General features: G+C 35.7%; 4 protein-coding genes across 6 annotated transcripts; 3 read left to right on the plus strand and 1 right to left on the minus strand.

Moving 5' to 3' along the window:
- The first annotated feature begins 56422 nt into the window (after positions 1–56422).
- On the plus strand, positions 56423–89220 carry LOC132267361 (kinesin-like protein KIN-8B). Of its 3 annotated transcripts, XM_059768528.1 has the most exons (17): positions 56428–56786; positions 56888–57074; positions 57162–57233; positions 57366–57482; positions 58323–58411; positions 72022–72166; positions 72265–72360; positions 73739–73830; positions 74861–74962; positions 75061–75207; positions 75277–75427; positions 75836–75898; positions 75984–76220; positions 86367–86471; positions 86557–86670; positions 87226–87831; positions 88659–89220. In XM_059768528.1, the coding sequence occupies exons 2-17, from the start codon at positions 57027–57029 to the stop codon at positions 88692–88694; spliced, it is 2220 nt and encodes a 739-aa protein (XP_059624511.1). In that variant the 5' UTR covers positions 56428–56786; positions 56888–57026; the 3' UTR covers positions 88695–89220. The 3 variants fall into 3 exon arrangements, 2 of the variants coding, with proteins under 2 accessions (XP_059624511.1, XP_059624512.1); XR_009468988.1 differs by lacking the exons at positions 87226–87831; positions 88659–89220 and adding an exon at positions 79907–80061 and having other exon boundaries at positions 56423–57074; XM_059768529.1 differs by lacking the exons at positions 56428–56786; positions 56888–57074; positions 57162–57233; positions 57366–57482 and adding an exon at positions 61068–61200.
- A 1111-nt stretch (positions 89221–90331) lies between these two features.
- Positions 90332–95213, minus strand: LOC132267362 (serine hydroxymethyltransferase, mitochondrial). Its single transcript, XM_059768530.1, has 16 exons — positions 94925–95213; positions 94802–94852; positions 94586–94672; positions 94049–94170; positions 93802–93878; positions 93260–93384; positions 92468–92560; positions 92157–92249; positions 91864–92061; positions 91683–91787; positions 91491–91556; positions 91338–91415; positions 91142–91253; positions 90942–91052; positions 90674–90844; positions 90332–90569 (listed from the first exon to the last, which is right to left on the minus strand). Exons 1-15 carry the CDS (start codon positions 95012–95014, stop codon positions 90696–90698), a joined length of 1557 nt encoding a protein of 518 aa, XP_059624513.1. The 5' UTR covers positions 95015–95213; the 3' UTR covers positions 90332–90569; positions 90674–90695.
- A 4026-nt stretch (positions 95214–99239) lies between these two features.
- LOC132266352 (uncharacterized) lies at positions 99240–101952 on the plus strand. The gene is made up of 6 exons (XM_059767206.1): positions 99240–99509; positions 99636–99676; positions 99985–100043; positions 100616–101164; positions 101510–101641; positions 101771–101952. Exons 1-6 carry the CDS (start codon positions 99240–99242, stop codon positions 101950–101952), a joined length of 1233 nt encoding a protein of 410 aa, XP_059623189.1.
- A 19338-nt stretch (positions 101953–121290) lies between these two features.
- LOC132267363 (uncharacterized) lies at positions 121291–143682 on the plus strand. The gene is made up of 10 exons (XM_059768531.1): positions 121291–121551; positions 121642–121922; positions 122541–122679; positions 125688–125809; positions 125969–126172; positions 126648–126707; positions 129516–129654; positions 130836–130954; positions 137501–137725; positions 142513–143682. Exons 1-10 carry the CDS (start codon positions 121347–121349, stop codon positions 142705–142707), a joined length of 1689 nt encoding a protein of 562 aa, XP_059624514.1. The 5' UTR covers positions 121291–121346; the 3' UTR covers positions 142708–143682.
- Positions 143683–144179: the final 497 nt, after the last annotated feature.

Consider the following 144179-nt stretch of genomic DNA (forward strand, 5'->3'; position numbering starts at 1 on the left):
TTCGAAATATGCACAAAAACTTCAAAAACTATCTATGTGATATAAGTGTGTGCAAAATGGTGTATATACAAGCAACAAGTTGCAATTATTTCAAAGTGCACACAATTATTCAAATATGAACACATTTGACAAGTTTCAAGGTTAATGAGCAACAATGGAACCATTTGACTTCAAAATTTTGAATTGGAATGGCAATTCATCTCATTTTGTAATAGAAGATCAAAATCATGATAAGGAAGGTCAGAAGACATCAAACTTGTGCCCTAGCATGGTAAGAATCAAGAATTGTATCACAAACAAGTTCAAAAGCACTTAGCAAATGCAATTGGATGGAAAGGAATCAAATGGAACAAGTTTCAACTCAAATAAGGGCATTTTGGTTGAATTTTGAATTACTCGACACTTTTGGGGCAAAATTAAATTTTTTGAAAACTTTGGAGTCAAAACATTCAAATGTATTGTATAAAAGCCTTATAACAAGATTCATGCATTGAATTAACAACAAAAGAAGGAAGTAAGCAACTCGACTTCTCATTTCAAAACAATGTTAAAAAATTTCCTTTTTAATTATTTGAACCCAACAAGTGTGATCACAAAGCATTTTAAACATTCAACGTTCATTTTACCAAAACAATGCACTTGAATCATGAGCTAAAGTCAATTTGGAAATCAAAACTTTTCAAAGAGTTCCATTTGAAACACATTTATGCATTTAAGACAAGACTTTGCATTTTTAAGTTCAACAGCACAAGATTCAAGTCAAGTCATGCTTGCGTGCAATTAAGACAACTCAAGATCAAGACATCCATGGATTTCATACTCAAGACAATCAAATGAAACTAGTTGGGATTATGCTCACAATACTTCAAATTTGCAATGCCATAACAAGTTCAAAATTTGTGAAAAAAAAAAAAAAAAAAAAACCCACAAGTTCAAGGAAATTTCACATTCCATTTCAAATTGGATTTTCAAAACCATTTTCAAGAACTTGAAGATTTTCTTTCTTTTCAATTCAAATCCAAACTTAACGTCAAAAACTCTTTGTCAAAATCCACTTCAAGCTTTTGGAATGTAAAATCAAGGTTCAAATTTAATTTTTTTAAAATCCAGCATGGGTTCCCCTTAAAAATGGACATTCCCAAAATTTTCCAACACAAAACAAATATGCATTTCAACATTCAATCAACAGTTGAAGAAGCATATGGAATTCAAATCAAATTCATTCAACAATGCAAGAAGGGACACCGCCTACAACATCAATCCACAATTCAATGAATTCCCGTTCTGCTACTCCAAACTCCATTTTTCAAATTTTCCCATCACCGTTTAACCAAAGTGTAATAGTCACAATTCAAAGGTAATTGTTCCAATATTTTTTTTTAAACAAGTTTTTTTCATTGTTTAATTTTTTAAAAAACAAATTTGTTTATTCATTTTTTTAATTATATTTTGATTGATTTTTTCAATTTTTATTTGTTTTCCAAATTTTTTTTTATATATATTTAATATTCATAAACATATATACAAATGAATAAAAATGAAATAAAATAAAAACAACAAAAAAAGTAAAATAAAATAAATAAATAAATGAAATTGAACTTACCCAATCCAAAAGAGATAAGAGAAGTGTGAAACGAAGAATTTGAAGCGAAATGCAGGATTTTCGGCCTCATCGTGGCCAGAAGAAATAACCAAAAGCTCGCCGAAGCTTCGCCAGAAATTTTAAAGACTCGCCAGAGCTTGGATTGGCTTCTCCTTGGCCTAAATCAGCCAGAGATGATGGATATGAGGGAATCCGAGAGAAGTAGAGCCAATGGATGATAGGTTTAGACCCTTTTGGCCAAAACTTTTTACTGGTAAAAATAGAGGATGGCAGGATGTGGGTTTGGCTCGCCGGCGGGAGAGGAGAAGGGACGGTGTCTTGGATGGTTGGTATGTCCTCTTGTGTGTGTCAAGCACCGAGTTGCAAGGTGTGTGATAAAATGTGGCCAAGTCTAAATTTGTAAAATGCCACTACCATTACTAACTACTAACGTAGCAAAAGTGAGTAGGGATCGTCCCAAGGGAAAGGAAGGTACTTCGGAATCAGTGTTGGATTAGTAGGTTGAATGATCAAAACAGGGGTTTATTGGTCGAATTATACTACAATTTAAGCTAAAGCAATGCAATGTAAAACAACTAAAACAAATGAGGAGTAGAGAATAAGAGAGCATTCTTGGGACATAGAGTTCACCACTAAGCATTGCCTTCCTTGATATTCAACATTTTATAAATTAGGGGGATTATATGTTGCAAAAGGAGTGTGTGCCATTAATTGAAACATCAAACTTGGATGGCCAAGTAAGCATACATTGTCTATTCAATCTAATGAATAGCACAACATATCAAATTAAGCCATTAATCTTTCCATAAGCCCACAATTAATGCATACTCAAGAAATTAGAGAAATATACTACTTGTACTCATAAGCATGAATCATCAAACAACAAGAATGGATTGTCCACTTATCTAGGAAACTAAATCAATTACACTACAACTATGCTAATGACATGAAAATTAAACTAAAAAGGTGGTACAATCCATCAAGAAATAAGTATGAACCATCAAATAAATCACAAGAGTAATCCATTAAGCACCATGCCTTGACCATCACTAGATTCATAATATTAACACACATAGACATGCATCAACGTCACAAAATCTAAAAGTAAGCACATGACCATTCATTCTAACATACATAGACATATGAATAGAAGTAAAGATCAATTAGAAGTATAAAACTACATAAATCATGTAGAAACAAGATTTATATAAATAAGAAGTCAAAACAAGAATTACAACACAAATCCCACTAATTACAACACATCAAGGTCTAGGAGGCATGCTTAAGGCTATCTCTAGCCCCAAGAGAGTAGTTTATCCACTCATTGATGTTGTCATTCAACCCTCAAGGGCTCTCTTTATGGTAGAATTCATCCTCCTCCCTTGATGTTCTTGGTAGAAACCCTAGATGAGTGAAAGAACTTTCCTAAAATATACGTTTCTTTCTCTAATCTTTAGCCAATTCTCTCTTTAACTAACCAACTCCTTGCTAAAAATAGCCAAATTCTTTATATAGGTAGCTCAAATGTCACACCCAATGGTCAGACCTCGTACACTAGGACCTCCAAATGATTGCACCACGAGCACACCTTTAATTCAGCTTGAAATCTGTTTTGTACGTAATTTGAGGCAGTTCGATCGATCATATGGTTGCTCTGATCGATCAAAGTATGGCGGCACACTCTTTTGGATAAGGACAAGGCTGAAATATTTTTGGGAAAAGGACAAAAGTGGTTGGTGAGGATAAGATCAAAGGTTCGATCGATATAATAGAAGGTTGGATCGATCGAATAGGAAATTTTCCTGAGGATAAGGACAAAGGCTCGATCCATCATGGCAGGGTTGGAACGATCACAATGTGATCGATCATAACTTGGTTTGATCGATCGTAGAAGAATTTTCCACCACTTTTCTCCTTTCTTCCACTAGACTCAAGATTGCTTCTTTAAATGCTCTAATTCAGCTGAATGAACTTATTTTGGAGATACCTGCCTGAAAAGGGAAATAACATGAAATTAGACTAAAACGGAAAAATAAAATAGAATAAGGTCCTAGAACATTCAAAATTAAGGGGTTTAAATGTGCACTTTTTAGCGCTTATCAATGGTCTCGCTGGAGTGGGAAATATGAGGGAGGGAGATTGAGATTGAGACTGAGAGGGGGATTCAGCTTAGAGAAATTGGGGAGAAAGAGTGAGGGTTTCGCCGGGAAAGAGAGAAAAGATGAAGAGAGAGATGAGAGAGAGGTAGAGAGAGAAAAAAAATATATATATATATATATATATATATATATATATATATATATATTAGGGTTTAAGGTAGAAGGCCAACGGCCAAAGCATTTTTCAGAAATTCAAAAGACACAATTTCGATCGATCGAAGGGTTTTCAATCGATTAAACACTTACTTCGATTGATCGAGATGGATTTTGATCGATTGAGATGAGCTTTGATTGATTGAAATGGGAGATGAAAAGCCATAAATTTACAGGTTCGGTCGATCGAAGTGAAATTTCGATCAATCGAATTGGGCTTCGATCGATCAAAACTTCACTGGAAGTGCAGAAAATGCAAGAAACTGCCCGGAAACTGGATTTTTCAATTCAACTCCTATCTAGACGACACAGAAAAATCAAAACAAGAAATGAAGGAGAAATAGGGTTTACAAACCCTACGAAGCACTAGTCTTTAACGTCTCTAGCAAGACGTTGGGCTCTTTTAGCCTGGATCAAAGATCTTGGTAGACTTCCCCTCCTCGGCGGGGTGAATAGAACTTCGAACCCCACCCAACAAACTATTCCCTAAGGAAATTGTTGGATTTGATTCAAATGATTTCAATGGCTCTTGATCAACAAAACTTTTGGGCTTCTATACCCAGTCAACACTAGATTTAAAAACAATTTCTTTTGAAATATTTTTGGAAGACAAACCATTTGATGTTTCAACACCAAGCAAATACTCATTTTTGTCAAATTCATTTGCAAAACATTTTTCAACAACACATATGTCTTCATGTTTGTCCATAGAGTTGGGCGTTGGATTAAAAATGTTCAACTTCACTTTCATGTGACTAAATGAAATCTTCATTGTCCCCGTCCTACAATTGATGTTGGCATTACTGGTAGCCAAGAAGGGATGACCAAGGACAATGGGAATTTGGCTCTTAGGATTTGGGACCGGCTCCATGTCAATGATAACGAAATCAACCAAGAAGAAGAACTTGTCAATTTTAATCAAAACATCTTCAATGATACCCCGGGGCTTCTTAATTAATCGGTTGGCTAGTTACAAAATTACCGACGTCGGTTTCAAATCACCTAAGCCCAATTGAACATAAACCGAATAAGGAAGAAGATTCACACTCGCTCCTAAATCAAGAAGAACCCGATTGATAACATGATCACCAATAGTGCATGAAGTAGTCGGTGAACCGGGTTTTTTAGATTATGAAAGGTGTTGTGTTGCAAGATAGAGCTTACTTGTTCAGTTAAAAAAACTTTTCTTTGTGTTTGGCTTTTGTTTTTCTTCTTAAGGGTGCAAAGATCTTTCAAAAATTTAGCATAAGCCGAAATTTGTCGAATTGCATCCAAGAGAGAAAGATTGATTTTTACTTGCCTAAACACATCAATGATTTCATTAGCCTTGCTTTGTTGCTTTTCAAGAGAGGTGGATGCTTTTAAAGCATCCGAAAATGGAGCCTTAGGCTTAAAAGCTTTTTCAAAATCATTCTTTGAAACATTTTCAACAATGGAATCTTTCACAATCAATGAAGGAGGAATGGGATGTGAGACGGGACGGGTGTCAACTTTAGGTTGCATCAGTTCACTTTCTTCATTGGAAACACCTACTTGGTTGTCAATAACTTTTCCACTTCTCAAAGTAGTTACTGCATTCACATGTTCAAGTGTATGACCTTCTGAAAAGGAATTGGTTTCCACAACAAATTGTTGCTTTGGTGAGGGGTTCAAAGGCATTTTCCCTTTCTCTCTTGCATTCAACGTGCTAGCTAATTGCCCGACTTGGGTTTCTAGCTTTGCAATCGATTAGGAATGAAAATGAAGCAATTGAGTATTTGCCTCCAAAGTACCCAAAGCGGATAAAACTTTCTTTTTAAATGTCGGACTTCTTGAATTACTTTGAGAATATGATGATTGGTTTGGAAAATGAGAGTTTGAAAATTGGTTTCCATGCGGTGCTTGGTAAGATGAATGATAACCTTGGGAACCTTGGCCTTGCATAGGGGGCAGAACATACTTGCTTTGGAAACCACTTTGGGGAGGGTTTGAGCCTTCCCCTTGGCTTTTCCAAGAGAAATTTGGATAGTTCCTCCACCAGGAATTATAATGAGTGCCATAGGGATTATTCCTTGGTCAACTAAAGCGACATTTATTTATTTAAGGTGTTCACTTTGCACATGTCCATGAGGACAATTGGAAGTAGAATGCAAAACACAAGAACAAGTCATGCATGACTCATTGGAATAATGATGATTATAATTAGGGGAGGAAGACACTTGATGAGCCAAATTTTGGTTGATTCAAAATTGATCAAACATTTGAGATAAAGACTTCACTTCAGCAACTATAGCATTAGAATTATTAATTTGATATAAGCTTACATTCTTCCTTCCAGCTATATTTCTACCATTTTTAGATGACAAAGATCGATGCATTGAGTTTTCACTCATGTTCATATATAAACGCCACGCATCGTCTTTATGCTTATCAAGATAAGAACCACCTGTGACGGCCCAAGTTTTTCAACCCGGTGCGTCAGTGATGACCCGAAAGTTAACCCGATATCGGATCCGAAATGCGGAAGCAAAAGATAAAATCATAGTCCTTTGAGATATAAATCATCTCTAAGGCACCAATGTGACATTTCATAATGTCACGGAACTTAAAGTAAGCGAAAGAGGAAACTAGAGTTAAAGCGGGCTAAATCCGTTAATTAAGGGCAAAATGATCAATTCACAATTTAAAGGATAAAATTGACTCTAAACAAGCAAACAAGGTAAATACAACTTAATCTAATCATTTTACAACATTCCAAGAGGTTCCAAGAATATTGGCCAAGAATCCCACAAAAATGCCCTTTCCCGGTTTAAGCAAAAACTGACTCTACCTTACTAAAATATGAATAACTCCCACTATGGTTGGAATCTGAGAATGGCATTGGTACCATTGGAAAGCGGACTCAAAATCCTTGAGTTTAGGCTCAAGAATCACCCCATTTGGATTAGAAACAAAGAAATTATGACCCTTCAGTGCTGAAACATAGCAGAGAGGCTGTGCAAATGCAAGCTATTTTGGTCGACTGAAATAGAGTTTTGGACGACCGAATTGGACATAAATTTGCTGAAAACATGTTTTTTTGGAAATGACCCTAAACAGTGCAAAAGCTTACTGGAATGAGTGATTTACTGTACAAAGAATTTTTCAAAAGCCAACGATCGACCGAAATGGAGTTTTGGACGACCGAAACACCTCAAAAAGCTATTGTAAGACCTGCTATATGCCAAATGTGTTAAGGTTTAACCCATGCTTCAAATCCCCTCATGAATTGGTTCAAAAATGCAAGTTTGAAACTGATTTTCAATGAGATTTGAGTATGTGAGCATGTCAACAACCTTAAAATGAATAAATGAATGTATTACAACAACTTATAGCCTTATATATGTCCATTACAAGAATTTCATATGTCAAACCTCCAAAGTTGGTTTAAATACATTTTTGTAGTAAAAGTTGGTACCAAATGAACATAAGTGCTAAAGTAAACATGCTTATAATGTCAAAAATGAATACTTAAGTATCATTACACATCAAGGAAGTTACATTAGCTTCTAAAATACCATACACCCATGGTATACAAAATATGGCATCAAAAGTAAGGCATGTTAAACACTTGCATGTCAATATACAAAAATGTTAGTCGTAGGAAGAAACATATGCGTATACTCTAAAGTTTCAATATCATTGCAAGATCAATATAGACGAATACAAGGGATCATTCCACTTAACGTCTATGTTCAAGGTGTTCTAAGGGATCATCTTAAACTAACTTAAATGATTCTTTAACAACACATATCAACATCAATGTACTTAACAATATCAATTCGCCAATAACAAAAATTACAAGTTGCAATTAAACATTGATTGTCAACTTGGAATTGAATGCAAAATCAATTAGTGAAAGACTTGGACGTCACGTCTCGGACTAAACCAAAATCAAAACGGTTACTCTGGACATTAACCCGCTGGGAAGACCACCCTAGTGCTCACTATCTCAATTAGGGAGAACTCATACCTCCCGTACTAGAGCCAAACTCTAGCCATGTCACTTGTAACAATGTCCCAAGAGAATCTAAAATATATCAAGTTCAAAACTCATACATAAATATTAAGGCATATATACCACCTTCCATGCACAAGTATTTTGAAACCACACAAACCATGTCTTAGGGTTCCAAGTCTAGAATGGCATAATAAAGACAAGTTCTTAACATGATATAATGTGTAATATAATACCACTAACTTATCAATTTAAATCATGTCTCAACAATAAGCTTCATATACTAGATTACAACATTATAGTATCAAGCTTCTAAAATCATTACAATTACCAATAGTAATCAACGAGAATGTAGAATTATCATCACAATAGTATAGTAATTTAAATCACTAAGAGTTCTATACAATATTAATAATCCTACACAAAATACATACACAATATACATGCTTAAAATCAATAAACCCTAAGTCAATCATAAGGATTTCCTATAATATGCAAGACTATCATATTAAAAGCATGTACCCATTATATATTAAACCTTTAAGGATTTTGAAACACTTAAAATATAAACATACTACCAACCCTATCTCAATAGAGAATTGAATCTCTATAATCCAAGCAACCAAGCTTAAAAATGGAAAACAATGCAAGGGTTTTGAAGAGGAGAGCAAGAGGAAACTTTTGTCTCCCAAGGTTTTTGGTCTAAGGTGGGTGGAAGGAGGCCAAAATGAAGGAATAAGCTATTAACCAAGCTTTCCTCTAATGGTGGCTAGGTTTAGGGTTATGAAGAACAAATGAAATGAAAAGGGTAAAGTGTAAAATGGTGAGTGGAAGGTCTAGAAATCATCCACTCACTATGTGTTCTTACACTACCTCTCACACACACACAATGTAAAACTAAATGGTAAGCCTACACTTGTCACAAATCAATGGCTCCTTCCTAGGCTTAATCTTAAGCCCACACTTGTCAACCATTTAAGCTATTGGTTCAATTAAAACAATGCAAGTAAATAATAATCTAGAAATTAAGGGAAATATATATATGAGAGAAAGGTCTTGGGGCTTAGAATTCACCACTAAGCTTTACTTCACCAAACACTAGCAATTGTAAACTAATGGAGAAATTTAAGTTGTAAAATATGTGTGTGTGTCACTAATTTAAAACCAAGTATGGATGGCAAATAAGTATAGATTGTCTAGTCAATCTAGTGAATAGCATAACCCATTAAATGAAACCAAAAACCATTTAACTAAAACACAATTAGTGCACACACGAAAGTCCAGAGAAATGTACTATTTGCACTCATAAGTATGGAATATCAAATAACAAGAATGGATTGTCCACCTATCTAAGAAATTAAAGCAATTACACTACAACTAGGCTAGTGACATGAAAATTAAGCTAATTATACTAAGGATGTGGCACAGTCCATTAAGAAATAAGTATGAACCATCAAATAAACCACAAGAGTAGTCAATTAAGCACCATGCCTTGACTATCACTAGATTAACACCATCAATATACATAGACATGCATCAATTTCATTAAATTTAGAGAAAAACACATGAACATTCGTTATAGCATACATAGACATATGGATAGAACTAAATGATCAACTGAAAGCATTAATTCCTGCAAATCAAGCCAAAATCATGAGATCTATATTTATTCATGGTCAAAACATTTATTACAACTAAAATTCTCAAAAATATACAAAAGACTAGGTCTAGGAAACAAACTTAGGGGCTATCTCTAGCCCCAAATGAAGGACTTAGGCACTCATTATAGTGGTCATGGAACCCTCAAGGGCTAGCTTAGAGGTTGGCATCATCATCTTCATCCTTACTTTTCTTCCCAAAACCCTAGTTCTGGAGAGAAAACTATATCTATATTTTGTAAAAAATTATATCCTCTATCAATGATACAAGATAATGTTCAATTAATTCCTTACAAGCCTCTTTTAGTAGGCACCAACTCAGAAATATAGCCTATGATTGGAAGAAATTAGCAACTGCACAAGTTAGGTAGAGTTCGGTGCGCTCGGGAATTAGACAGCACAATGCCAGCAGTATTCTCGATCGATTGAAGATCTTTAATCGATTAAACACTTAGCTTCAATCGATCGAAGCTGACATGGCATCAAAAATATCTTCTGGGCCTTATCCACTTTGCTGAGCTGGCACCACCTCATTTCAATCGATTGTAGCCGACTTCGATCGATCAGGACTCCCTTCGATTGATCGAAGTTCCTCTGGTACATTTTCTTGACTTCTTTCCAATTTTGCTCCTTAGCTCCAAAATTGGGCTAAATGGCTCTTATTAGCCTGTTTGAACTTTATTGACCTGAAATAGGCAAAAACACAACTAAGAAATGAATGTAAGATAGATGAATGGACTAAAATTTCCTAGCTTAGGTGCTAATCAGGGTTCACAATCGGTGGCTCTACATAAGCCCCATGATTTGCTTGAACATCAGGAGGTGGTGGTGGCATAAAGAATGGCCTTGGCATTCCAATTGGAACTTGGCCTTGTGGTTGTGGAACAAAATGTCTAGGTATGCCTAATGGTGCTTGCATATTATCATGTTGATTCATATTAGGGTGAAGAATGTCTTATTAATTTATGTTACCAAGTTCTTCAATGTGGTCCTCATTATGTTCCTCCATTGATGAAATAGAGTCACTTGAATTACCCCTTTCCCTTGTATTACGAATAATTGATTCAAGATTAAATTTCAATGGGACAAGAGTAGGATTCAAAGACCTACGACCATGCATGCACAATAAAAACAAAACAAGTAACAACTCAACAAATAGCAAGTAGCAAACACTTCTCCTCTGCAACAAGTCAATTAACAACAAGCCTCCACATACATTGATCCCATACTCCCATTGTAATACCCCTAATTTTAAAAGGATAGCCTCGGTATTTATTGATTTGTTTTAATTATATTTTAAATTATTTAATTGATTATTTGACTAATTGCTTATGTGTTTAATTGAATTTAAGTGTTACTTGAGTATTTGATTATGTGTCTATGTGTTATTTGTATTTGTCTATGTGTTAATTGTTTAATTAGATTATGTGCTTAAATGGTGTTTTGATTAATTGTAAATTAAATATTTTCTTTTATTTTATTATTTTCTTTTATTTTTCTTTTATGGTTATGGTTAGTAGTAATGGGCCAACCAATTAGGTCTCATGGACTACTTGGATGGGAGGTTGGATGGTATGGATTATTACCTATGGATAGTTGTGTGTATATATATATATATATACACATATATATATTATACACATATATAAAAGGGAAAGTAATTTATTAATTACTTTTATGGTAACTTCGTTACTAATATTTAATCTGATGTATATGTTTTATATTTAAATAATAAAAATATACATAGATTTTATACGTGTTATGTTTTAAGTTACTTTATAATATTATGGTAACTTAATTATTATTGGATAATCTATTAATAAATAATGGGTAATTTATTAATTACTTTTATGGTAACTTGGGTAGTAATATTTAATCTGATGTATATGTTTTATATTTAAATAATAAAAATATACATAGATTTGATACGTTTTATGTTTTAAGTTACTTTATAATATTATGGTAACTTAGGTATTATTGGATAATCCATTAATAAATAATGGGATGGGTATAATTTATTTATTTAATAAAGATATACATAAATTATATACGTAACATATTTTACTTATCTTTTTAATATTTTAATTTTTATTTTTTAAGTTGACTTGGATTGGGAAAAGGGTTAGGGTTGGTTTATTTAGCCTATAAATATATAGCTATAGGTTGTAAAAGGGGATTAGAAATATTCACGTGATATAGTTCAGAGAGAGAGAGAGAGTTAAAGAGGGAATGAGGAAAATTAAGGAAGGAAGGAGGAGAAAAACCCTGTAGAGAGAAGATCAAAGAAGAAGAAGTTTAACTTTCGATCCGAAAGTTTAAGGCAAGTTCTTCTTCTATCTCTTTCCCTTTGATTCGTGTTTCTGTCCATGCCTAGGAAATTTCAGGATTTATTAAACACATAAAATTAAATAATTATGCATGTTTAATTGAATTAGAACATAGGTTTTATGAAATTGATTCATATCTGTTCTTGTATTATGAATTGATAAATACATAATTTTGATTTGATTTCTGGTGTGAATTTTTACATATTTAAATTATGTATTTTTCATATCTGTGGAATGATGGAACGTAGAAACATGCTTAGGATTCCTAAACATTAAATAGGGACTATGTTTGGGTTTAAATAAATTTAAATAGACTCAATCATAATGATGCTTGCTATTTGAATGTTTTAAACAAACGAATGAATTTAATCTTTTAAAATGTTTTAGTAATTGAGATTAAATGTGTAGGATGAATTGGATATGGAGAATGCTTATTTAACGGTATAATAAAATATCATCATGTATAAGATTTAGTTTGTGTAGGACATATGATATAGAAAGCTTAAATAAATAATAAGACATTCCTATTATGTGATAACTTGATATCATGTTATCATAGTTATTTCTGGAATGTTTGATGTATTTCCTTAATTGTTACATCAATTATTGGATTGTGTGGTTTAATGCACCGATATGGGACGGTGGCATTCTAGGGATGGATTAACTTATCAATTAAGTCCTACGAATTTTATATAAGGGAATGAATTAACTCAAATGTTAAGTCCTACTTATATTCAAGTCAGGTCAGGTCAGCTGAACAAGATGAATGACTTATGGAGGATTAATTTTTTATATAAGGGAATGAATTAACTAAAATATTAAATCCTACTTATATTTAAGTCAGGTAAGCTGAACAAGTTGAATGACTTATGGAGGATTAATTTATACTAGATAGGATGGTTACTAGATTTTATATATATATGTATGGTGTCATGATACGAGCTTGAGTCTCAGGATCAGTAGTTAGGGCGCGTATATCGCCTGGGATGTGTAGCTAGATATAGTGTAGTTGTGTACCCTGGTAGGTCTAGATACTCATGCCCACTACATGTGCGTTTTGTATATTTCCTACTATTCAGGTTGAGATAACCCTATAGTCTAGTGAGGTTCCTTTAGTGTGTGTGTGTGTGTATATATATATATATATATATATATATATATACGGACTACTAGTTATTGTTGGATTGATTAGGATGTATACGTCTATCGAATCTCTGTTTGGACTGTAGTAGAATAGAACTTGTTTGTGGGCCTGACCCACCATTATTTTTCAGGTGTTCGTCAAGAGTAGAGGTTAGTCGTGCTGAGCAGGGATCAGTCTACTTCACTCTTCCGGAGTCTACATAGGAGTTTCTTTTACGTTTCAGTTTTTTGATGTAGACAGTTATTGCTGTCACTTGTTTTATTTTGGATTTTTTTTCTAGGGGTCCACACAGTATGGATTCCTGAGTTATATTAATGGAGGATTAATTGTATCAGAATATTTTTATTATTAATAAGAATTTATTCTGAGGAGTTATTGGATTGTTATTTTAGTTTTCTTTCAGCAAATTATTTATTTCTATTTATTCTTTTATACTCTGTGTTCAATTATTACCGATTTATTTTTGATATCCCTGGGTATTCTGGCGTGGGCCTGGCCAACCCAAATTCATAAATCCAGGGGTATCATAGTTGGTATCAGAGCACTCCAGGTTTAAGTGTCCTTAGGAGTGTCTTCCGTTATGTGACTTCCACGTTGCGTCTCTTAAAACTTAGAGCCTGTATTAGGATTCATTGTACTTTATTTACGGTTCGTTAGGAGGAGCTGATGTCAATTATATTCGATAGTTACATAATGGTTGGCACTAGGAAAATGATGGGGTCCAAGGCGACAGTGATAAAGACCCAAAGGAGTAAAGGAGTATGTTATTGATTTCATTGCCCGAAGGCAGAATTAGGGATCGAAGGTTTAGGTTCGTTTGGAGCTACTTTAAAGTATAAGCCAAGGAAGGATTTAGACGTGCATGATAGGTCACCGCATATCGGGGCCAACACGACTTCAGTTGATCTCAAAAAGGGGACAAGTAGGGATTAGGAGTCCAAAGAGGATCCTAATGGAGGAGATTTCAGCGTATCCAAGAGAGAGGGTACTACATCTGGAAGATGGATGATCGCACAAGGGTGATCTTATTTGCTTGTTGTACAACGAATGTTATTTGTAGAATTGGTATTGATCAATCTACATATAATTAAACTGTCTTATCATCTCTAAAAGAGATATATAAGAAGTACTCTTCAGAAGATTGGGGATTTGATGGAGTTCTTATCAAAACGAAACGTAGGATTTTGTATCACATTCAGGAAGGTATTGGTATTATGTTGTGACGTTCTAATTCGCTTTATAAAGCCAAGTTAGATAGTTTACATTCCGCGTATAAGGAAGATGAGGGTTAAGCCCTTAGTATTTGCTTAGGCAAACATATGTTGCTTTTAAGCTATGTTTAAAGGATATGTTTCGAGGTTAGATGATTACTTACGAAACTATAAAAGAAAATTGTGAAACAATCTGGTAAGGTTAATTTCAATGGAGACTTTGTTTTCTAGAAAGAACGATGTCCTAAGTAGGAGTATATTTTGTGTTAGTGTGTTTGTCATACGTGTTTTATTTTCGTTGATTATTCCGGTTAATGGTATGTGGTTTAGTTGGGGACACAAGTATGTGATCAGCCAACTATTGTTTTTAATATAGAGTAATAGCGCTATTTACGCTAGATTTGTGAGCATGCGGTCGTAGGATATGGTAGATACACATAATTCTAGCCAATTTATTAGACCTGAACATGTGTCATTCTAGTATATTGTTTGGGATGGGATAGTAAAACCATCACTGTGAGTCAAATAATCTAGTATGATTAGTTTGATTTACTTTACTCTAGGTATGGATTCGTGTCATATTACAACGCCATGATAATGGTGGTTGTTAATATTTTGGGATGCGCGAGATGGTGGTAAATAAAGATCACTGTAACGCCACGATAATTTATTTGAGGTGCCGGATTTGCTGAACATCTTCTTGGAAAATTCCAGAAGTTGTTACCAAGTCGGAAGGAGGATTTAATACTGGTTTAGGTACTTATTAGAATGACACCGATTGTGGATAGTAGACCGAATAAATATTCATTAGTCTATTCTTAATCAAGAATTTTATTCGTGAGGGCGTGTCATTAGGAGGAGTTGCCGGTATTGCATATAGAGGAGGAAACTAAGTCTTATTCACTTGCATAAATAATATGGAAAAAATTTTGAGGTCACAATTTGCAACAATTAGCTGTTGCTAGGAAATTGATGACTTATTTGGAGGATAGAGATATTTCATATTCTTTTGAAGTTAAATAAAGATGAAGGATTGACACTAACTTGTCTTAAAGAAGCAGGGTGTGTCAAAGATGAGATGGTGAGACCAACCACCTATATAAAGAAGAGGTGCATGGTATGTCTAGAAAGGTCGTAATGTGTTGACTTTTGTAGAGTTAATAGGATAGTTGACTTTTGATGAATATAATTACCGGTTGACTTTTGTTATTGGTAGGTCTATCACAGATCAATGATGCATGGATTCGGTTACAGAGTTCGCTTTTGAAGATGCTCCAATTTAACCAGTGGATACAGATGAAGGCTGGTGGTACCGGACTAACGGTACTTTCTACAGACAAATTGGATGGAGGGATTGAGATTCACAACTCTTCGTTCTCTATTTTATCCAGGTGGAGACATGATGCTTCACGGTATGAAGCAGATGGTTGGAGGACAGACAAGAGGAGGGACATAGTGATTTTATCTCAAAGTCTAATATTTATTAGATTGTAGAGATGGACCCTCAGAGATCACCAGATCCTTGCGGCCATTTCCTATACTGAAGTAGAAATGAGAGAGCATTTTATGGATTTAGTTGAGGGATTTCTGATTTTACACACGGGTCTGGATTCTGGATGGGATATTGGTTGGCTGATAAAATTAAATTAGTTTCATTTTGTCTATTTTGATCGAGCTGGTAAAATATCAGTTCATACGAATAGAAAGAATCACGAGATGGCTTAGATAGATGCAAAGTGTGAATCATCAAGTTTCGTCTATTAGAAGTGAAGATGGAAGTGGATGCTCTCAACAACCGATATGATATTTAAATCTTTCGGTTCGTTGATGAGTTATCAGTTAAATGTATAACAGGTGTAATAATAACACTTATTATTACCAAGATAGTTCAGGAGGTCAATTTTGAATATCGAAGCTGACCCTAGAGAAGGTGTTACCTTACTCAGATGGAGTTTAAGTTACTGGAGGAGGAGTTAGTAGTTTCTGTAAATAGTGATATGATGGTCGGGCGACTGAGATGGAAATTTATAATTTTTCTTGGTACACCCAGACGGTTAGAAGGTGCATCACGACATCAAATGTCGGTTTTGGTGAACAGGTACGGAAAGGGACGTGAATATAATTGTCCTAAGTGTAAAACCTGCTACAAAGGTGAAAAGTTGATCATCAGATATCATAGGAATCTTTACCCACTTCCTATAACAAATATGGAAGTTGAACTAAACAGGAGTGACGGTCGGTGGGAAAGATTGACATTGATTTGGAATTTCAATTTTCCATATGGAATCCGAGTGGTAGATTAAGAAAGATTGTTTGAGGACATAAATTTGAGTGATGTTTATTTTAGAACTTCATAGTAGCTCTATAGTTCAGTGATAATGGTGTTATAGCATATGGATGTCCATATTAGTAAATGCAAAGTGCTATTTTGAATGAGCTTTATGAAGATTTTAGAGCAGCAGCTCTACTTTATATCTATAGACAGAGGAATTAATTGAGAGATTAAATTAGACCATAAAGGATATGTTTGAGGCATATATCCTATGGCACTTGGAGGTATGTAGATCATTCGCTTGTCGAAATGGGAGGATTATGTTGTTGTTTGATACAACCTATGCATTGTATGATTATTATGTTTCTTACAATATAGGAACCCTATATACCACTTGGTATATTGGAGTTAAGTGGAGCCCTCATAGTAAGGTTGCTTTAATAGGAGGATGTTTTTCGCTCACAGTTTCCAAGTATACTGGAAGAAAGTAAGGGCGAATTCCGAGAACGAAATTCCTTTTGTTAGGGGGGAAGAATGTAATACCCTTAATTTTAAAAGGATAGTCTCTGTATTTATTAATTTGTTTTAATTGTATTTTTAATTATTTAATTGATTATTTGACTAATTGCTTATGGGTTTAATTGAATTAAGTGTTACTTGAGTATTTGATTATGTGTATATGTGTTATTTGTAATTGTCTATTTGTTAATTGTTTAATTAGATTATGTGCTTAAATGGTGTTTTGATTAATTGTAAATTAAATATTTTCTTTTATTTTATTATTTTATTTTATTTTTCTTTTATGGTTATGGTTAGTAGTAATGGGCCAACCAATTGGGTCACATAGACAACTTGGATGGGAGGTTGGATGGGTATGAATTATTACCTATGGATAGTTGTGTGTATATATATATATATACACATATATATATTATATACATATATAAAAAGGAAAGTAATTTATTAATTACTTTTATGGTAACTTCGTTACTAATATTTAATTTGATGTATATGTTTTATATTTAAATAATAAAAATATACATAGATTTTATACGTGTTATGTTTTAAGTTACTTTATAATATTATGGTAACTTAATTATTATTGGATAATCTATTAATAAATAATGGGTAATTTATTAATTACTTTTATGGTAACTTGGATAGTAATATTTAATCTGATGTATATGTTTTATATTTAAATAATAAAAATATATAGATTTGATACGTTTTATGTTTTAAGTTATTTTATAATATTATGGTAACTTAGGTATTATTGGATAATCCATTAATAAATAATGGGATGGGTATAATTTATTTATTTAATAAAGATATACATAAATTATATACGTAACATATTTTACTTATCTTTTTAATATTTTAATTTTTATTTTTTAAGTTGACTTGGATTGGGAAAAGGGTTAGGGTTAGTTTATTTAGCCTATAAATATATAGCTATAGGTTGTAAAAGGGGGTTAGAAATATTCACGTGATATATTCTAGAGAGAGAGAGTTAGAGGGGGAATGAGAAAAATTAAGGAAGGAAGGAAGAGAAAAACCCTGTAGAGAGAAGATCAAGGAAGAAGAAGTTTAACTTTCGATCCGAAAGTTTATGGCAAGTTCTTCTTCTATCTCTTTCCCTTTGATTCGTGTTTCTCTACATGCCTAGGAAATTTCAAGATTTATTAAACACATAAAATTAAATAATTATGCATGTTTAATTGAATTAGAACATAGGTTTTTTGAAATTGGTTCATATCTGTTCTTGTGTTATGAATTGATAAATGCATGATTTTGATTTGATTTCTAGTGTGAATTTTTACATGTTTAAATTATGTATTTTTCATATTTGTGGAATGATGGAACGTAGAAACATGCCTAGGATTCCTGAACATTAAATAGGGACTAGGTTTGGGTTTAAATAAATTTAAATAAACTCAATCATAATGATGCTTGCTATTTGAATGTTTTAAACAAACGAATGGATTTAATCTTTTAAAATGTTTTAGTAATTGAGATTAAATGTGTAGAATGAATTGGATATAGAGAACGCTTATTTAATGGTATAATAAAATATCATCATGTATAAGATTCAGTTTGTGTAGGACATATGATATAGGAAGCTTAAATAAATAATAAGTCATTCCTATTATGTGATAATTTAATATCATATTATCATAGTTATTTCTGGAATGTTTGATGTATTTCCTTAATTGTTACATCAATTGTTGGATTGTGTGGTTTAATGCACCGGTATGAGACGGTGGCATTTTAGGGTTGGATTAACTTATCAGTTAAGTCCTACCTATTTTATATAAGGGAATGGATTAACTCAAATGTTAAGTCCTACTTATATTTAAGTCAGGTCAGTTGAACAAGTTGAATGACTTATGGAGGATTAATTTATACTGGATAGGATAGTTACTAGATTTTATATATATAAGTATGGTGCCATGATATGAGCTTGAGTCTCAGGATCAGTGGTTAGGGCGCGTATATCGCCAGGGATGTGTAGCTAGATATAGTGTAGTTGTGTACCCTGGTAGGTCTAGGTACTCAGGCCTAATATATGTGCGTTTTGCATGCTGCCTACTATTCAGGTTGAGACAACCCTATAGTCTAGTGAGGTTCTTTTAGTGTGTGTATATATATACGGACTACTAGTTATTGTTGGATTGATTAGGATGTATACGTCTATCGAATCTCTATTTAGACTGTAATAGAATATAACTTGTTTGTGGGCCTGACCCACCATTATTTTTCAGGTGTTCGTCAGGAGTAGAGGTTAGTCGTGCTGAGCAGGGATCAGTCTACTTCACTCTTCCGGAGTCTACAAAGGAGTTTCTTTTACGTTTTAGTTTTCTGATGTAAACAGTTATTGCTGTCACTTGTTCTATTTTGGATTTTTTCTAGGAGTCCACACGGTATGGATTCCCGAGTTGTATTAATAGAGGATTAATAGTATCAGAATATTTTTATTATTAATAAGAATTTATTCTGAGGAGTTATTGGATTGTTATTTTAGTTTTCTTTCAGCAAATTATTTATTTCTATTTATTCTTTTGTACTTTGTGTTCGTTTATTACCGATTTGTTTTTGATATCCCTGGGTATTCGGGTGTGGGCCTGGCCAACCCGCATTTGTAAATCCGGGGGTATCACACCCATGCTTTCAACAAATGCAAGAAATAAAAAGCCTCCGCGTGGGCTGACGATAAACCATAGAAATAAAATGCTTCCACGCGGGCCGACAATTTAACTTAGCAAGAGAGCTAAAATAGCTCACAAAGGGTTCTTAAGCAACTTCAAATTATTTTTAACTTTTGCATTGCTTTGCTTTGCAATTTTTTTTAATTTATTTATTTTTTTTTTTAGCTTTTAATGTTTTGCGTAACTTAGCTTGCTTCTTTGCTTTAGAATTCCTTTGCTTCACTTTCCTTGGCTCCAAGTACCTAGCTAATCAAGAACAAACACAATAAGTAAAGAAAATAAAATAAAATAAAATAAAAAGAAAGATCAAAGGAGTACTAATTCCTAATTAATCCTAAAACGGCATTGCCAATCCCCGGCAACGGCGCCAAAACTTGGTGTGCGTCGTCGACAACCAAAGCACAAGGTGTGATGAAATGTGGCTAAGTTCAAATTTGTAAAATGCCACTACTGCTACTAACTACTAACGTAGCAAGAGTATGTTGGGATCGTCCCAAGGGAAAGGTAGGGTATTTTGGAATCAATGTTAGATTAGTAGGTCGAATGATCAAATAAGGTTTGATTTGATTAATTAAACTAATAGTTTAATTAAAACAACTCAATTGAGTGACAATCTAGAAATTAGAGAAAATAATATGAGATAAAGGTCTTAGGGCTTAGAGTTCACCACTAAGCTTCACTTCACTAAACACTAGCAATTATAAATTAATGGGGAAATTCATGTTGTAAAATGTGTGTGTGTGTGTCACCAATTGAAAACTAAGCATGAATGGTAACTAAGCATATATTATCTAGTTAATCTAGTGAGTAGCATAACCTATCAAATGAGACTATTAACCATTCAATTAAACCACAATTAGTGCACACACAAAAATCTAAAGAAATGTACTTTTTGAACTTATAAGTATGGAACATCAAACAACAAGAATGAATTGTCCACCTATCTAGGAATTAAAACTATTACACTACAACTAAGCTAAGGACATAAAAATTAAGCTAATTAAACTAAGGAGGTGGCACAATCCATCAAAAAATAAACTATGAACCATCAAATAAACCACAAGAGTAATCAATTAAGCACTATACCTTGACCATCACTAAATTTATAACATCAACACACATAGACATGCATCAATTTCATTAAATCTAGAGAAAAATACATGAACATTCATTCTAGCATACATAGACATATGGATAGAATTAAATAATCAATTGAAAGCATTAATCCATACAAATCATGTAAAAATCACAAGATCTATATTAATTCATGGTCAAAACATAAATTACAACTAAAATCCCCAAAAATATACAAAAAAGCTAGGTTTAGGAAGCAAGCCTAGGGGCTATCTCTAGCCCCAAGAAAGGGATTTAGCCACTCATTGTAGTGGCCATGGAACCCTCAAGGGTTAGCATTAAGGTTGGCATCATCTTCTTCCTCCTTGCTTTCTTCACAAAACCCTAGTTCTAGAGAGAGAAACTATTTCTATAATTGGTAAAATATCAACTAAAGGAACTCTTATTTACAAAATTGGTTTAATTAATCTATACATAAGTCTCTTTGAGTATGCAACAAGTTAGAAATACTGCATTTGATTGGTGAAAATTCGCAGCTCCCAAAGTTGGTAGAGTAGGAATTAGACAGCACACTGCCAGTAGTCCCTTTAATCGATCAAAGTAGACTTCGATTAATCGAACACTTGCTTTGATCAATCAAAGATGACGTGTCATGAAAATATCTTCTTGGCCTTATCTGGATTGCTAAGTTGGCATGTAACGACCCTGGATTTTTCAACACAGTGTGTCCTGTGATGACCCGAAGTGGATCCAAAATGCGGAAGTAAAATGAAAACAAGTCCATAGAGATGTACGTTATCCCTATGAAACAAGAATGGCCTTTCGAGGAGTTTTGAGGCTCAACGTAAGCAAAACAAAGACAAAGGTGTCAAAACCCTATAAAAGAAGGACTAAGGGGTAAAATGGTCATTTTACCCTAAGAGGAAGGAATTTGACTTTCAACAAGTCAAATAAGATCAAAAACATCCAAAAACATCCTTTGGTAACTTTACATGAAGTCCCAAAGCCAAAGGAAGAGAAATCACAAATGAGCCCTATCCCGGTTCGAACCAAATCTGACACCTTCTCACTAAAACAAGGATATCTCAAGCTAGGAGAAGAATCTGAAATTGAAATTTATACCATTAGCAATCTTACTTTGACGCGGTTAATTTAGACTCAAGAACAGACCAATTCAAAGTTGAAACGAAGAAGTTGCAACAGTTCAAAGTTCGAAGGCCAAAGCTGAACCTGCAAATAGGTTTTGGAAGACTTGAACTGGTTCAGCCCCTCTTAAATCGGTTCAACATGGATAGATTGTCCATGCTGGACCAAAATCACATCTTGAACCGGTTCAGCCACTCCGAATCGGTTCAACTCACACAGAATTGAACCCTAACAGCAGAAACAGTCGAAAAAGCAGTAAAAAGGAGTTTGAAAAAGATGACATTTTTTGGAAAAATGTTGTGAATAAAATCCCCCTAAAACCACATTTTCTATGTGACAAAGTTAAGACTGGAATTTATTTCCCAAAGGAAAACCCCAAAATGCCCTTAAACAAGATTTTTCAAAAAAAAGTGTGAAATGAGTCCGTAGGAGGCTCATTTCACCAATAAAGGAGTTTTTCATAAAAATGATCATGCACACAAATGTAAATAGTGATTTTGAGCGTGCAGGAATGGTCCGCAGCTCCCGAAAATGGCCGATTCAAAATCCGACCCCACGCGAAAATGAACTTGAAATGGAAATTTTGAAACTTAAAATTGTGAAATGGTTTCAAATTACCGTTTGGACCTTGGCCACAGTTCATACATGGTTAATGAGATCCTATGAAAGAATAAAAATGGAATTCCCACACCCGATGCAACCATGGTGAAACAATAACTTAACATTTTTCAATATTTTCATAATATTTCATGAAGTCAAAATTTATATTGGATACAAAATACATGTCATTGGCCTCCGGCCTCATCTCATACATGTCAAATACAATACAAAAGGTGTACTTATGTACGCATTACATATATGGAATAAAATATACAAGTTTGACATAGAAAGCTACAAAAAGGCGTTTCATGCTAACATTTGCATGAGATGGAAACTTCAAAGCTACAAGTCATCCAAGGAATGATGAGCATCACGAACCAAGTCTTCGCACCTGAACAATGCCCTGGTAACTTTGGGGTGAGTAACATAAAGCTACTCGTAGAAGATGAGCATGCATAGACCTAACATGTTACAATATTATCACCTTAAGGTGAGACAATTCAAGAGGGCTCATGCCACCTAACGTCTACGTCAAAGTGAGACTCAGGGATCATCTTAAGCTACCATAGCTCATTTTTAGCATAAATCACATCATTCATACAATTCAAACAACATAGAATCATGTTATACAAGCAACACGACATAGATTCTCAAATCCATCAACTTGAAATCTAAAATACGAAAACAACTAAAGTGGGTCATACCACCTAACGTCTATGTTCCAAATGAACCTATAGGATCATCCCCAAGCTACATTTGAACATTTAAAACACAAATCACCATATCGATGCAATTTAACCAACATTGGAACTTCCAATACAACTCATCAAGCACAAATTCTCAAGTTAACATCTTGAAACTTAGAATGGAAAATCAAATAAGGAACAACAAGTTACAACATCATCCAGTTATCAACTTGAAATGAAATGCGAAATCAAACAAGATGGATACTTGGACATCACGCCGGATCAGACCGACACCATAATTACTTTAGGGTTACTAGCCCACGTACTAGAACCATGTCCTAGCCGTAGCCAAACAACGACATCCCCAAGTTTCCAAAATCAACAAGTTGTACAACAACGTATATATCAATATGTATATACAAGATAATCAACTATCTACCACGCACAACCAAATTTGGAAACACACACAATACATTCTCTAAGTCCACAACTACTATGGCATGAAAGATGTCAAATACAAGGTGTGCAACTCATTAAACAAGGCAACAATATATTCCATAAAGAAAACAACTTCTAAAACACAATTAGATCCATGGAGCCATTAGATAGAATTTAATTAAACAAAAAAAAAATTTTAATTCTCTAGATTTCAAATAACCTCAAATTAATATATGTTAAATAACATAGCATGCTCATTTACATATATCAAATCAAAAGAGTAAAATGAGCAAGACATCATCATGAAGAGTTTAATTAATTTAAATTAATAAATCTCTAATTTTCAAAAGTTATTCAAATGATCCCAATTTAATATATATCAAGGGTTAAGTTATGGCCATGCCATATATCAAGTCTAAAATGGAATACAAGCAAGGTACAATTAAGTAGAATTTAAATCAAATTAAATTCATTAAATCTCTAGATTTGAATAGTCATTTAAATCATCCCAAATTAATATACAACAAAGATCAAATCATGGCCATGCCATATATCAAGTCTAAAATGAGTTATATGCAAATTACAATTAATCATTAATTTCTCAAATTAACATAAGACATGCATACAACTTATATTTCATTACAAAATCAAGTAAAAACCCTTAGATAATAAACTATAACACCCTCTACCTCACCAGAGAAGAGTTACTCTAGAATCCAAGGCAAATTAACACAAAATGGCAAACCTTTCAAGGGTTAGGTAGATGAGGATGAGGAGAACAAAAAGTATTCCAAGCTTTATAGTCTAAGGTGAATGGAAAGGCCTCAAAAATCAAAGTCAATGCCTAAGCATCAAGCTTCTCTAATGGTGTCTAGGGTTTGTGGTGAGGAAGATAATGACAAAATGTGAAAAAGTGTAAGTGGAAGAAATAGAAATCCTCCACTCACTATGTGATCCTACACCATGGTCAACACACACATCTATGGTCAATTACACAAAAACCCTTCTTTAACAACATAATCCCAAAGTAGCCCAAAAATAATTGCAAGACTTAATTTGGAGCATACATCCAAGCATGCATTGTAGGCTTAATACACTTGTCAACAATCCAAGCCAACAAGTGCACCTATAATAGGTTAACAAGTGGTTGAATCTCCACCCTCCACATGTCATCATCCAAGGTATCAAAGTGTCTCCACACAAATGTCAACAAGTGGACCAATGAGAATGTGACACTTGTCACACTTTCCAAAAATTGCAAAAAGATCCTTTTTGAAAATATCTTCCAAATCCAATTGTAAAATGGTCCCTAAGACGAAAAATAATTACTTATAGTAATTACACAAGTAACCCCAAAAGAAAGAAAAATTCCAAAGAAGTGTGCATCCACACCCCTAAGGAAGAAAGAAAGTACACTACTAGCATGCTTTTCTACAAAAGTAAAAATAGACATAGCATGGAATTTAAATATTGTGGATGCATGCAAAACTGAAATCAAATCCGAACATGAAAAGTGAGGTTGTGTTAACAAAGTGATAAACGGGAACAAGACGAAAAGTGAATAGTGCCGAAAAATGAAAATGAGGAAATGACTCGGTCCTCACAAGGAAGTTGTCAATCCAAAGGAAAAAGTCTCGGAAACCATTCCCGAGCACCCAAAATGACACAAAGTGATGAGAAACCAAACACAGAAAAGAAAAAACAACGCAAAAAATTTATTCGTAAAATTTAAGGAAAAAAGAAAGGAAGGAAAAATAATCGGGTCATTATATGGCACCGCCTTGATTTCGATCGATTGTAACCTTCTTCGATCGATCGGGAAAATCCTTCGATCGATCGAAGCTTCACTAGTGCAATTTTCTGACTTCTTTCTAGATTTGCTCCTTAACTCAAAATATGAGCTAAATGGCTCTTCTAAGCTTGTTTGAACCTTATTGACTTGAAATAGGCAAAAACACAAATAAGTACTAAAACATGAAAGTAAGATAGATGAATGGACTAAAATATCCTAACTTAGGTGCTAAAATGCGTCACATTTGAGCACTCATCATGCCTGGTGTATCTGAGAGTTAGTTGGGGCATTTTTTTGAGTTTAGGACTCTTAAAAATGCAAGGGTTGTCATTTAGACATTTTTCTGTTTTTCGGGTTGGACGATCCCGGGTGGGACCTAATACTGGAATGGTTATATGCAGGAATTTTATTTCAGGTTCATTGCATACCATGTACAATTTTTTGTGCATAATCTTATTGTGTGGCTGTATTATATTAGAACATATATATATGACCATGTGGTGGAAAAAAATTAAGTTAAAAAGATTTTTTTTAAGTGGTGGGACCCACCACTTCATTATTTAGTGGCCAAGAGGCCATATTTGGCCTCACTTTTTCTCTCTCCACGTAAGGCTCTCTCTCCCTCTCTTTTCTTCTCTTTTTCCTTTTCTTTCTTCATCAAATTTCAAGCCTTAATTTCTCCCTCATTTGTGGGAATTTGTTGGTACCGTTTGAGGCAAATTGGAGAGCTTGTTGTGATCTACGCGTTGATAGGAGCCAAGCACCATTTTGGCCAACCTTGAGTTTTCAAAATTAGGGTATAAAATTGGGGGTTTTCTCTCATTTGAGGTAGGGGTCTCTAATCCATACATTCTTGTACCTTTGTGAGTTAATTTTTTGTTATTTGTTGCCTAACATGCTAAATTGTGTTGATTTTACTTTAGAATGACTTAATTGTGCATATGAAGTATATGATTTTGTGTGTTAATTGATGTTGTATGAGAAAGCATGCTTAAGTAGTAAATTTCTATACCAATTGAGTTTAATTTGCTAGGTTTTTTATAATATGAAACATATGGATTACTTTTCTTTTGAAATTTCCTCTAAGTCTTGTGTATGGTGGATGTCTACTTGTATTGTATAAAATTCTTTTTTGACATATCATTTGGGAAGCATGATACATTCATGCATAACATTGGGCAAAAAAACGAAAAAATTGATTTGAAATGGAAAGAAAAGGGGTTTTTGGGGAAAAGTTTTGATAAAGGGTTTGCGAAAACCCAAACGCCTAGGAGTTGCCTAGGGTATCCTTCGCGTTAATGTGACCTAGAAGGAATTAGGACGATCGCCCTAGCGTGGTTGAGTTATCTGGGCCCCAAATGAAGCCACAGGGTTACCATGGGTCAGGGACAACAGTCAATCCTTCTCTCGTGCCACCATGGAGTTACCATGGGACAAGTTATGTTAATGGTTTGAAAAGTGATGAATGGAAGGGATTTTTAAATAGGGAGCGACATAGCATGGCATTGCATTCCATGGCACAACATTATTTATTTATGACCTTGAAATTATGTTGTATTTTTCCCGGTATGGCATGATCCTGCTTTCCCTTATTCTTATTCATTATTTGGATTCACGAGGTTATAAGAGGTGTGTCTTAGGCACCTCCTACTGAGTCATTGTGCTCACCCTTTTATTATTAATATTTTTCAGGACACGGAAAAGAAGTGGCGGACGACAATCCACCACAAGCCTCGTCGGGTTGAAAGAGATTTGGACTTCTTTTATTTGTGATGTGTATATTACCCTTTTGTTGTAAATTGTATTAAATGGCATCGTGTATCTATTCAACGGGTAGAAATAGTTTTGAGACCTCGGTACCATCTTTAGGGGTCTCATTAGGATTTCTATCTTCTTTTGGGTTTATAGCTTTTCAACAATGTAATTTAAAGTCATTTTGTTTATGAACATTGTAATCAGACGTGTATGATGAATGTATGATGAATCAAAGTTTCTTTATGTCGCCATATTGTAGAATTCCTTGAATTAGCTTGTTAAATTATTTATTTTTACTATTTATGTATGTTGGGTTGAGAGGATGGAAATTTTAGTTTTGAAATGCATTAGAAGTGAGCATTTTCAAGCTGGCTCTTTTTTATCCAGTATGCTATTGCTGAAAATTCTCCTCATAGAGCCGGCTCCATTAGAATTAAAGCCGGCTCTCTTAGCAAAAAAAGAAGCGGCTCCATCAGAATGAGAGCCAGCTCCCTTGCTGCTTTGAACCTTTCCTTAGCCCGAACTTTGAATGGCCATATCTCCCTCATTTCAAATCCAAATGGGGATTCTTGAGTCCAATTTCAAGTATATTGAGTCAGCTTTCTAATGGTACCAATGCCATTTTTATATTCCACTTGTACTGAGAGATATTTATATTTTAGTAGGACAGTGTTGGGAAAACACCTAAACCTTGTATGGGGTATTTGTGGGAAACCACAACCAAAGTCCTTAGAACCTCATGGGATGTTAAGAAATGGTTGAAATGGATTCATTTGATCATGTTTGAGTCATATTTCTCTCCTCACTTGTGAAATGACCAAGTTGCCCCCGTAATCCAGTTATTGTTTTGGACCCTGGGCTTGGGTCGTTACAATAATAGTGTAAAAATCAAATATAAATGTTATATTATAAATGTGATCCTACACTATAAGAAATATATTTGTGATGTTAGTTATTAAAATAGTATAATGTACGCCAAATCATGTTAAAATAAGTTTGTTATGGTTAATGCATGTAACAGCTGACATATAATGAAAATTATTATTATAAAACATTTGTTTATATCATATTTAAATATTTAAGAATAATTTATAATATTATTTATATATAATATTATTTATATATATATATATAAAATAATACTATAAATCATTTTCTTTATTGAAATAAATAATATTGTAAAAATATAATATATATGTTATGTTACAAATGTGTTCCTACACTACATGAAATATATTTGTGATGTTAGTTACTAAATCAGTATGATGTACACTAAATCAAGTTAAAATAAGTTTGTGATCGTATATGCATGTAACAGTTGACATATAGTGAAAATTATTATTATAAAATATTTGTTTTACATATTTAAACATTAAAGGAAGACCAGATACCACAACTCAGCAAAAACATAACGTAATACATAAAATACATATTTCATACAATATGCATAAAAGTAAGTTCCTTATAGGAACTACAAAAGGCTTGCAAAATACACATCACAACACGGAAGCAAATAAAACATAACAAAAGACTTAAACTTATGACTTCATGAAGTACGCATGGATCTAAGTTCCCTAGAGGAAGTACACGAGGGTTGTTAAATTCGTTTTCTACCTTCTACTCATCATATAGAGAAAAAGTTATTGCCGGACCCGCCAGGGGAATCTAGGTTATCACCTTCTTTTTCATTTGGACTCTTGTCGCCCTTTTCCCAAATGGCTGTTTTCTAACGCTTTTACTTTCTGATTTTTTGTGACGACCTTGGTTTTTTAAGCCAGTGCATCCTATGATGAACCAAAGATTGGCCCGATAACGAATCCGAATGCGGAAGCAAAAACAGAAAACAAGACTCTAAGAAGTCAAAGTGACCTTCCATGAGGTCGTGGAACTCAATGAGAACTGATGCAGAAGCAAAAGATCGAAAATATGACAAATAAGCCCCTAGGGGCAAAATGGTAATTTTCTAAAAATATGAATTCGGGTGCCACGTAGCACACCACTGGAAAGACAACAAAAAACTAATCAAGATGGACTCAAGAATCACATGATTCGGAGTTCGGGCGAAGGAGAAACGGCATGACGAAGAAAAACGAGAACTTAAGGCTAAAAGGGTAAATTGGTAATTTTTTAGGAAGATCCGGGTGCAACTGAGCACACCGTTCGAAAGACTGCAAAAAATTAGTCAAGTTCAAAAAAAAATTCACTCGATTTGGAGTCTGGACGAAGGAGAACGAGTGAAAACAAGAATCGACGTCACGACGTCGAGACGAGCACCCCATGAGCATCCCCACGAGCATCTTGACATGTTAAGGGAAGAAAAAAAAAAAAAAAAAAAAAAAAAAAAGGCTCAGCCAGAACTGAGAGCCGAAACGAGGTCCGAAACGACTTTTTCTAGAAAAAATACAAAGAAGAAACTCCCTCTAAAATCGAGTTTTCTACCCGACTGTGGGGAAGAAAATGAAAAAAAACTCACTGTGAAATACCTAAAATGTCCCTAGACCAGAAGAGGTCAAGAGGGCCAAAAAGAATTGCTACAGTAACTGTCCACATCTAAGAGCAGAAACGGGCTATCAAACGAATTTTTATGGAAAAACACGAAGAAGAAACCCCTCCCGAAATTGAGTTTTCTACCTGGCTAAATGAAAGAAAACAAAAAATCATAATGTGAAATGCCCGAAATGCCCCTAGATCAGAAGAGGTTAAGAGGGCCCAAAAAGATGCTACAATGACTGTCCACATTTGAGATCAAAAACGGGCTATCAAACGAATTTTTCTAGAAAAACACGAAGAAGAAACCCCTCCTGAAATCAAATTTTCTACTCGGCTATATAGGAGAAATCACACTGTGAAAAGGCTAAAATGCCCCTAGATCAGTAAGGGCTTAAAAACTCAAAAAATGTAACTTTGCACTAAGTATGCATTTGACCCTAAATGCATTTCTAGGTTGAAACGAATGTGCACGCAAGTGTAATAAATGATTCTAAGCGCGCCGGAATGGTCCGCAGCTCCCGAGAAGCCCCGACTCAAAATCCGACCCTCCGACGGCCAAAAATGATAAAAATGAACAAGAAATGGAAAATTTGAAAACCAAATTTAACAAATGATTTCAAATTACCGTTTGACCCTTGGCCACACTTCAAACATGATTAATGAGATCCTATGAAAGAATAAAAATGGAATTTCCACACCCGATGCAAACATGGTGAAGCAATGACTTGTCATTTTTCAATATTTTCATAACATTTCATGAAATCAAGAATTACATAAGATGCAATATAAATTGGCCTTCGGCCTCATCTCACACAAGTCAAATACATCGTAAAAGGTGTACTTATGTACACATTATATATATGGAATCAAAGATGCAAGTTTAGACATATAAGGCTACAAAATGACATTTCATGCTAACATTTACATGAAATAGAAACTTCAAAGCTACAAGTCATCCAAAGTATGTTGAGCATCACGAACCAAGTCTTCATACCTGAAACAAATCCCCAGTAACTTCGAGGTGAGTAACATAAAGCTACTCGTAGGAAATGAGCATGCATTGACCTAACATTTTACAAAATTATCACCTTAAGGTGAAACAAGTCAAAGGGGCTCATGCCACCTAACATCTATGTCAAGATGAGACTCAGGGAGCATCCTAAGCTACCTTAGATCATTTCTAACATAAATCAAATCATTCATGCAATTTAACAACATGGAAGCATATTATACAAAGCAACAAGATATAGATTCTTAAAGTCCTCAACTTGAAATCTAAAACACGAAAATAACTAAAGTGGATCATGCCACCTAACGTCTATGTTCTAAATGAATCTATATGATAGTTCCTAAGCTACATTTGAATATCAAAACACAAATCACAATATCGACACAATTTAACCAACATTGGAACTTCCAATACAACGTATAAAGCATGATTTCTCAAAGTTAACATCTTGAAACTCAAAATGGGAAATCAATTAAGGAACAACAATTTACGATATCATCTAGTTATCAACTTAAAATAAAAAGTGAAATCAAACGAGATGGATACTTGGACATCACGCCAGATCAGACCGACGCCATAGTTACTTTAGGGTTACTAGCCCATGGGTAACCTCCCTATGTGCGCAGTAGACTGTAGAGGGACAATCCCCCGTACTAGAACCATGTCTTAGCCGCAATCAAACAACGTCATCCCCAAGTTTTCAAAATCAACAAGTTGTGCAACAACGTATATATCAATAGGAATTTACAAGATAATCAACTATCTACCAAGCACAACCAAATTTGGAAACACATACAATACATGAACTAAGTCCACAACTACTATGGCATGACAAATGTCGAATCTTCAGTGTGCGATTCATTACACGCTATAACAATATATTTCAACATTGAAAACATAAACTCATGAATCTAATACAAGTCCAAAATCATGATTTAAACATATAACCAATGTCAAACACATAATTAAATCATTAACGCTATAGAAACAAAAATTAATTAAATAAACTAATTAATTTATTTAAGTTTCAAATCTCAATCAAATGACCCCTAATTAACACATGTTAAACAACATTGCATGGTCATTACATACATCAAATCAAAATGTTAATTAAGTCAATGGAACAATAAAGTAGAATTTAATAAAATCATGATAATTAAATCTTTAACTTCTTAAGCAACTTCAAATGGTCCCAAATTAATATATATGCTAGTAAACAAGTCCTAGTCATTTAAAATATCAAGTTTAAAACTCAATTAAGCCAATGGAACCCTTAAATCGATTTTAATTAATTCTTTTAATTAAAATCTCTAGATTTTCATACTCATCCAAACGTTGCAAAATTAAAGTATGTTAAAGAGCATGCCAAGACTTAATTTAATAGCCTATCATAAGTTAATTCCATGCAAGGTACAACCATAATAATTAAACTTTCACAAAAGAAAATTATTAAATAAAAGATGCAGTCTTTATTCAAATAATCCCAATTTAATATATGTTAACAAACATACCAAAGCCTAATTTACTAGCATGCCACAATTTAATTCTAAGTTAAATATAATCATGAGAATCAAATCTTAAGCATAGAAAATAATTAAATTAAATTCTAGATTTTGAACAAAAGCATGCATACAAATTGTATAAGCATCAATAGCATACAAGACAACAAAAATAATAACCTATAACACCCCCTACCTCAATTTGAGATGAAAATCTCAAAAGCCACTAAAATAAAACCGCTTCGAATCCGACGAAACTTCAGAGTTTTGTCGGGGACAACACGGTGAACGATAAACTCCAAAGAGGACATACCAAAATCCTAACTTGACCTCAAAATCGAACAAAAAAAATGGCCAAAAATGGATTCTAATAAGGGGGAAAGATGCGCGTCGTCAAGAGAAGCATTAAACACAAAGCCACTTCAACTTTTTAACAAGGGGAGGAAGCTCAAAAGAAGAAAGAGAATGTGGCAGCCGCTTGGCTACCATGGAATCTGGCCAACAAAAAGGAGGAAGAAGGTGAAAAAGTGATTTTTCATTTTAAGGCATTCTATTTATAGTAAAACCCTAAAAGTGCCCCGAAAGGGCCTCGTCGGGTCCGAAAAAGTGGAATTCTCGCAGACGCCCTCAAATGGCAAAACTCTGTGAATGAAAAATAACTAAAATGAGAAAAGATAAATAACAAAAGAAATGGCATAAAAAATCGAGTCCCGAGCAGAGAGATATGCCCCGAACAAATTCGACGGCAACCGGAGCCAAAAACCCTACAACTAGGGGAAAACGAGCAGAAGGCAATTCTAAGAGTACACGACTCGACGAAAAGTGAAAATGAATCCCGTATAAAGATCCAAGCTCAAAACGAGGCATTTTTTCAATAACTTTCCTTAATTGCACAATGACCCCTCCAAAAAGTGAAAACAGCACTAATGGCCCAGAATGAAAATATCTTCCAAAAATATTTTCTTAAAAACCCCTAAAATAAAATATCTTCAAAAGATATTTATGAAAAACACCCCAAGAAAAGAAAAAGATTCTATAAAACTATGCATCCATGCCCCTATGGACACCGGGAGCAACCAGAGTACTTTACTCCAAAAGCAAAGATATGTATTTCGTGGAAATCACTTAGAATGAAGATATGTAAAGTCAAAAACCAACTCCGAACACAAAAAGTGAGGTTATGCCAACAAAGTAACAAACGGGGAAAAGACAAAATAGGGGAAAGGACGAAAAGTGAAGTGTCAAAAAAATAAAAATGTGGAAATGATGCGGTCTTCAAAGGAGGTTGTCAATCCAAAGAAAAGAATTTCGTATATCATTCCAAAGCACCCGAGACGACATTAAGTGACGAGAAACTGAACTCAGAAAGGAAAAAATCAATGGAAAAAAAATATCCGTGAAAATCTCAGAAAAAGGAAAGGAAGGAAAATGACCGGGTCATTACATTTTTACTGTCAATTCCTAAAATTGTGAAGTAAAAGTCAAAATTATGTTTACTAATATAATTTTACTTTTCACCTTTTAGAAAATACTTTAAGATTTAATGAAGGAAAAGGAAAGTGGGGATTTGTTACTTTCTCTACTTTCTACACTGTTTACAAGAAGTACTTTCTCTACTATAGCATTATTTTAAAAAAAAATTAGTATCATCGATCACTCCAAGCTGCCTCCTCCCACCATGGCCACCACCACCACCATCGCCTCCACCCACCTCCTCCCCACCATAGCCACTGCCACAACCATCTCTCTCCTCTCTCATACCCATCAATAATATTCCCAAATCAACTTGAACCAGTCACATAAAGGCGAATCGGAGAAGACGAAGTCGACTCTCCATCATCGGCGATAAGCTGTGTTTTCCCGACGAATTCATAAAGCTCACTGTTGTTCAACCACTTGTCACAACCCAAGAAGAATAGGTAATCAAAGAAAAAAAAGCTAAAAACAACTTGAATCAGGACAAGAGCAAGCGCCAATCTGAGAAGCTAAGGCGGCCTTTCTTTTTTCCTTTTGTTTGTTTTTCCTCTCCAGTAGCAATTTCTTTTTATCTTCCCTTTGTTCACATATTTCCTTGGATTTAGTCTTAATTGGTTGAAGAACTCCTAAAACCACTTATCTGAAGTGGATTTGTTAGGATTTTGGTCTGGTTAGCAAAATGTGAAAAGGGTGTGCGAGAGAATCCCAAAACCCTGAACAAGGGTAGAGCTTTACGGGAAAGAGTTGCAGGGTTTGAAACCATTGTGTCTTTGATTGTAAACAAAAGAGGCACAATAGATGCAGAGGAATCAACTAGAGTAATGAATCTGCCAATTAGTTGGTTCACACCAATTTTTCTAATGTTCTGATTTATCATTATGCTAAAATCTGCACTCATCATAATCAAACCCAGATAAAAATTAAAATAAAAAAATAGAGAGAGAAAGATAGTAGGGAAAACAAAATTAAAATCAAAATTATTAAACTTACTTTTGTTTTTTGCTTTAAAATATTAAAAATAAAATCTTCTTATTAAACATCATGTTACTTTCTATTTCGACTCAAGGAATGAAAAGTATGGTTTTACTTTTGGAGAAAGTAAAAATAAGAAAGTAAAAGCATTAGTAAACGGGCCAAAGTGTGTGGACTCTTTGAAGCGTTGAGGAAACACTTGGAATTGGTGGATTTGGAATTTCTAGACAAATTTTCAGATTGTTGGGTGGAGGACTTAAATCCTTGGGAGCAAGAATTTCAGCCTCTCCCCCAACCTTGTTATCAACAACTCTTTCACTTCGAAGTGTGGTGATTACATGGACTTGCTCATGATGTGGTCCACTCGGAGGAGGGAGTTCATTAATCACAAATTGCCTTTTCGGGTTTACCATAGTTTGAGTTGAAAGTTTGCCCGTGTCCTTTTTACGAAGCTGATTCACAGAAGCAGCCAATTATCCCAGTTGGGTTTCAATTTTGGCTATTGATTGGGAATGAGTGTTTAACAATTGCACCATTGATTGCATGCCATTAAGGGCAACCATGATTTGCTTGTTGCTGTTTAATAACTCATCCAATTGGGATGGGTGAAGAGGATAAAAAATTTGATTTGAAGAGCTTGCATTATAGGGAGGAGGATGATAGCTTGTAGAAGCTTGGAATGGCCGATTCATGGGTTGAGAATTTGATTGATTTTGTTGCCCATAACCTTGGAATGCTGAATTTTGTGGGGCTGGTTGCCTCCATGAAAAATTCGGGCGATCTCTCCGTCCCGGATTATATGTATTGAATACAAATTATGTCCAAGACAGGAGAACATGGCAGCCTGCCCTTGCGTACCTCCAGAAAATTGCTCATGTTTGGGGCAATCTTCTTTAAGATGAAAAGTGCTTTTGTAAGATGCACACATAGCACTTGATGGAGAATTTTGAGAAGATGAGAGATGTGGTACCACTAGCTTAAAAACTTTGTGGGCTATAACATCCACTTGAGATGATTCTTCCCTTAGTGTCTGTGGTTGGCACGGATTTGAGGGTTTCCCAACACTAGAAGTAGGAGTCCTACGAGAATTATGTTAAATATAATTATTGCTCATATTCTCAAACAAGGTCCAAGCTTCATTTGCATTTTTGGACATGAACATGCCCCTACAAGAAGAATCAATGAGTTGTCTATGTGGTTCGGTTAAACCATCATAGAAGGCTTGCACCAATTGCCATTTTGGAATTTGGTGGTGCGGACACTCCCTAAGAAGATCTTGGAATCTTTCCCATGTCTCAGGGAATTATTCCCCATCTATTTGAGAGAAGCTAAGACTAGAATGACGCATTTGATTGGTTTTCCCCACAGGATAGTATTTTTTTCAGAAATTCTTATTGTAATTGGGCCCATGTAATGATGGAATTTGCAACAAGAAAATTTAAACAATATTTTGTTCTATCTTTTAGGGATAATGGAAAGAGACCCATATAGAGTGCTTGTTGAGGGAAGTTCCCCATCCTGATGGTGGAGTAGATTTCCAGGAACTGATCAAGATGTTTATAAGGGTCCTCATTATCAAACCCATGATAAGATGGAAGCATTTGGATTGTACTGGATTTGATTTCATAATGGTGGGCATCGATATTGGGCATGACGATGCATAATGGAGATGTATATGTTGATAAGATGAAATGGTCCCTAAGAGTCATGGGTGCTACATTTTCATTAGCAATTTCAGCATTTTCGACTCTAGGTTCTTCAATTCTAACATTTTCAAGATTTTCAGCCATGTTGTTAACTTCAGTTTCTAGTTCTCTTAAATTTTAAAGATCCCTAAGGTTTCTTCTTGGTTGTCTAAGAGTTCTTTCTACTGAAGCTATGTCAACTTGTTCTTCAATGGTTGGTAATGTCAAAGACTTATGACCCAACATCAACTAGCATACATCTATATAAAGCAAATACAACCAAATTTTCAACTGCAACAAAAATCAACTTGAAACACTTACAAAGGGCTAAAAATTCTTCGAATTTTCAGAATTTTTAGGATTTTTCAGCACTTGTTCAACAACTCAAAGTAGCCCCTTTGCTTTTAATCTGCACTTAAACACTTGGCAAACAAATTCAAAATAAAAAAATATATACATATATAAAAAAATAAAAAAATAAAAAAAAATAATTACAACCAAACTGAATTTAATCTTTAAATTTTTTTATTACAAAGCCGATTGCAATCCACGGCAACGACACCAAAAATTGATGCGTGTCAATTATGAACCACTAACACTAGCACAAGTTCATGTAGAAAATGGCTAAGCAAGGGTATCGATCCACAAAAGCTTATGGCAATCAAATTTCAAAGATTAATTTCAAGTTTGTAAAATGTCACTAAGCATATAATGAATTAAAACAGAATTAAAGTGAATTTAAATATTGAATTTAACAAATAGAGGAGGCTAGGGAATCGAGTTGACTGAGACCTCATAAACATGCTACAATGTACTTAACATGGGTAAAACAATTATATGCAACAATAATGTGTAGAAGCACACAACAACTACCCAGAAAATCATACAAATCAAGACTAAGCATAACCCATCTATGGTTGGCATGGCTCATCCACCTAAACTAGGGTGTGGTATGAGCCATCTTCCCTAGGCATGGCCTATCAAGGTCCTAAATTTGTAAGTTTAGCAGATAAAAGTCAATCATCTAACATAAACTATCTTCAGTTGCCATGGACCATCTACCCAACTACATTAGTCTAAGGGTGTAGCATAGTCCATCTTCCTTTGGCATAATTTATCTAAAATCCTACATAACATGCCTATAAAGCCATTTCATAAAATCAATCCTCATTGTCATTATAAGGATATCAAGAGTACAAGTATGTAAACATTGTTCTAAGACAAGAATTGCGTATAAAACATACTCATATATGTGAATTCAGTATGGATCATACATCAATTTAATATAAAAACACCAATTTCAATATAAACCTTCATCTTATTCATGAAATCCATTACATACAATGCAATTTCCCCAAATTAAAATACAAGAACTACATGATTTATTTGGTCAAGCTACCTCAATCCTCTAGGAGGGGATTTAGCTCATCATGGTGGTGGTAGAAACTCCAAGGGTTGAAGAGGAAGTCGCCATCTTCAACTCAATAGTAGCCCCTCTCAAGAACACTCAAGAACCCAAGCTGTCCCAAACTTTCTCTCTCTAAAATTATACAAAATTTGAATCTTATATCCAATAATGATCAAGAAAACAATATAGCCATATGTATACATCCCCCTTTGCGAGAATCAGTCAAACCCCCCCCCCCCCCAAAAAAAAAAAACTCGTGCATTGAAGTTCGAGAAGAGAAAAAAATATTTGAAAATTCAAAATCCCACATTAATTCGCAGGTTGGCGTCCAGACGCCAGGATGGGTATCCGGACGCAGGTTGTCAAGCTTGCATGCCCTGTGTGCACTGAGGTGCTCATGGTGCAGGTTATGGCATCCGGATGCAGAGCTGGGCATATAGACATAATTTTGCTTGGCTACTGGAATTCAATTTCTTTTAACTTTGTAATTTCTAGGTTACGATTACACATGGCGTCCGGAGGCCAAGAATGGTCTTGGTGGCTGCGTCCCAGCCTTGTTCTTCCAATGATGCACTTCATCTTTCTTGCTAGCTTTTTAGGTCGACTTCTTTTCTCAGGCTGAGCTTGCTCAAAGACTTAGGACCACTTTGCTGCTTTCCATAGCTCACCGTAAACCTTGTTCATTCAAACCCCGTAAAAGCCTATTTTTATTCCATTTAGAGAAAAGCCTTGAAAATAGACAAAATGCAATAAAGCCTGTAAAATATACTTTATTAACATGCTAAATAGATTAAAACATGCAATTAAGGACGCTTAAATATGCAATATTCAGCGTTTATCACACTCCCAAACTTACATTTTGCTAGTCCCTTAGCAAAAATAGAAATAAGCTATCCCCTCTTTCGTGGGAGTGACGATTGCATTTAGCATATGCAATAAGCCTTTTTAACCCCTAGGCATCCCTAGAGGACAAGTGAAGTCTCGTGAGGGTTTACCAGAAATGCTACCCACAAATATTAACCAAAAAGCTCATTCTTTAAGTTAGAACATATGACATTGGGGAGGATTTTATCATGAAGACTACAACAAGTATGTACAACAATGACATCTCAAAACATTTTACAATTCTTAGTATTCATGCATCAACAAATAATATAGTTCATACACAACTTCTTCTTTATTGGTCTTGCTAATTTTCTAGCTCTTTTTTATGTGGTGTAATGAAGCTTTACCGGTGGATTTGTTACTGATAGAAGCTTGGCTACATATCTGGTTTGAGTTCAGCTATAATGGAAGGTCATGGCATAAGTTTTTATGTATTTTTCAAGTGCAGCATTTGGTCTGTTTCAAGGTCTTCATAATGGGCTGTTTAGTCTGTTTAGGTGTTCTTTGTTGTGCTATGTAAATGGACTTAGTCCATTTATTTTTCTTTCTGCTGGAGAGTTCCTTTCCTTTTTGTAATTGTACTTCTTTTTTTATATATAAATAAAAAACACACCATTCAGGAAAATATATATATATATATATATAGTCCACACACAGCTTTCAACATCTCATCTTTAATAGCATTCATCTCAAAAGGTTTGATGAAGCATTCATCTTCTTGCCAATGACACTACTCTCATCTTTAATAGTATTCTATACCTAAAGTTAATATTGATTTAAATCAAAAGTGTCAAACATGTGTAGAAGCAAAATTAACTAGAACCTCATTTCACTCCATATAGAGAAGTACTGAACCTCTAGCATTAATTCATAGTGATATCTATGAGTTTAAATCTATGCCAACCAGAGGTGGAAAAAAGTATTTTATTACTTTTATTGATGATTGCACAAGATAATGTTATGTATACTTGCTAAGAAGCAAAGATGAAGCCTTAGAAATGTTTAAACATTACAAGAATAAAGTTGAGAATCAACTTGGCAAAAAGATAAAGGTATTAAGAAGTGATAGAGGTGGTGAATATGAAGCACCATTCGCTGACATTTGTTCACAACATGGTATTATTTACCAAACTACTGCTCCTTATTCACCTCAACAGAATGATTTTATTGAACGCAACAACCGTACCTTAAAAGAAATGATGAATGCTATGTTGATAAGTTCTGGTTTTACCCAGAATTTGTGGGGGGAAGCTTTTCTTCCTGCAAATTATGTTCTCAATAAAATACCTCAAAAGAAAACAAATGTGACACCTTATGAATTATGGAAAGGTCAAAAACTTTCCTATAAATTCTTAAAAGTGTGGGGGTGTCTAGCTAAAGTTGTGGTTCCTACTCCTAAGAAAGTTAAGAGAGGACCTAAAATCTTTGATGGTATTTTCATAGGGTATGCACAAAATAATAGTGTATATCATTTCCTTGTGCATAAATCAGACATTCCTGACATTCATGTCAATACTATTATTGAGTCTAAGAATGCTTATTTTTTTGAGGATATATTTCCTTATAAAGATGTACAAGATAAAAATCTTCTTAAAAAAAATCACGATATTGCTAATAGCAATATAAAAGAGGATACAGAACAAAAGTCTATATACGATAAAAATAAGGATGAACTTAGATGTAGTAAGAAAGCAAGAACGTCTAAGTAGTTTGGTCCTGATTTTGTAACATATATATTGGAGAATGAGCCACAAAGCTATAAGGAAGCTATGTTTTCGCCTGAAGCTCCTTTATGGAAAGAAACCATTAATAATGAAAATTGAATCCATCATGCAAAATCATACGTGGGAGCTGGTGGATCTTCCTCGTGGTACTAAACCTTTAGGGTATAAGTGGATTTTCAAGAGTAAGATGAAGCCTGATGGTTCAATTGATAAATATAAAGCCAGGCTTGTTGCTAAGGGATACATGCAAAAGGAAGGCTTAGATTATTTTGCTACATATTCACCAGTAACAAGAAAAAACATCCATTAGATTGTTACTTGCTATTGCAGTGTTACAAAATTTAGGAATACATCAAATGGATGTTAAGACTGTGTTCTTGAATGGTGAATTAGAGGAGGAAATTTATATGGAACAACTTGATGGTTTTATAGTTCTACGGAAAGAAAATAAGGTGTGCAAGCTTGTAAAATCCTTATATGGATTAAAATAAGCACAAATGGTTTTAAAATTAATGAGTGTGATAAATGTGTTTATGTGAAAAACACTGAAAATGGATATGTCATTGTATGTGAGTCGTACACAGTGGACTATTTAGAAAGTTTTGTATTTTTAGAAACAAATCTGTGTCTTTCCAACTTTACTTATTTTAGCAATTAATAAATTAATCTCATGCAAGTAAAATAAAAAAGTAAAGAGTTAGAGATGACACCAGGATTTTTAGCGAGGAAACCCAGTTGATAAAATACGTCAACTGTTTGCGCGGGAAAAACCTCGTGGACTGTGCAATTCAAAATAAACCGATCCACTATGTATAAAATAAAGTACAGTGAACTTTGACTCTGGCTCACACCCTATCATTCTACCAAATACTAATAGTTGACAATCCTCTAGCTTTGTGATGTCCCGTCCAATAGCAACTTAACCTCAGGCTTATGCTTGATCATTGTAAAAGGGTAGCAGGTAGATTAAACAACACTCTTCGAATGCTTTGACCCTTTCAAAGTGTGATCGCTTTTACTTCTGTTCTTCAATATCTGAATTCGATGTAGAAGTATATCTATTTTTCTCTGATCGTTGTAGATTTAAGATTTTAATCATGATCAAGATTTGAACAACACTCATTCTAAGTTGTTATTTCCTTTTTCGATGATCTCAGTATCTTCTTCTGATCAACCTTCTAATTCTGCAGTTGACGTCGATCTTGATATGGTAACTTGAAATTACAACTCAACTAGGACTTGTTTTGACATCGAATATTGCCAATTACAAATTTATAACTCACAATCTCCCCCTTTGGCAATTTCATGACAAAACCTTAAAAATAATTTTGTAATCTACCCAAGCAGAAAAGAAATTACAATTTTGTTCAAGGAAACACAGAATTTTTCTTCTCTATTCTCTTCTTTTCTTGGACAAAATTTTACCTAATTTCCTACACATGGATCTAGCAAAACTACCAGTGAAAGTTTAATAAAACAAGTTAAAAACTCCCTCTGAATAAATTATCCAATTTTTTAGTATTTTCTTCCCCTTAATGAACCATTGTTTTCCCCCTTTTTGGAATAACTTAACAAAGCAATTAAAAGGTTACCAGAGTAGAAAAATAACTAGAAGAGAAACAGGCAACAGTTTATTACATGTCATTAAGCAAAAGATATTATCCAAAAATAACAAGTTATGACAAGTAAAAACTGAACAAAAGTACGATGCATGTATGATATAAACAGATAATCAAGCATCATCACACTCAAAAGGAACATCAGTAGTCGGTATATCCTCATCATCACTATCATCACTACCATTACCACTACCATCCTCATCATCCTCACCATCAGCATCTGTCTCAACCTCAACATCTAATGATGGCTTTGGAGGTGCTGGTCTGTAAACATCCTCTGAAGTACTACCAGTCCTTTGTTCTCTAAGAAATCTGACCTCAGCCTGTAAATCAGAAATAACATCAAGCAAGGCCTTCTAATTCTGAAGAAACAGTGAGTAGAGCAGATTAGCGTCATCTGTGGTGAAGTTCCGTTTAGATGAAAAAATTTGAGAGATCTTTAGAAGCTGAGAAGAATTAGCAGCTGAACCCCTATTAGCTTTCCTATCATTAGTCCTAGCAGATTTAGACTTATTCAAAGCCCGAAGATCTAACTTAGACATAATCTCAATATGATGAGCTCAGTGTGGAAGCATAACCTCAAACTTTCGATATAAACCATGATAATCATAGGAAATGGAGATGATTTCCTACTCGTATTATTCTTGTAGTGTGCAACCATTAACCCAAAAATGGACGCTACAAGATAAATATGTGCTCCTATAACAAGTAAGAATAATACCTCTGCACGATCTAAAGATACGATATCCTTCTTCCCGAAGTAACTAAGGTTGGCCATAGCAAACAAATTTAGGAATGCCGCCTCATCTGTGAGATAGCAAAAAGGAATGATATCGGGATATCTTGGTGAGTTTAAAACACAGAGTATTACAAATATTTTCCCATTTAAGCCCAGAGTTTTCAAGTGGAAGATAATACTTCCTGTAGCTCACTCTCTTTGGAACGCCTAAAACATCCCGAATGACATCTTCACTGACAGCATAGTCATTACCAAACAGAGAAACCTCAAAATATCCACTATCATAGACTTTTCGAATATTAGAGTATAAGTAATGTACCATATCTGGACTATAGGTACGCTCCATCCTAGTGAAGAAAAGCCAGTTGTTCTTCTCAATGAACTCAATGAGCTTCTTACCCGGACTGTCTCTTAGCTTTTTCAAATTGACATTCTTTTCTGACTTTATCGGACTGCCCTTGTACAATTTTGTGTACACCTTCCAAGCATGGTCGTTGTAGAAATGTTCCCCTGCAAACTCGACCTTGCCAATGGCAGAAACTGATAGATACCCAGTTGGTACCTCAGTAGTAGGTGAACTAGAATGCATAGGAGAAGTCGGTACCTTGGAGCATTTGAACCCTCTTGTGGTTCCCGGATACTAATTGCAGTTTTTGCTCTCTTGGGAGGTCTTAGAGCCGTAATTCCTTTGCCTTTGGCCTCTTTGGATAGTCTTGGAGCCATTTGATGTTCAAAAGATTTTGGTTTGAAGCTTCAAAACTCTCTTGGTAATTTTCACAAACACTTGGAGTGCACTATTCAACTTGTTCTTGAAAGACCTTGTTTCAAACTTCAAAAACCCCCCAAATATCAACACCACAACAAGTCTATAAGGCCACAACAGTCAATACTCAAGTCTTCAAGCTCAATCCCAAAGATCTAGAAAAAAAACTCTTAACCAAATCCTCTAAGAATTTTTTAAACCCAAACTCCACAATATCTCTTCAAATCCCAAGCTCCAATCTTCAATACTTGATATTAATACAATGATCACAATGTATAATTGAATGTATGCAACAATATTATAAGAATAATGCACTTCAAGATGTATATGGGAGGTGAATATATGTGAGCAATATAAAGAAAGACAATATAGAAATACAATGGATGTGTATCAATGCCAAACAAAATGCAACATGGATTTCTTAAATCCCACATCTAGCTGCCAGGAACCGGTAGCCAAAGTGGGAACTGGTTCCCACAAGGTAGTGTTGTCTTCGTAAAACAGTGAAGACTTTCGAACCAGTACCCAAATGTTGGTACTGGTAGCCAACTGCCAGAATGGTTTGGCTTGTTCAATTGGCATTTTTGAACCGATAGGTAGGTCTTGAACCAGTAGGAATTGGGCAGAATGCATTCCAAACCTAAATTTTTTCAAAAAACTCTTTTTTTTTTTGCAAATTTTTTTTTTTTTTTTCCACACTCAATGATCAATGCCAAAAACAAAGAAAATCTACAAACTAAAATCAAAAATCTTTTTGAATTCTTCCAGGGTTTTTCAAAAAAAAATTTTTATTTTAAAACAAAAGCAAGAACAAATCATTGAGAATCAATCAACAAAATTTCAAGTCCACACATGATCTAAATTTCCAAAATATTTCAGAGATATCTATGAACGCAAAAATTTTGACTCCACGAAATATTCAATTAATTTCAACTCTCAGAAAATAATCACAACACAAAATTTGACTTGCAAATCTTATAGAAACATTTAGAAATTAATCTAGCAAGTTCAAGTGTGTGTGTGAAATCCAATCTCATTAATTTTCAATCAATTTTCAACAAATCATTGTCCAAACCATATTAATCAAAAAACATCAAGATAAAATTGTTTTTGAGCAATTTTTCTAAGTAAGGTGGCTTTCACTCTAAAAAGCAGACAGCAATTCCCCAGTTCAACTTGTCTCCACCTTTCTTTTTACTCAATTAGCTCCTCTTCAAAGTCTAATGGGAGCTTTCGATCACATCTCAATAGGTAGCATTTTCTTTTTATGTTGAATATTTTCAATTCTCTTTTTTTAAGTTCTTATTTTTTTTTCAACAATAACCTTTATAGCTTTTGTAATCAATATACCCTTATCAACAATTCAAAGATTTTCAATCAAATTTTTCAGAGATGGACTAGTGCACAAAAGACTATGAACTTAAGAGATTCAAATCTAAAAATTTCCTAATTAATGCAAATCATCTTTCATTGTGTAGATTACAAGTCAAGAATCTATTTTTATCAAATTAATCATGTATCAATTTGCATTCAAAGATAGATTATAAATTTATTCTGAAAGGATTTTCACACATATATCATGAAGACTGTGATCAAAACTCAATACCCTAACCAAACCCTAACAAGTGATCCAATGGCAACAATTTCTCATTGAAGTACAAACCACGATCACTGATTATCTTAGGACTTAGTTGAAGGTAAAGTCCTTTTGGAAACTAGTTCCACGGACTCAACAGGCACATAATTAATCAGATTTCTTTCTGATCCACATAGTTTTCACTCTCACTTCCTGAAATTCTCTTTCATATTTTACCTCTTTCTTAGGCAAATTTTCAGCTTTAGAATGCTTAGGTGTCACAAAATTCTTTTTCATCTTAGAATGCACATTTTTCTTGTCATGAACCTTATAAGAATGAATTTTAGAAAAATCTTTCTTTTTCTTGTGAAAACATGAATGATATTTATGTCCATTCTTACCACAAAAAGTGCAATGCAATAGTTTAGGCACATAAGATATATCAGAATGCGATGCATTAGGTAAACATTGATCAGGCATATGATAATTAGTAGGTCTAGTAACAAATGTTTGACTATTAGATGAGCCTTTATCAACTCCTAACCCAGTTTTATCATTCACATCTTTTGCCATGTTGTTCAATTCATTCAAACAGTCTTAACCCATTGTAAACACTTTCAGATTATCTTGTGTAGATTTCAATTCACTTTCAAGACATTCAATTTTCAACACATAATATTCTTTCCAGGAGTTTACACTTTTTACCTTGTCTTCAATAATGATGATCTTTTTGTCAAGCTCAGTGATGATAGAATTGCTTTCAAAAGCTTTTCTTTTTCCTTCATCAATCTGTTTTCTTAGATCTTCATTTTCCCCTTTGCTTGGATAAGCTCTTTTGCCAACTTATTGATAACCTGTTTGACTTCAATGGTTTCTCCGACCATCTTCTTTAATCTTTCGTCATTCTTTTCATCCTCTTACACCTACTCATTCTGAACTTCATTGTCTTCATTATCTAAAATATCAAAGTCAGATAAAGTAACAATATGAGGACCTTTTTCAAGAAAAGCGACATAAGATAAATCATTGTAATCATGATGAGGAGAATCATTATCACTAGAAGCAGAATTTTCAGAATTAGAAACTTTCATTGTTTTCCTTTGTTCCTATCCTTTTGATCTTTCCTAGGACTAGGACAAACATTGGATGCGTGACCTTTGCCACCACAATTCCAGTAAGTGAATTCAATTTATTTTTATTCTTCTACTTTCTTTTCATTAAATCTAAATTTTGACGACTTGTCAAAATTTTGAGGATTGGCCATGTTGTCATTCCTTCTCCTCTGTTGTCTTTTCAATATCTGATTGAATTGTCTTGAGAGAAAAGCAAAATCATCATCAGAGTTGTCATCAATAAAATTCTCAACCTGTGTTGATTTTAAAGCAAGATTCTTCTCCTTCTGATTTAAATCAAAATTTTGCATATCATAATTTTTCAATGAACCAAAAACTTCATCAACTTTAGAGACAGACGAATCCCAATGTTCAGTGATAGTTTCTACCCTTATTTAAAATCTTTTAGGTAAAGACCTTAAGATTTTTTCACAGATTTTCTTATCACTAACTCTTTTGCCTAAGTGACGTAGTTCAGAAATTATTTCAAGAGACTAGAATAAAAATCAGAAAAGGATTCATCTTCTTTCATCACGATGTTCCCAAAGTTATGAGAAAGCATTTGAATTTTTGATAACTTCACTTTTGAAGTCCCTTCACGAGTAACCTGCAAAATATCCCAAGCGTCTTTATCAGTTTTATGACCAGAAATTCTAACATATTCAGATGGAACAACAGAATTAATTATTGCATATAAAGCTTTTCCATTAGCATCATTACGCTCAGTTTCAACAGCAATAAAAGCAAAAGCATTTTTTAAAACTTTGACTTCTTTACCATCCACAGTTTTATCTTCTGTAGGTGGTGTATAGCCAGATTCAAAAATAGGCCAAGTTTTACCTCTTGAATTTTGCAAATAAGCTCTCATCTTTGATTTCCAAAAATTATAATTATTTCTTTTAATTAAAGGATCACGTTAATTAGAACCACCTTCTTTCAACGCATAAGACATGATGAAAACAAATTTTTGAAATCAATCAAAACTTTCCATCAGGATCAACTCAATGTGTAGAGATTGGCTCTGATACAAATTTGTGAGTCGTAAGCAGCGGAATATTTAGAAAGTTTTGTATTTTTTAAAACAGATCTGTGTCTTTCCAACTTTACTTATTTTAGCAATTAATAAATTAATCTCATGCAAGATAAAATAAAACAAAGTAAAGAGTTAGAGATGACATGTGATACCCCCGGATTTCCGGATGCGGGTTGGCCAAGCCCACGCCCGATTACCCAAGGATATCAAACCAATTAGCAATAAATGAATACAGAATATAATTAAGATAAATAGGAATAAATAAAACTGCTGAAAAGAAACTAAAACGATAATCCAAAAAAACTGGAACCTCATAATAAAATTTTATAAATAAGAAATTGTTTTGATACATCCAACTTCTCCATTTCTAATACAACTCAGGAATCCATCTGGTGGACCCCTAATAAAACCAACCCTGGAAAACCAACAACCGAAAAGAAATCCAATGTTAAGCCATGAAAAAACCTCCTATGTCGTCGGAAGAATAAGTAGCTGTCTCTGCTCAGCACGAACACACTCTAAGACCTGGAACCATCCATTACCTGAAAATAATAGTGGGTCAAGCCCACAAACAAGTTCTATCCTAACTACAATCCAAACAGAGACCCGATACACAGATATATCCTAGATGTCTCAACCATATCTATATAGTCCGTAAATAGATATATATATATATATACACACATTACAGGACTCTCACTGGACTATGATGAGGGTCTCAACCTGAATAGAATGCAACATGCAAAACGCACTTGAGTGGGCATAACTACCTAAGCCTAACAGGGTATACCTCTACCAACATAACCAGCTACGCATCCTACTGCATATATGCTCCCTAACTGTCGACTGTGAGACTCAAGCTCAGATTGCGATACCATAATTATATATATAATTTCCATCCAAATACAATGTTGTGTCGGTCAACTGTTCGTCGTCTAGACACGACATATAATTAGGATTTAAATGTTTTAATTAAATCCCTATCCTTCCTACCACAGAAATATAAACAACCATCCAATATGTCGTTCAACTGTTTTAGTTGACAGGACATGAAACCATGTAGGATTTAACTGTTTTAGTTAATCCATTCCATATGTATGAATAGGTAAGAATTAGTGTTTTCATCTAATTTGTCCCTCCATATGCCACCGTCCCATACCGGTGCATACCATGCAAATGATCCGTAAATGATGCAACATTTTAAGCAGTACATCAAGTAAAGTCCACATAATCCATTTAGTTGATAAATACAGATTTGAAACAGTCCATCAACTAAATATCCATAATAGTAACCATATAATTAATGAGACCAAGTTTAATTGCTCGCCAATTTAAAATCCAGCATCCATTCAGGTAATTGACAGAAAATATATAATTAATTCTTCAATTAACTCCAGGCCAACATCCATAAGATTGACAGAACCTAAGTATTAGTTCAGCAATTTAAGTCCAAACTATAATCCCAATAATTGCAGAGTAGTGCTTAATATCACAACAATTAAAATCCAAACTTAAATCCATGTATTGCAGAAAAGAACTTAGTATTTCAACCATTAACATCCAAGGTATACACAGATCAAACTTGATAAATAAATGACCCTAGCATGCAACCAAAGTAAGATTTATAATCAAATATAGATTCCGTTAAATTGCTAAAATTAAATTAGGCAATTAAACTCCTTCCATCCGTTAACAGTCTGCACCGTTGTATACTTTCCTACGGTTAAATCCATGAGCACAAAGACATTAATTTATTTAATGTGGCTCTAATATAGCATAATATCATGTTTAGAGTCCATGCTACAATCTGTTAAATTTTTAAAACAAGATTTAGCAATTTAGTCATTCCTATCCTGTAGCAGCGTACAAAGTTGCTTATTTTTACACTGTTTATTCCATTTGCCTTATGAATCAAATTATATAATTAGAGGGATTAAAATCCATTGAAATTACTTTCAGAATTCTCATTCCAGTCCCTGAAACCATTTAGAATCCTAAACAGTGCCCAAACAGTGTCCAAACGTACCCAAACACAGCCTAACCAAGAGAGCCTACTCCCAAAACCACAGAGCAGGCTCTTTGCACCATGGAGCCTGCTCTTAGAAGCATAGAGCCTGCTCTTGAGGAGTGGGAGCTTGCTCTTGGCTTCCCAGAGCCGGCTCTCCCTCTCTGAGAGCCTCCTCTGTCCAGTTTTGCTCCGTTCGCCTATCAGCTTCATCTCCGGCCATTCCCAAACTTCTGTTCATCTTTAATACTGAACCTAAGAGTCCTATTTATACCCAATATCATCCCCATGACTTTTTCACAACACTTCGAATCAATTACAGTGATTAAAACCGTTACCGATTTAACATGCTTTTAAACCAAACTGAAAACCAGAGATGCAAGAACTGTAATAGTGTAATTCAACGCATACAAATAATTGACTTAGCATATAACAAGCATGTAAAATTTAATTAATGATCACTTAAAACCCTAGAGACTAGCTAAGGATGCACAGAACACAGGCCAACGGGAGAGAGAAAGAAAAGAACTTGCCTCTTAAGGTTTCAGTTTGAAACCTTTAACCGCCTTCTTCCTAGGTTTTCTGGCGACCTTTGTTGCTGTTAAACCTCCTCTGCTGCTCTTGGTTTTTACCCATGAGCCAACCCCTGCTGCTCCTCCTCCTCCTCCTTGGTTCAACCCTAGCCTAAGGCAAAACCCTAGACTTCCTCCCTTTATCTCTCTCTGTATTTTTCTCTGTAACTCTCTATTTTCTTTTTCACTACAGGAATAGATGTTCTGTATTCTAAAACCCTAAGTCGACATATCATATAGTAATTATAGGCTTCAATTAAAACCAAAACCTAATTCTAAATCCAACTACAAGTCGACTACAACGTGAAACCTAAACCCTAAATAATTTTACAGTTATAACAGAACAATTAAAAAAACCTATAATTAAACAGTTACACGATAGTAAAGCAATTAATTCAAAAAATTCAAATAACACAAATAATTCAATAATTCAGATCATTAAATACAAATCAATTCAGACGACACGTAATTCAATTACACATAAAACAGGAAACCATCTAAACATATAGCCACGTAAGCACCTAAAAATAATAAAATAAATAACGAAAACAACAAAATAAATAATAAAATTCCAATTATATCCCTTTTAAAACTAGGGGTATTACATGACACTAGGATTTTTAGCGAGGAAACCCCAGTTGATAAAATACGTTAACTGTTTGCGCGAAAAAAACCTCGTGGACTGTGCAGTATAAATTAAACCGATCCACTATGTATGAAACAAAGTACACTGAACTTTGACTCTAGCTCACACCCTATCGTTCTACCAAATACCTTTGGCTTTGCGACATCCCGTCCAATAGCAACTTGACATCGGGCTTATGCTTAATCTTTGTAGAAGGGTAGCAGGTAGATCAAACAACACTCCTCGAATGCTTTGACCACTTCAAAGTGTGATCGCTTTTATTTCTGTTCTTCAATATCTGAATTCGATGTAGAAGTATATCTGTTTTTCTTTGATAGTTGTAGATGTAAAACTTTGATCATAATTAGGATTTGAACAACACTCTAAACTCACTCTTGTGTTTATGTGTATGTTCTAGAAAGACTGACACAGAAATCTCTTGGATTTTCTACAAAAATAATCTTCCTAAGGCTTTTATGAAATATGAATTAATATTGCAAAATCTATAATAAACCTAGATGTGTATCAGGGTTTATATAGAATTTTTAAAGACCTAATCCTTCAGAAAATAAAGGAAATTTCGTGTATAGGACTTTTGGTAATTAACATTCTAAACCAACTAGGTAGTTTAAAACTAATCAGGATAAAGTTACCTTAAACTATATGAACAGTGGTACCGGTAGCCAGATGTGGAACCGATTCCCATTGGATAGAATAGAATTCTTCGAAGGACAGCTTCTTAAACCAATTCCCAAAGGTGGTACCAATTCCCAATTGACAGAATCCAAATAGAACTTGAAAATTCTGTTTTTGGTAACTTAGAATATATACCTTGTAGGTATTATGTCATAAGTGGGAAACGACTTCCTAAAAGTTGTTATTTCCTTTTTCGATGATCTCAGTATCTTCTTCTGATCAACCTTCTAATTCTGCAGTTGATGTCGATCTTGATATGGTAACTTGAAATTACAACTCTACTGAGACTTGTTTTAACATCGAATATTGCCAATTACAAATTTATATCTCACATTGTATGCCTATATGTGGATGATATGCTAATAATGGGTAGTAATGATAATATAATCAAAACTACTAAAAATATGTTGACCAAAAATTTCGATATGAAAGATTTAGGCATATCTGATGTCATACTAGGAATCAAGATTTCTAGAACATCAGATGGTCTAGTATTATCTCAATCTCATTACATTGAGAAAATACTAAAAAAAATTAATAAAGAATAGGGATGTCAATTTTTACCGCCCCGTTAATAACAGGTATGGAAACACTTTTTATACCATTGAGGCGGGCATGGATATAAATTTTGTACCCATCGTGGGTCACGGGGCGGGTAAGGGTTCAGTATACGTATCCTAGGGGCCCCGCCTCGTCCCGCTAAGCATATAACTATATTTAATATATATATATATATATATATATATATATATATAATATTAATAACTTATTTTAGTGGCTTACCTAGTTACCCATCTCTTATAATTCTAATTTGGGATGTAAACTTGGTATTAAATTTGCTTTTGTTTTGGTTATGGTGGAAGTTGAAACTTAGAACTTCTTGTGATTTGGTTATATTAAACTTTTATTTTTATTTATTATGTTCTCTGGATAATGTTATGTGCATGTTATTTTTTTATTTTTGTTTGGATACATAATTTCATTTATGTTGTGTCATTTCCAGGCTTTCCACATTTAAATAGCAGGAGCTTAAGTTCCAAAAAGTGGGAGAAAAAAATTTGTTAGCGAGACGAGCACGGGGGGCATAGTATTTCCCAACAGAGCGGGGCTGGATATTAAAATCCAACCCGTCGCGGGTCTCGGGGCGGGCATGGACTTGACAAAAATTAAAAGGGGCGGGGCGGGATTTAGGGAAACCCGCTCCAAACCCGCCCCGTTGCCATCCCTAATAAAGAAGATAGTAATCATGTAGAGACTCTTGTTGATGTAAATCTTCATTTATAGAAAAATACTGGTCCTAGCATATCACAACTTGAGTATTCTCGCATTATAAAAAGCTTAATGTATTTAATGAATTGTACACGACCAGGCATAGCATACTCAGTTAATAAATTGAGTAGATATACTAGCAATCCAGAAAAGAACCATTGGACTGCGATAAATAGGGTTTTGAGGTACTTGAGATATACCATGAGTTATGGATTGCATTATTCAAGATATCCAGCGGTACTTGAAGGATACAACGATGCTAATTGGATATCAGATATAAAGGATTCTAAATCCACAAGTGGCTATGTCTTTACTATTGGAAGATGTGTCATATCTTGGAAATCTTCAAAACAAACTTGTATTGCCAGATCCACTATGGAAGCTGAATTTATTGCTTTGGATAAAGCTGGTAAATAAGCTGAGTGGCTTTGTAATTTCTTAGAAGATATTCCAAATTGGCCTAAACCTGTGCCCACTATATGTATACATTGTGATAGTCAATCAACAATTGGAATGGCATAAAGTAATATGTATAATGGTAATTCTCGATATATACATCGAAGACATATTACCATTAGACAATTGCTCTCAAGTGGGATAATCTTAATAGATTATATCAAGTCTAAAGACAATTTAGCAGATCCGTTTACAAAATGTTTGATAATAGAGCAAGTGTATAGTTCATCGAGGGGAATTGGGTTAAAGCCGAAAGCTAACAAGTCATCTTAATGGAAACCCAACCTAGTTAACTGGAGATCCCAAGATTTAGGTTCAAAGGGACAACAAAAATTCTGAATAGATCACCAGAAGCACTGGGATGATTTAATCTTCTACTCATTTCTATGATGAGACAGTTGTGATGACCCTGTGGGTGAGTGTGCTGTGGACGAGACATTAGCAAGCTATCACACTAGTGAGTTACGGGTGCACAATCTCACATCGCCTGGGAAGGGAAATGTGAAGTGTTTATATGTAGGTGTGTCACTTCAATTAGTATGAAGCCTTTTGGAGTAAAATTCAAGAACAAAAATTGTGCGGGCTCGGGTCCAAAGTGGACAATATCATACCATGTGGTGGAGTGGGTCGTTACAAATGGTATCAGAGCCTGACCCAGCCTAAAGTGTGCTGATGGGGACATCGGGCTTCCAAGGGGGTGGATTGTAATGACCTTGTGGGTGGGTGTGCCGTGGGCGAGTGCGAGACACTGATAGGCTACCACACTGGCGAGTTATGGGTGTACAATCCCACATCGCCTGGGAAGGGAAAAGTGAAGTGCTTATATGTAGGTGTATCACTCCAATTGGTATGAGGCCTTTTGGAGTAAAACCTAAGAGCAAAAACCGTGCGTGCACGGGTCCAAAGCGGACAATATCATACCATGTGGTGGAGTGGGTCGTTACAACAGCGCTACCTACAGCAAGGATTAGGATAAGCTATGTTTTTAATGACTCTTATATCTTAAAAAATTCAAGTAGGGTCTGGTAGGATACTCATAATAAGAGGTCACCTATATGAGTGTGAAGTGGGGCCGCTTCTATGAGAATTTCGAAGGCTAAGTTTTCTGAAGCACTCATGAAATACCAGGAGTTGTTCATAGCCATATGAATATAACCGTAAGAATCGACTTAGTGCAGGAATGAACTTTGTATTTGTTATTGTCTTGATTTACATCAATAGTTGAACAGTTCAAGACATCATATTCACTGGTTAGCCAATAAATCCGATAGTAAAAAACTAGGTAAGGTTCAAGGCCAAAAGCTACCTATTATGATGCAGTAACTTTCCAGTAGTACTCTCTCTAGTGTCTGCATTTTCATCATTTGTAATTGACGCCAATTTCCATTCATGTGGGGGATTTTTGGAAACAAAGTATACAAAACAGAAACTTTGGGCGAAATTTTGAGTAGGCCCCGCTAAGAATTTTTTACGGATCTATAGATGAATGCATTCATCTTCGTAAGGAGATAATCGTGGTATATTTACTTTCTCAAATCTATTTCCGGGTGAATGAGAAATTAGTCCCAAAGTAAGATGTTTGGTAAACTTAATTGGGTATGCATAATGTGGGAAGTGGTTGTCCCACATTGAAAATAAAGTGAAACCAATTGAAGTTTAAATAAGCCAAGTTTGGGATTTAGGTTTAGGCCCAAGGGCACCCAAGTTTTTAAGAGGGGGAGGACCTAGGCAGGCTTGGGTCCAAACCATTTACCACACACGCGCCCTGCCCGACCAGACCTAGTTCGGTCCAGGCTTGGGCTTAATTGTAGAGTCCGGTTATTCTTTTTATTAAACGGAATTTTGAATTGGGCCTATGTTTGGACTTAATTAATTTTTGGGTTGGGCTTATTTGAATGAGTGTGACTAGTCCGAACCAGTGCATTGAATGGGTTGCACCTAGTCCAAACTAGTGCTTCTATTTGAACTGAACCATCACCACATCCAGTGCAGGTGATGGTTTAGGCCACCCGAAAAGGCACCAGGCTGCTTATAAATACCCCCCTTAGGGTCATTTGCAAATCACACCAAAATTCAAAATATCTTCTACTTCTGAATTTTTCCTCTCTTCCTTCTTCTCATTTCTTTGCATAAACATAGTATTAGGGTGTGAGTTAGAGTCTGGTTTAGAGAGAGAATTCTACACTGAGCCGGTTCACCTATTTCTCCAGTTTGCAGTGCTGCTATCGAAGAAAGAAAAGCCATATTATCCTGGGAGATAGACGCCACTGAGTCCGTCAGCACCATAACGGGGCGAATCTGTCTTAATGAGATAGAGTCCAATTCTAGACTCGACCAATTAACAGGTTCTTTTATATAGTTTTTATTTTATTATATATATATAACTATATTTTATTAGAAAATTATTATTATAATTATTATTATAAACCAATAATAATTATATATATATATTATATTTTTACATAATATTTAAATAGTAATACTATAGTATATAGTACACTTACACCATTTTGAACAACACACATGAGCAAGGAACCAGCAATGGGAGCGGTGACGTCACTCCCTTGGCATCTGCAAGGGGCAACATTTGAGTTTCTAAGGTTGGTCATCTCCTCCTCCATAACGTGCAGTTGCCTCTTCAGTCTTGCAACTTCCACAATAAAGTCAGCCTTGGATGCATCCATATATAATAGTAGCCTCCACCCCGCCAGGTAAGTAAGAGACATCTGAGATTACTTTGTTGGTTGGGTTAAGAACTTTGTCATTTTGAAGCACTTTCTTGACTTGTCCATAGTGGAAGAAGTGACTGAAGGCAGTCTGGTTGATAATCTAGTGAGTCATGTATGGTAAATTGTTTTGTCCTAGGGGTGATGGGTGATTTGAAGGGAGTGGCAGTGTACACTGTTTTGAGTAGAGGTTTGGAGGAAGGATAGGAAGGTGGTTTATTAGGGGAATTAGATAATTGTGTTTTCTTGGTATGTCGATTTAGTGGAGAAGAGGTGGAGGGGATAAATCTAGGTGGGTGGAGGAGAGTTGATGGGTTGAGGGAAGGTGGTGGAGTTGGCATCTTTGAACTTTTGAGGGTCATTTATTGTCCAATAAAATTAGAGATATAAACCGACGAACATCTCAATCGTTAAAGACTAAAATTGAGGGTCATTTATTGTCCAATAAAATTAGAGACATAATCAAAATCATAATTATATATTATATATATACATACTATGGATTAAAAAAATTAAAAACAAAATCATAATTATTGAACTTGCTTTCTATTATTTTGCTTTCAAAATATTAAAAACATGTGAATTTACCTTATACTTTCTATTTCAGGCTTAAGAAATCAAAATTATGATTTTGCTTTCGGTAAAATTGGAAGTAGGAATCACTATTTGTTACCCAACGGGACTATATATTTTATATAAAATTTAATTAATATATTTTAGTATATTTTTTAAAATAAACTACAATAATGGTTGTATGGACCACCCTTTCCCTCTCCATTTATGTACGTCACGTATGTGTCTTTGTCATACAGGTCATCTCGTCTGTCATCTCTTTTAACACAAATCAAATCAAAAAGCCTACACAGAAAAATCCAAATATACTCTTTTTCCAACGGTTCAGATCACCTCCCGACACTGATCTTCCAAGTTCCAACCTTCAACACGGTCGTCCTTGGCATTCGATTTTATAGAGTATTACATTACACCAAACCGCGTCAATATATATATATTAAATATATACACACAATTTTCCACTTCTCATTTTTCTGTCACACGCATTTTTTCAGATTTTTGAATTTTGATTCTCTCTCACACACACTGACACACATTTCACATTCGACATTTCTCTCTTCCCAAATTCATTCCTTCGGTTGAGGAATTTTAGGGCTGGGCAATGCTGCATTGGAGTAGATGCTTTGCTGGATGATTTTGATGTGGAATGTATTTTCTGTTGCTTTGGATTTTAGGTCTGTGCTTCATCTGTAAATTCTTTTGATCAGTTGTTTGTTTGTGGATCAGAAGCTGAATTTGAGAACTTCTGTACGAGTGTTCACTCACAATGTGTTAGGGTTTGAAGCATCCTGTATTGAGGTTGTTCTTAGGCTGATGAAAAGCAATTCGAACTAGCTTCAGATTGGAATTTGGAGTTAAATTTTGTTGATAGTGAGCAATGAGCTGATTTCTTGGAAGCGAATGTTGAATCAAACATGCCTAGCATTACAGCTCCGGTGATCAAGAAAGCCACAACCCTCACCGTTAGTCCTTTTCCATTTCTTAAGAAAATTTCTTTGTTTTTGTTCAGTTTCTTTGTTTATTGTCATCTTCTGATCTTTTGGCTGTAGGTTGCTGTAAAATGTAGGCCATTAACAGAAAGTGAACGTGGTCGCGACATAGTTCGAGTAAACAATGACAAGGTGTTCATTTTTCACCTATTCAATCTCCAACATTTTTGTTTATAATTTTTTTTTTTTTTTAATTCTATGAATTTACCTATTTATCAATTGAGAGAAGAAAATTTATCTAGTGTATGTAAATGTTATTTGTAGGAGGTTATTGTTTTGGATCCTGACCTGTCAAAGGACTACCTTGATCGCATACAAAATCGAACAAAAGAACGAAGATATTCCTTTGATTATGCATTTGGTCCTGATTTTACTAATTTGGTATGTGGTCTCTATCTTTCTCTTTCTTGAAGTTTGTCCTCTTGTTATTCCCAATTCTGCTTCTGCATCTATTAGTGCTACTTAATTGTCAAAAAAGAAAAGAGAGAACATAGGAAGACATGCACAAATGCAATTACTACAAAAAGGTTTATCGCCTATTCCAACCATATAAATATATTTTCTGGTAAGTTAGATAATTGTGTAGATATAGATTTTTGGAAATTTTCATCCAGATTATTGGTTAAAGAATTTCAGTAAGCCTTTAATCCATATCCTGATGTTGGATATCTCACTCTGTTCTTGGACACTAATGAATATGGGGACAAAAGACAAACACGTCTGATTTTGTCACCTAATTAGAGTTCTATAGAGAAGACATGTAGATGAAAAATATTTTTCTATGTAAAAGGACGAATTGAATCTGTCCAAAGATGAAAGGAGCTAAATCCTGATTGACAACTCAATCAGTTTTAGCACCCTGTTGTGACTTGTGATGCTGTATAAGAACACAAATAGATGCAAAGTCACTAGTCCAAAGTATCATTTGAAGAACAGTGGGGCGCGCTATTCATTTTTCTGATGATAAGATCCTCTAGTTCAGTTATCTTTGTTACTTTAGATAATGACCTGTACTAATACTGCAACTTTGAGCTATTATGTTATAGAATTGAATATGTGAAGACATTTATGTTGGTTGTTGATGTCAATATTGTTATAAACCATGCCAATTACTTCACTTACTTGCAGCTGCGTCAAATTAAAAAAAAAAAAAAACACATGCTATTCTAAGGTTGTTCTTTTATTGTGATTAAGAAGTCTGATGACGCTGCATTCATCCAGGATGTTTACGAGAGAAGTGTATCTTCAATAATTGCTGGTGTTGCTCAAGGTCTCAATGCAACTGTATTTGCATATGGCTCAACTGGAAGGTACTTGAAAAATATGCTGTTAGCACTTGGATCTGTTTTTACTATTTGTTGGAATGCCATGCCGGGCAATCCCTGTTCTTAGTAAGTGAAGGAAGGGTTATGGGCCCTAATCAAGTGGTGCTAGTTGTTCCTAATCGTCTTAATCATTCTTATCGATGCTTTCTATTCCTTGTTGTAGAGGACTACCTTTCACTCATAATTCAGTCGAGTGCTAGTGTGCATGCAAAACCTATAGCTTACCCCTTAATGACCCTTTATGTAATCAAATTGAATACAGTTGTAATGGTAAACTATGTTACCACTATTTTTTTGGCATCCTTTTTCCTGTTTATAATTGTTTATATATAGTTTCCTTTTTTCCTATTACAGTATTGTTTCGCTTTCTACAACCATTTGCATTCAAGTGGTTGCTTAACTCGCTCCTGTTAAGTAACATTTCGGTATATGAATTATTTGTTTCCTCCTTTGGAAACTTTGTGTGTGCAGTAGTTATGTTAACATGGTAAATTTTAGCCGAGATATGATAGCCTAAAATCATCAAATTGAACTTTATTTATACATATATTTAGGCATAGCATCTGCAGCGATTTTATTTGGTTTCCTTTCTTATAATATTGCAATGTGCTCTTTTAGTACATAAATACGGAGTTGTGAATGAGTGATTATTCTCGTTCAAGCCTTTACATATTTCTCTTGTTCTTCTTCAATCTTGTATTTATTCTTGGTATCAGAGCCAACACCTTGTCATAACCTCCAGCAGCTTTGCGGCTTGTGCGACAGCCACCTTAGGCTATTTGCGACACCCCACGACGTTGCCTGCACACAATTTTGTGAGCCGCTGTTTTGTGATCGAAAGCAAGTATTTTCAAGTCTTACAATTTTTTATTTTTTATTTTACTCTTCTAGGGTTGGTAAGTTGGCAAGTTGATATAGTTGGTCTCCAACACGTAGAAGGGCTTGGGTAAATTATTGTAAGTCTACAAAGAGGTTCTGGATATTGAGAAGGAGGTCGTTCGGCTGTATTTATGTGGGTAACACTCCTACAGGAAGTCTGTATTTGGAATTTTTGAGAATGATCTGAGGAGACATTGTTGATTTTTTATGGTTTGAGGAGACACTTTGATTAGTTGACAGGGTTTATGGTGCTCTTGGAGTTGTTTATTATCGTATGAAATAGTATGGCAGTTTTAGGTCCTTGACTGTTGACTCTTCATGGCTTCGAGTTTTGTGGGTGGTATCATTTTTCCCACCAACTCATCAAAAATCCAAGATTTTAGACCACCACAGTGAAGTTAGATGGTTCCAACTATTTGATTTAGGCATAGTCTGTCGGGAATTTTGTTGCTGACAAAGGTAAGATTGGCTATATTACTGGTTCTGACAAAGAGCCAGCCGAGTTAGATAAGATATGTCCACAATGGTTCTGATAAGATATGTCCACAGTAGCTAATGCCATGGTTATGTCTTAGCTAGTCAATTCAAAGCAGCCAAACATAGCCGTTAGGTATATATCCATGAAGACCGCTAAGTAAATTTGGGATTCTGTAAGCGCACTTATTCTCAGAGGCTGAATAATGCAAGGATTTTTCAGTTGGGGCAAGATATCATTAGCATTACTTAGGATGACTTACATTTTTGGTTACATCGCCAGGCTTTATGCTATTTTAGAGTGCCAAATTATAATTCCTTCCACTTTTGAAAGGATACAGAGAATGCAGATTTATATGTGGGGATTGTGGAGAAGAATCGGGTGTTTTAGTTTTTGCTGGGCTGAATGATGAGTTTGAGTATGCTCCTATTCATTTGTTGGGCTTGTCTTCATTCCCTAATATGGAGGACATATACTACTATATTTTATCAAATGAGATCCATTAGGTGTTGCTTATGCTAACCACTTAGCTATGGCAGTTTGCATTCCTAACCCTTTAGGAATTGCACCATCCTAGTCAGTTCAGAGTTCTAGCACCAAGATAATGTGGGCGGTGTAACCATTGCGGGAAACTTGGTCAAATAAAATCTCGTTGTTATGCACTCACTACATGGATGCCCACTATAGCAAAAACTACACCACCCTCAATCCTCTGCACATTCTGTTACACAGTGGCATAGCCGAACTCGATATCGATAAAGAAAACGACCATTACGGAACGAAGTAGCCCTAGGACTAAAAACCCCAAAAAGCAGAGACGAGGCGACGAGATAAAGAAAAAGTGATTTTGGACAACTTTGCTTTTTCATCCTTTGATACAGTTACCTTGACTTGGGTTGATTTGGATAGGTTTAACAATTCTTCAGTCAAATGGAGGCATCATCCGAGCCAACCTCCACTTATGCCCATTCAGTTACTATTACATCTGCACATAGCATATTTATATCTTCGACACCATGGATCATTGGTTCTCGTGCTTCAGACAATATGACTGGTATGTCCTCCTTCTCCCACTCTTACAGTACCTGCTCTGGCCATCGCAAGGTATGCCTTACGGATGGCTCTCCGTCTTCCATTACTAGGAATGATCAAATATCGGTTACTCCTTTAACTTTGTCTGAAACACTTCATGTTCCATAACTTACTACTAATATTAATTATGTTAGTAGCGTTACTAAATAATTGAATTGCAGTGTAACATTCTTTCCATCTCATTGTGTTTTTTAGGATTTGGTATCGAAGCGAACGATTGGCAGTGAGCGTGAAGTGGATGGCTTATACCTATTGGATTCTCCTTTGTCACCTCAAGCACATTTAGTTTCCTCTTCTAGTGTTTCATCAAATAAAGCCTAACTTTTGCGTAAGCACTTGCGTTTAAGACATATTTCTTTTGGTTATTTAAAACATTTGTTTCCTTCATTGTTTAGTAATATGATAGTCTCAAATTTATCCTACGAGACATGTCACCTTGCTAAATATGTCCATTCTAATTATCCTACTAGTAGTAATAAAAATGCTTTAACATTTTTTGATCTTGTTCAGTCAAATGTCTGGGGCTTTCCCTAGTTAGTTCTAGTTTTGTATTTCAATTTTTTTGTGTTGTTTATTAATGATTATAGCTGTGTTACATGGATGTATCTTATGAAGACCAAAAATGAGGTGTACACTGTTTTTAAAAAAATTGTGACAACGGTTCAAACTCAGTATAGTCGTACCATTAAAAAACTCATATCTGGTCATGGTACGGAGTACACTTATAGGGAGGTACATTGATTATGTACGGAATTCGGGATTGAGCATCAGATTTCTAATGTTCAAACCTTTGTTACATGGACTTGGGTACGTGTGTCCGGTACAGGTATATATCTATGCATCAGATGTATTAAATCTCCAAATAGAAGGACTCCAGCTAAATATTTAGTAGAAATATAAAAAGAAGAAAAATGAGAGAATTGTGTAAAGGCTTGAATGAGATATAATAATATGTAAAAGCTTGAATGAGATAAATCACTCATTCACGGCTCTAGTATTTATAGATATAAAGAGCACATTCTTATATTACAAGAAAGGAAACTAAATCAAATCTAAATCAAATCATAATCAAATCTCTGCTAATATGGTAAGTCATTCTATAAATCGTGGCTATCATATATGTTAACACTCCCCCTCAAGTTGGTGCGTAGATATCTGAAACGCCCAACTTAGACAATGCATTCTCAAACACAATCTTGCTGACGCCCTTTGTAAGAATGTCTACAAGCTACTGAGAGCTTACGACAAATGGAGTGCAAATCTGACTAGCGTTGATTTTCTCTTAGATGAAGTGTCGATCAAGAAATAAAAAATGTCTCCTCGGACAATAAACAATTAACAATGTCTCCTCAGACGATAACCAATTAACAATGTCTCACTTATCAAAAAAAAAAAAAAAATACAATTAACAATTTCTCCTCAGACCATAAACAACCAACAATGTCTCCTCAGATCATAGACAACCAACAATGTCTCCTCAGACCATTTCCCTTCATACACATGTTTAAAACATGTAGATGGAAGAATCAACAATGTCTCCTCATACCATTCCCCTTCATACATATGTTTAAACAATGTGGATGAAAGAATCAACAATATCTCCTCAAACCATAAAAAGAAACAATTGTGTATCCTCAGACCATTTTTTAATAAGTGGTGCCAAACTCGCAACGCCCTCGTTGAGGTCGGACCACCTTGCCTACCTGATACCTCCTGGATGGGTGATGTCACAGTAGAAATGTAAAAAGAAGAGAAAAGAGAGAATTGCGTAAAGGCTTGAATGAGATGAATTACCTATTCACAGCTCTAGTATTTATAAATAAAATAAGCACATGCTCATATTACAAGAAAGGAAACAGAATCAAATCATTACATATTCTATATTTGGTTATTTGAAACATTTATTTCCTTCCTTATTTTGTAACGTGGCAGTGTCAGATTTATCCTGTGAAACATGTCATATGGCTAAACATGTTCGTTCCAATTATCCTGCTAGTAGTAATAAATCTGCTTTAACACATTTTGATCTTGTTCATTCAGATATGTGGGGTCCTTGCCCAGTTACTTCTAGTCTTGGATTTCGATATTTTGTGTTGTTCATTGATGATCATAGTCGTGTTACTTGGGTTTGTCTTATGAAAACCAAAAATGAGGTATACACCATTTTTAAAAATTTTATGACAATGGTTCAGACTCAATTTGGTTGTACCATTAAAAAATTCCGATCTGACCGGGGTACAGAGTACACTTATGGGGAGGTACAACGGTTATGTACAGAATTTGGGATTGCGCATTAGCTGGCTAATGTTAAAACTCCTCAACAGAATGGTCGTTCTGAGAGAAAGAATCGCCATATCCTTGACTTAGCCAGAGCAATCTGCATTGGCATGAATGTTCCCCAGTCATTTTGGGGAGATGCAGTTCTTACCGCTGTTTACATCATTAATAGGACTCCTTCTAGGATTCTTAACTTTACAGCCCCACTCTCAATCTTACATCCCAATTCATCTCTATTTTTGATTCCTCCACGAGTCTTCGAGTGTGTGTGCTTTGTTTAGCAGTTGGGGCAAACTCGTACAAAGCTTGACCCCAAGGCTTTGAAGTGTGTGTTTTTGGGCTATTCTCACTCTCAAAAAGGTTATAGGTGTTACCATCCTCCCAGTCGTCGGCGGTTCATATCCATGGATGTTTCTTTCTTTGAGCATACACCATACTATAGTGGTTCAGTTGGTTCTCAGAGGTGAATGGTTCCCATTGAATATAATGGATGATCACCTTCTTCTGTCTTCAACTCCTTTACCATTACCTGTTTCTTCTTCTATAATTCCTCCTCGTGATACCCCTCCAGCAGGGGGAATTGTTCCTTTTTTACAGGTTTATAATCGGAGACAACAGGTACAAGCTTCTACTCCCACGATCGACTGCCCTGTTCCTTCGGCACCAGCTTCGCCTTCTCAAGCTATTGTTTTGCTTGATGATCGCCACATTGCTCTTCGAAAGGATAAACGTTCTTGTACTTACCCTATTTCTAATTTTGTTTTTGATTATGCTCTCTCACCCTCCTATCGGAGTTTTCTTGTTTATGTTGCCTCGGTTCCTGTTCCTTCTAGTGTTGCAGATGTGCTAGCACAACCTCAATGGCGTGATGCTATGACAGAAGAACTACAAGCACTTGAGAAAAATCAGACTTGAGACATGGTTCTGCTTCCTATTGGACGAAAGGCTGTGGGTTGTCGTTGGGTGTTTACAGTTAAGCATAATCTAGATGGGTCAGTTGCTCGTTACAAGGCCCGATTGGTTGCCAAGGGTTATGCTCAGACTTATGGCATAGATTATCAAGAGACTTTTGCCCCTGTTGCCAAGATGAATACCATCCGTGTATTATTTTCCGTTGCTGCAATTCGATCTTGGCCTCTATTTCAGTTAGATGTCAAGAATGCCTTTCTTAATGGTGATTTGCAAGAGGAGGTGTACATGGTTCCTCCTCTGGGCTTTCGTTCTCCTACTCATTCTAATATGGTATGTCGTCTTCGTCGTTCTCTATATGGCCTCAAGCAGTCTCCTCGAGCTTGGTCTGATCGCTTTGGCACTGCTATGCTCAAGTTTGGTTTCCATCAAAGTGCAGCTGATCATACCTTGTTTTTACGTCATTCAGGCGGTAAGACAGTTGCTCTCATTGTGTATGTCGATGATATTATTCTTACCGGCGATGATACTACCGGAATTAATGAGGTTAAGAGCTATCTTGGCCGTCAGTTTGAGATTAAGGATCTTGGTCCCCTACGATACTTCTTGGGCATTGAGGTGGCTCGCTCCAAGACTGGCATTTTCATCTCTCAACGCAAGTATGTTCTTGACTTGCTTTCTGCTTCTGGTCAGCTTGGCGGTCGTCCTGCTGATACTCCGATTGAGCAGAATCATCGATTGGCTGATTCTGAGGGGGAGTTGTTGTCAGATATTGGTCAGTATCAACGACTTGTGGGGAAGCTCATCTATTTATCCATGACTTGACCTGACATTGCTTATGCCGTGAGTGTCGTGAGTCAATTCATGTACTCTCCTCGTGCCCCACACCTTGATGCAGCTACTCGAATTCTTCGCTACTTAAAAGGGTGTCTAGGCCGTGGTATTTTGTTTGCTAATCATGGTCACTTACGTGTTGAGGTTTGGACAGATGCTGATTATGCAGGATCAATTTCAGATAGGAGGTCTACTTCAGGTTATTGTACCACTATTGGTGGTAACTTGGTTACTTGGCGCAGTAAGAAGCAGGATATTGTCTCTCGATCTAGTGCAGAGGCAGAGTATAGGGCTATGGCTCTTGGGGTAGGTGAGTTGCTTTGGCTGAAAACCTTGCTGACAGACTTGTGCCTTCCAGTGTCGCTTCCATTCTCACTCTACTGCGACAACAAGTCTGCCATTAGCATAGCAACAAATCCTGTTCAGCATGACAGGACTAAGTATATAGAGGTGGACCGGCACTTCATTCGAGAGAAGATCATCTCTGGTCAAATTTACACTCCATTTGTCACAAGCTCTCAGCAGCTTGCAGACATTCTTACAAAGGGCGTCAGCAAGATTGTGTTTGAGAATGCATTGTCCAAGTTGGGCGTTTCAAATATCCACGCACCAACTTGAGGGGGAGTGTTAGCATTTATGATACCACGATTTATGGTATGACTTACCATAATAGCCAGAATATGATAGGCCCAAATCATAGGATGTGATTTACCATATTATCTGTGAGATATGATAGCCACTAATCATGTATTTAACTTTATTTAATAAAGGAGTAACTGATATGTGACCCTTCCCAGCAATGGAAGATGGAGAGCCATCCTCAAGGCGGACCTTGCGTTGGCCAGAGCAGATACTATAAGATTGGAAGAGTGAGGACATACCAGTCATATTGCCTGAAGCACTAGAATCAATGATCCATGGTGTTGAAGATGTAGATACGCTATGTGCAGACGCAATAGTACCTGAGTGGGCATAAGTGGAGGTTGGCTGAGATGATGCCTCCATTTGGTTGAAGAATTGCTTGAACTTGTCCAAATCAGCTTGAGTTAAGGTAACTGTGGCAGAAGATGTAGAGGCAGGGTTGTCAGGAGTTGACAATGAGACTGGTTGTGTAACAGAATGTGCAGAGGATCGAGGCTGTTGTTTCTGTTGCGGTGGACGTCCATGTAGAGCATAACAACGAGATTTGATGTGACCAATTTTTCCGCAATGGTCACACCGTCCACGTTGTCGTCGCAGAGGAGGACCGGTGGTAGTGCTCTGAACTGATTGGGATGGTGAAGTTCCTGAAAGGTTGGGAATCCAAACTGCCATAGCAGAACGATCAACAGAAGCAACACCTAATGGACAAGTCTGGCGGCTCTCATCTGACAACACATAGGAATATGCATCATCAAGAGTAAGGAATGAAGATAAGCCCAATAAATGAACACGAGCATACTCAAACTCGTCATTCAACCCGGCAAGAAACTGAAACACTCGATTCTTCTCCACAATTCCTGCATATAAAACTGCATCATCTAGATCCTTCCAAGAGTGGAAGGAATCATAATATGACATCTCCATAGCACGAAGCTTGGCGATGTAACCTGAAACTGTCAAGTCACCCTGAGAAATCCTGGTGATATCTCGCCCCAGCTGGAAAATTCGTGCATTATTCTGCCTCTGAGAATAAGTGCGTTGAATTGAATCCCAAATCTGCTTAGCAGTCTTCACAAACATATAGCCAACAGCTATGTTTAGTTGCATCAAATTGACTAGCCAAGACATAACCATAGCGTTATCTACAAACCACTATGGATATGCCTTCTCTAACTCAGCTGGCTCTTTCTCAGAACCAGTAATATAGCCAATCTTGCCTTTGCCACCAATGAACATCTTGGCAGACTGTGCCCAAATCAAATAGTTGGAACCATCCAACTTCACTGTGGTGATTTGAAGTCCTGGATTTTCTGATGAGTTGGTGGGAAAAATGGCACTACCACCCACAGAACATGAGCCAAGAGAATTAACAGTCGAGGACCCTGAATCTGCCATAATCTGTCACACGACAATAAAAAGAACTCCAAAAACACCACAAATTCTGTTAATAAATCAAAGGGTCTCCTCAGACCATAAACAATGTCTCCTCAGACCATTCCCAAAAAATCCAAATACATTCCTTTTTTAAGGAGCGCTGCCCGCTTACATATAGCCAGACAGCCTCCTTCTTAATATTCGGAACCTCTTTGTAAACTAATTTTTTTTACCCAAGCCCTTCTAGGTGTTGGAAACCAACTATCCCAATTTACCCAACCCTAGAAGAGTGAAAAAGAAATTGTAAAACTTAAAAATACCTATTTTCGATCACAAAACAGCAGCACAGAAAAACATGTGTAGGCAACGTCACACGATGTCACAAACAGCCTAAGGTAGCTGTCGCACAAGTAGCAAGGCTGCTGAAAGGTATGGAAAGGTGTTGGCTCTGATACCAAGTAGAAATATAAAAAGAAGAGAAAAGAGAGAATTGCGTAAAGGTTTGAATGAGATGAATTTCCCATTCACAGCTCTAGTATTTATAGATAAAATGAGCACATGCTCGTATTACAAGAAAGGAAACAAAATCAAATCATTGCATATTCTATGCCTAGACATATACGTAAATAAAGTCAAATACATGATTAGTGGCTATCATATCTCACAGATAATATGGTAAATCACGTCCCATGATTTGGGCCTATCATATCTCGGCTATTATGGTAAGTTATACCATAAATCGTGGTATCATAAATGCTAACAGTCACCTTAGACCATTCCCGAATGGGTGGTGCTAAATTTGCAATGCCCTCATTTCAGTCGGACCATCCTGGCTCTGATACCAAATAGAAATATAAAAAGAAGAAAAATGAGAGAATTGTGTAAAGGCTTGAATGAGATTTAATAATATGTAAAGGCTTGAATGAGATAAATCACTCATTCATGGCTCTAGTATTTATAGATATAAAGAGCACATTTTCATATTACAAGAAAGGAAACTAAATCAAATCACAACATATGACATAGCAAAATCAAATCACAACATATGACATAGCAAAATCAAATCTCTGCTAATATGGTAAGTCATTCCATAAATCGTGGTTATCATATATGCTAACATATTCATTTTATTTAATTATTTTATTTTATTTTCTAGAGTAAAGTAATGTTTTTATATAACATAGTGTTCAATATAGGCACTTAACTCATTTTAAAGTAATAATATAACAAAATTGAATGATTGGATATGTTTTTAAATACATGTCCAACCAAAAGTGTCGGACACATGTCCCATACCCATGTCCGAGCAATATGTGTCCAACATGGGTACATCACTACTTTTGAAAAGTCTATGTAGCATAGGTTTAAACCCGTTAATAGAATGGTCATTCTGAGAGGAAGAATCGCCACATCCCTGACTTAGCGTATTGGCATGAATGTTTTCCAGTTGTTTTGGGGAGATACTGTACTTACAACTATACGTCTTTAATAGGACCCTTCTAGGGTTCTTAACTTTGCAGCCCCTCAATCTTATATCCTAATCAATCTCTCTTCTTTCTTTTTTTTTTGTTAATTCCCTTGAGGGTCTTTGGGGGTGTGTGTGCGCTTTGTTCAGCAGTTAGGGCAAACTCGTACAAATTAAGCTTGACCCAAGGCATTGAAGTGTGTGTTTTGGGGTTATTCTCAATCTCAGAAAGGTAATAGGTGTTACCATCCTCTCAGTTGTTGGCAGATTATATCCATGGATGTCTGTTTCTTTGAGCATACACCATACTATAGTGGTTCATTTGGTTCTCAAAGTGAGTGGCTCCCGTTGAACACTATTGATGATCACCTCCATCCATCTTCAACTCCTCTACTTTTTCCTGTTTCCTCTTCTATTATTCCTCCTCGTGATACCCCTCCAACAAGGGAATTGTTCCTTTTTCACCGGTCTCAGTCACAGACAACAGGTTCAAGCTTCTACTCCCATGATTGACCGCCATGTCACCAGCTCTGCCTACTCAAGCTCTTATTCCACTTATTGAGAATATAGAGTACAAATTTAGTAAAGATTCAGATATTATCAATTTAATAATAGCAATTCAAAACCAAACGATTACTCAAAACAACCACTTTCGGTATCTAAGATTGATTATACAAATGGATAGAGAGATGGATAGTGATGTAACTAGTAGAATTGGAATGGATCAGACAAAATGGAGGCAAGCTAGTGGGATTTTATGTGATAAAAGAATTAACACATAGGCTGAAAGGAAAATTCTATAGGAGCATCATTAGACCAACTATGTTGTATGGAGCAAAGTGTTGGGCCCAAAAATGAAACAAGGAACAATGCCTTCATGTAGTGGAAATGAGAATGTTAAAGATGGATGAGTGGGGAGTGACTAGAAGAGATAGGTGTAGCATCCATTGGTGAGAAAATTCGAGAGAGTGGACATAGATGGTTTGGCCATACACATCAGAGAACTAGTGGTGTGCCATTCAAATGAGGAAGACTAGTGGTCAACCCAATTCATATGGGATTAAGGCAAGGCTGATAACGATATTGCTCTTCAGAAGGGTAAACGTTCTTGTACTTACCCTATTTTAAATTATGTTCATGATTGTGCTCTCTGACCCTCCTATCGGCACTTTAAGAAAAGTCACACTTAGGACATGGTTTAGCTTCCTGTTGGACGAAAGGTTGTGGGCTTGCAGTTAAGCATAATACAGACAGGCCAATTGCTCACTATAAGGCCCGATTGGTTTCCAAGGGTTATGCTTAAACCAATGGCATAGATTGTCAGCAGACTTTTGCCTTTGTTGCCAAGATGAACACCATGCACGTATTATTTTTCATTGCTATGATTTGTTCTTGGCCTGTATTTTGTTAGATGTCAAGGATGCCTTTCTCAATGGTGACTTGCATGAGAAAGTGTATATTGTTCCCCTTCAGGCTTTTGCTCTCTTACTCATTCCTAGTGGTTTGTCATCTTCATTGCTCCCTGTATGGCCTCAAGCAGTCCCCTTATGCTTGGTTTAAGTGCCAAATGCTCCAATTTTGTTTCTATTAGAGTGCAGTTGATCATAAATTGTTCTTATACCATTCAGGCGGTAAGACAATTGCTCTCATTGTGTATGTGAATGATATTGTTCTTACCATTGTTGAGGTTAGGAGCCATCTTGGTCGCCGGCTTGAGATTGAGGATTTTGGTCCCCCACGGTATTTCTTGGGCATTGAAGTGGATCGCTCCAAGGCTGTCATTTTCACCTCTTGGCACAAGTATGTTCTTCACTTGCTTTCTGTTTCTAGTCAGCTTGGTGCTCGTCCAGTTGATGCTATATTTGAGCAGAATAATCAGTTGGTTGATGGAGGAGGGGGGGGGTTATTGTCGGATGTTGGTCAGTACTAGCGACTGTTGGGAAGCTCATTTATATATCCATGACTCAACCTGACATTGCTTATGCCATGAGTGTCTGAGTTAATTCATGCACTCTCCTCGCACCCCTCACCTTGATACAACTATTCGGACCCTTCTCTATCTGCAGGGATTCTATTTGGTTTCCATTCTTGTAATATTAACATGTGCTCTTTTAGTGTATAAATATCAGAGCTATGAATGAGTGATTATTCTTGTTCAAACCTTTACATATATCTCTTGTATTTCTTCTTTAAATGTAGTTAGATTCATTAAATCTCAAACCAATAGTAAAATATATTTTAGTTCTCTTCTTTGAATTAGCTTTTAGTAATTTAATTTTAGTAGGAATTTTGAACATTGGAATAATTTGATCAAATAAACTTGGAACATAATACAACAAACTATAACAAATAAAAGAACGAGTTTTAAAGAATGGAAAAAGTTAAAAGAAAACAAGATGATGTAGAGAAATACAAAAAACTAAAAAGCGATGCTAAAAAGATGATAACTAAAGTTAAACAAAATGCATTAAACAAGCTATATGAAAATTTTGGAGTAAATGACGGTGAAAAGTCTATTTACTAGTTAGCAAAAAAAGAGAAAGGTTAACTAGACATATAGATCAAGTTAGGTGTATTAAGGATATCGATCAAACAATACTAGTTAAAGATATTGACATATTAGAGAGATGGAGAACTTTTAAAAACTACTGAATGAAGAATACACTAGAGAAGAACTTATGAGTAACGAACTTTACAAAGGAATGACAAACAAAAGTGCTACTAAAGAAGTAGGGAAGCACTTTAGAAATGGTAACAATAGAGCAAAGAGACGGGACAACTAGGTATGGAGAATTATAGGAAGTATAGGAATTTGAGTAGTTATTTAACAAATTTCTATTGGAAGAAAAAATGCCAAATGAGTGGAAGTGGAGTACCATACTACCGATTTATAAACATAAAAGGTAGATATACAAAATTGTGAAAATTATAGAGGTATTAAATTAGTGAGTCATACACTGAAATCATGGGAAAGGATAATCGAACAAAGATAAAGAAAAATAGGTAATCAGTTTGGATTTATGCCAGTAAATCCACTATGAGGCCTACATCCACGGCACAAAGAGCCCAAAAGGCTACATCACTTTTATAATACTCTCTCAATTCATGCACAATACAATGGTGGAGGCTCCTTTATATTGGAGAAGAAATTATAAGAATGGAAAGAATTATAAAATAGGAAACAAGGATGATTTTTCTCCACTAATTCCTCTAGTAACACCAAATCTTCAATAATAGGAAACATTATCAATTACTGACTGATTCCTCCATTAAAACTCCAGTAAAAAGATTAATGTAGAAGTAAACAAAAGGATCTACATATGGTTTTCATAGCCTTAGAGAAGGCATATGATAGAGTACCAAGGGACGAAATTTAGTGGGCTCTACAAAGAAAGCAAGTCCCTATAAAACTTTTAAATCTAATTCAGGCAGAGTGACTAGTGATTTTTCTATCAAGTAGGATTACACCAATGCTCAGTTTTAAGTCCATATTTCTTCCAGTAGTTCTAGATGAAATAGTGAATGATATCCAAGAGAATATTCCATGGTGCATGTTGTTTGCTGACAATATAGTCCTTTGTGTGATTTTCACTTCCCTTTTGTTGAGCTTTGCTTCAGTAGAATCTGATTCATATTCTACATTTGCAGTGGTAAAACATATACAATGGTTGGGACTAAAGATGATCCTGGACTTATGGTTCTCAGCTTGCATATGATTTTTGATCTTATCAAAAAGGACAAATGCTCTAATGAGTTTGAAGTTACTTGTTCGTACCTTGAAGTCTACAATGAAGTAGGTGGTTAATATTGATTATAAAGTTTGTCTTTCAGTAATTTTGAGTGTTTGTGTTCTTTGGAAAAAGTTAATATTTGATTCTTGTATAATTGCAGGTTATTTATGATTTGCTTGAAAAATCGTCTGGTCATTTGGACCTTAGAGAGGATCCAGAGAAAGGAATAATTGTTGCTGGGCTTAAATGCATTAAGGTTCATCCTCTTCCCAATATCAGTTGGAGCCACTGTGTTTCATATAATTATGCAAGAGTTGCATGACATGAAATGTGCAAGCATTCAAAATCTCTATGGAAGTCTGGATGTATTATCTATGACTTGTTAACCTTTTCACAAAGTTCATCTTGATTTTATCCCTTCACATTGTTTGGGTGAGTTTATGTGCACTAACATTCTAAAGTCCCATGAGTTGGGGTATGTGTATGAAGAGACTGAAAGAAAAAACATATCGATTTGATAGATTTTTGCATTCGAGTTGCGCAAGTTTTTGTATACCAGGCACGCACATCAGTTTTTAGCCGAATCTTATTGACACATTAATTTCTCAAGCAACCACACCAATTCAATTCACATATAGCAGTTGCTAAGTATAAATGTACATCTCAAAGTACCTCTCTCTAAAGATAACAGATATTATGACTAAGAGTAGTAAAGTATTAGTGGTTCTGACCTTATTTAGGTAACTAGAAATCATCTTTTAGTTATTTTTACAAATTAATATGCAACTAGCACAAGCTAAAAAGAAGTAGCCACCTTTCCTTTTACTTTTTCTTTTTTTCTTTTTTGAAAAAAGAAAAGACAAAAAAAGGAGATTTTTATGATATATATTTTATATATTAAATTATGGGGCTTTTGAATGACTCATGGACATTCAAAGATCAATTCCTGTTATATAACATTTAATTGAGTCCATTTTGTTCTCTTTGGCAGCAATGATTTAAATTATTTGTTTGTATTTACTCTTCTTATTAAAGGCTTATAAGGATATGACAAAGTTTCTCTCAGTCTTGCGCATACATATTTTTTTCTTTTTCCTGGGCGGGGAAGAAGGGGGGCCCATTCGTGTATTAAGGCATGGGCTCCATTTTCTTAACATCTTCGCCATAGAAAATGTGTTTTGGTCTTCAAATACTGCAGAAACCAAAATGGACTGTATCATTTCCATTTGTTGTTCTTACATTCCCCATACTTTGGGTGGTTTTAGTTTTGATGAATTATCTTAGACAATTCACATGCATTCTGGCCCTATTGTATAAGGGGACATTCTAATAATTGCAAATTGCCAAACCAGCTTCTCAACTAGCAAGTAGCGTGTTCCAACTCAAATTGCTGGTTCTCATTTTTTATCTTCAATTGTACCACATACTTCACTTGGAAACTGCACGTGGTTTGACTGCCATGACTCGTTTGAGAATTATGATACTTTCTTTGGCGTACTGTTGTTGTTTGTTTCAAAGATAGTTTCTCTCTTCTTCTTTTATTTGTTGATGTCCATTCTAGTTTTGGAATTGTCAATTTTAGGTTATGATTGTGAAACTTGTGAATTCCTGACTACTTTTATACTGGTATACAGGTTCGCTCAGCTGATAAGATTCTTGAACTTTTAAATTTGGGGAACAGCAGACGAAAAACAGAAAGCACAGAAGTTAATGAAACATCCTCACGGTGAGTAACAATTGATTATTTCCAGTACTTCTAACAGAGTAGTGTCTCTTCAACTCTCTAGCAAATGTTATGAATTTTAATCCAAGCACTATCTTAAATTGAGGTCTAATAGGCTACTACTTTTACAGTTCTGCTAACAATTCAACTTCTTATTTCCCTAACTGCCTGTTTATCCTCCCGGTTCATTGCCCTTCATATCCATACAAGTTCACAAAGAGGATGACAACCTGCCAAATGTGTTGTATGAAGATGCATCATGCTTGGATGTTCAAAATTTTAAAACTTTTCTCATTTGTTTTGGGCATTGATTTTTTCTCATTTCATTATATAAATTTGTTGGGGGCAATGGAAGCGCACGATACAAGATCCAAGGAAAGCCAGCAAAACAATCACACACAAACACAACATATACATGGTTCACCCAAACTCAGGGCTACGTCCATGGTTGAGAAGAGATTCCACGATGATTTGTAGAGATATTACAATAATAGAGTACCAACACCATGTGCATGTCTTTTTACCATATACCACTCCACGAGCCTATCTCCTCATTACCAATGCCACTGGTATTTTTCCTACTCTACCAACCCACATACTACCTCTACCCATCAACTCCCTCATGAGACTACATATCTCTCAATCTCACGAGTCTCAACCCAAAACTTAGGTATCTATTTATAGAGTTCCAAATCCAATTCCTTGTTGGACGAGGATTACTTGCTTAACAAGAAATTTCCTTACAGAATACAACTCGAAAATAGAAACCTAATTAGAATAGGAATTTGAGACACAATTTCATCATCATCAACATGGTAAATGGTTGGCCAGACCAGGTCTCTACAACTCCCTTTGGGGGGGGGGGGGGGGGGGGGGGGGGGCGTTGGGGCGGCGGGGGCACTGCTTCTTCGGAAGTGATTGGATTATTTTGCCGAGTTCTATGGAGAGAGTTGTCTCACGCTCCAGCATCCATTTTTATGCACAAGGAGACCTTTCTGTCCAATCTGATTCAGTTTTAGTTTCTTGTGAACAGTTCTCATGCGGTTTTGGAGATCACTGTGACAAGAAAACAGAGAAGTAAATACCGGAATCAAATTACCAAAGGAAAACTTGCACTTGTAGATCTTGCTGGCAGGTAGGGCATTCCTAAATAGTACTTCTTGTCACTTTAGAGTCAAATCTTTCTGTAGGTAAAAGATACAGAATCGTTATCTTAAACAAGTTATGGTGCAGTGAACGAGCTTCTGAAACAAATAGTGGAGGCCAAAAGCTAAGAGATGGTGCCAATATTAATCGTTCACTTCTTGCATTGGCAAACTGCATAAATGCTCTGGGAAAACAGCAGAAGAAGGGTCTAGCTTATGTCCCTTACCGCAATAGGTATCTGAATGGTAATAATGTAGCAAGGGTCCCTCCTCGATAATGTGACTAATATCAAGATTTTTGCAGCAAATTGACACGAATTCTTAAAGATGGTCTGAGTGGTAATTCTCAAACAGTTATGATTGCTACAATATCACCTGCGGATAATCAGTATCACCACACTGTTAATACCTTGAAATATGCTGACCGTGCAAAGGAAATCAAGACACACATCCAGGTGAAAATAATATACACACACATATATATGAATGTATCTTTGTTTATGATATATATCAAAGATATGAAATTGAATTTACTACTCTAAAATTGTGCATGTATTGGTGCAGTATAGGTTAATGACTTTATGTAGCTGAATTAGGATTCTTCTTAGAGAAACGTAAAATTTCAGATGAAGGTAGTTTTATCTGGTGCATGTCTGGTTGGTACAAAATTATAATTGGATTTTTCTGTTGAAATTATTTATCTCTGCTGTTCAGCCAATATATGTGTATATGGCATTGCTACACTTCTATATGATTGTAACTTTGTAGGTGATAGGTAGCTTGGACGCTCCAATTCTATCATTGTTTGCCTTGATCATTGATTGTCGGACATTTATGTTGAGAATTTTTTTATACCTTGACAGAAAAATATTGGCACAATCGATATCCATGTATCCGACTACCAACGTATGATTGACAGTCTTCAGGTAAGCGGTTTAATAGATTATCATGTGTTATTTCTGGTAGTTATCCTTTGTGTGTAGGACCTTATAAAATTATATGTTTACACAGGTAGAGGTTTTCCAGTTGAAAAAAGAATTAGCTGAAAAGGAATCACAATTAAGTGCCAAGCCTGCTGAAAATGCAGTGGATAATGAACTATCTGGTTTGAATGTATTGAGCCAAGAAACCAGTGAAAATGTTCAGGAACGGATAAACTTACAGAAGGCTTTATTTGAGCTTGAGGAAACTAACACTCGTAATCGCACTGAACTCCAACAACTTGATGATGCTATTGCAAAACAACAGGTAAGATGGTGCCAACTTTACCATCAAACCTAATAGTTATATATTGCTGTTTTTTGTGCATTGTATGTTGCTGTTATTTACATCTTGCCCTTTACCTCTGTTGTAAATAAGAGCAAGAAAATAGAAGAGAAGAATTCTTGTATATCTCTTAGATGTGAGTAAATGTGGGTTTATACAGGAACCCAAGACATACAATCAGTACATTAATTTAACCAATTACCAGAAATTAAGCTAATCAAAATCCTATAATCAAGCTAGCAGATTTTATGGATCAGAATATTCCTATAATCAAGCTAGCAGATTACATGCATCAGAATATTCCTATAATCAAGCTAGCAGATTACATGTAGCAGAATAGTCAACTTTCCTAATTTTTACAGGCTGTAAACAGCCTATATTCACGACACTCCCCCTCAAGCTGGAGAGTAGATATCAACAACTCCCAGCTTGCTGCAAATAGAGTTGAATGCATTCTTTGGAAGAGCTTTAGTGAAGATTTCAGCTAGCTGATTGCAAGAGGGCACAAAAGGAGTCACAATCTCATTTGAAGCCACCTTAAAACGAATGAAATGACAACCCACTTCAATGTGTTTTGTCCGTTCATGAAAAAACTGGATTGCTAGCAATAGGAATGGGGGCCTGCTTATCACAGTAGAGAGGAGTTGGATCTTGCACTGAGATTCCGAACTCTTGTAGAAGGCTTTTCAACCAAGTTAGCTCACAAGTTGTGTGAGCCATTGCATGGTATTCAGCCTCAGCACTTGATCGAGCAACAATTGATTGCTTCTTACTTCTCCAAGTCACAAGATTACCCCCAATAAAAGTACAATAACCCGTAGTTGATCTTCTATCTGAGGGAGAACCTGCCCAGTCTGCATCAGTATACCCTTCAATGCGAAGATGTCCTGAAGATTGGTAAAGAAGACCACGACCTAGAACACCTTTGAGGTACTTTAGAATGTGTACAACTGCATTCATGTGAGGGACCCGTGGGTTGGTCATGAATTGACTTACCACACTGACAGCATGTGAAATAATTGGTCGAGTGATAGGTAAATCAGCTTACCTACTAGTCTTCTGTACATCTCAGGATCATCAACTAAGTCACCAACATCAAACATCAATTTCTGATTAGCCTCCATAGGTGTAGCAACAGATTTAGCTCCAAGATGACCTATATCTCTCAAAATATCAAGAACATATTTTCGTTGAGACAAATAAATGGATTTCTTTGATCTCGCAACCACAATACCAAGAAAATAATGAAGCTTGCCCAAATCTTTAGTAAGAAAGTTTGAACCAAGATGACCAATCAAAGTTTGAATGCCCTTACTATCACTTCCAGTAATCACAATGTCATCCACGTAGACGACCAATATCACAATACCATGCTTTGTCTTCTTTAAGATCACCGAGTGATCAACCTGACTTCTAAGCATTCCATAAGTAACCACAACTTTGCTGAATTTGTCAAACCATGCTCGAGGAGACTGTTTGAGTCCCATAAATAGATTTCTGGAGATGACAAACACACTCCCCCTTGGACTCAAACCCAAGGTGGTTGAGCCATGTACACCGTCTCACTCAAATCTCCATGCAAGAAGGCATTCTTAACATTAGTTGATGAAGGGGCCAATCAAGATTTGCAGCAAGGGAGATAATAATACGAACTGAATTTAGCTTGGCCAGAGGAGAAAAGTTTCAGTGTAATCAAGACCATAGGTTTAAGTAAAGCCCTTAGCAATAAGACGAGCCTTTAACCTGTCGACAGTACCATCTAGATTTTGCTTCACTGTGAAAATCGATTGGCAACCAACAATGTGTGCACCTGCAGGCTTAGGAACAAGCGTCCAAGTATTATTCAAGTGCAAAGCATGCATTTCATCCTCCATTGCTTTTCGCCAACCAGGATGAGAAAGGGCCTTCTTACATGTCTTAGGAATAGAGACAGAAGATAAGGATATTGTGAAAGCCTTAAATGAAGGAGATAAATGATCATAAGATACAAAAATTAGAGATAGAGTGCTTAGTACAAGACCTTTTACCTTTACGACTGACAATGGGAATGTCGGGACTAAATGGAGGAGTAGGATCCGCAGGCGTTGAGGATAGCAATGGAGGATTTGAGGATGGTGCTCCTGGTGCTGTAATTGGTTCAGATGGGCAATGAGAAGACCGCGGACGTTTACGAACATAGACCTTAGGATAGGAAGGGACGAGCCTATTAGGATATGAAGGGACGGAAAGAATAGGTAGGAGCCGAATAGACTCTTGGAGTAGAGGCTCTCGTAGTGGACAACCCTCCGTAGAGTAATAGGGAACATTTTCAAAGAAAGTCATATCAGCACAAACAAAATGTTTTCTTAATGTAGGACTATAGCATCGGTACCTTTTTTGAGTACAAGGATAACCAAGGAATATACATTTGTGTGCACGACGGTCAAGTTTATCATGTTTAGGATTTAAATTATGGACAAAGCAAATACATCCAAATACCCTTGGAGGGAGACAAAAAGGATCTTTATCAGGGAAGAACATTTTAAAAGGTGATTTCCCTTTAAGAACCCGAGATGGCATTCTATTTAAAAGGTATATTGCTGTGAGAACTGTTGGAACATTTATATATATATATATATATATATTTATGGTGGGGTCAGATTGTAATTGTATATAGAGTTTGTGGCCATTATGCAAATAAACCCTTTTATGTTTATGGTTAATGATAATGAGAAGAAGTATTATTGCGCCTGCATCTATTCTCTCTCTCTCATCACACAGTAAACTTGCACATGGTATCAGAGCATCGATCCGGCCATTGACGTTGCTACCGTGGTGCTAGGGTGTGTATTTAGCTCGTGAAGAGATTGCCGTGCGTCGTCGATCCGGCCATTCTTGGACGGTTTTTTTTTTTTTTTTGTCTCTTCATCGACGACCATTTCAGGACTGTCGGCGAGGAGTTTGCAGTGTGCAAATCCGAAGTTTACAGAGATCGACTATGCTGTGTAGCCCACCGAAGATCTCTCCGTTTGCTGACGCCGGTGGTTGCCATGTGTAGTCGCCATTGTAACTAATTTTGTGGTCGGTGGCTTCGTTTGAAACTGAGTGTGGTTCTTTGCTATAGCTGAGAGAGTTGCAGCGGCTTCACCGTCGTCCCTTGGCTATTAATGGATTTGTGGTTGGGGCTTCACCTTGTGGAGGTCTCGATTCTCCATTCTGGACCTCGGATCCTTGTTTGCTTATTGTCGGCAGTAGATTCTGGTTCTCGCTGACACTGATTGTGAAGAAGTGTGGTGTTTGGCTACAAGCGTGAAGTTATCCCAACCTTCATTTACTAAAACCAAGTTTGTAGAGATCCGGTTCTGGTTCAACCCGGTTTTGCCGACCCATTTCTGGATCCAGTAGACCTGTTTCAACTCCGTTTTTTTTCTCTGTTTCTTCGCAGGTCAGCTAGTTTTTATTTTTTATTTTTAGCTTCAGTTCGTTTTTTTGATTGTCACAAGTTTACTCTTACTGATGGTAGGACTCGTCCCATTACTGGACAAGGTACCATTCACCTCACTTCTTCCATTTTGTTATCTTCTGTGCAATTGGTTCTTGAGTTTCCTTTCAATTTATTATCAGTGAGCAAGCTCACTCAGGCACTCAACTGTTCTGTAACCTTTTATCCCTCATTTTATGTCTTTCAGGATCTCAAAACGAAGTTGACAATTGGTGGTGGCCTTGCGAAAAATGGTATATATTACTTGGATTGTGAGTCACCTACTAGTGGTACTGCTCTCCATTCACGGGTCTCTGCCAATGCCCAACAGTGGCATTATCGGCTGGGTCATCCATCCTTAAGGTACTTGAAGTCTGCCATTCCTTCTCTTGGGTCAATGTCTTCTTTAGACTGTGAGTCGTGTCAATTTGGTAAGCACCATAGAGTGTCTTTTCCTCTTCGTATTGATAATCGTCGGTTTTTTTTATTTGAATTGGTACATACTGACATTTGGGGTCCTGTGCGTCATGTCAGTAATTCAGGTTTCTCATATTTTGTTACCTTTGTTGATGACTATTCAAGGATGACTTGGCTGTTTTTAATGAAAGACCGGTCTGAACTTTTTTCCATATTTCAATTATTTCTTAAAGAAATTGAAGTCTAGTTTAGCTATGTTATAAAAATTTTACAATCTGATAATGCTATGGAATATGTCAAAGGTGCTATTTCTACATTTTGTGACTCTCGTGGTATTTTGCACCAAACTTCTTGTTCTTATACTCCTCAACAAAATGGCGTAGCAGAATGGAAAAATAGGCATTTTATTGAAATAGCTCGGACTTTAATGATCCATATGCATCTTCCAAAGCCATTTTGGGGCGATGTTGTTTTAACTGCTTGTTATTTAATTAAACGTATTCCATCTTCTGTTCTTAACTGGAAATGCCCTTATTCTTTTGTTTTTCCTACTCGACCGTTATTTGCATTTACTCCTCGTGTTTTTGGGTGTGTGTGCTTTGCTCACATATTACATCCTGGCACTGATAAATTGTCTCCTCGTGCCATTAAGTGTGTCTTTATTGGGTACTCTTGAACTCAAAAAGGTTATAAATGTTGGGATCCTAACACTCGTCGTGCTTTTGTGTGTATGGATGTTACCTTTTTTGAGGACACTCCTTATTTCTCTGCCTGTGGTTCATCTTTAAATACTGATTTGTTGCTTTCGTTACCTGTTGTGTCTACTTCATTAGAGTCTGTCACACCACAACCACTACAAGTGTATAGTCAACGATCACAGGCAACCCTGCCCCAATTGTCTACTTCTATTGAGGTTCCTCCTCCTGCTGATGATCTTCCTATTGCCCTGCGTAAAGGTATTCGTTCTTGTGTTACTGCACATCCTATTTCTAATTTTGTCTCATATAATCATGTTTCACCCTCTTTATCCTGTTTTTTATCCACATTATCTGCTACTGTTATTCCCAAGACTTTGCAGGATGCCCTTTCTAATTCCGATTGGCGCAAAATGGTTGATGAAATGGATGCTCTTCACCATAATGGGACATGGGATCTTGTTCCCTTACCTCCTGGTTCTAAACCGGTTGGTTATAAGTGGGTCTACACTGTCAAATACCTTCATAATGGGTCTATTGAGTGTTTGAAGGCTTGTCTTGTCGCAAAGGGGTACACCTAGACTTATGGTGTTGATTATGATGAGACTTTTTCCCCTGTTGCAAAAATTTCTTCTATACGGGTCCCTATTTCCATTGCTGCCAATCGTAACTGGCCGTTGTTTCAATTAGATGTGAAAAATGCCTTCTTACATGGCGACTTAGTTGAAGAAGTTTATATGGAACAACCACCTGGGTTTGTTGCTCAGGGGGAGTATCGTCATACCGTTTGTCGCCTTAGGAAGGTCCTGTATGGATTGAAACAATCTCCAAGGGATTGGTTTAGAAAGTTCTCTGATGCAGTATTAGCATTTGGTCTTCACAGATGTCAGACAGACCATTCAGTGTTAGTTGGTTTCATTTTCCTTGTGGTATATGTAGATGATATTGTGATCACAGGTGATGATTCTGAAGGTATTTCTAAATTGAAGTTGTTTCTACAAAATCGGTTCCACACTAAAAACTTGGGTCAACTCAGATATTTCTTGGGTATTGAAGTTGCTAGATCCAAGAAAGGTATAAGTTTATCTCAAAGAAAATATGTATTGGATTTATTAGAAGAAACATGTATGTTGGGTGGTCGTTCGGTTGATGCTCCTATGGATCCAAATACAAAACTCTTGTCAGATGAGGGTGATTTATTTGATGATCCTGGCATATATCGACATCTTGTTGGGAAATTAATTTATCTCACTATCACTCGACCGGATATCTCATATGCAGTTAGTGTCGTAAGTCAGTTCATGGGATCTCCTAGGATGCCACATTTGTATGCAGTTCTTTGGATTATCCAATACGTCATGCAAGCTCCAGGTTTTGGGTTGCTATATAAACCAAATGGACATCTTAGGGTGGAAGGTTTCACAGATGCTGACTGGGCTGGTTCTCCCTCAGATAGGAGATCTACTACAGGCTACTGCACATTTGTTGGTGGAAATCTTGTTACATGGAAAAGTAAAAAGCAAACAGTGGTAGCACAGTCTAGCGCTGAAGCAGAGTACAGGGCGATGGCCCATACCTCTAGTGAGTTAATGTGGATACAACATTTTCTTGAGGAACTTGGGTTAATAGTCAAGACTCTTATTCTATTGTTCTGTAATAACCAAGCAACTGTCTACATTGCATCCAATCCAGTATTTCATGAAAAAACCAAGCATATTGAAGTTGACTGTCACCTCACTCGAGAGAAAATATTGAGTGGGAATATTTTTACTCCATTTGTGAAGTCTGAAGATCAATTAGCTGATATGTTTACTAAGGCTCTTGGTCATAATCGGTTAAAGGCAATTTGTTCCAAGCTGGGATTATATGATATATATTCTCCAGCTTGAAAGGGAGTGTTGGAACATTTATATATATATATATATATATATATATATATATATATATATTTATGTTGGGGTCAGATTGTAATTGTATATAGAGTTTGTGGCCATTATGCAAATTCGCCTTTCTTGTCTTTATACATAAACCCTTTTATGTTTAGGGTTAATGATAATGAGAAGAAGTATTATTGCGCCTCCATCTGTTCTCTCTCTCTCATCACACCGTAAACTTGCACAAGAAGTGTTTAGGCACATTCATTTGAAGCATGAGTGCACGGGCAACAACAAGGATTGGACCATTCTTTCGTTCAACGACTCCATTTTGTTGAGGTGTATCAACACATGAGGTTTGATGAGTGATACCCCTCGACTCAAAGAAGTGCTGAAAGCTATGAACTTTATACTCGAGCATTATCAGTACGAAGAATGTGTAACTTGGCATTAAATTGATTAGTGATTTTAGCATAAAACGATTTAAATGCATCAAACACTTGAGAGAGATCTTTCAGAACATATAACCAAGTCAAACAGGAATGATCATCAATAAAAGAAATGAAATAACGTGCACCAGACAAATCAGTTGTTCTAGCTGGACCCCAAACATCGGAGTGAACCAACTCAAAAGGATGTAAACAAGGACCATCATGTCGACATTTAAAAGTGGCTCGATGATGTTTACTGAGCTCACACGTTTCATAATTAAAAGTAGAAAACGAAGGTAAAGAAGGGACTAAAAGACGAAGATTGGCAGTTGATGGATGTCCAAGCCTACAGTGCCACTGATATGGAGAGGTCGTGGTATGAAAGGCAGAGGAAGTTGGTATGGGAGAGGGTTGGAAGTAGTAGAGACCATCCTTTTCATAACCCCCACCAGTTGTCCTCTTCGTCTTTAGATCCTGAAAAACACAATGAGAAGGATAAAAGGTAACGGAACAATTTAAAACAGAAGTAATTCTATTAACAAATAATAAATTAAAAGGAAATTGAGGTAGGTATAAAACAGAAGAGAAAGTTTGATGAGAGGTAGTAACTGTGCCAAACTTTGAACTGGAGATTTAGAACCATTAGCAATTGTAACAAAGGAAGGAGAGGGAGTACTTGAAAGATTAGAAAGAACAGAGGGATTACTAGTCATATGATCAGAGGCTCCAGAATCAATAATCCATGGCTAATTGGATGAGGAATGGAGGCAAGTGTTACCTGAAGCACCCAAGGTGGCGGTTGAGGTAGATGAAACATGAGTGCGCACCATCAGTGAGTCACACTCTGCTTTGGAAAGAGCTATAGTCTCTTCATCAACAGGAGTGGAGATCTCCCCCTCAATAGTAGCATGATTAGCCCATGTAGGCTTGCCATGGAGTTTCCAACATTTGTCAACGGTATGTTTGATGCGATTACAATAAGTACATTTCTTGAGGCCACTTCAACCACCTTGAAAATTTTGACCTTTTGAAACATGTCCCCCACGACCATTATGGGAATTATCAGAGCGCCCAGTGGGAGCTACAAGGGCAGAGCGATCGGCTTTCTCTGGAGCAGATAGGTTGGCCCGCCAAACACGATTATAGGCCTCACTAGAAGATGGCAAAAGTGTTCCAGCGAGAATCTGAGAACTAATAGGAGCAAATTCGGGTTGAAGTCCAGAAAGAAATTTTGCCATGCGAAATTCTTCCTTGTATCGTTTTTGAGTCTCCATATCAGTAGTCAATGGCTGATACACGTTCAATTCCTCCCATATACCTTTCAAGGTGGAGTAGTAATCTTCAATAGAATGATCTCCTTATATAGTGGAAAAAAGATCCTCATAAAGCTGATGAACCCGAGAGATGTTTTGCTTAGACGAATACATCTCCTTCAGGGCATCCCAAATCTCTTTAGAGGTTTCAAGAAAAGAGACATTGTTGAAGACCTCGGGCTCCATACTATTCCATAACCAATTATTCGTCTAAAGAGAACTTCCCTCAAGCGATCTTCTTTTTCCCAAGCATCAACCAATTTGGCATTAGTCGGTTTGGTTGACTTAAGAGAACTTCCCTCGAGCTTTCAAAGCAACTTGTACAACTCGGGCCCATTGAAGGTAATTGGGACCCTTGAGTTTGATATTGGTCATGGAACCAAAGAATAGAGTATCTTTAACATCTGTTTTGTCACCCATGGAGACGAAGCAAGAACGAGAAGAGATCCGAGTAAGAATAGGATCCAAGCAAGGAGATCAGCAAGAGGATTCTTTCCAAGCAAGGCTATGCTATGCCATAGAGTCGATGAAGCTGTAACCTATTTACATAGATATTAAACTGTTTACATAAGAAACCGTAAAACTAAATAGAACTCTGGCAGTAAAATAAAAAATGTTAAAAAATAACAAACTAGAATTCTTATAAGGCACCAGACGTTTGATGTGAGAACAATAGAGAGAAATGGTGGAGAATGGGTGAAGAAGAGGAAGACGGGAGTTGGGTCTCAGGAGCATTTTTGCTCTGATACCATGTTGTAAATAAGAGCAAGAAAATAGAAGAGAAGAATTCTTGTATATCTCTTAGATGTGAGTACATGTGGGTTTATATAGGAACCCAAGACATACAATCAGTACATTAATTTAGCCAATTACCAGAAATTAAGCTAATCAAAATCCTATAATCAAGCTAGCAGATTTTATGCATCAGAATAGTCCTATAATCAAGCTAGCAGATTACATGCATCAGAATATTCCTATAATCAAGCTAGCAGATTACATGTAGCAGAATAGTCAACTTTCCTAATTAATCACAGGCTGTAAACAGCCTATATTCACGACAACCTCTATTGTCCATATCTTTCCAGGAGTTTCCATGTTGATTTGATGTTACATGGATGTAGTAAGCATACCCAACAATTAAAAGCTGAAGGATCCTTTTTCATTATCTTGAGCCAACATAAAACCGATTGATTCCTCAGCATCCGATAAATAATTAAAGCTGAAGGATCCTTGTTCATTATCTATCTTGAATCAAGTATAGACACTGTATCAGAATTAATGTACCATAACATCAACTTCATTCTCGCTCAAAAATCTATTTAATGTATCTAGGCTCTGCTGTTAGGTAATTGTTAGATTTTTTGCTAATTTTCTTCACAGTGCCAAAACTCTGAGATTTCTTTTGGATTTAGATGTTCCAAAATTTCATTAACAGGATTACTGTTTTCAAAATTTCTATAGTTACTCTCTCCATCCAAGAGTTGTTAGGGAGGAAATAAAGCTATCCCTCTTCCCTTTTTGAAAAGTCCTTTTTGAATTAGTCTTATATAGAAAATTTAAGTTTCCTATTTTATCCTTGGGTTTGAAATTTTCTGAAATTGGTAGTGTATATCTTTAAATTCTGAAGGCTTAGTTTTGGAATTTTCAAGCGTATATGTCTCTTATAATGTTGGAATCCTGCTAAGGGACCTCCTTTTAAGATATAGGAGTACTGGACATGGCTGCACCTTTTTATTGTGAACTATTCTGGCATTTACTTCAAATACTGTTAGAAATTCTAACAAAAGCGAAGGCTTTCATCATTTCTCTTTCATCCTTTGCCCCCACCCTGTAGATACAATCACTTTTTTAATATCTTAGAAACTGGTTTCAATATTAGAAATTGATTTATGCCTAAATCATTCAAATGACATAGTACCATTTTTCTCTCTATAACAGGCTATTGAGAAAGATGGGGCAGCTGTACAGGCTTTAAGAGCGAGGCGGCAAGTGATTCTTGATAACATTCGTGACAATGATGAGGCTGGTGTGCAGTACCGAAAGGTTATGCTCCTGCTCTTTCTGAGGCTCATAAAGTTTCTGATTTTCATTTTGCTCTTAACAGTGGTGCAAATTCTATTTTTTGTAGGACATTGAAGCAAATGAGAAGCACCGTTGTCAACTGCAAAATATGATTGAGGAAGCCATTAGTAACAACGGCAACAAAACCTACTTGCGCATTCTCAGTCAATACAGGCTTCTGGTAAATAGATACTAATCTGCCTTCTATACAGCAAAGACCATGAACGTGGGTGTATAAATGGAATTGGTCTTTGAAACTGGATGGTAACTAGTAAAGGGGTTGAAATGAAGTTTCTTTTATTAACTAAAACAGGGGAAATGATCTCCTTTACTGATTCAAAAAAATACTAAGTTTGCATTTGTCACCTCAACTTACCAAAGAGGTGTAGTATTTTATTTTATTTTTTTGCTCTTTTTGGCTGCAAATTAATGTTTGTTCTCTTTTTCTGACACAACCATGTCTCACATCATAATAGTACATTTATTCTGGCAACCTACCACGTCATTGTCCACCAATGGGAAGAGAAAAATAACTGTAGATCAAAGACTTTGGAGAGCTATATTTAAATATATATATATTTTCCAGGTATTATATTTATATATATATATATTTTGAGAGGGAGACATCCCCGCGGGGCCGCCGGGGGGGGGGGGGGGGGGGGGGGGGGGGGGTGGGTGGGTGTTGTTCTGTATGTTCTTTGCTATCAGACTCTTAACAGTTGTCAAATAAATGTAGGGAATGGCTAATGCTGAGCTTCAGTTAGAAATGGCAATGAGAGATCAAATAATTCATAACCAACGTGAAGCACAGAAAAAGCTCTGGAATTTGCTGATGGAGTTAGGAGTTGACAAGAAAAGGATAATGGAATTTGCTTCTCAGCAAGGAATTGCGGTAGAAGACTGGGTGATGACACCTCAACTGGAAGCGTCATACAGGAGGCAGTTACCAAATCTGGAACACAGTAAATGTACTCCCTTATTCTGTAGCCCTAGCAATGGTCAGTCCTATGCTAGATCATCTTGCATAATCCAACAAAACCAAGACCTTGGTACCAGATCATTTTCAGAAGGACATTGGAACTTAGGTCATACATTTTCCAGGGAGGAGCACCACAGTTCGTTCTACTTGATGTCTCATGATCACTCCCCATCAGCATTATTATTCAAGCTCAGTACCGAGCATTGGGTTGGTGACAGGCCAAGCCCATGGTCTGAAAGTCCTGATATACATCGTCACTTTTTGCGCAAGTCATGTCCACAGTTAAGAACACAGTCTTCTTCATTTACTGAGGGCTGCATATCAACTTCATCCTACAGTGCTGACTTTGGCCAGCATCAGAAGGTATGTAATTTGTGTACTTTCTTATTCTGTTAACATGTTTGTGTAAATGAGGACTCATGTCTAACCAAGGGTGGAGCCAGCATGGGCCCAGGGGAGGCACAAACTCCCCTGGGCCCATGCTGGCCCCACTAAATTATTTACATACAGTGATATAATTTATAAAATTTTACAAATGCCGCCCGCCCCCCCTAAAATTTTCCTTTTAAAAAAAATTCCTCTAATTTTTTCTTTCTTTTCCTTTGTACTCGTTATTTTCTTTTTCTTTGTTTTTCTTTTTTCTTCTTGAATTTTTCATCATCTTGCATTCATGTATGACATATGTCCAACCTTCTTTTTCTCTTTTATTTTCTTATTCTTGAAAATTATAACTGAAATGTTATACACTTGGGGTTTGTTTTGGCAATCGTTTTCTATTTTTGTTAGAAAATTGGTGAAAAAGATAAACAAATCATGAAAATACATGTTGTAACGCTTTGCTCAATAATGCACATGTCTTAAAAAAAAAAAAAAGGCCCAAATCGGAAAGAACAAAAAAAAAAAAATCCAATTATAATGTTGCCTAAAGGGTCCTTAATGTCTGTAGTGTATATTTCTAAATTTTTTTACAGCAATATTTTTTGAATTATTACAAACTATATGAATTTTGATTAATGCACCGTTACTGCACTTCTACGTTTCGGCTTCTTGTCTTGTTGCAACGTTAGTTGATGATGATGATGATGATAATAATAAATTTATCATGTCTAATGTGCCCCCACTAAACCAAATTCCTATAAGCTTGTAATTAAAAAAAATTTCTAATTCTTTCCTGCTAATCTTCAATACAGGATGCATGGAATGCTCATGAGCCAACATCCGCATGAGAGTCATCATATTGGAATGAGTGGCTGCGAAGACTCTTGCACGGGAACAATGATGCATCATGGTGGGTCAAGGTTAGAGCATTCTAAGCTTTAACCGTGTTTGCTCAGCAGCATAGCCTTTAACTGTCCAAAATAAGTCCCAAGTGCTCCCTTCAGGATCGATTTCTTTTGATTCCCCTAGCATTAATTCTCACCCCTCTAATTTTGTATAGGCTTCTTCAGCTTTTGTATTCTTTCTTCTGTCTACGTTAGTAGATTTCCCGCCAAATGTACATAGGTTTAGTGTTAGTGCCCTCATATTAGAAAATTCATTTTCAATATTCTATTCATTCTGGTTTGGAAGAGGAATGGAGGGGTGGGTGATCCTATAGAGAAGTAGTTGGTTACATGATCTATGCACCAACTTTCGGAATGTAGTTGTTGTAAAAGTTGTTAATACCGTTTTGTACATCTTTGTTGTGAATGTTAGTGGCAATCCAGGAGTTGTATTAGAAATGTATTAGCTTCTCATTCACTTTTGTCACCATTTTCTTCGGTAGTGTGTGTTGATGAATTCAGAGCATTCACTTTCTTTGGATTCGTATTTGTATCAACATTTGTATGTATTATGACCAATGCAGCAGCTGCAGCCTGAACATATTTCGTTTCCAAAAAATATCTCCGTGTACTAGCACAGGTATCAGAAAACCCAATGGCCACGACTAACATTGATTCAAGGACAGTTGTGATATTATCAAACTGAAAATGTAGCTAGGGTTTGGATAATAAGGGAAAGCTTGATTCTTGGTAGCCTTGACAAAGCTTGAGTTTGAAATCAACTTATGTGAAATCTGCTTGGTGGGCAAGAGGGGAATTTTAGGTGAACCTAATTGGATGATGAGTTCACATGAATTGGATCCATTTTGACCCTAAAAATCATGGTATAAAAGGTGGACTGTTTCCAGCATGTTAGTTGATTTTGAATGCAGTTTTGAATACTGATTTTATGAGAATTATAATGACTTATGAGGATGCTAACCATGTTTTAAAATGAATGTATAAATGACCAGTTGTTGGAAAATATGTTTATTTTTTCATTTTCTTTTGAATTTTTCTATTTTTTAAATTTCAATTCTACTTCACTAATTTACTAAACCAAGTAAAATGGAGAGACTAATGTGTTTTATTTTATTGGTAAGTAAACTAGTGATGTTATAGATGACAAAAAATAAAAATATCAAAAACCTAAAATATAAACTTTATAATGAAATTAGATTAGATTGACATGGAAAGTGAGAATTGAGAGAGAAATTAGATTGAACAAAAGGTAAGACACAACCAAATCGACCAAAAATAATATGTGATAGAAGTTATTAAAAATAATTTTAGAAAGTTAAAAGAGAAATGACTCGTGATTGACGAACCCCAAAAAAATAAAAAATAAATCTCATGCCAAACCTCATTCATATAGGATGAAGGTATTGAAAATTTTGATGAACATTTAGAGGTTTCAAATCCATAATTCCATGCTCTCAAACATAGACTACCACTTAAACAAGAAATATGAAGTGCCTATTTCAATTAACTAAAACTTAAAGAGTTCCCCAAACCTGCATCACATTCACATCAACAATTACAGTAGATGAATGAAGAGGCACTTATGAGAAATGAAGGCAAGTTAATTATTTTGGTTTGCAGAGCCTGAGTTAATATAGATAGATAGGCATTTCTATGAAGATCGAAAACAGGATTCTGCTAGATTTTATAGCTATAAAGTTGTAAATTTACATTCTTAACATATATATATATATATATATATATATATATATATAGCTTTCATCATCCTTCACAACCATCTTCGTCTAGTGGAAACCATCTCTTTTGGGGTTATGGTGCCTGTACCACACCAACAAACAATCAGCTCAAACTGTGTATGGCTTTACACCTACTGCAAGTAGAGGAAATGACGGATGCAGTTAACCAACGCGTGCTAAATATACCTGGCATGGTAGAATTCGTCCCTCAGTTTTTGTATTTCATGGTTTCTTTTTGAAATCCAATTGTTGGGAATTGTTTTGCATAGTCTTCAACCTCATGACGTAGCTTCGCAATCTCAGATTGGATGGGAGCGCTGGACTGCATTGCCGCCACAAAGTCTTTCAACTTTGTCCCTGGCACACAAGGCTCCCCAAGTTAGGACATTGTAGCACTAGGGGATAGTAAGAGTAAAAAACACATAAACATGCTGCAAAAAGAGTCCAAACTAACCTGTGGCTTCAGTCTTGATCTTGAGAGCCAACTTCACAGCAGCGTCAAAGAAATCAGCGACTTTGACAAAATCCTCTTCAACAAATCCCCTTGAGGTGAGAGCAGGGGTTCCTGAATCAGGGAGGAGTGTGTGAGAGTTAAAATTATGAATTCCAGAAGTGAAATCGGATCGGATCAAGGAAGAGGAGGAGGGCCTATACCCATCCTGATTCCACCAGGAACCATGGCAGAAACATCTCCTGGAACAGTGTTTTTGTTGGCTGCAATGTGAACAGATTCCAACACCTTTTCAACTCTTGAACCATCAATACCCTGTGGAGTAAAAATCCCGTCTCTTAATTCTTATGCACTTTACACTAGTATCTTAATAAATCAGGGATTGAATCTTCTTTTTACCTTATTTTTCAAATTCACCAAAACTAAGTGGTTCTCGGTTCCACCAGAAACAAGGTCATAGCCGTGTGCAACTAAAGTCTGCAAAATTAGAGTCCATAAGACTCAGAATTTGTATTCTGGTGAGTGAGGAAGAAATAAATTATTGAGTCGTACCTGTGCAAACTTTGAACAATTACTCAGAACTTGTTCTTGATAAGCTTTGTACTCTGGAGTCACAGCCTGCACATTAATACATTTGTAATTGCTTATATCATTATCCTGCACTACCTTCCAACTATAGGATTAATCATCATATGATTCACAAATGATAGATGAGATTTGACGATGTTTTTGTCGATGACCAACCTGTTTCAATGCAACTGCTAAGCCGGTAATTGTGTGATTGTGTGGGCCACCTTGAAGTCCAGGAAAGACAGCTTGATTGATTTTATCTTCATAGTCATACAACACCTTCAGGAAGACCAACCATGATCTCAGTCACTATAAAATTTTAAAAAAATGGATATATTTTCTTCACACAACTTACCTCTTTCCCTTGTTTGTTGATCTCTTTCACTCCCTTCCTGAAGAAAATCATGGCACCTCGTGGACCACGAAGCGATTTGTGGGTGGTGGTGGTGACAACATCAGCATAGTCAAATGGTGACGGGATGACACCAGCCGCAACCAAACCACTGATGTGTGCCATATCTGCCAGCAAAATAGCTTTCTGCTTGTCACATACCTGTAAAAAAACATGGAAAATCTAAGCTTGAAGTTTTCCAACTTCACATTTCAAATCAAGCTAAGTGCAGCAGACATATAATATGGAGTAATTACCTTGCGAATACGCGCATAATCATAGAGACGTGCATAAGCACTAGCTCCAGCAACTATCAGTTTTGGCCTGAAGAGTGTGGCACTTTTCTCCAACTGCCATTCAATAACTTTTACATCACAAAAGTATTGTTCTAACAAATACAGTTATATAATACATACATATACACAAGCTTAAACAAAACTATAATGGGCGCCAAAATTTATTTTGACGACTTCCCCTCGTAGAATATATTCAGTTGATCTCCCTCTGTTATTAATTATTACAATACAACAAAACAATGCAGCATATATCTAGAAAAGTAGAAAGTTACCTGGTCGTAGTCAATATAGCCAGTGCTTTCATCCAATCTATATGGCATTGTCTCAAAAAATATTGAAACTGCAGATATCTTCTTTGTGTCAGTCTGTACAATAGAAGAGAGAAAAACCGAGTAGAACATAATCATATATAACAAACTCTTATGTGAAAGTAACATAATCATATATAAGAAACTCTTATGTGTAACTAACATAATCATATATATCTTCTTTTCAAATGATTGCAGTTCGACAAAGCTATTAATCTTCTAGATGGTACCCATAGTTGTTAAAGGCTCAAGGCGCACTAAGGCGCCAAAGGCTTTCTGGAGCCTAAGCGCAAGGCACAGTACAAGGCGCAAGCCTGATCGAAATAAGGCGCATGTATATAATAATGCATATTTAACAATATATTATTATATATATTCATAATCCAGCAATAATTGCAGTTAATGTTAGTAGTGAACAATAAATTTATGAATTTTGTCAAATATTTCACAAGGTTAAACAATACGATTTAATGCTATAGAACTTGTTAATTTAGTAGTCATTAAGTAAAAAAAAATGATACGAATAAAAGATTAGAAAATACAAGACGCGCCTTTTTTGAGCCTGGGAATGTGAATGAGAATCATAGGAAATATTAAGTCTGAATTGCACTAACAATTCCTACTACAACCTTGTAAGGCAAAACCCTCCGTTACACATATGTCATAACATACATATAGGCTGTTCATAATGTAGATGGAAGCAGGCCGGGACAATTAGTTATTTAAGTGGAAAAACAAATTGCAAGTTGTAAGCACCTGATAGCCATGTGAAAGATGCCCACCATGAGGAAGATCAAGTGCCATGATTCTTTCATGAGGTTTCAGTAATGCAGTGTATACTTGAAAATTAGCTGGGGAACCGGACAAAGACTGCACATTCACTGCATCATAAAACGCGATTAGACATTTTAAGAAGCTAGCTACCACATCATCTGTCATACAAAGAAATGGAGGTTTCAGAAATGCGCGGTGTCTGTCCCTCTCTGGTGTTGGGGGCAGGTAACCATTCTACTTTTGCAACTCTCCTCAAGTGCTTATTAAAATTTCCTTTGCTAAGAATATATACTTCTAAGATGAACAAGTCCCTCTTTGGATGTCAAAATTAATGGTTTCTTTTTTCCTTCTAGTCTATAAATATATATATATATATATATATATATATATATATATATAAAATAGGTGTTAGAAAAATCCCAAAGAAATAAAAATCACTCAAATCTTTTAATAATATATATATATCCAATGATGTCTGTTAATGCTTTCTTGCCCACACGTTTTATTATGTAACCAGTAATTACCTCCCCATTTTGCAGGATCCAACCGAAATGCTTCCAAAGCACGCTTTTGGCATAAGGATTCTGCCATGTCAATGTACCTGAAATACAAAAATTATCATTGTTTCATAATCATAATAAACCAGGATGTTCACAATTTAAGTTTGTGTGTAGACTCATGCTAGCTGACATTTGCAGATGATAAAAAAAATTTCACATATGTGGAGAAAATTTAGGAGAAAAGATGAAATAAATGGAGTAATCCACATACTCATTTCCTCCATAGTATCTAGCACCCGGATATCCTTCGCTATACTTGTTCGTCATTACAGATCCAACTGCTTGCATGACAGAGACCGACGTGAAATTCTCTGAAGGTATCAGTTCAAGTCCCTTCACAAAAAAACGGTATCCATCCATTCAGTAAGAGATCAAATTCCACAACTCAATTTGAAGACTCCACAAATGCAGGAAAACGAAAGATGTAGAATCACGAGACTCCCCGTTGCAGCGTCTAGCCAGATGTACTTAGTTTTACCTATGCACGAGGCTGTTTCCTCGTAAATTTGTTTATTTTGTCACCTGATGAATTATCTCCTCCCAAACTTAAAATATAATAACCATTTCGAGTAATTAAAGCGAAACAATTCATTTCTTGAAAGATTAACAATATAATCCAAAATTTGATATCCCATTTTTCTTACTCAACTTTCCCAGCAACCAAACGTAAGTGCAAGTCTGTGATGAGGGAGTATGTGTTTATGTATATCTATGTATGAGAGAGAGAGAGAGAGAGAGAGAGAGTTACCTTCCATTGTCTTGCTTTTTCAAGCTCAATAATGTTAGCAATTTCTGGATCAACCACCTCTAGGGGAGCATTTAACTGCTTTGGCCACTGCATTAATTTATATGGTTCTATGTAAGATTTGACACAAGCACAAAAACACACACACATACGTACGTTTATATACACACAGAAATACTACAGGAAAAAGAAGATGTGAAGAAATATAAAGAGACTTACAGTGACACCAGGTTTCTCCTTCTCGTAAACAGCTTCATTGGGTAGAGAGGTCTACATTAGAAGCAGAGAGTCATTAAATTCATGAAAATACAAAATTTTCATTTGGAGATTACAAAGACAAACCATGTAATAGATGGAGCCACCACTGAAGATGCGTTGAATTGGTTTCTCAACCGATGAGGAAAGTCTTCGAAGTGCCATTGTCATTGCCATTTCCCCCCTTTCTCTCCCTGACTGCCTCCTCCTTCTGCTCTGTTCTTCACTGGGGTGATGTTGGATGAGTTTTCGGTGGTTAATATATATATATATATATATATATATATATATATATATATATTAATATTTCTGGTTTTGTGGTGAGCAAGGTTGATCTTTTTCGTTATCCCATTCCAATTCAGAGTCACCAACCACTATTATCATCAATAGTTCCCAGACAGAAAAAAAAAAAAAAAAACAAACTAAATCAACTGATTCTCTATAACCTTACGTATATGTACACTTACACCTGATTGGGGTACATTTAACGTGCATACAATCATCTTCAATATGAAGTTGTGGTCGAATGTATAATATATTTATTTATTTATTTATTTATTTTGTTGACATCATACTTTAGTTTTGCCTTTTAGGTCACCCGACTCTTCAGTGTGTCTCAGTTGTAACCAAATAATTAAGGGTTTTAGAATTTGTAACTTGGGACAAAAAAAAATTAAAAGTCAAAATCGAAAGAAAGAATGAGAGGTGTAAAGAATTGGGGGGCTTGATAACCTGTAATTTAGGTTTACTTTTTATATGTGGGAAACTCTTTGATTTTCGTCGTGATTGTAAAACAAAGTGTGGTTTTTAATTTTTAATTTGAATAACGATGAAGTTTGAACTTAAAACATTTGATTTAAATTTTTGAAAAGTGCATAACTTTAATATTTACATCCAATTATAAATAAAAATTTCCCAAAATCTCATGTCACAATTGCTGACTCTATCCTTATAATTTAAAGCTAGGGAGCTGTTTATACTGACTTTAATGGCATATTTTACCGAGCCTTTGTGACCCAAATTGGTGCATGCCATTCCTTACTTTCTCAGTATATGATGAAGTAAATACTATTTTATATTATTATTATTATTATTATTACTAAGAAATTGTTGGGTATGACAAATATGGCAGCAGAACCAACCATAAAAGCCCTATCCGAACTCTACATTTGTTAGCCACAAATTAAAGTGATAGGGCTCTATAACTTGTTTGGACGACAACTTTGGTCACCTAGTTCTCTATCTGAACAATTGTTTCTTTTCAAACTTCCAAGTCACGTGTCATTTTCTTCTCCATAAATTGACAGTGCCTTGAAGAGCTTTAGGCCCATTCGGACAATGCAAGCTTCTACAGAGCAGTGGGCCCCGTTTATTCTCAGACCTTGTGTCATGAGCATCACTGAAGTACGGATAACAACATGATCTTGGTTTTGGTCTGGGTCTGCTAATGCCTATGAAGAGAAGAGGAGGGAAGAGAAGAAAAAGAATTTTATCTATTTGGCAAAACAATTTTTCTATCAATTTGACAAAATATTTGCTAAAATACTTATATTACTTAAATAATTATTTTGTCCTTGGATCCAACAATTTATGTTGGATACAACTATGTCTCAAAAAAATGGAAAAAAAGTGTCACTTTTAAAGAAATATATTACAAATATGTTAACTTTATAATAATAATTTTGTATTAGACAAACGCTGTACATTTGAGTCTAAATTACCCCTCCACATTATGAAAATTGCCTTCCAAACCATTCTTAAACAATCACCACCACCACTAACCACAACTTACCCTTCCCCCCTTTCTCTCTCTATATCGCCGCCGCTCCAACCGTTCATAACCCAACACCATCCAAACTCTTTTTTTTTCCTTTCCTTTTTTCTTCCTTTCTCTCATCTCTCTCAATGAACAAACGCTGCCGCCGCCGCACAGAGGATTTTTTTTTTTTTTTTGGCCTTTCCTTATCCCCTTTATGAACAACCATAACCACCGCCGACCACCACAATCATCATCATCTTTCATTTTTCAAAATATATAAATATATATAGAATAATGATAGAGTAACCGAATAAGTCCCGAAACGTGACTTGTCTTTGCCATGTCATTTACGTAAGTATATTCCTAGGAAAGTAATTGTTTAACTAATTAAAAGACAAATTTACCCTCAATATTCAATCTTATCTTCATTACATAGCTTCACTTTCTCTCTCTACGTCTCAACTCTCTCTATCCGACATTTTCTTCACTTTTTCTCTCTCTCTAACAATTTACATATTTCTCTCTCTATTTTCTCTCTAAAATTTTTGCCAGATCTTTTCATACTTAATTTTGTGAGATATATATTTTGTAATTGGCTAATTTCGATGTCAAAACAAGTCCAATCGAGTTGTAATTTTTCGGTTCAACAATTCGAAGATTGAAGATCGGATGCAGATTTGAAGAAGTTCAAGTGTTCATGATATACTACACTCCGAGATGATGAGAATAATGCTATAAGAAGTTTTGAGATGTAGTGATCGAGAACATTTAGGAAGGGTTTTGGATGTTTTAGAAGAAGATTTTACATTTTGTTCATCTTGAACTGGTTCAAGAATAATCGAACAGGTTCAACATCAGCAAAACAGCCAAAGTTTCAAGACTGACCATCTTGAACCGGTTCAAGAATTCGTGGGATTCCTTACTGGCTATCTTGAACCGGTTCAAGAAGTCTTGGATGCATCAGGTTTCCAAGTTTCCATCTTCTGATGTTTCTTTTTTGATCCCAACTTCCTTCCAAGTTCTATGCACGAAATTTATCATATTTTCTGAGGGATTAGGACTTTCAAAACTCTATATAAACCATGTCATATACATTGGTTTATTCATGACTTTAAGAAAAATTAATTCTATATTTTGAGAAAGCCTTTAGAGAGAAAAAAAAATTATAAAATCAAATCTGATTATTCTGAATTTATTTTTGAGAGCACACATATATATTCATGAGTAATTTAGTTGTAGTGTTCTCTATCTCATCGGAATTGTAGCTATATTGAAGATTCAGATATTCTGGATGATCAGCAGGATTTAATTCTTCTACAATCGTGTTCAGATCTTGAAGAACAGAAGTAAACGCTGTCACACTTTGAAAGGGTTGGAGCATTCGAGGAGTGTTGTCTGATCTACCTATTACTCTTTTACAAATATCAAGTGTAAGCCTGAGGTCAAGTTGCTGTTGGACAGGGAGTCGCAAAGCCAGAGGATCGTCAACGATTGGTGTGGTGTAGAACGATAGGGTGTGAGTCAGAGCCAAAATTCGGTATACTTTGTTTCAAACAGAGTGGATCGGTTTACTTTAAACTAAACAGTCCATGAGGTTTTTCCCATAACAGTTGACATATTTTATCAACTAGGGTTTCCTCACTAAAATCCTAGTGCAATCTCTCTAACTCTAACTTGTTTTACTTTTCATATATTTGTAATTGTGAATGTTTAAATTGGTCATATAATTTTATCAATCATAACTTGAGCAAGTTGACCTAATAATTAGATCTAGGTCATTGAAGGAGTTAATCACAATCAACAACTGTTTCCGCACCCCGCGTAACTCTTGTTTCACAATTTGGTATCAGAGCGAGATACTCGATATACAGAGTAGATCATAGTTGTTGATTATTTGTTGATTTTTGTATTATGTCTGAAAATTCATCTGTTGATGTGTTGCCTTTAACTCCTATTTTTTATTTTGTCACAAGCATGCAAATTGAGTGATTCAAGTTTTAAAAGGATTTTGAAATTTTGTTAGAGGAATTGAATCTTGCGGAACTTGATAGAGATATTTATAAGTTAGAAGTTTCTGTCTCTAATAAAAATTTGGAAGAACTTGGCCATAAGAATTTGAATTTTCTTCATAAAATTGATTTTCTGCAAAAGGAGCTTAATAAGGTAAATTTGTTTAATAAATCACTGGAACTTAAAATTGATAATTTGAGTAGTGAATTTGTTAAATCAAAACAGTCTTTTCAAAAAATTGATATTGACACTTGCAAAATTAATAAGTTGAAAGGAGTGGTTGGGAATGTTATGAGTAACAAAGATTTGGCATCAACTTCAAAGGATTTGTATTTTCAAAAATCGAAGGATGTTTTTGTGGAAGTTGAAACCAAACCTTGTGTTATTTCTAATTCTCCTAAATTTATTTCAACATGTCATTTTTGTGGTGAAAAAGGGCATATTAAGTATAAGTGACAGAAAAGAAAAATTGAACTAAGAAAGAATTTGAAAAATCTAGATAGTTCAAATTTGAGGAAGAAGAGGATTAGGACTATTGAGCCTTGTGACACTTTACCTAGAATAATAGGGAAATCATTGCAAAATGAATCTAAAATTATTTGGGTAAAGAATGAAAATTTTAAGTGTCTGGCCATGCACACTGCACTTAGAGCACTTGGTCCATATGGTTGGTATTTTAATAGTGGTTGTTCTAGGCATATGACAGGGGATAGAACATTGTTTACCACTTTTAAGGAATGCTCAGTTGGTAGTATTACTTTTGGTGATGATAAAACTTCTACTGTAAATGGCAAAAGTAAGATCAAATTTCCAGGAATTGGGGAGTTAAAAAATGTTTTATATGTTAAAGGTTTAGCTACTAATCTGTTGAGTATTAGTCAAATCTGTGATGAAGAGTTTCAAGTCAATTTTACTCAACAAGGATGTTTTGTAACTAATGAAAAAGGTGAATACATCTTGAAAGGAACTAGAACTTCTGATAATTGCTATGTTGTGTTTTCGAATCCTTCACTGATGTGTTTTCTGCAGTTACTGATGAGGCTATATTATGGCATAAAAGACTTGGACATGTGAATTATATTGATTTAGTGAATTTGTTTAACAATGATCTTGTTCGAGATTTGCCTAAATTGAAGATGCCTAAGAATAAAATATGTGGTCCATGCTAGTTAGGAAAACAAACTAGATTGTCACATAAGAGACTTATTCATAAAGTCACTACTCGACCTTTAGAATTGATTCATATGGATTTGATGGGTCGCATAACACCTGATAGCATTGGAGGAAAAAGATATTTGCTTGTTATGGTTAATGATTTTTCTAGATTTACTTTTGTTGCATATTTGAGAGAAAAATCTGATACTTTTGTGAATTTCAGGTCTCTTTGCCAACTTATTCAAAATGAGAAGGGATATCGAATTAGGAGCGATAATGAAGGTAAATTCAAACCTAAGGAATTTATTGAATATTGTGATAAGAATGGCATTAAGTATGAATTTTCAGCACCTAAAATACCACAACAGAATGGTGTAGGGGAAAGGAAAAATAGGACAATTGCAGGTGTGGCTCGTACTATGCTTCAAGAGAATAAGATTGCTAGTCACTTTTGGGCTAAATCAGTACGTACTGCTTGTCATATCCTAAATAAAGTTTATCTTAAGCCTGGAACTAACAAGACTTCATATGAATTGTGGTATGATAGAAAACCCACTGTTAAATACTTTAGAGTCTTTGGAAGTAAATGTTATATCTTTAGAGATAAGGAACACTTAGGAAAATTTGACGCTAAAAGTGATGAAGGTGTGTTTTTGGGTTATTCACAAACTAGTCGGGTTTATAGGGTTTTTAATCTTAGAACCAAAGTGGTCATAGAGTCTATAAATATGGTTTTTGATGATACAAAATCTAAAATAACCTCTTTTTAACTTGATGAAGAAGAAACTAATTTTGAAATTGTAGGAGAAAGGAAAGAACCTACAATTCAAGAAGAAGAAGAGTTGAGGTTTTAGGTGGAGAAGGTGAAGAAGTTGAAAAAGATGAGGATGAGGAATTAGAGGTCAACACTGATGAACCTATAGGAATTCCTGCACCATCTCTAGATATTCCCACATCTAACAGTTCTAGAGTTAGATTGAGTCACTCAATTGACAATGTGATAGGTCCATGGGATAAGCATGGTACTAGGAGTACAGTCCGTGATGATGTAGGACACTCATGCATTGTAGATGATATTGTTCACTCATGTCACATTGCTCAGTTTGAACCTAAGAATGTTGATGAAGCTCTTCAAAGTTCTGATTGGCTTATGGCTATGCAAGAAGAATTGCTTCAATTTGTGAAGAACGATGTTTGGGAACTAGTGTCTCGACCTAGTGATGTTAATATCATAGGGACCAAATGGATCTTTAAAAATAAACTTGATGAACATGGTCTTGTGATGAGAAATAAAGCTAGATTAGTTGCACAAGGATACACTCAAGTTGAAGGAATTGATTTTGATGAGACTTTTGCACCTGTTACTAGACTTGAGTCTATTCGATTTCTTTTTGTTTTTGCATGTCACTTTAAATTCAAATTGTTTCAAATGGATGTTAAAAGTGCTTTTCTAAATGGTATTTTGTATGAAAAAGTTTATGTAGCACAACCAAAAGGTTTTATTGATCCACATTATCCTGATTTTGTTTTTCATCTTAAAAAGACTCTTTGTGGTTTAAAGCAAGCACCTAGAGCATGGTATGAGAAGTTAACTACTTATCTATTGCACAAGGGCTTCAGAAGAGGAGGGGCATATAAAACATTGTTTATTTTCATAAAAGGAAAAGATTTTCTTATTGCTCAAATATATGTGGATGATATTATTTTTGGTGCTATATGTGATAACCTTGTTCATACTTTTTCTAAAGTTATGAGTAAAACTTTTGAAATGAGCATGGTTGGTGAACTGACTTTCTTTCTACGTCTCCAAGTGAAACAACTTGATGATGGGATTTTTATATCTCAATCAAAGTATGCAAAGGAGCTAGTTAAGAAGTTTGGTATGAAAGATTCAAAGCATATTCAACCTCCTATGAGTACTTCATCCAAATTAGATTGAGACTCTAATCCTAACAAGGTTGATCATTTCTTATATAGGAGTATGATTGGTAGCTTGTTGTATTTGGCAGCAACTAGGCCAGATATTTCATTTAGTGTAGGTGTTTGTGCTAGGTATCAAGCTGATCCTAGAGAACAACAAATTCTTGCAGTCAAGCGCATTATTCGTTATGTCAATAGTACATTGAATTATGGATTGCGTTATTCTTCTGAGTCTAACTCTGAGATTGCAGGCTATACTAATGCTGATTAGGCTGGAAACAAGGATGATAGAAAGAGTACTTCAGGTGGTTATCTCTATGTTAGTACTAATCTTGTTTCATGGTACATCAACAAGCAAAATTGCATATCTTTATCATCTTGTAAGGCTGAATACATTGCTGCTGGAATTTGTTGCACACAATTGCTTTGGATGAAACAGATACTCCTGGATTATGGAGTTGATCAATGTACTATTTCTATCTTTTGTGATAATACTAATACAATTAATATTTCAAAGAATCCAGTTTTGCATTCTAGGACTAAACATTGACATTCGACATCACTTTTTTAGGGAACTTGTTGAACAAAATGCCGTGTCTTTGGAAAAAGTGCATACTAATCAGAATTTGGCTGATATTCTCACTAAACCATTAGATGCTCCTAAGTTTTCTCATTTTAGGAAATCTATTGGTGTCTGTTGTCTTGATTAGATGCATTACAAAGACATAGTCTATAAAGGATCATCATGCATATCTTGAGAGTCTAGATTATGTTTTTAGGAAGTTAAGCAAACCATATTGATTGAATATGTTGAACACAAGGAGTTTAATGACACATAGATTATCTGTGGAAAGCATACAATGGCTATGAATTGATGAAATTGGTTTTGCTTACTTATTTCATATAGTAAATGAATCATTGATAGTACATTTACTTGTGTTAGATGTCATTATTTTGGTCAAAGCTAATGTTGATATGATTGATCATTATCTTGGAATTTAAACTTGGTTTATGTGTTTTATACCAAAAGAGTGAAAAGAAAAGAAAATTGAAAAACAACTTGGAAAGAAAAAGTTTTTGAAAAAGAAAGAAAAATATTTGTTGTTTAGAAAAAGGTGAGATGGAAAAGGCTACCTTTAGGATTTATCTGAAAGCTACCTTGACTCGAAACAAATGGGAATAAGGGAAAGAGCTGGCTGCCCATAAGTGTGAAAGTCGCCAATGTGCAAAAAGAAAAATGGAGCACAAAGAGAGATAAAAAAATATATCTTTTGCACATGTTGATTTTTTGATTTCTATGGAGATGTGATATCATTGATTTATTATCTGAAATCTGAACAATTAACAGATCATATGTTTTTGGAACTTGGTGGTGATTTTACTACACTTACTAAGTTTGTAGAACTTAAAAGAATTGATCTTGGTTATTTTTGTTGTTATATATAATCTTGTGGAGTCTATAATCTCATTCGTTTCAATTTACAAGATTTATATGGTTGGTCGTTTCCTACTCCTAGGATTTTTCTTCCTTACGGCCCTTGTTAATTTGTGACAAAAAGGGGGAGATAGTTGAGATACTTGTACATTAAGGAAAGATACTTGTGCAATAAGGGGGATAATTTTTTGCATTGAGGGGGGAACCATTGATCATTGCACATTTAACTTGCATTGACATTCAGGCATTATTAACTTTGTGATTTTATGCTTGTGTTTATTTTCTTGATTAAACTTTACAGGTAGTTGTGTTTGAGCTACTGTGCAGATTACAGGTTGCTACATGTGTTGAAGCTTCATAAGGTTCCAGAAAATTTTCGCGTTTTATTTCCTTTAACTTTTTATGTAATTTACTTTCCTGCTTGGGTAAATTGCTGAATTGTTTTAGGGTTTTGTCACGAAATTGCTAGAGGGGGAGATTGTGAGATATATATTTTGTAATTGGCTAATTTCGATGTCAAAACAAGTCTGATCGAGTTGTAATTTTTCGGTTCAACAATTCAAAGATTGAAGATCGGATGCGGATTTGAAGAAGTTCAAGTGTTTATGATATACTACACTCCGAGATGATGAGAACAATGTTATAAGAAATTTTGAGAGGTAGTGATCGAGAACATTTATGAAGGGTTTTGGATATTTTAGAAGAAGATTTTACATTCTGTCCATCTTGAACTGGTTCAAGAATAATCGAACAGGTTCAACATCAACAGAACAGCCAAAGTTTCAAGACTGGACATCTTGAACCGGTTCAAGAGGGCTGAACCGGTTCAAGAATTCGTCTGATTCCTTACTGGCCATCTTGAACCAATTCAAGATGGCTGAACCTGTTCAAGAAGTCCTAGATGCATCAGGTTTCCAAGTTTCCATCTTCTGATGTTTCCTTTTTTATCCCAGCTTCCTTCCAAGTTCTATACATGAAATTTATCATATTTTCTGAGGGATTAGGACTTTCAAAACTCTATATAAACTATGTCATATACATTGGTTTATTCATGACTTTAGGGAAAATCAATTCTATATTTTAAGAAAGCCTTCAGAGAGAGAAAAATTCAGAAAATCAAATCTGATTATTCTGAATTTATTTTTGAGAGCACACATATATATTCACGAGTGATTTAGTTGTAGTGTTCTCTATCTCATCAAAATTGGAGTTGTATTGAAGATTCAGATATTCCGAATGATCAGCAGGATTTAATTATTCTATAATCGTGTTCAGATCTTGAAGAACAGAAGTAAATGCAGTCACACTTTGAAAGGGTTGGAGCATTCGAGGAGTATTGTCTGATCTACCTGTTACTCTTTTACAAATATCAAGTGTAAGCTTGAGGTCAAGTTGTTATTGGACAAGGAGTTACAAAGCCAGAGGATCGTCAGCAGTTGGTGTGGTATAGAACGATAGGGTGTGAGGCAGAGTCAAAGTTCGGTCTACCTTGTTTCAAACATAGTGGATCGATTTACTTTGGACTAAACAGTCCACGAGGTTTTTCCCATAACAGTTGACGTATTTTATCAACTATGATTTCCTTGCTAAAATCCTAGTGCAATCTCTCTAACTCCAACTTGCTTTACTTTTCATATATGTGTGATTATAGATGTTTAATTTTGTCATATAATTTTATCAATCATAACTTGAGCAAGTTGACCTAATAATCAGATCTAGGTCATTAAAGGAGTTAATCACAATCAACAACTGTTTCCGCACCTCACGTAACTCTTGTTTCACAAATTTTTCTATCTATGACCATTTTCTGCTTTTATAGTTTTTGTCATCTGTCTTCCATACAGACCATACCCTTTATATGAATCATTGGCAAACACCACTTCCCGTATAGGGGGTAACTCTGTAAACTCCTCTGGAAAGACATTAAGAAACTCCTTAACAATTGCCGGAAGAATATAACCCAAACTCCTGTCTTCCTCGACTAGCAAACTAGCCAAGTAAGACCTGTGGCAACTCCATTCACCGATGCTGTAAACAATCTTAGGGTGGGAATCACTCCGGTCTCCCACAAAATGAAAACAATCTCATTTGGGAGTGCAAATAGACACTCTCCCTCAAAAGCAGTCGATCCTAACCTGAAAGAAAGACAACCAGTCCATCCCGAGAATGACGTTAATGTTGGGAAACGTGCAAGTTTTAAAAACTTTTCGAGGGATTTTGATTCATAGATCTTGATTCATCACATAGAGATAAGTTTTAAGCAAAAATAAAAATATGATGTATCATTCAATTAATGGATTGAATACTTACATCAAAGGTCTGAGTAAACCTTTAAAACTTTCCTCTAAAGTGAATGTTCTCACTTATTGTAGATCCCTTAGCAAGATGCCTTCTCCTTGGATCTCCATCTTCTTGGTAATTATTTTGCCTTTAGGAATCACTCATAAGCCTCCATGAATTACCTTGGAAAACTAGGCTTGTGGGAGCCTCCATTAGATGAGAACATAAACCCTAATTTTCTAGAGAGAGAAAATAAATTCCTTTTTCCTTCTTCAAAAAAAAAAAAATCACCCCTAAAATATACATAGACCATGTATATTTATAGGTAACATAAAAATAAAGAAAAGGAAACAACAAATCCTTCTCCATCTCTAATTCATATGTCTCAAATCTAATATGATTCCAATATCAAGTTGGGCTATGAGTGAGAATCCATTGGGCCTATTATTTTATTGGCTATAATGAATTAATAATTGGCCCGGTCCATGGCCCAATTCAATTAATTCATAAATTATTTTCTACTCCACTAAAAGAAATTAATTGAACTCCAATTAAATAATAAATAACCTCTAAGTCAATATTGCACTTTGACCCCTCTATGCATAATTAGTTATCGGATAAATAAAGCCATCAATCCGACTACTTAATTAATATATCTATTTTGGTACCTTTGATTATTTCTGGCTCGATCACAATAAAACATTTGTTTGACAAAAATAATAATTTAAATAAATAAATATATAATAAATCATTTTGTCTAAAAATACACGAAGGCCTTCGAATTTACTTTGTGATCAACCATAATCAATACAAAATAAATACAAGTAGCAATGATGCAAATATTGAAAATATAACCCTCTAACTATTAATTACATAACTACCCAAAGTGTCGATCTAAGGATCCCGAAGAATCCGCCGAACAAATCAAAGTAATTATTAATTAATAAAAGAGTCTATAATTTTCTCATACTTAAGAGTCAAATGCCATGACGGTGATAGGGAGCAATTGCATACGACGACTCTCGCAATATATCTCAATCTAACGCGGATCCAGTTCAAATCTTAATTAATTATGAGTCCATCCATAATTACCGACTATGAACCATTTATGATTACTATTTATATATCATGCATTGATTGCCATCACAAACATATATATAAATATCTCTTGTAATCAAATGGACACTATCAATTCTACAATGAATCGAAATATAATACATTGAATTCACCAATTGTATAAAACATAAATATTTCATAAACGTCAGGAACATATGTCACTTTAATCCAAACAGGAATTTGCTATGCCAGGGCATATAAATCCCAACAGCTCACACTTGCCCTCATAGCTAATTCAAATTGCACCTAACTCCAATATTATCCGGATGATGATCAAAATTATTGATCAATGACACCTTTGATAATGGATCAACAAAGTTGTGTTCCAATGCAATGTTCTAGCTACAAGTACATTTTCTTGCCGGACAATATCATGTTGAACATGATACTTCCTCTTAGTGTATCTTGTTCCTCTATAAAACCTTGGGTCATTGGTTTGGACTACTTCTACACTATTGTCGCAATATAGCTCGATAGGTAGGCTAGCATGCTCCACAACCTCTAAATCAGTGAGATCAAACCAATAGGCTTCCTTTGCCGCCTTTAAGGCTGCAATATATTCCACCTGCAGGTTTGAGTCAGCAGTTGAAATCTGCTTAACAATCTACCAACTGATTTCCCTTTCATTAAGTGAACATACACTAAGTTATGAATCTCATAATATCTACTTCTGATTTAAAATCAGAATTAGCATACCTGACTAGGACCATATCATCACATCCATAAATGAGTATGATATCACTGGTTCTCCTTAGGTACTTAATGATATTTTTCACAGCAGACCAGTTATCAAGTCCAGTATTGGACTGATCTCTACTGACTATCCCTACTATGTAGCGGATGTCCTGTTTGGTATAGACCATGGCATATATGAGACTCTCATATGCCGAAACATATTGTTCCAGTCTCATTTGCTCAATCTCCTTTGATAGTCTTGAAAAACTACTTACTAGAGAGAGCCATCCATATCAATAAAGCAAGAACTCATTCTTTGAGTTATGCATACCAAACCTGGTCAAAACTTTATCAATATAGGATTATTAAGATAAGCCTATTTTCCTTTTAACCTGATCTTGCAAAAGCTTGATCCTAGGAATCTAGCTTACATCCTGAAAATTCTTCATTTAAAAATAATTGAACAACTACCTCTTTATTGATGACAAAACTTCCACATCATTCTAAATGAGTAGGATGTCATCAATATATATAGAATTAGAAAAATAATGACATTCCCTTGTACACTCATGATTTATTCACTAAGAAATCTTCTGGTATCTTTTTGTAGATTAACTTGCCTTCCATAGGAATCACCCTACTAGAAAGTTCTACAAGATCCCAGAATTTATTAGAATACATAGATTCCAACTCTGATTTCATAATAACTCACCAAAACGATCTGTATCCACATCGGTTCACGCTTCCGTGTAGCTTACTGGGTCCAACTCATGTTTAACAGGGATGTCCATAATGGTCTCACCTAAAAACATGATTCTGTCGAATTGGATGATAATCCTCCCACTACATCAATGTACCGATGCAAGAATCTGTGTAATAGATGATGCGAACGCATCAATAGGGAATTCATATATTATTCTCAATCTCTATAATAAGTGTGTTCACATGTGATACATCTGGTACTCATACCAAATTCTCTAACATTATGCTACTAGGTATGTGATTCATAATATGATTCTCCTATAGATAAACAGTGAGTGAAAACAATCAACTTTTATCTTTGAGATCATAAAATAATCCATCCTAGTGACATTTAGAGTAGCTATCAAATCTAGCATGCCTATGATCTGCTTCCAACTTACTTGTCCATATCAAGCGCACATGTGCAAGACTACCCCATATGTGCATATGATTCAAACTAATATTTAGTAAAAAACACAGCTCAACGGTATCCTTGAGACAGACTAAGATGGAATGCAGTTCATAATGCGCATCGATGTCATTAACGCTAAACTCTTAAATGAAAGAGATAATGTGGCATAACTGATCATAGATCTAACCATGTTAAGTGGAATTCTGTTATTCCTTTTTGACACCTAAATGCATTTAGCGTCAATTGCGGAAAACTGGTACACAACACCCTCATTAACCATATAGTCTTTGCACTAGCCCAAGAAATACTCATATCCTCGATCAGATCGAAGTGTCTTGATAAGTTTACCTAATCTGTGCTCCACATCAGTCTTAACCTTCTCAGAATATACCAAGAGTTTAAGACTTGTGTTGCATCAGATAAACTTATCCAAAACGTGAGTAATCTTGCTTGGATGTTCATAAGACCACACGTGTCAGTGTGTACCGACTCCAATTGTCCTTTATGTCTATTTCATCTAGCTAATTAAGCCCTAAGAGTTATCTATCCTTCAAAACAGGGTTCACAAGTTTGGTTTAGGCTCCCTTGCCTTACTAGATAATTAACCTTCTTTGACCAATCTTTGAATCTCATTTTGACTGATTACAACCCAAAAATAGACGCTAAAAATACAATGAGTCAGGAATAATAATTTTTCTCTTAACATTCAATCTAGAAGATGCAACATTAGTTTCTACATCCTGCAAATCTTAAGAGTTTGTGATTATAGTATATTAACCATCTTTCAATGCACCAGAAGCAATCGCATATCTATTCAATTTTATAAAACTAGTTTTACAAAATAGCAACACAGTTTTTAAAAACCAAAAGTGAAATAAGAATGAGATTGTGTTTCACTTCTGTGCATAAAGATAGTTCTCTAATACTAATATCCTCATACTCTCTAATTTCAGATGTAATACTCCCACTGACTTAACTACAACCTTGGCATCAGGTCAAAAGATAAATATATATCCATATCATCAAGGCTTCTGGATTCCTGAAATCCTTACAATAAATTGCAAACATGTTTAGTGGCTCCAGAATCTATCCATCAGGAATTAATAGACACAACCACATAACATGGCTCAATGATTAAATATATATTTTCCTATGCCACGTCATTGCTTAAACAGTTCGTCCTTTAGTGTTTTAGTTAGCGACAAAAGAAACAGTTTTCTTCGCCCTCAACATACACTGCCTTATTCCCTTTAACCTTTTGGATACCTATGTTTTGTGCTAGCCTAGTCCTATTATCATCATTCTTCTTTGCTTTGCCCGTCCACTTGGGCCTAGAAGAAGATGGTATAGACTAGGTTAGATTGATAGGAACGCCCATACTCTTGATTATCCCTTCATCTGTTACCAATTCTATAAGAATATCAACGACTGTGAACTCAAACTGATTCCTTATTTAGTTCACTCTAACAGAGTCGAACGAGTTTGGTAACAAGGCAATAATCATGTCAACTTGAAACTTACCACCTAAGTCAGCCTTATCTCCAGCTAATTTTTAAATAATAAACAATCATTTTCCAAAATTCGATTTCATACTGGAGTTCCTTAGGCTATCTTGATGATATTCAAGTCTGATATAGTACTTTGACATACTCTCTATCTAATCTCACCAAAACATCTTATTAAATTTTAACATGATGCTTGAAGAAAATAAAATAATGTAAATGTTAGCTTTGGAGCGTATTCGAGGTAAACTCTAGAATATTGCACCAAGTCATCTCATTTGTCTTATTTCACTTATTCAAAGCATTAATGTTCTCTTGGGTATCTTAAAGTAAAATGATTAGGTTTAGAAGTAGTAAATACATTTGTACCCTTACATTGTGAATAAAATATCTAAGTTCCTTTCTCAGTCAATATTAATGAGATCCAGTTACATTGAATATGTAAGCAAGCAGATAAACTGGATTAGACATAATTAATCTGAATATAAATGCATTCATACAATATGCAAGGTGAATTATTAATACTGTCATGCATATTTAAAATTAAAATGAGCTTATTAACCACATAATACAATAAATCTCAATCGAACAAGAGATCATTATCATTATTGGTGAACAATCCCTTTTAATTAATGCGGGTCCCTCAACTCTGTAGCATAATAAATCAACCAATCAATATGTCAATAACTTATCCTGTTGGAGGAGTTCATTATTACTATTATTGAGATTCATTTGCTATTAGGCGAGCACTTCCATTAAAATACTAATATGTGGGTCCCTTAACCACTACATGAAAAATCGAATAACCAATACGCCAATAATTTATTCGGTTGGCGAAGTTCATTATTACTATTGGCAGGCAAATCCCATCATTTCCATATCTCTTAAGACATTGCCTTGTCTATCTATATGAAATGATTTCCGATTATGTTTAGCCTTTCTAAAATTACCTAGTATAGACCACTCCGTTGGGGAGCTAACACTATTGATTTTAGATTGAGTGTATAACGTTATTAATACTCTAATGAAAAATAAAATATTAAATATCTTGTCATTATAATCTAGACTCTTTAAATCATGCGTAGGGCCTTATTTTTAAAGATCTAATTACAATGAGCATTTAATATTATTATTTTTATGAAATAACCATTCTTGTAATATTAAGATTTTTCAAATCATGCGTGGGGCTTATTTTTGAAGACCTAATTACAATGGTGTTAATAACGAAGGCCATGGGGCAATGTATAAAAATCCCCGCTCCCACTCAATTTTTAATCATCCATAATTAGGGTTTTCATTTTATTCATCTACATGATATAATGCATGCAAAACGTCTTGATTTTAATCCAATTAAATTTAGAAAATATTTGGACTTTAAACGATTCACTAATATTTAATTTGAAGCACACTTTAAAAATAATTTACAAAAAATAATTTTGCGTTTCCCAATAAGTGCCCTCAAATTAATTAGTAATCAGATCCAATTAATTTTCATAACTTAGTTAATATAAATCAAGCCATTTAAATAAATATCATGGATCCAATGCATGAATAATAATTAATTAACAATTATATATTCCATGCATTTCATACATCGCATAAATAAATAAATGACAGATAAAGCAAATAAAATGGCCAATGGAATTAGCTTTTAACATTTAATTGCTCTAAGTATTGCCCGAGGGTCCTCCATCCACTTGCAAACACCCGTAGGAGACAAGAACGCGCTTGAAGAAGCATAACGGTGCCTGGAACAAGCCCGAAGGACCCCACACGCGCTCCCACGCGCCTAGGGGAGCTGCCAGGTCAAGACACGTGGCACGCGCCTGGGGCGCGTGGGACCCGCCTCCACGCGCCTGCACGCGCGTGGAGGTCATACAACCTTGGCTGGCGCGTGCAATGCACGCGCCAGCATATGTCACCTCCTGGCGCGTGTTCCTCACGCGCCAGGCTCACCCTCTATGCACCATATCTGATTCCAGCCTCCTTCGACGCCTCTTCTCGCCGCCGGCGATGCTCCGGCCACCGGAAAAACGCCGAAAAATTCCAAAAAAATCAGAAAAATTCCCAGAAAATTAAATTAAGCCTCAAAAAAATTCCAGAAAAATTCCAAAAAATTCGAAAAAATTTCAGAAAATTACTGAAGCATAATTTAACTCTTTTGGACCTTCTTGAAGCTTCATAGCATCCTTTGATGAATATTACATGGCTTTAAAAATATTTACAACTTGAAATACAATAGGAAAAATAAATTACATCATTGAACTTTCAAACAGCTAAATCAAAGCCTTACTTACATTCATCCAAAAATAAAATTACATTAATTTAACCTATAAACTTCATCTATGGCCCAACCATACATCATCATTCATTTACAGTTATTCATACATCATCATGTATCAATATATATCAACATATTAAATCATACATCAACATACATCAATAAATAAATATATATGCATATCAAAATTGGATCCATGGATGATGAATTTTGATAAAAATATGATCTCTAGTAATGAATCAAACCATGCTCTGATACCACTGTTGGGAAACGTGCAAGTTTTAAAAACTTTTCGAGGGATTTTGATTCATAGATCTTGATTCATCACATAGAGACAAGTTTTATGCAAAAATAAAAATATGATGTATCATTCAATTAATGGATTGAATACTTACATCAAAGGTCTGAGTAAACCTTTAAAACTTTCCTCTAAAGTGAATGTTCTCACTTATTGTAGATCCCTTAGCAAGATGCCTTCTCCTTGGATCTCCATCTTCTTGGTAATTATTTTGCCTTTAGGAATCACTCATAAGCCTCCATGAATTACCTCGGAAAACTAGGCTTGTGGGAGCCTCCATTAGATGAGAACATAAACCCTAATTTTCTAGAGAGAGAAAATAAATTCCTTTTTCCTTCTTCAAAAAAAAAAAATCACCCCTAAAATATACATAGATCATGTATATTTATAGGCAACATAAAAATAAAGAAAAGGAAACAACAAATCCTTCTCCATCTCTAATTCATATGTCTCAAATCTAATATGATTCCAATATCAAGTTGGGCTATGAGTGAGAATCCATTGGGCCTATTATTTTATTGGCTACAATGAATTAATAATTGGCCCGGTCCATGGCCCAATTCAATTAATTCATAAATTAATTTCTACTCCACTAAAAGAAATTAATTGAACTCCAATTAAATAATAAATAACCTCTAAGTCAATATTGCACTTTGACCCCTCTATGCATAATTAGTTATCGGATAAATAAAGCCATCAATCCGACTACTTAATTAATATATCTATTTTGGTACCTTTGATTATTTCTGGCTCGATCACAATAAAACATTTGTTTGACAAAAATAATAATTTAAATAAATAAATATATAATAAATTATTTTGTCTAAAAATACACGAAGGCCTTCGAATTTACTTTGTGATCAACCATAATCAATACAAAATAAATACAAGTAGCAATGATGCAAATATTAAAAATATAACCCTCTAACTATTAATTACATAACTACCCAAAGTGTCGATCTAAGGATCCCGAAGAATCCGCCGAACAAATCAAAGTAATTATTAATTAATAAAAGAGTCTATAATTTTCTCATACTTAAGAGTCAAATGCCATGACGGTGATAGGAAGCAATTGCATACGACGACTCTCGCAATATATCTCAATCTAACGCGGATCCAGTTCAAATCTTAATTAATTATGAGTCCATCCATAATTACCGACTATGAACCATTTATGATTACTATTTATATATCATGCATTGATTGTCATCACAAACATATATATAAATATCTCTTGTAATCAAATGGACACTATCAATTCTATAATGAATCGAAATATAATACATTGAATTCACCAATTGTATAAAACATAAATATTTCATAAACGTCAGGAACATATGTCACTTTAATCCAAACAGGAATTTGCTATACCAGGGCATATAAATCCCAACAGTTAAAACCTGTCATAGAAGGATGAAATCAAACTTCAACGTCTACCCAGCTATCTCAATAGCACAACCCCGACAAACCCTATCCAAAGAAACTAGACCTCCAACTGGCATGTCGACACAAAGGAAACTGTCCCGAAAGGTGACTTCTAAGCCTAATGAATGTGTAAATGACGATGAAATAAAAGAATGAGATGCACATGTGTCAATCAAAACTCTAGCCCAAGAACTGAACACATGAAAGATACCTCAAACAGCAGAAATCCCCGCGGAAGCATCCGCCTGTGGAAGAGTATAGACTCTACCTTAAGCCCCTGAACTCTGCTGTCCACTGCCCTGATGGATTGACTGGTGAGTAGAAGTGCTAAGTGTAGAGCCTCTGGCTCGGTACGTCCCAATTGAAGTAACTGGTTGCTATGCCTGAGGAACTCTGAACCCCGACTGTACCACTGTGGACTATGTCTGCACTGCCTAAGAACCTGTGCCATTACATGTACCACCCTGCAACTTTGGGCACTCTTTCTTGATGTGGCCTGGCTGCTTGCAGTAATAGCAAACTCCCTATCTTCCCCTCGTGAAAACTAAAGGCTGACTGGCCTGAGGCTGAAGCTGTGGGCAACAAGGCTTGATATGCCCTGGCTGCTAGTAATGGTGACAAACCACTCCTCAGGCAGATCCCAAAGATAAGGGAACCGTAGGTACAGAACGAGTCTGCTGTGGTGGCCCCTATGAGTGAGCACCATCCCCGACTCTAGCCCTCTTCGTTTGACCCCAGAAGAAGAAGCATTACCTGGAAATGGTCTCCTCGAACCCCTGATCCTCTGCCTCCACTAGCATAGCTCGCTAAACAACCTCTCTCTAAGTCCTCAAGTCCAGAAGTGAAACCCGTAGCTTGATATTAAGATGTAAGAAACTTTATAGCCCTAGTCTCATCTGTCATCACCATGTCCTCGATGTAACGAGAAAGAGAAGTAAACCGAGTCTCGTAGTCAATGATACTCATGTGCCCTAATAGAGAGCGGTAAATTGAATCCTTATCTCTTGCCTCATAGGCCTTAGAAATAAACGGTCAAAGAAGAATCCTCTGAATTCAGCCCATGACATCATCCCTGGATCATGCATATTTGTGATAAACTTTTACCAAATCTCGGTATCGCCTATGAATATAGAAGAGGTCAACGAGATCCTCAACTTGTCCATAGGCACTGCTATGCTATCTAGCTTACTGACCATAAGGTCAAGCCAAGCCTCCGAAACCAATGGATCCGAACTCCCTGGTCTATCTTCACCCTCTGCAGCCTCATGAAGTTCTCTGATGCCTCATTGACTATTACAGATGCTGGTGTTGGAATCCGTACCCCCGCAACCTCTCTGCGAATCAACTCCTGAAGAGATGTAATCTCCTGAGTTACTCCCTGTGTAATCTGCTCTTCATCAACATGTGCCCACGGTGGATTAGCATCCATACCCTGAGCACTAGCCCTAGCTCTCCTGGGAATGTCCCTGATGAGCTCCTTGTCCTCCACCTGCTCATCGTCAACGAGACATAACGATTCTCCTCGTGTCGTAACTATGACGCTATGAGCACTAAGGGAATAGATTAGCACAAACGGAAGTCACTAATCATCCTATGCACATAAGACCACATGCAACTCACTCAATGAAGGTATGAAACATAAGGCATGATAATGTAAACGAATGTACAAGTCATGCCAAGGCAAATAAGTAATGCTTCCAAACACTTAATCACATAAACACGTAAACATGCGAGCACGTTAGAGCATGTCAATAATAAGCATAAAATAAACTCAAAACCCGTTATCCTAAGGTATTCAAACCCGGACGCTCTGAAACCAAGCTGTGACGCCCCAAATTCATGGAATCCAGTGCATCAACTGAAGTGATGTGGAACCCGACCCGATAACGGATCCTAAATGCGGAAGCTAAGGTCAAAAAGGTCAAGTGGTACCTTCAGGCACCAATCACACTCAAGGAATAAGTATAAGGTCCAAAATAGCTCATACATGTCAATAAACAACTCATACTAGGTCAAAAACATAAAATTAAAGTGATAAAAGGATCTTAACATGTAAAGGCAAGTGACCAAACAAGGCTGGCCAACCTGTAGACAAACCGGTCGACCGAAGACCTGTACCGATCGACAGAAATGAGACTCTGACTACCGGTTGACCGAATATGGTCCCAATAGTAAAATTAATATTGCCCAAACTCTGTAATTAGCTAGAAAAGATACCGGTCTACCGAAATGGCTTGAAAACCTGCAGACATTCTGCAGAAAACCAAAAAATGCATTAGTTCATGCATATACCTCAAACCCCCAACATGAAATGGTCTAACATGAATTTTAAAGGTGTAGAAGTGCGTGAATACATACATATGAGAATGAAATAAACAAGTGGCTCTAAGGCCTCATTACATATATTGATTCAAAGTATACATCATACATCCATGGTTACAAAAGTACACAAAAGACATGTTAAACACTTTGCATGTATACAAAACAAAGATGTCCATAACACCACATCTATAAAAAAAGCTAAGGAAAGTGACCATACATAAAGAGTACATATTTACCTGAAAAATATATAATCAATGGGTGTGAGTAGTTTGAATTACTCAGTAGAAAAATGCATTATGAAGATAACCTAGGGTTTCAATGACCTTGCAAGTAAAACATAGATCATAGCATGTGGAACTTACCTCCTAATGTCTAGTTCAAAGGTAAATCTAAGGGATCATCCTAGAACTATCATTGAAACATGTTAAACAATATCCACATTCAAAATGTGTTTCAACAAGATTAAAATACCCAATAACAAAACCATAAGTTACAATTGCATAAGATTGTCAACTTGAAAATAAATTATGAAATCACATAATAGGAATATATTGGACATCAAATCCGGTTATGTATTACAACCAAGACAAAATTAGCTCTTCCGAGATATTAACCCGCCGGGAACTACCCAAATGGCCACTATAATTGGAGAGATCTAATACATCACTCACTAGAGCCAAATTCTAGCTATCAATGTAACAATGTCCCAAGTGTTTCCTAAAATCAAAAACATTTCTACAATATAATTATATGTATATAATGCACAAGTTTTACCTTCCATGCACACATAAGTTGTGAACATCAAACACTCCATGTCCTAAGTCTTCAAAACTAGTATGACATGATATCAAACAAGTCATCTATAAACCTATATGCTAACATTGGGATATCAACATAAAAGATTAAATCACGCTAGCACTTCAAGTCTTAAATACTTAACTACACAATCATACAAGTACTATGCAAGCCTTTAGTAATTTATAATAGCAAGAGGAATATTGTGATACCCCTCGATTCTAGAGCCACGGGTGATCAAGTCCGAGCACAGATCCGAAGGATATCAAACAATTAATATTTAATCGAACACAGAATACAAAATGAATTTAAGAAATAATAATAAGCTGAAGGAATACTAAATTAAAAATCCTCAAATATAAATATTTAAACCCTGACAATCCAAACTTCATAAGTTTACAACTCGGGAATCCATCTCCAGTGGACCCCTAATAAAAATCCAAACCGAGCGAAAATAAATAACTGAAGATAAAAGCCCAAATCGAATATCAGGAAAGAAGTCCTACATCGTCGGTAGAATGAAAGATCGTCTCTGCTCAGCTCGAACAAGCTCTAAGACCTCAACCATCCAATACCTGAAAAATAATAAGTGGGTCAGGCCCACTAGCAAGTTTTATACTACTACTACCCAAGCAGAGACCCGATACGCATGTACATCCTAACCAATCTAACAATAACTAAATAGTCCGTAAATACACATATATATAATCACACTACAGGACTCTCACTGGACTACAAGCCTGTCTCAGCCTGACTAGTAGGCACCATGCAAAACGCACCTGAGGTGGGCATGACTACCTAGTCTAGCAGGGTACACACCCAACCATCATAGCCAGTTATGCATCCCAATGCATATATGCTCCCTAGCCAAAGACTCTGAGACTCAGGCTCATATCGTGGCACCATAAAAATATATTTAAAATCCATTCCAAACTAAAAGTGTCACTCAACTATTTAGTGATCTGACACAAAATACAGGTAGGACTTAACTTTTGTAGTTAATCCATCCCTTAATCCAGAGTAGGTAGGACTTAGCATTTTTAAGCTAATCCCCCTAATATGTCACCGTCCCATACCGATGCATACAAAACATCCATCCAGAATTGATAATATATATATAACAGCATAACATATCAGTATCAACATATCCAATCATAAGCATAACAAGAATGTTTAACTAGCATGCTTGTTCATCCAGTACCTGATTCTCTAACAAATTTTAAATGCAGAGAATAAATATAACCATCATGTAACTCACAATAAGCATAATAATAACGTTAACAGTATCTACATGCTTACTTGTAATTAGTCCACAACATCCCACAAGTTGACATAACCAATTTTTTTGGTAACCATCAACTAGTTCTTATTAAGTATTAACTGAATTTATATTAGTTAATAGGCTTAATTCCATACCCCTGTTATATGATTTACATATCAAACTCCTAATTCAATTGCTAAATTAAAATTAAACAACTTGAATCATCTGCACAAAGCAACCATGTAAACTTTCTTAAAAGTTTCATAATGTCCCTTCTACTAACCTTCTATGGTAAAATATGTACTTTCATGCCTTCTGAAGTTTTAGTAGGAATTTAAATATCACTGAGAACCTCTAATTAAACTCTCAGTTGCCCCTGGAAACCCATTAATCCAAGCACAGTAGCTAGCAGTCTCGTAGAAAACCAAAAAAAATGAAAACCCTAGAACGAGCCGGCTCCACCCAAAGTGGAGCCGCCTCCATCACCAAGTAGAGCCAGCTCTACTACAAAGTAGAGCCTACTCCATCTTTTAATTGAGCCTGCTTTACTTGAAATAGAGCAGGCTCCTTCCCCTGTGCGTCGTTTTTCCAATTCCGGCGGTGTCCGGCTGTGTTGATCCTCCAAACCAAATTTCTTGCTGATTAAAATTAAGTCCTTGGGTGTTCAAAAGTTAATTAACTTCCTTGATTAATAATCACATTCAGTGGGAACAAGAATTAAACAAAATATTTTAAAAACGATTAACATGCACCTAAAAGAAAACATGATGTTCAACTTCTTCTCTAACTCCGGCAACTTTGTTCCTCCAACCCAAGTTTCTTGTTGATTTAAAACTAAGTCTAGGGTATTCCAGAGTAATTTAAATTCATCATTCATTAATTGAATTCAATTGGAACAAGAGTTACACAAAACAGAATAAAATATGCAAAATACTTAATCGGAAACACAACCTATTTTGAACAAATTCCATGCAACCAAGCAGTTTAATTTAGTTTTTACCCATCCTGAGATTGTGTTAGAGATGCAAAGAACACAGTCCAAAGAGATAGAGCTAGTATAAAACTTGCCTTACACCGACGTCGTTCAACAAACTCCGGCCAACTCTCTGTTTCTTCCCTTTGTTGCTTCCCAAATTTCTCCCAGACTCCTCTAAACTTCTCTCTATTTTCTTTATGTTGTGACTAGGGTTTTTGATCTCTAAACCCTAAGTAGTCGTTTAATACTATATTTATAGGCTTAAGTAAAAACCTAAACCCTAATTCTAATTGAAAGAGAATTATACAACCGACAATATAACAATCTTATACTACGTCGACTACAACAATGACGCTAAAACAAAACCCTAATTAATCCTACTAACGTAAAAACTCATTTACTTAATTAAATCATTTAACAATTAATTCTATTTAAAGAAAACAATTTCATCAAATAATTAAAACCCAATAAATAAACAATTAAAGAATTAAATAGAATAAATAATTTACAACACTTAAACAAGTCACAAAATTCAAATAATTAATTAAATCCAATGAAACAATGAAACCAACAAATTCACAACTAAACACATAAAACACAATTTAAATAATTAAATAAATTTCAGAATTATCCTTGTTAAATTAGGGGTATTACAAATATAGGAGTATAACAATTATATTTAAAGGAAATTAGTAATAATATAACCTTCTACCAATTTAATAATAAGCTTACAAGACAATAATTATACATGCTTTGGAATAACATAAAATCCTAAATCAAGTAAGATAAATCTTATGCATCCTACTACAACTCACACAACATGCATATAACATATGGTAAACTCCAAAATACAAGGAAAACTCAAAGATTACAATCATACTACACCCCCTACCTCACTAGAGAAAGCCTTTCTAGAATCCAAAGGAAAAGTGAGTAAAGATAAAATCCAAAGGAAGGATTTTGTAGTCCAAGGTGCAAGGAAACTTTTATCCTTCTATGGTAAAGCCAAAAGGTGAAAGGAAGGTAGGTAGAACTAAGCTCTAAGGTTTGGTATTAATGGAGTTTGACGAGAAAATGAGAGGAAGAAGATGAAGTGTAGAAAAAATGTCTAAAGCTAAGGTGATCTATATCACTTTAACATGTCTTGCACTACCTCTCACACAAGCATAACAATCCTAGCCCTCCATTTGTCCTCATCACACTCCTCCACGTCCCACTTAAAAACTAACACATGGTCCAATCAAAAGATGACATTTGTACAACTTCTCCAATTTGCATAAAAGTCTCTCTACTAAATATCTCCCAAAAATATTTGCACCAAGGTCCCAAAACAAAAATATTTCCAAAAGATAATCGCACAAAGAACCCTAAAAATGAAAATGTCCCCGAAGAAATAAAATACATATACCCCGACGAAAGCATAATATAATAAGCATGCATTGCTACCCAATTAAATTATACATTAACAATAAAACAAACTAAATTAAATGCATGAAGTGTCGGAAAGCAATTCCGAACACCAAACCCTACCTTGGGTCCTCCAAAACTCTAAGGTAACAAGAAACGAAATAAAAATAAATAATAAAATAAAAATAAATAAATAATAATAAAAATAAAAATAAATAAAAATATTGAAAAAAGAAAGATGACGGGATCATGGTCATCACAAGTTTTATATGTGCAAAAGGTTAACGGAGAGTCTTATTGTTTGAAGTTGTAGCTTCATACGTTGTTCATTCCAATTTCGGCTTTTGATTTGAACTTTATGAAGTTTGTTATCATGGATCGAGATTTTTTTATTTATTCACGTATTACATATGTATGAAAATACTAAAGTTCTATTTCTTGAGATGATATTTTAGTTTTTAGTATTTAGTTATCATAAAATATTTATAAAGAAAAAAATGTTAAAACTTAACAAAAATAATTTACCAATAGTTTCTAGTCTTTTCCTATTTAGTTGCTGCTTCTTGTTTTCCAGTAAAATTGTAAATACCCACTTATTTTTTTTTTATTATTATTATTATTATTTTTTATTTTAAAAAAAACAACTTAGGCTCCGCATTGAGGCATTTCTTCTTTTAGTACTCTCCCTCCGTTCCAGACACTTTCCCCAACTTGGCGCATCTTTGAAAATATTAGTATTATGTCTCTCGTACCAGCGTTTCGCTCTCTCATCAGACATTTGTACCACTGTGCTTACAGAACAACACCAGCCATAGCACACACTCTCTCCTCCTCTTTACTTCCCCAATTCTCTATCCCTACATCACACACACTCTCTCTCTTATCTTCCTCCCCTAAACCCACTCCAACATCCAAAACCCTAAAAACCCATGTCGCTTCCCAAGGTTACTCCACAAACATACACACACTCTCTCTCTCTCTCTATATATTGGTTTGTTGTATCTAATACCTTTTGATTTCAATTAATTCTGCAGAGAAAACACTGGTTGTTGAGAAAGGCGAATGCTTTGCTCAAGCCAACAACTACTCCGATCAGGTTGCGTGTTCGAGCACAATCGCAGCCATTGTCACTTCCTTGGGAGGTCCAGTTGGGATCGTGAGATTATCAGGACCATCAGCGGTGGCTATTGCTGCACGCGTCTTTCGTCCGGCCGCCAAAAAGAGGAGGAAGAACGTCTACTCTCCTTGGAGACCCACCAGTCACGTCGTCGAGTACGGCGTCGTTTTGGACCCCAATGGGAACGTTGTTGACGAGGTACTTGTTTTCCTTTTTATTTATTTATTTATTTGATGATTCTTTATGTTTACTTGTGGATTAATAATCTGATGAGTCTCATTTCTTAGCAGCAAAAAGAATTAGTATTTTTTTGTTTCCATATTTGAAACTTAGGCACCCATTTTTCTCATATGGATACTCGAACACTGATGGAATAAAAATAAAAATAAAATTTAGGAAGTAACACTAGGTTACAACCTTTGCTAATGGAGGATTTTTTTTTTTTTTTCTTTTCAATTTTATTGAATAATTTATTCATTTATATTGGATGTAGTAATGCGAGTATCTGTGTCTTCTGAAATTTGAAGTGCCTAAACTTTTGGATGTTTATCAGATGTATAATGTATTCCAGTATCCTGTTCTACATTGAATCTTGTTCCAAGTATACATTCATAGTTATTTTATTATTATTTATTTATTGTAATTTTGAAGTTATGAATTAAAGTTCCCATTGTTTGGGTTGGTCCCAAGAGGTGGGACTCCTTGACAACTGTTCATTTGAGCTCAAAATGCAGTCTTTATTGTGCGATACTGTTTTATCATTGGTGGGGGAGCATACGTGTTAATCAGGTGACTGTGATGTTCTTCTTTTCCTAGGTGTTGGCTGTACCCATGTTAGCTCCAAGATCTTACACTCGAGAAGATGTGGTTGAGCTTCAGTGTCATGGGAGTGAGGTTTGTTTGCATCGTGTGTTGAGAGCTTGTCTAGAAGCTGGGGCGAGCCTTGCAGAACCGGGTCAGCTTATTACTTTTATCTTTTATTGGTACAAGTAGTTTTGAGATGTACAAGGGTTGTGTTACTTCTGTAAATTTCAGATGTAATTATCTATGTTACATGGTTTATTCCAAAGTAGGTGAAGTTTTGGTTTTAGAGTCACAATACTTGGACATGGGTCTGAAATATGTGCCTTACTCATTTGGTTGGAATTGCATCTAAAAAACATATCAGAAAATTCAATTTTGTTATCTTTAGAAAGGGGGGAAGGTCACTTTTATTAAGAGCACCCTCTCGTCCCTTCCCACATTTTTCTTATCTTTATTTCAAATCCCGTGCTCTGTTGCTGAATGGATCGAAAAAATTCAGAGACACTTTCTTTGGGGTGGAAGAGGAGAGGAGTTCAAGTATCATCTTGTCAATTGGGAGCAAGTTTGCAAACCTTTGAAGTTTGGTGGATTAGGCATTCGGAAGCTGGTCCCTTTTAAGAGAGCCTTATTGGGGAAGTGGTTATGGAGGTTCGGTAAAGAGCGTCATCGACAGTGGAGAAGAGTTATCTCGTGTTGTTTCGAGGAGGAGAGTGGAGGTTGTTCCTCTCATCCCGTTTCTGTTACCGGAGGCGTTGGCATTTAGAAATTTATTCGGAAAGGTTGGGATGTGTTTTCCACCCATATTCGTTTCAAGGTTCGTAATGGTATGAATGTTAGATTTTAGGAAGACTTATGGTGTGGTGATCAATTGTTGTCTCTTTCCTTTCCTCGTCTCTTCAGCATTGCCGAGAATAAGCATGCTTACGTAGTTGACTATTATTATCTTGATAGCAGTGGGGTTACGTGGGATGTGCGTTTTAGGCGTTCTTTTTAAGATTGGGAGATAGCAGATGTTTGCGTTTTTTTGGATCTGTTGTATAGACAGAAGGATGTTGGCAGAGGTTGTGATGACATTTTGTGGACCCCCTCTATTCATGGTAGATATGGAGTAAGATCCATGTTCTTGTGTTTGTCTAATTTTATTGGACAAAATTTCCCATGGAAGTGTATTTGGCACTCTAAAGCTCCTCTGTCGCCTTTTTTGTTTGGACTGCTACTTGGGGAAAAATTCTAACATTGGATAATCTGCGCAAGAGAGGTAATACCATTGTTAACTAGTGTTGTCTTTGTAAAACAGATGGTGAGTCCGTGGACCATATTCTTATGCATTGTTCATTTGTTCTGTTGCGTCTGATTGTTGGAATCTCATATTCAGTATTTTTGGCGTTCAGCGGGTAATGCCTAAGCATTTTATTCAATTAATTAATGCTTGGAGAAGATGCCCTGTTATTGGTCATGCTTGTGATTTTTGGAGGATCGTCCCACACTGTGTTTGGTGGTGTATTTGGAGAGAGAAATAACAGAAATTTTGAAGGAAAGGAATCGTCTTTAGCAAGTCTAAAATCTCATATTCTTCGTTCTCTTTTCTGTTATGTAAGAGGCAGCGCTTGCTCCTCGATTGATGATTTATTTGATCTTTTGGACTTTGTTGGTCCGTAGGTCTTTCGTTTTTGTGTATTAGGGACGCGTTCCCCTTTTGATCGCTTTTCTAATATATTTTTTACTTATAAAAAAAAATTGAATTAAAATGTGAAATGCCTATATCAGACACTTTGAAACATCAGAAATTACTTTTCTCTAGAAATGAATTAAAAGTATTTGAATAATATGAGAGTATTCGGCAGTGTCTGTGTTATTGTTTAGTGATTTGACAAGCCCAACAGTTAGATTCACACCCGCACCTAACACAGGCAATGTGTTATATAATAAAAAAAGAATTAGTCAGGTAGTTGTATTGATATCGAAGGTTCCAGCGAGCCTCCTAGAAAAGTCACTTGGTGGTTGTATCAGAGATGGGATTTATTGGTTGTGTATAATGGGGGAATGCTTCTCATATTGTGTAGCCCAATGTGGCACCTACATTCTAACCAGGAGAAGAAGAGACAATTACACTTAAGAACATGTTAAACAACTTTTACTCTATGGTTAGCAGAGAAGTGTAATTAGTCTAGTCAAATTCATATTTGTCGAATTCTGCATCATTTTTTGGATCCATACTTGTCAAGTTTTGCATAAATTTTTGGATTCTTTCTCAACTTATGGCATCCACAATGAGTTGGCAACAGAACGAAGACGACTGGCAACATATAAAGACTATTTAATATTTACATAGAGAATCTGCAATGGAAGGGATAGCCCAATGCACAAGGCTCCTGCCATTATGGGGTTTAGGAGGGTTAGATGTACGCAACTTTACCTCCGCATGAAGAGTCTGTTTTCGGTTTCGAACCTGTGACTTCCACGTCACAGTGGAGCAACCTTACCACTGCGGCAACAAATTTTAAAATTTGGATAGAGTTATGAAACTACTGAAGTTCGAATTAAGATTGATGTTCATTTTTATTTATTTATTTAAGTTTGCATGTTTTAAACCATGGGAACCTATATCAAATGATGATACATGAAAATGATGTTTGGGAATAGCAATGCCCACATAGTGGGAACTTCAGAGTTTCTGATTGGTCCATTTGGATTACGGTCCAGTCAAGCTGTAGCTACCGATTGAATGGTCGGTTTCAGTGAGTTGGTCAAGCTTCAAGCCCTCTTTGTGTTTTGTTAAGTGCTGTGGATCTTAACTTTGGCATGCATACATACACAGATATATATACATATATATGCAAACGTTCAGTTTCTTCCTGGTGTGAAGGAGAATGTATGCACGACTCAAGTATTAACCGTCAGATCTCATTGGATAGTTAAAAAGGCAATTTATGTTTCTTTTTCAACTGTGAGGATTTAATTCGTGGATAACTTCTTTCCACACCAGTGAGCAGGTGACCAGTCCTCACACACACACTCTAATTATACACAAATATGCACACACACTCTAACAGAGGCACATATGCACAGAGCAGAGAGAGAACTACGTGTTGATCCTATATGTTTTTATCTTATATCATTATGCACGTGTTGTATTAAATTCTTTTCATCTTTTATCAGGCGAGTTCACCCTCCGCGCATTTCTAAATGGTCGTTTAGACCTCTCCCAAGCTGAAAATGTGGGAAAACTTATTTCAGCTAAGTCCGTGGCTTCTGCAGATGCTGCACTGGCTGGACTTCAGGCATGTCATATTTTCAGGAATCATATATTGGTTATTTCTTCCCGTAGTTAGTATGCCACTTTGACTAGCCGTGGACATGGCATCTGCTGTTATATTAATTAGGTAAACTTCAGTTGAAGAATTGATAAACAGCCCGGAATACAATATTTCTTTTGACAGGGTGGTTTCTCTTCTTTGGTGAGATCACTAAGAATACAGTGCATTGAGTTGCTTACTGAGATTGAAGCTCGATTAGATTTTGATGATGAGATGCCACCTTTAGACTTGAACCTGTTTATGGAAAAAATACATTCCATGTCACGAGATGTAAAGGATGCATTGGAAACTGCCAATTATGACAAATTTCTACAGTCTGGATTACAGGTATTATGTCAAACAGAAATTTCAGACCTGTGCTTCCTTGTAAGGATAAGAGATTATTACTTAGGTACACAAGGTGTGAAGAAACTGATTTACTGCATGGCCTTGCAGACATTGCTTTTGGATCCTCTCTTGATTTTTCTTTTACCATCACAGTAGTCATCCCTCTTCGGGGTTCATATGTTTGTAAATCGGGCTTTACATATTACTTGCTCAAAGTTCTGCTTAGTTGTTCTTAAGCTTCAATATTCTGGAGGAAAAAAAACAGTTTTTTTTTTTTGGATGGTGTGCTTGATATAGTTTTGCATGTTCAAATTCCATCTGCACCAATCCCCTAAATTAAAATGAAATAAAAAACTTAATCGATAATTTTTTTGTGCTTTTGGTAACTTGTGAAGAAAAACATTCATCACCATTTTCTTACCCTTGTATATGCAAATTTAGATATTTTTTTAATTTTTTATTGGAAATATTGCAGATAGCAATTCTTGGTCGGCCAAATGTTGGGAAGTCAAGCCTCCTTAATGCATGGAGCAAAGTATGTTGTTGCAACAAGTTGTTTTTTCAATTTAATTGTTATATGATATTGCTGTGTACGTAGTTGTGAGCTCAAGTTGGTGGGCTGTTCTTTAAACTAATCCAATTTGAGGTGTCAGTGGAGGGAAGAGAGAAATTAATACTATTCGCCCTGTGGCAATTAAAGCAACCTTTTTTTTGGTCATTGAAGAAATAGAATGAACTTGGTAAGTGCTAAATGGAGTAGGAAAGAAGAGATTTAATCCCCTCTCTATAAAGATTAGATGTTCGGTTCCAAACCTTGTTTTCTCTAGAATTGAGAATCTATCCTCTAGTTACAGGCAAGATGCACCTTAATAGTAAGGAATTCTTCCTATAATCTCAAGACTAATCTTCTTAAAAAAACATATACAATGCTTTCTGCCTACCAAACCTCTATACTAATTGTGGCTAATGTGATGGTATTTGAACTTTTTCAATAAATAATTTCATTCTGTATACCTTATATGTTATGAGAGAGATGAAATTATGTAGTGCAATACAAATCCATACAAGTCCTCCAACTAGGAGTGATGTAGGACACGAGCTACCTCGAATAGTTGAAATAAATAGAGAGTTTATTTTTCAGATAAACAGGGCTGCGCTTTAAGATGTGTTGGTAGAGAGAAAGGATTTGAAAATAACAATAGCTTAGTGGAATCACACCAATAAGCCTAAGCATCACATGTAAGAAAGCCTCACACCCAGTGTTGTTAAAGGCGCTCCCTAGGCTCGAGGCTTAGGTTTAGCGCTTGTTGTCATCCCAGGCTTACTGATGTTTACTAGGCGCGCACCTCGGTAGCGCCTCGTCCTGTTGCGCGCCTCACTGATATTTGTTTAAAAAAATACGATTGTTCTATTTCTTAAGCCAAAAAGGGTACTTTTGGCAACTTAATAAACAAAAAAGAAAGCCCAAGCATATGATAGAAGGAACTTTTGTATAAAAGAATAAACAAAAAAGAAAACTCAAGAGTCAAAGTATTTACCGAACAGCGATAGAATGAGATTGTGAGACGAAGACGAAGCCCTAGTTGCAGAGATGAACGATGAAAGCCACGTCAGTTTTTTTTTCTCTCTCTCTCTCTCTCTCTTCTCCTCTAGATCTCCCCTCTCTTATTATCTTTGTTTACATCTCTCTCTTCGTCTAGTTCTCTTCTCTCCGTGTCTTCTTTTTTATTTGGCTCTGTTTTTTCTTTTCTTTTTTTTTTTATTTTTTTAATTTTTTTTTCTTGTTAACAATTATTATTATTTTTTTGTTAACTTATTTATTTCTTTTTGTGCTTTGTTTTGCCATTCAAAAAAACACATTTTGCTTTGCCTTTTAAGAAAACAAAATTGTGCTCTGTTTTATGATTGTTGGATGCTTGTATAGTTGATGGATTTACTTTTTTATATTTGATGTTAATTTTTAGAATATTGATATGACTTATGAGATATGAATGTTATTATGGTAGTTTAAATTTTCAATTGTGTGCCTCACTTCACTTAGGCGCGCGGCTCGCTGTGCGCCTCGCGCCTAGGCTCCATAGGACCTCTAGCACCTTGGTGCACCTTTGGCCTTTAATAACATTGCTCACACCTCCTTAATTCATGAATCACTTACAAGGAAATCTCAAAAGACATGTTATTATTCATTCATTCACTGATCAGCCAAGTTTACATCCTATCCCTTTGTAGGATTCTGCTCATGCCTCTTAGGCATAGATGGAGTGTAACTCATGACTTTTGGACTTACCTCATAATGTGGTAATCAATGAGACTCATAACGCTTCCAATTGTCAACTAATGAGTTAATAACATTAATAAAAAAAATAAAAAAATCAGCTTAACTGCATCATAATGCCCAACAAAATTGAAAATAAAAAGTAATGCCCACCAAAATTAATCCTACTTCCCATGCCTTTTATACACTTTTAAAGGCTGCTGCCACTGACCTCTGTCAAGGAGATCCTATCTTTGAAATGCATTTGAGTGGATCTCATACTTTCTCATGAGATTTAGTGGAAAAACCTTAGATATTGCAAAGTCTTGCTTATGATTATGCTATGGTAGTAATTAGGATCTGCAGCGTAAGTTAATATTTTTATTTCATTGGATTTAGAGTTACCATTTTTTTAGTATTTTAAACTTGAATATTGCCTTGGGATGTAGAAGGTTTGGCCTAGATGTTCTCATACTTATTAATGTAACTGTAGCTCTTAATCTAGGGGTGTCAAAATTCGACACAACCCGCCAACAAGACCTAACTCGACACGAAGTTAGCAGGTCTGAGGTGACTTTAATCATGTTTGTGTCATAATCATGTCAACTCGTTTAATTAATCATGTCATGTTCATTAGACCCGTTTAATTAACCGTGTCATAATTATGTTTGGTCAACCCAATTAACTCGTAACCCTTTTTAACCCAATTACTATGGACATTTTTATTATTTCAATATAAATTCATTATGAATATTGTATATAGCATTTTTTTTTTATAAATTTTATAATTGTATTATCCAAAATGTTCTCATTTTTATTAATTTTGTTTTCTATTATCTCAATTTTTCATTGTATTAATTAATAAACGTTGTTACATGACCCATTCAAATTAAACAGGATACCCGTGTAACCCGTTTAATAAAAGGGCTAAGTTCGTGTCGATGGTGTTTGACACGATTATTAAACAGGTCGTGTTCGGGTTAACCTGTTTGGCAGAATACGCAGACTTAATCTGTTCTTTTGGTGCTTATGTTAAATGAATTTAGTGTTACATCTTATTCAGAGTCTTACTTACCTTCTAGCTTGCAGAGTGAGAGAGCAATAGTTACTGATATTGCTGGAACCACGCGGGATGTTTTAGAAGCCAGTATTACAGTTCATGGTATACCTGTCACCCTTCTTGATACGGCAGGTATCAGAGAAACTAATGACATTGTGGAGAAGATTGGTAGGATTATTCTCTTTGCTTAGTTGTGTTTAAAATTTATATTTTGAGTTGTTACTTATAAATAGCATTTATGCAATCAAGTTGGCCTTGTATTATGGTTTCATATGTGCCTGTACTTTAAGAAATGTAATATTTCATCTTCAGTATCATATTTTGTAGCATGCACATGTAGGCTTCCCATGAAAACTGATTTAGTTTTTCTCGTGCTTATATTCAATATGAAAAGTGTTAATTCTAATTTTAATATGTTTTGATCTATTCCTGGCACATTATTGTATAGGTGCAATCAAGGATTTTACTAAATGATCTAGTTTGAATCTTTTATTGGTGATAACAACCATGTCTCAGTATTAAATATAATTTCCATTGGACAACCAAAAACACCCTAAAGTTTTGAGCTATTTGTTATTTCCTTTATTGACACTTGTATGGCTTTGGTGTACCTTGGTTTTACATGGATTGTGCGTGCACCGCCTTTTTTGTGTGTGCATAAAGTGGATTTTTATTCTGTAACTTGGGGGGGGAGGGGGGGAGATTTGACCTGTTCCAGAAAATCTATATGTGTACTTGATATATTCTTAACTATATTTAACTATGAGGTTTAAGTATATTTTATCAGAATTTTAGTTAATAACTATTGAGGGTCAGGGTGGGGGGGAGTGAGAGAGGGTTTGACCCGTTCCAGAAAATCTATATGTCTAGTTGCTGTCTTCTGAACTATATTTAACTATGAGGTTCTAAATTTATTTTATCAGAATTTTAGTTAATAACACTGGATTGAATAGATCACAAAAGACAATACTCAAGCTAGGGAGATTTCATGGGCTATTGTGAGATATTTATTTTATTTAAGATTCCTTTCTAAATAAGAGGTAAATGTTTCCAAGAAGATATGTAGGTATATATGTGATTTATTCTCTACCCAGATTAGCTGACATTTTTGAATAGGTATTTGTTTGATATATCGCTGTGGTAGGTTTCTGAGCACGATTATGTAGTGGTTGCAACTCATACCTGATTGTGTTATATCTGTACGCTTGTAACCTATTTGTCGAATTTTTTATTTATTTTTTACCTCGTCCTATGCTTCTTTTCAATTTTGACTATGAGATCAGTCGAAATGGAATTAATTTTGATATCCCAAACTTGTCTTTAATATCGTGTGACTATTTTCTTCATAGGCGTGGAGAGATCTGAAGCAGTTGCTAGAGGTGCTGATGTCATTATTCTGACAGTAAGTGCTCTTGATGGCTGGACATTGGAGGACACCAAAATTCTTGAAAGGATTCAATCCAGTAAGGTCTTACAAGCCGACCCATCTCTTTTGGCTCACTTTTTATTGAATTTGAAAATTAGATAATTTGGGAACTATTACTAGTTGGTTGGCTTTGGTTCATATCTTCAAATCACTTCGTTTTCTTTCTTTTATCCCTTCAACTTTGTTGTCCTTCAAAAGCTTTATTATATTTCTTATATCATTTTACTTAGATCTAGAATATTGAAGTGCAACTCGAAATGCAATATTAGCATATTTTGGTTTATATCAATTTGTTCATTATTCACTATAATTTTAGGTTTACTTTATCAGTGTAAACATTATCTATATCCATATACCTATATAATTTTAGGTTTACTTTATCAGTGTAAACATTATCTATATCCATATATCTATATCCATATACCTAGACACGTGAGCGCCACTTTATGGCCTTGTCCATTATTTAAAATAAATTTTATTATTTTGGACACTTGGTTGATACATTCCGGACACTTGACCAACACATGTATATGTCATATATATATAAAACCAACACACGACAGTGTCGGAGACAACATTATAAACATCTGTCAAAGTGTTCAACATCTAAGGAACAAAAACATAACTATAATGACAAGATATAATAGTAATTTCATACAAAATACTCCCTCCATCCCTTTTTGGGAACCTAACTTTTTAAGACGTGGCCTTTTATTTTTTATTGTATTGGTGGTGAATGAATTACCACATTTACCCATAGTCGGTCTGGAGTAATGTGATGTTTTACATTTAATTGTTTTTATAAGTTCAATACAAAAAGATTAAATTGGGAATGTTGTAAAATATAGTTGATTGACTTTTGAATTGGGACTTATTTTGGGACAACTAAATATGGAAAGGACACTTATTTTGGGATGGAGGGAGTATAACATATTCTTCTTTATATTTTAATAACGTCATCTTCTAACTTATGTAACTTCTGTGTAGAATTTATAAATTAATTAAAGTCCCGTGATTGTCTCATTCAATATATATATATAAATGAAAATTTATATTTGTTGGAGAATATTATTATAGGAATGATTAAAACTCTTAAATCACTCCTTTGACATATTGATATGAATCAATCATGGGAGTGATTTTAGGAATGTTTTCTATATCATATTTATCACGTCTTTATTCTTTCACTTATAAATAGAGGTGATTGTGTATACAAAAAATCAAGAGAGAATATAATTTTTTTTTTTTATAAATAAAATGTGTTAGAAAGCGTTCAAAAGGGGAACGCATCCCAAGAGATATACAAGAAACCAAACCAAAAGCCCTATGGACCCAAAGAACCCAAAAAGTCCACAATCTCATCTAAAGATATACAATTTCTCCCCATCACTCAACTAAAAAGAGAACTAATAATAGCAAATTTCAGTGCCTTAATGGGGTCTCCTCCCCATCAAAAGATCTTTTGTTTCGCTCTTCCAGATGCTCCACTAAACACAAAGGGGGGTCACTCTCCAACAGACACGAGCATGGGCCTCCACCCTTTGGCCCCTCCAAATGTCACTCAAATCCCTTGAAGACCGAGGCATAACCCAATGGATGCCAAAAAGACCAAAAATAAGACTTCATCAATCATAAGCCATAGGACAATACAGGAGAAGGTGACCCAAAGACTCTCCATCATTCTTACACAAACAACACCAGTTAATTATGATATGTCTTTTCTTTCTCAAATCGTCCAGAGTCATAATCTTACCCAAAACTGCAGTCCAAAAAAAAATGCCACCCTGAGAGGAGCCTTCAAACACCAAACCGTCTTCCATGGGAAACTGGAGCCATGAAAACCTAGACCACCGCTCCTCAACCTAAAATCCACATATTCACTGGCAACTAGAACGGAATCCAGAATCTGTCTTCCCTCAACAAATGCATTTTGAGACTCTGAGATGACACTGTCCAGAACCTCCCTCAATTTCAAGGCGATAACTTTAGCAATAAGCTTATAAAATGCATTGGACCTTCGGTTCAAATCGTCTTGGATCTTCGGATCAACTCGTCTCGCATCTCAGGATTACTCGTCTCGCATCTCAGGATCAACTCGTCTCGGATCTTCGGATTAACTCGGCTCGGATCTTCGGATCGATTCGTCTTGGATCTACTTGTCTCGGACTTTCGACAACTTCGTAATCAGTTTCAAGTTAGACACTTGAGTTAAAATATGCGTGGACCAATTGGAAGAGAAGGAAGATTTTTTGGGGGGGGAGGGTTTGGAGAATATTATTATAGGAATGATTAAAACTCTTAAATCACTACTTTGACATATTGATATGAATCAATCATAGGAGTGATTTTAGGAATGTTTCCTGTATCATATTTATCATGTCTTTATTCTCACACTTACAAATAGAGGTGATCATGTATACAAGGGTTGGAGAATATTATTATAGGAATGATTAAAACTCTTAAATCACTACTTTGACATATTGATATGAATCAATCATGGGAGTGATTTTAGGAATGTTTCCTATATCATATTTATCATGTCTTTATTCTCACACTTACAAATAGAGGTGATCATGTATACAAAAAATAAAGAGAGAATATAATAAAGGTTATGTAGCCCTTTGGGCTTGTGTCTATCCTTGTGTTCTTCATGTTTAATTTTTCTATTCAATTTTTATATCTTTAAGCAATATTTATATTAGCCGTGTTCGTGCTGTCTTCGTGTCCTACTTTTTATTAATTTGACGTGTTGGCATATTCGTGTCGTATCGTGTCTGTATCCTTATCCGTGCATCATCATCATTATTTCCTTAATCCCTTATGAATTGGGTCGGCCACATGAATTATTATAATTTATTTTGACAAGTAAATATATATTAGAAAGTGTTCAAAAAGAGAAACACATCCCAAAAACTATACAAACGCCGTAGCCAAAAAAGGACCCGAAGGCCCCAAGGAATCCAAAAATTAACTATATTCTTTATGGATTTATAGTTTCTCCCCATAACCCACCAAAAAAGTGAGCTAATAGTAAGAAATTTTAAAGACCTAATAGAAGACTCCTCCTCTTCATCAAAGGGTCTTCTATTTCGCTCCTTCCATAAGCACCACCAAACGCATAAAGGTGCCACTCTCCAAAAATCACGGATGTGGGATCCCACATAGCACTCTGTCCAAGAATCCATCAAGCCTCTTGAAGACTGAGGCATAACCCACTGAACTCCGAATAAACCAAGGAGAAGGCCCAACAAGCATGAGCCACGAGACATTGCAAAAGATCATCAGACTCTCAATCACACTTGCACATGCAATGGTAACATGTCTTCTCCTTCTCAGGTTATAAAACGTCAAAATCTTGCCCCAAATTGTTGTCCAAGCAAAGAAGGCCACCTTGAGCGGAGCCTTGGAAAACCACACCGCCTTCCACGAAAATACAGGCAGGAGAGGTCCGAGAGGCATCTAAACAAAGAGTGCATATTAAATCTTCCCTGAGAAGAAGGCACCCAAACAAGAGAATCCAGACGTCCACCATCAACCTCCTATCGATACAAAAGCTCCAAAAAGCTAAAGACGGTATCCAATTCCTAGTCCTGAAAATTTCTCAAGAAACACACATCCCAAGTTATCCGCCCGCTATCAAGCCGATAACAGTCGGCAACGGCAACCGAGGCATGCGTATTGACGACAATCCTAAAGAGACAAAGGAAAGGAACAAGCAAATGGGCGATCACCGCACCATAAATCCTCCCAAAACCAAACGCCCCTACCATCCCGAACTTTGAGTCTTATATGTTTAGAAAATTTATTCCAACCCTTCCGGATGAATTTCCAAACACCAACTCCTCTTGGGGATCTAACTGCAAGAGAACACCAACCACCTCTCTCCTCCCCATAACGACACGAGATAACCCTCCTCCACAGCCTCTGGCGCTCAACACCGAATCTCCACAACCACTTACCTAGGAGGGCCCTATTAAAAGGCATCAACCTCTTCTAGCCACCGAGGAAGGAATTTGATAGAGAGAGAGGAAGTCTCGACAAAGTGCTCTTCATCATGGTAACCTTCTTCGAAAGATCTGCTTCTTCGAACCGGCAAGCCTCATTTCAAACCGCTCAACCACATGATCCCAGCCCCCCACCCTCCTCGACGGTAACCAAAGGAAAACCGAAATGGGAAACAGGGATGGACCTAACCCCAGGGAATGAGCTAACCCCACACATAACGACTGCAAGAGACGATATCAATTCCCCCCCGGTGAGGGAATGAGACTCTTGGGCTTGAGCCCTCACTAATAACCTCTCCATGCGTCGAGCAAGCTCATCCTGGTAAGTGGCATGATAAGATGAAACCCCAAAACAAACATCATAGCCGAAATATCTTGAGTCATTGATGGTGGAAAAGAAGATGGTTTACAGACCACTCATCCCTCTTGCACATGTAGCACTAGTTGACAATATTTTGTCTCCTTGGATTGTTGATCATCAGTATTTGGCCCAGACCTGCCGTCCACGCAAAGAAGGCCACCTTAATGAAGCCTCAGTGCACCAAATTGCCTTCTGTGGGAACGAAGACCCTTGAACCGTCAACAATCTCCTATAAAAAGGAGCGCACCTCTAATCTCCTCTGAGGAGAGGCCACCTAGAACCACTCATCTGACTCCACTCCACATAACTTCTGGCGGTACAGCAACACCAGGAGTTAAGCAATATCCGCCATCTCTGAATCTTGTAGGTGCCTCTGAAACAGTACATGCGAAGTCGTCCGTCCGCTATCAAGTCGATAACAATCAACGACCAATACTTGCCTGTCCACTACAATCTGAAAGAGCCTCAGATATACACACGCTAAAGACTGATCACTGCACGAATGATCCTGCCCAAAACATATATCCCAGCCACTATGCACCCTGAACTGAATGTGTTTTATAAATTCATCCCACCACTTCCGGATGAATTTCCATCCACCCACCCTTGCAGGAATCGTCACCTCCAAAGAACACCATCTTTCTTGTTCCTCCCTAAACTTCAAGCCGATAACCTCCCTCCATAATCTGTGCCTCTACATACCAAATTTCCATAACCGCTTACCCAACAGAATCTTATTGAAAGGGTCCAACCTCCTAATCCCCAGACTCCCCATCTGAATCAGCCTGCACACTTGCTCCCAATTCACTAGATGATACTTGAATTCCTCTCCCAAACCACCCACAGAAAGTTCTGTAGGCGGTGTCAAGTCTCTTCACCACCGACGAAGGAATCTGGAAGAGGGACAGGATATAAGTGGGCAAAGTCGACAAGTACTCTTCATTTAATGTTAGCACCCTCCCTTTGATAGGAATTGCTTCTTCCACACTGCAAGCCTCCTCTCAAACCTCTCCACAAACTGGATCTCAAACCGGGACCCTCCTTGAAGGCAACCCTAAAGGCAGTCCCAAATTTGAAAGTGAAAACGACCTAACACCACATCCCATGTTAACTTTCAGCCCAGAGACTGCCTAAAGGCAAACCAACACCGCTTCTCAGAAATCTCAGTTGAGACTCATCAGCATCACAAAACACTATGGTGTCATCTGTGAACAGTAGATGAGAAATCTCTAATAGACAAAACTGATCCCTACCCACTCTCAAGCATCTAATGAACCTCGACTCCACCGCTCTCCCTATGCAGTGAATGATATTTAAAACCCTGATGTCAGCATCTCCATTTCCTTGGCTACCTGGAAAGAGAGAAAGTAAAGAAAACCTTCCAATGTGAAAGAGACTCTCTTGGCTAGCAGATGATCCTCGTCTCATTGAGCTGCCTCCATTTGTAATCTAGCTTGTGCACTTGATTATATAATGAGAGCATCTTTAGTTAATGTTTGTGCACATTCAAACCTCAGGCTTTCCTCAGGTCAAAAAGTGCAGCGTGTGTGTATTTATATAGATTCCATCCCCCCCCCCCCCCCCCCTTCTCTCTCTCTCTCATGCTCAGTTAGCTTCTCCAAGTCCGGAGGTAGTAGATCATGTGCTGTTGTGATCTCAACATTCTTGTGGAGCCTCAGTGACTATGGTTCTTAAGAGAATCTTCATTTAGTTCAAGAGTATCAATCAGAGGAGTTTGCAGAAGTTAGGAGGGGAGACAGCAGTCTTCTTGTTTTTAAGAATGCAAGAAACCTGAAAGCCTTCTAATTCTGTTGTTTCAGGCGCCCAAAAAAAATGGTTGATTAGGTTCTCTTTGACTGGTATCTTCTGAGATCCTATTTTTGACTCTTTCTGCACATGCATGAAACAGCAGCTAGAGTACCACATCTGCACAAAATCCATTTCTGAGGGCCCCAAAACTTTAAGAACTGGAGTAGTGGAGTCTACACATTCATTCTTTTCCTTGTCATGTTCTTTTGCCTAAATTTTGTGGAACTCCCTCATTTGCTGTTCTCGTGCCATTTCTTGATTTGTTCAGACTAAATAATAATGATGTTGCTATTTTTTTTAGTTGCATTATCTTCTGAAATGAAGTTTCCACGGGAGTTCACAATATTAATTTGTTTCTTGATGAAGTTGCAGTAGGTGTTTACAAATTTAATTGATTTATTGTTGAAAATACAGAGTGCAGTTTGCTCTTCTTCTCCAATGGTCCTCGTAATTAACAAAATAGATTGTGCTCCATCTGCACTCCCTGAATGGGTCAATAGCCATGGCAACTCCTTCAATAAGCTCATTTTTACTTGTGCTGTAACTGGTCAAGGGATACCTGATTTGGAGGTGGCAATATTAGAGATTGTGGGTCTTCACAGAATTCCTGTGGTAGGACGCAAATGGGCTGTGAATCAGGTTAGCAACATATTATTGTGAATTTAGCATTGTTTTTTAATATATTATTGCCCTTTTCAAGTATTTGACATTTCAACTGTCTTTACTAGTTTATTTGGTGTTAGTCCAATATTGAGTTGATGAGTTTCAGAATAGGCTCATGGATTATGCATGTTTGTGAAAGCATCTCCTCCTGGGTATACCCTAGCCAGCAATTTTGCTGTTTAAAAAGCACTTACCCTCAGTTCTTTGTTTGTTTGTTTGTTTGCTTGTTTTTTTTTTTTTCATCCGACTCTTGTACACATTATCCTTGGTTATCCAAGATTGTCTTTTTTGAAATTGTTCATTTCCAGGTCTCCTTGTATGCAAATTGTCTGAAGGATCCCTACTTGCCTTCTCTACATGTGTTTCCCAGACATAGGAAATTCTGGTTGTTCTTGAGTTTCAGATATTTCATCTCAATTTGATGTGAGGTTTGCAATCAGGCTGAAATACTGCAACCAAACAGATACATTTAGCACCATACTGAAATTATACTTTGTTTAGGAATGTCATCTTTTAATGACATTAGATCAACTTTTTAGATCTATTAATGATCTTTTGCAGTAGATTCTTACATGCTAAATTATTGCGCATTATGCATTATTGACATACTGTGCAAGCAGCCATATTAATGCAATCAGCTTATGAAAGAAAAATAAAATCAGTAAGAAGGGAAAACAGCGAGCTAGTTCAAGCTAAAAAAAAAATAGCTTAAATACCTACAACGCAATCCCAAAGAAAGGGAGAGGTAAAAGCTGCTGAAGCAGGCTGAACATATTGATAAATCGTCAAACACTGCTGAATACAACTTGGAACAACCCTATCAAAGATTTAATTCTAACCCTTCATATAAACATAATCCAACGGCTACTATTCTGTCCAGCAGAATAAAAGATGCTAAAATTGACAAAACAGCCCTTAAATGGTTACACGACTCACTTAATAGGCACATGACTCATTAAATAGAAGCAAAATGACAAAAATATCCAACTAAAGCTGACAAACATTGACATGAAATTAAAACAAATTTACGACTTAACTAAATAACTTAAAACTCATAAACAATGCTGCCCCTATTAATGCAATTTCAATCTAGTCTTCTTAGGATCTTCAACTGTTTGAAGAAAGTCCTATTCCATTTGCGCTGCATCACATATCTAATACAGAAACCTTAAAATCTAATTCCTGATTCATATTGTCATTCATCCTTACCCCCACTCACAGATAGATTTCAATTTCTGAAGGCTCTACTCTGCTTAAAAAATTCGACAGCGAGGTGCTCAATTGTTGTTTCCTTGAAAATTTTCAAATTTTTGCCATTTTCTCTCTTACTCTCTCTCAAGGTGTTTATTACTATCTAAAAATAATTTTTTAATGGTGGAGTGATGCAGGATAGGTAGGCTTGTCGTAACTTTGATTTAGAACCAGAATTGGCAGGTTTTTCGTAACTTCGATTTAGAATCAGAAAGAAAGGAGATGAGAATGAGAAGATGAGATAAACAGAGTGAAATAGAAAGGCTAGAGAGACTGAGGGATTGAAAGCAACAAGAACAACAAGGGAGAAGGAGACAACGTAGAGTTCTCAGACTCACTATATTATTCAATAATCCAAGCTGAAAATGTTTGATTACAGAAGAAATAAAAAAAGAAGAAAAATGAGAGAATTGTGTAAAGGCTTGAATGAGATACATCACTCATTCACAACTCTAGTATTTATAGATAAAAAGTCATATTACAAGAAAGGAAATTAAATCAAATCAAAATCAAATCACAACATATTCTATGGAATATTCTATGCCATGATTCGTGGCTATCAAATCTCTTGTAATATGGTAAGTCATTCCATAAATCGTGGCTTTCATATCTGCTAACAATTACATATTGAGCCTTTATAGACACAATGTTAAGCAAACCATAATGAAACCTAAAATATGAAAATACTAAAAATAACCTCAAATCCAAACATTACCATAAATAACAAAAACAAATAATAATCAAATCTAATTACATGAAATCCCTAATTTCATCTATCTTTGCCCCTTCTCCTAAAAGTAGAGGGGGAAGTGCGGCTCATCCATGAAATCATAAGTCTTTCTCCATCATGGAGTGTAACCTCTTTCTTCAATGTTCAAAGAGATTGTAGTTCTTAATGATATGCTCTTCCTTGTTCAATATACTACTTTAAACTGCATAATCCTTATCGTTTCAATTTTTCACTTTCCTTTGTTGATTTTGTTGTTCTTACTGACTTCTTGTTATTACTAGAACAAATGATACTTGTTGAGCCAACATGACAGTAGCGGAGTATTTCTTTTATCTCTGTATTGCAATGGACTGGTTGGTTATTTCTTTGTCAGGATGTTTTTATTTGAGGTTAGTTTTGGATGTGGTACTATTGTTAATTGAGTGTTTGAATTCAAGGTGGAAGGAAGTTTGTGATACGGTCATATGAGATATGGACAAATTATAAGACCATTTTTGTACTATCCTGGTTAATATGAGGGGTTAAATATAATGTATTATTTGAGAGTTGCACCAACGAACATGTTTGCATTGAGTTACACAATCCTATAGACCTAGAGAAGGTGACTAGGTCTATTTGCTTTTATTTGCCACTCCCTCTGTCCCGTATTAGTAGTCCTTATTTCCTTTCTAGGATGCCCCAAATTAGTTATCGTATTTGACAAGTCAAAGCAAAAATATCGTTTTTCCATAATTATCCTTTAAGTTTGCAAAAATATCCCAACTTCGTAAATACATATTTACACTTAAAAGGACGACTTGGTAATTTTAAAAGGGGTCAATTCATTAATTTTATGTCCCCTTAAAAAATTATTATACCAAAAAAGACAACTAATATGGGACGGAGGGGAGTAATTTAATACATGCAGACTTCAACTCACCCCCATTATCTTTGCAATTCGAGCCGCTGATTGTCAACATAATTGTTTTACCCAAAATGATCCACCTTATTCTAAATGATTTTGTTCTCAGTTGTTCTCGATCTCAAAAAGCAATAATTTGTTTGATTGAAAATTGGTTGAAACTTTGAATCAATGAAGCGCCTTGGCCCCCAATCCAATCACAAACACAATATTTAGTCATCGAAGTAAAATTCTGATTGGGTGAATGGAGAAAGCCTCAAGCATTTTGTGAAAGACTAGGGTTTCGCGATTATAATCTCCTTTTTGAACTGTATTTCTTTCTCTCTGTGTCTGAGGCCTCAGATCATGTGATTTAGTAATACCTAGTTTGGCACACAAGAATGAAATGGAATGGGAGTGGGAATGGGAATGGGAATGAGAAAGGAATGGAATGGTCATTCTCATTTTATTGTTTGGTTGCTAATATGAAATGATGTAGGAACGATAATCACCATTCTAAGTGGTGGCGGTGGAAGGCAATGGCGGCGGTGGATTGGTGGAAGGCTGTGGCGGTGCAGTGGCGGTAGTGGAAGGCAGCGGCGGCGGCTGCTGTGGTTTTTGGACTTAGAACGTGATGTTTCTTAAAAGAATTGAATTTTTTTAAAAGTTAAGACTTTGGAATGGAATGACCGTCCCATAGGTTTAGAGGTGGAATGGTTACTGATTCCTTTGAATAAATTTTCAAGGGAATGGTCATTCCCACTTTAAATTTCATACCAAATATAGGAATGGTTGGAATGTGATTCCATTCTTGCATAAAAAACTACGCCTAAGCGTTTAAATTGAATTATAAATCCAAGTTGAATAGGAATTGCGCTTGATGTTTTAATTCAATTTACTGGTGCATTGATAAAACCAACTGCTCCATTGAGCTCTCTGAACTCAATCTACCCGCGCATAAGAGTTATGTCCAGGTACATTGAGGCCACTCTACTTTACATGCGTAAGTTTTTATTTTTTATCTGAAGTTTAATGGGAAGTCTGTAATATGTTCTTTTCATTGGAACTTCATTCCCCCACCTCCCTTTTAGGCTCCGTTTGTTTCGACGTAGTATTTTTTCATGTAAAATATTTTCTTTTATTTTTATTTTTTGATGTTTGGCAAAGGTCTAAGTCGAGGTTGAGGTGGAGTCCATCGGGTGGGGCGTGTAAAATATTCTGTGGAAAATTGATGAATAAGTTATTTTTGTTAGGTTTTACTATTTTTTTTTCTTCTCAAATATTTTACTACAACGAAACACCAAAAAACACGGAAAATATTTTACGCTCAAACAAACGGAGCATTAATGTTCAAATTTACTTCATTTCCCACGATGACAAATTTCTTTCAATATGTTTTTGTCATTGAACGTTCTTCTCCGCTTGATTCATTTTTTTTTTTTTCAAAATTTAAGATTATGTGTTGTAACAAATCTTATGATTTGTTTGTTGGTATTATTGAGGTTCATTGTTTGTAGGTGTTAGATTTTAATTAGAATTGCTTACTTTTGTGGACCATTTTTGAAATCTAATTTTTTGATCTTAAATTGATTAATTTAACCCATCAAAGTCAATGGTATTTAATCTACGAGGAAATTTTAAGAAAACATTCTAGATTGATGGGCTAAAGAGGCATTGAAATGTAAAATGTTCTTTTGCAATTGTACGCCAAAACCAGATATCTTATTCCTAAGAAATCACGTTCCATTGCTGATACACAGTCTTTCACTATGCGAGCATCTTTATAACCATTATGTCTTGTTTTTTCATTCTATAATGTTTGATGCTTATTCCTTTTGATTCAAGGCGTAATTTGTGGCTGATACTGATTGATTTATTGATGATTTACTAATGAATTATCAGAGACAATGTGAGCAACTTGTTCGGGCCAAGGAAGCTTTTGCAAGGTTGAAGTTGTCGATAGAGGAGCAAATGCCGCTTGACTTTTGGACAATTGATTTAAGGGAAGCTGCGTTGGCCCTTGGGCAGATAAGTGGAGAAGACATCTCTGAAGAAGTGTTGAGTAATATCTTTAGCAAATTCTGTATTGGTAAATAATGTACGAGTGACCAAGGATAGGCCTAACAACAGATTCTGTAAATTAGAAACACTGTTTCCCCTACTGATTTAAAACATATTTTTTTTCAGGTTTAATTGAATAATTGATATAAATTTGACAATGAGGGCACTTTTGGCATAATTTTTTCTTTTGCTTTTACGCAGTAGTAGTAGAAGATATTACTTCCATTTGACTTATGAGCTAGCGTTTGCCGATTATATTTTAGAAGAGCTTTTAAGGGTGCTGGGTGCGTGTCATTTGGACATCCTTTAGATAATTGCGTTGAATGTTGAGAACAACTTTTTAGCTATGTAATCACTTAAAATTATGAAACTTGAATATGGATTATAATATTGTACCTGTATTTATTTTTGAATTAATTTCATTTACATTCTCTCATATTTGATTAATTGTATATAAATATGTTATTTTCTGCAGTTGTGACATCTGGCAGGTAGATTAGTACACTATTACTTGCATTTAGAAAGTAACTACTGAATGAAACACTTGACGGGCAGGTAAGTAGACAATTGCCTGCAATTGGAAAGTGATCATTGAATGGGGCACATGGCAGACATATAAGTGGGTGGTTATTTGGAATTGGAAAGTATATGGCAGTTGGAAGGAGTAATGGCGGTTATTTGGAAATGGAAAGTATATGGCAGTTGGAAGGAGTAATTGCTTTTGGCCACTGGATACAAATAAAAGACGTGGACAGAATGAAAGACATCTCCACAAGAATCAAACAATTCATATTTTCGGTCAGAAGTTCAAGTTTCAAAAAAGAAAAGAAACAAGTGTATGTGAGTATCGACTTAAAAAAAAAAATTCCATATTTTCATTTGTTCGTCATTTTAATTAATGTAATTTATGTTTTCTTAGTGTAATATTTACTTTTCTGCACATATATTTCTTCCTTTAATTTTCAGCAGTAGTACTTTAATTCCTAGTTTAATGAATTTTAGGCTTTTCAATTCAATTAATTTCATTCTTCTAGCAGTACTTTCACAAGCAATTCTATTTAATCTCTTCGAAATTCTTTTTCACATAGGCAAAAAAGAAACTTGTGAAAGTGGTCATTCCAAACTCTGCATAATCACTTGAACTTCAAACATCTTATGGTTAAATTTAGAATATAGTTTGGTACTATTCCATTTCCATTTAATTCTCCATGAATCCTACCACGCCCGCACTTTCCACTGGAATGGAAATATTTTCCTGTGGCCAAAGACATAACTTTTACTTGAATGAAATATTTTTTTGTGGCAAAAGACATTAACTTTTACATATCTTCTTTTACTCCTTAAAAGCAGGAGCATAAATAGAATTAAATGACGACAACATGTCATATATAAACTGATACAACAAAACTAATTTCTTATTTAAGTGACAATAATAAACAATTTCCTTGAGATAAATGTGAAAGCATAGTTAAACAATTTTGAATAATTTCTTGTTTGGTAACCACATT

The sequence above is a fragment of the Cornus florida genome, unplaced genomic scaffold (genome assembly GCF_030987335.1).
Source record: "Cornus florida cultivar Cherokee Brave unplaced genomic scaffold, ASM3098733v1 CherokeeBrave_3.0.0_Hap2_Chr07, whole genome shotgun sequence".
In the NCBI taxonomy this organism is placed as follows: domain Eukaryota; kingdom Viridiplantae; phylum Streptophyta; class Magnoliopsida; order Cornales; family Cornaceae; genus Cornus; species Cornus florida.

What these genes read in the sequence shown, in the direction of transcription:
- LOC132267361 (XM_059768528.1), top strand. Translation starts at nt 57,027, where the DNA reads ATGCCTAGCATTACAGCTCCGGTGATCAAGAAAGCCACAACCCTCACC. An exon ending in GTCCTGATTTTACTAATTTG is followed by an intron (nt 57,483 to 58,322) that starts GTATGTGGTCTC and finishes GCATTCATCCAG; the next exon opens with GATGTTTACGAGAGAAGTGT. An exon ending in CTGGGCTTAAATGCATTAAG is followed by an intron (nt 72,361 to 73,738) that starts GTTCATCCTCTT and finishes ACTGGTATACAG; the next exon opens with GTTCGCTCAGCTGATAAGAT.
- LOC132267362 (XM_059768530.1), bottom strand. Translation starts at nt 95,014, where the DNA reads ATGGCAATGACAATGGCACTTCGAAGACTTTCCTCATCGGTTGAGAAA. An exon ending in AGGAGAAACCTGGTGTCACT is followed by an intron (nt 94,673 to 94,801) that starts GTAAGTCTCTTT and finishes AAATTAATGCAG; the next exon opens with TGGCCAAAGCAGTTAAATGC. An exon ending in ATCTTTCACATGGCTATCAG is followed by an intron (nt 92,561 to 93,259) that starts GTGCTTACAACT and finishes TCTATTGTACAG; the next exon opens with ACTGACACAAAGAAGATATC.
- LOC132266352 (XM_059767206.1), top strand. Translation starts at nt 99,240, where the DNA reads ATGCACACTGCACTTAGAGCACTTGGTCCATATGGTTGGTATTTTAAT. An exon ending in GGCATAAAAGACTTGGACAT is followed by an intron (nt 99,677 to 99,984) that starts GTGAATTATATT and finishes TGTGAATTTCAG; the next exon opens with GTCTCTTTGCCAACTTATTC. An exon ending in AATTAGGAGCGATAATGAAG is followed by an intron (nt 100,044 to 100,615) that starts GTAAATTCAAAC and finishes TTGAGGTTTTAG; the next exon opens with GTGGAGAAGGTGAAGAAGTT.
- LOC132267363 (XM_059768531.1), top strand. Translation starts at nt 121,347, where the DNA reads ATGTCTCTCGTACCAGCGTTTCGCTCTCTCATCAGACATTTGTACCAC. An exon ending in CTGCACTGGCTGGACTTCAG is followed by an intron (nt 125,810 to 125,968) that starts GCATGTCATATT and finishes TTCTTTTGACAG; the next exon opens with GGTGGTTTCTCTTCTTTGGT. An exon ending in TGACATTGTGGAGAAGATTG is followed by an intron (nt 129,655 to 130,835) that starts GTAGGATTATTC and finishes TTTTCTTCATAG; the next exon opens with GCGTGGAGAGATCTGAAGCA.